Here is a 144179-nt window from a genome sequence, read left to right as displayed (position 1 = left end):
AAGGAACGGGGATGAGGTCCTGAAAAGAAAGTTCAGAGAGCTAGGCGCTAAGCTACAAGACCTCCAGGGTCTCTGGATTGCTATTGCAGGATTGCTCATGTGCCAGTGGGGTTAGAAAGAGGGGGATAATGCAGCTACATAACTAAAGAGACAGTGCAGGAGAGAGGGTTTCAGATTTTTGGATCATTGGGCTCCCTTCCAGGAAAAATGAGACCTACACTGGCGAGATGGTTTTCATCTTAAATGGAAAGGGATTAATATCATTGCGAGAAGGTTTCTTCATGCTGCTCTGGGATTTGCAGGGGGATGGGATAGTGGTAAGGGAGTGGAAAAAGATCATGTTAAGACAGTGTATAAAGACAGAATCAAAAGGTTGTGCACGGTGGATAAATTTTCTGAAGTGTGTCTATTTCAATGCAAGGAGTATTGTTGAAAAGGTAGATGAGCTTCAAGTGTGGATTGGCACGTAGAATTATGACATTGTAACCATTAGTAAAGCTTGGTTGTAATAGGGGCAGGACTGGCAGCTCAATATTCTGGGGTTCCGTTGTTTCAGACGTGATAGAAGGGGAGGGATGAAAGGTGTAGGGTTGGTATTGCTAGACATGGAAACTGTAACAGTTGTGTTCAGACGGGACAGACGAAAGGGCTCATTTATTAAGGTTTCTACTGGTAGAACTGAGGAATGGGAAAGGTATAACCACATGAATGGGGTTGTATTATTGACCACCCAATAGACACCAAGAATTGGAGGAGCATATCTGTAGAGAAATAGCAGACAGCTGCAGGAAACAGATTCAGTGGTAGTAGGTGACTTTAACTTTCCACATATTGATTGGGATTCCCATACTGTAAAAGGGCTGGATGGGTTAGGCCATTAGAGTTTGTCAAATGTGTTCAGGTAAGTTTTCGAAATCAGTATAGAGAGGTACCAACTCAATACTGGATCAATCTGCCCAAGGGAAGGTGATCCATCAGACCAAACTTGCACGGATCTGGGCAGGAAAATCTCTGACTGCCTGGCGTCGTTGAGAGATACCAACGCCTACATTCAGAACAGTAGGATGGGCATCTGCCTGGTCAGTTTAGACCAGGAGAAGGCATCGCACATATATATGATAGATGTGCTCTCCACAATGGGATTTGGGGAGGGGATCTGAAATTGGATTAATAGGCAAACATCCCGTGTAGATAGCTTTCTCTTCAAGTGTGGTTACCTGTTCTCTCCAGTCTTATTTGTGTGCTGCAATGAGCTTTTGCTGATCCATCAGGAAGAATGAGTAAGAGTGCCAGACAGTGGAGGCACTCAGGCCAAGTTCTCCCTGTGCATAGACAACATCGCTGGCTTCTGTTCAAACACATAATCAGTCTCCAGACTGATTGGCATCCATGGCATTTTGAGTCTGCATCGGGCACTGGGATAAACCAGAAGAAGAAAAGGCAATGATCTTCGGTAACAGGTCTGATCGATCCACCATCCCCTTCTCAGACAGATCTGACAACCTGAAAGTGTGAAGGATCTGAGGCATGAAACAATAATTGGTTGGAGCGGATTGCAAAGGTCTACCAGAAATTTTGACTGTGGGCTCAGCGCGGCCTTGCAATAACAGGGTTATCAGGTGTGAGGTGCTCTTGGTACCGCTGCATGTGGCGCAGATATGTCCCATCACCCACACCTCTGCCCTGGCGGTCACCAGAGCAGTCTTCTAGTTCACATGGGAATCCAAGGTGGAAAGGCTCTGAAGGGTCGACAGGTACAAGTTGCTAGACAATGAGGGCAAGGACATACCCAACATGACTTCATCTTGATCATCACTGCTTCAGGCTGTGCTTGGAACCATGAGGGCACCAAACACCACTATATGCTGAGGTTCTACCTGTCCCAGGTGCTGTGAAAGATGGGCCTGGTCTCATTGCCAACCAATGTCCCTGACAGCTGGACTTTGCCACACCATCTATCCGTTGTGGAAAGGTTTTTCCAAACAAACACCTTTGACCAGGCAGTGGTCAGCACAAGACGCCCTGCAGCCATTTTTGAGAAGAATGGACGCAATAGGGTGGTTCCCAGAGCCCTCCCAGTCAAATTTGTCCTGTGAAACCAGAACGTCACAGATGTCCCTGAGATGACTGCAGTGGAGTGAAGACAGTTGCCTACCTCTGCAGAATGCAGATTCGCTAAGAGTGTGTAGAGAAGGACGCAAGAGTCTTTGTCATGGTTCATCCCCAGCAGCAGCGGGACAGAGGACTCTCTGATTTATGGGCTGATCCTGGGGACTTACACAGAGTCAGACATCCAGAACTGCTTGAGACCATCGGTGAAAAACATGCCTTGGTCTGTCTGAAATCTGTTGGTCTTTCAGCATGCTGAGATATTGGTGCAGGAATGGTGCTGAATGGCACACATCAGGCTGCAGGAGTACATGCTGATGGATGCATTGAGACTTGGCGCAGGCAATGCAAAGGGCCTGTGGAAAGGACCACGGTCTAGTGTCCTTCCATTACTGGGCTTTAAGGGGCTGAGGCTAACGGGAAGCCCCTAAAACAACAGACGGTGGAGTAATGACAAGGTGTCACAGTTGGAGCTATGGTGTAAATAGAAATTAATCTAACAATGGAGTGATTATTAAAAATGTTCTTTAGACATACAGCATGATAACAGGCCATTTTGGCCCACAAGTCCATGCTGCTCAATTTACACCCAATTAACCTACACCCTCGGTACATTTCAAAAGGTGGGAGGAAAACAGAGCCCCCAGGGAAAACCTACACAGACATTCCTTACAGATTTGAACCCAGGTCCCGATCGCTGGCACTATAATGCGTTGCACTAACCGCTACACCAACTGTGATGGAAATGTATGGATATTAAACCAAGCCTGGGAATAGACTTTGAACAGTTTTCCTTTTGTGAATAATTCATTGTAAATAAAGTCTATTTTTGGTTAAAAAAAAAACTGGGTCTCCTGTTAGGGAATGAAACAAAACAGGTGGCACAAGTGTATGTGGAGGAACACTGGGTCCGGTGATCAAAATAGCATTAGTTTCAAGATAATTATGGATAAGAAGGATTAGGTCTGGTCCTTGGACTGAAATTCTCAATTGGAGAAAGGCCAATTTTGAGGAAATTACTAAGGATTTATAAAGCATGGATTGGGATAGATTGTTTTCTGCCATGGATGACTCGGTAAGTGGAAGGCCTTCAAGGTGAAATTTTGAGAGTACAAAATATGTATGTGCGATAGTATGAGATCCTATCACCTCTGTATATATTTGTATATAGTGTTAATGATTGGCTGAGAGCCGTAGCCACACCTACTGGCCAGGTCATAAGATGCTGCACCCAACCAGATCCAGGTCAGTCTGGACTGGTTGACCTTGATGTACTACGCTCTTGTCTTTTGGTAATAAAAGCCTTGGTTTGAATCTACAAATCTTTGAGTCATTCAATGTGCCACAATATGTTCCTGTAAGGATTAAAGGCAAAGTTAACAGGCATAGGGAACCTTGGTTTTAGAGAGATATTGAGGATCTGATGATGAAGGTGTATAGCAGGCATAGACAACAAGGAGCAAATGAGGTACTTGAGGAGTATAAAAAAATGCAAGAAAAATCTCTAGAAGGATATGAGGAAGGTTAAACAAAGGCATGAGGTTGCTTTGGCAGATAATGTGAAGGAAAATCCTAAAGGTTTCTATGGGTATTTTACGATAAAAAGAGTCTAAATTGGTTCCCTTGAAGATCAGTGCGGTTGACTGTATATGGAGCCAAAAGAGATGGGGAGATCTTAAATGGGTTTTTGCATCTGTTTTTAACCAGGAAACTGATACATTGTCTACTCAAGTATGGGAAACAATTAGTGAGGTTATGGAACCTATACAAATTAAAGAGGAGGAAGTGATTAGTGGATTAAGGCAAATGACGGCAGATAAATTCCCAGGGCCTGACAAGGTCCCTTGGACCTTGAGGAAGGCTAGTGTGGAAATTACAGGAGGTCCGGTAAATAGATTTAACATGTCCTTATCCATGGATGAGGTGCCGGAGGATTCGACGGTAGCTCATGCTGTTCCGTTGCATCTTGGCTGGTGACCTGACATTGGGTGTGGGTAAATTATTGAAAGGTGTTGTAAGATATTGTATTTGGATTGAAGTGGACTGATTAGGGATAGTCAACTTGGTTTTGTTTCTCAAGGATGAAGGATATTGTCTAGATGGACTTTAGTAAAGCCTTTGACAAGGTTAGTCAGGAAGGTTCAGTAATTCTGTGTTGATGATGACTTAGTAAATCGGATTAGACATTGGGTTTATGGGAGAAGCCAAGGAGTGGTAGTGGATGATTGCCTCACTGACTGGAGGCCTGTGATTAGTGGTGTGCCTCAAGGATCAGTGCTGGGTCAATTGTTGTTTGTCATCCATATCTACCACATGGTAATGTGGTAAATTGGATTAGCATCTTTTTTAAAAAATTTAAAAATTTTTCACACTATGAACCATACTGACCAAAATACACACAAACATTTCCCTCTTGAATATACACAGTGTCATTTTCTCCCCTTTTACCCCCCTCCCTTCCCTCCCTGCTTTCCACTCCCGTCCCCAGCCACTAAACGTTCAACATATACGATACATTAAACCCATTAAACAATTAAAATAAACAAGTGTTATTTCTTAAATTATATGTTGTTTTTTCCAATGGAATACATTTATTCATTTCTCTGTGCCATTGCTGTATTCTCAGGCTATCTTCTGATTTCCAGGTTGACATAATACAGCTCAGGCTATCATAATACATCTTTTTTGTGCTCCATCCAAATCGAGGCCAAGTTCTTTATTTCTTATATTACTTAGGAGAAAGATCTCTGGATTTTTTGGTATGTTGCTTGCTGTGATTTTATTTAATATCTGATTTAGATCTTCCCAAAACTTTCCCACTTTCTCACATGCCCAAATTGCATGTACTGTTGTTCCCGTTTCCTTCTTACAGCGAAAACATCTATCTGATACTGTTGGGTCCCATTTATTTAACTTTTGGGGCATGATATATAGCCTGTGTAACCAATTATATTGTATCGTGCGTGTCCTCGTGTTTATTGTATTTCTCATAGTTCCGGAGCATAGCTTTTCCCATGTTCCATTCTTTATCTTTATGTTTAGATCTTGTTCCCACTTTTGTTTGGGTTTACAGCTTATTTCATCATTCTCTTTCTCTTGCAGCTTGATGTACATGTTTGTTATAAATCTTTTAATTATCATTGTGTCTGTAATCACATTTTCAAAGCTGCTTCCTTCTGATAACCTCAACCTGCTTCCCAATTTGTCCTTCAATTAGGTTTTCAGTATGCAAACATTGAGTTATACCATATTTGCACTTCATTTGTTCAAAAGATAATAATTTATTTCCCAAAAAACAATTTTCTATTCTTTTGATCCCTTTTCTCTCCCATCTCTAAAGGAAAGGTTATCTATTGTGAAAGGGCTTAGTTGATTTTACATCAATATTAATTTTGGTAGTTGGTAATTTGTTTTTTTCCTTTCTATGTGAATCTTCTTCCAAATGTTGAGCAGATGGTGCAGTACTGGTGAATTCCTATGTTGCAACAGCTTTTCATCCCACTTATAAAATATATGTTCTGGTACCTTCTCCCCTATTTTATCTAGCTCTAATCTGGTCCAATCTGGTTTTTCCCTTGTTTTGATAAAAATCTGATAGGTATCTTAATTGTGCGGCTCTATAAATAATTCTTAAAGTTTGGTAGCTGTAAGCCCCCTTGTTTGTACCATTCTGTTAATTTATCTAGTGCTATCCTTGGTTTCCCCCTTTCTATAAGAATTTTCTTATTATTTTCTTTAGCTCCTTGAAGAATTTCTCTGTTAGATGAATTGGTAACGATTGAAATAGGCATTGTATCCTTGGGAAGATATTCATTTTAATGCAATTTACCCTTCCTATCAGTGTTAGTGGTAAATCTTTCCAATGTTCTAAGTCATCTTGTAATTTCTTCATTAATGGCTGATAATTTAATTTGTATAGATGGCCTAGATTCTTCTTTCTTTGGCTTGGCTTCGCGGACGAAGATTTATGGAGGGGGTAAAAAGTCCACGTCAGCTGCAGGCTCGTTTGTGGCTGACAAGTCCGATGCGGGACAGGCAGACACGATTGCAGCGGTTGCAAGGGAAAATTGGTTGGTTGGGGTTGGGTGTTGGGTTTTTCCTCCTTTGCCTTTTGTCAGTGAGGTGGGCTCTGCGGTCTTCTTCAAAGGAGGTTGCTGCCCGCCGAACTGTGAGGCGCCAAGATGCACGGTTTGAGGCGATATCAGCCCAGTGGCGGTGGTCAATGTGGCAGGCACCAAGAGATTTCTTTAGGCAGTCCTTGTACCTTTTCTTTGGTGCACCTCTGTCACGGTGGCCAGTGGAGAGCTCGCCATATAACAGGATCTTGGGAAGGCGATGGTCCTCCATTCTGGAGACGTGACCCATCCAGCGCAGCTGGATCTTCAGCAGCGTGGACTCGATGCTGTCGACCTCTGCCATCTCGAGTACTTCGACGTTAGGGGTGTAAGCGCTCCAATGGATGTTGAGGATGGAGCGGAGACAACGCTGGTGGAAGCGTTCTAGGAGCCGTAGGTGGTGCCGGTAGATGACCCATGATTTGGAGCCGAACAGGAGTGTGGGTATGACAACGGCTCTGTATACGCTTATCTTTGTGAGGTTTTTCAGTTGGTTGTTTTTCCAGACTCTTTTGTGTAGTCTTCCAAAGGCGCTATTTGCCTTGGCGAGTCTGTTGTCTATCTCATTGTCGATCCTTGCTTCTGATGAAATGGTGCAGCCGAGATAGGTAAACTGGTTGACCGTTTTGAGTTTTGTGTGCCCGATGGAGATGTGGGGGGGCTGGTAGTCATGGTGGGGAGCTGGCTGATGGAGGACCTCAGTTTTCTTCAGGCTGACTTCCAGGCCAAACATTTTGGCAGTTTCCTAGATTATTCCTAGATTATGGCCTAGATTATTATCTAGTTGAATACCTAGGTATTGGATTGCTTGTGTTTGCCAGTTAAATGGTGATTCTTTCTTAAACTTTGTGAAATCTGCATTATTCATTGGCATCGCTTCATTTTTATTTGCGTTGATCTTGTACCCTGATACTTCTCCATATTCCTTCAATTTCTTATGTAATTCTTTTATTGATAATTCTGGTTCTGTTAAGTATACTATGACATCATCTCCAAATAGACTGATTTTATATTCCTTCTCTTTTATTTGTATCCCTCTTATTTTATTTTCTATTCTTATCAGTTCTGCCAAGGGTTCTATAGCTAACGCGAACAGTGAGGGAGATAGTGGACATACCTGCCTCGTTGACCTGCTTAATTTAAATTGGTTATCCATTTACTGTCATCTTCGCCAATGTTCCCTTATATAATGCTTTAATCCAATTAATATATTTCTCTGGTAGGTTGAACCTCTGTAGTACTTTGGATAAATAATTCCATTCTACTCTGTCAAAGGCTTTCTCTGCGTCTAAGTCAACCGCCACTGTTGGCGTCTTGTTTCCTTGTACTGCATGATTAAGTTAATGAACTTACAGATATTGTTCGTTGTTCATCTTTTCTTAATAAATCCAGTTTGATTTAGTTTTACTATTTTTGGTATACAGTCAACCAATCTGTTTGCTAATAGTTTAGCTATTATCTTATAATCCTAGAACGCTTCCACCAGCGTTGTCTCTGCTCCATCCTCAACATTCATTGGAGCGACTTCATCCCTAACATCGAAGTACTCGAGATGGCAGAGGCCGAGAGCATCGAATCCACGCTGCTGAAGATCCAACCGCGCTGGGTAGGTCACGTCTCCAGAATGGAGGACCATCACCTTCCCAAGATCGTGTTATATGGCGAGCTCTCCACTGGCCACCGTGACAGAGGTGCACCAAAGAAGAGGTACAAGGACTGCCTAAAGAAATCTCTTGGTGCCTGCCACATTGACCACCGCCAATGGGCTGATATCGCCTCAAACCGTGCATCTTGGTGCCTCACAGTTCGGTGGGCAGCAACCTCCTTTGAAGAAGACCGCAGAGCCCACCTCAATGACAAAAGACAAAGGAGGAAAAATCCAACACCCAACCCCAACCAACCAATTTTCCCCTGCAACCGCTGCAACCGTGTCTGCCTGTCCCGCATCAGACTTGTCAGCCACAAACGAGCCTGCAGGTGACGTGGACATTACCCCTCCATAAATCTTCTTCCACGAAGCCAAGCCAAAGATCTTATAATCTGTGTTGAGTAGAGATATTGGTCTATATTATGCTGGTGTTAGTAGACCTTTCCCTGTCCTTGGTATTACTGTAATTATTGCTGTTTTGCATGAATCTGGCATGTTTTGTGTTTCTTCAATCTGGTACATTACTTCCAGGAGAGGAGGAATTAATAAGTCTTTAAATGTTTAATAGAATTCGATTGGGAGTCCATCCTCTCCTGGCGTTTTATTGTTTGGTAGTTTTTTTAATATATCTTGTATTTCCCCTATTTCAAATTATTTTATTAATTTGTTTTGCTCCTCTTCTTGCAATTTCAGTAGTTCAATTTTAGCTAGAAACTCATCTATTTTGTCTTCTTTCCCTTCGTTCTCAGTTTGATATAATTGCTCGTAGAATTCCTTGAAGTTTTCATTGAACTCCATTGGGTTATATGTAATTTGTTTGTCCTTTTTCCTTGATGCCAATACCGTTCTTTTAGTTTGTCTGTTTTAAGCTGCCAAGCTAGTATTTTGTGCATTTTTTCTCCTAGCTCATAATACTTCTGCTTTGTCTTCATTATGTTCTTCTCCACCTTGTACGTTTGTAGTGTTTTGTATTTTATTTTTTTGGTCACCAATTCTCTTCTTTTTGTTGTATCTTCCCTTGTTGCTACTTCTTTTTCTGTATTTGCTATTTTCCTTTCCAGTTGTTCTATTTCCCGATTGTAGTCCTTCTTCATCTTAGTTACATAACTTATTATCTGCCCTCTGATAAAAGCTTTCATTGCATCCCATAGTATAAATTTATCTTTCACTGATACCGTATTTATTTCAAAGTACATTTTAATTTGGCACTCAATGAATTCTCTAAAATCCTGTCTTTTAAGTAGCATGGAGTTTAATCTCTATCTATAAGTTCTCCGTGGGATGTCCTCCAGCTCTATTGCTTACAACAGGGGTGAGTGATTCGATAACAATCTAGCTTTATATTCTGTTTTTCTAACTCTCCCTTGGATGTGGGCTGACAACAGGAACAGGTCAATCCTTGAGTATGTTCTATGTATACTCGAATAATATGAGTATTCCTTCTCCTTTGGGTGTTGTCTCCTACATATATCCAAAAGTTGCATTTCCTGCATCGATTTAACCATAAATTTGGTTACTTCGTTCTTTCTGCTAGTCTTTTTTCCAGTTTTATCCATCTTTGAGTCCAAATTAAGGTTAAAGTCCCCTCCTATCAGTATATTCCTCTGTGTATCTGCAATCTTCATAAATTTTTGATCCACTTCATTAGGTGCATATACATTGAGCAAATTCCAAAATTCTGAATATATCTGACACTTTATCATTACATACCTCCCTGCTGGATCTATTATTTCCTCCTCTATTTTAATTGGTTCATTTTTATTGATTAATATAGCTACTCCCCTGGCTTTTGAGTTATATGATGCTGCCGTTACGTGCCCTACCCAGTCTCTCCTTAATTTCTTATGTTCTACTTCAGTTAGATGCGTTTCCTGCACGAATGGCACATCAATTTTTCCTTTCTTCAGTAAATTTAACAGCCTCTTCCTTTTGATTTGGTTATGTATTCCGTTAATATTTACAGTCATATAGTTCAACATGGCCATTTCATACTTCGTTTACCTCTCATTTCCGCTTCCTCATCACCACCTTTCCTCCTTATCCATTTCTATTTTCTTTTTTTGAACACACTGTAAGACAACACTTCTAAAACATAAAATATTTCCACTATTCCCACATCTAAAATTCCCTTAACCCCAAATGTCCCCCTCCTCTCTGAGTTGCCCCTTGTCCCTTCCCGGGCAACCACAATTCCCCTCTCCATTTGGATTGCAAACCCACTCCCAAGCGTCAACTGATTTTGCAGTGACTGTTATTCTCTCCCACCCAACCCCCTTCAGAAAAGACTTTTATCTTCACATAACAAAGCTCACCTTCTTTATTCCCCCCTTACTTCCTTTCTTCCCCTCCTTAGTTCTTACTTATAAATTATTTTTCTTCTCTATATGAAGTTGGTCGTCATTCTTTGTCCTTGTTACATCTCTTCATCTCTCTTTCTGTCTTGCAGGCGTTCTGCAAATTCTCGTGCTATCTCCAGATTCGAGAACAGTCTGCTTTGCTGCCCTGGGATAACAATTTTAAGCACCGCTGGATATCTTAACATAAATTTATAGCTTTTTTTCCATAGGATCGATTTTGCTGCGTTAAACTCCTTCCTCTTCTTCAGGAGCTCAAAACTTATGTCCGGGTAGAACTTTTTTTTTTGACCTTTATATTCCAGTGTTTTTTTTGTCTTCTCTCATTTTTTTCATTGCCTTCTCCAATATATTTTCTCATGTCATGTATCTCAGAAATTTTACTGAAACGGATCTTGTTTTTTGTTGTGACTGTGGTTTCGGGGCTAATGTTCTGTGTGCCCTTTCTATTTCCATTCTTTCTGCATTTCTGGCATTCCCAGGACCTTGGGGATCCATTCTTTTATAAATTCTTTAATATATTTGCCTTCTTCATCTTCCTTAAGGGCCACTATCTTTATATTGTTTCTCCTATTGTAGTTTTCCATTATATCCATCTTCTGAGCTAACAACTCCTGTCTTTCTTTAAGTTTTTTTAATCAGTTTCTTCCAATTTTCTTTTTAAGCCATTCTACGGCTGTTTCTCGTTCTTCCACCTTGTCTAATCTTTTCCCTATTTCTCTTATGACCAGCTCTAATCTACTCACTTTTTCTTCTGTACTTTTCATTCTTCTTTATATTTCACTAAATTCTCATGTCAGCCATTCTTTTAATGCTTCCATATATTCTTGAATTTTTTTTTATCTATGTACTGTCCATTCCCTTTATCTTCTATTTCTCTGTGCAGAGCTTGATCTTCTTCTTCTGTGTCTGCTCTAGGGTTTGTGTCTTTTACTTCTCTTCCTTGTATCTGTGTCTCTTCTGACTTTCTTGTTGGGCTGTTTGTCTCAGTTTGTTGGGTATTTTTTTTTATGGTTTCTTGATGTTGGTCCTCTTCTTCTGGGCTGGTTATCTGTTGTGTCTCTGGTTTCCTTTTTTCAATTTCACCACTCCCGTTCCCATTATTTTCTGTATCTTCCCGCTGGGAGCCGTGCTGTTGGATCTTTCTCAGCTGTTCATGCTGAAGAGATCCACTCCACAGCTGGTCCCCCCTCCCATTGGTGTTGTCTTTGTCGTGCGCATCACACATGCGTGATTCCTCATGCATGCGCGGTTGCGCACCTCTGTTTGGCTCCATGAGCTATCTTTTCAGTCCTACATTCGGTGGGTCACGACCCTGTGGGGTTTCCACTGACCTCGGGGAGTGGGCTCCTCTTTCCACGGTGGGTCCCTGCTTTTACATACAGGTAAGGCCTTCACCTTTCTCTTCTGGCATCTTTCTTTCTTCTTTTCTTCCCGTTGTTTTTAGCTTTTCTTTCTTTGGTGCCATTTCCTCCACACCTTTACTTTTTCTTTGTTGTCTGGGGCTTTGTTTTTTCCTCACTTTTTTCCTTCTTTTCTGGAGAGGGCTGGTACTGGCTACTACTCCATCACATGACTCCTCCCCAATTGGATCAGCATCTTGAAGATATCACAAAGATTGGATATGTAAAGAGGAAGGCTTTCAAAGTTTGCAGAGGGATCTGGACAAACTAGATAAATGGGCTGTAAAATGGCAGATGGAATTTAATACAGACAAATGTGAGGTTGTGGTGGTACACCACCGGCCTACTGCAGGGGGCAACCTCTGTACCTGCAGAAGAGCATGGGGACAAGACAACACCTGGCCAGCTGTCAATTAGCCAACCTGAATAGACCAAGCCCCACCCGGTTGGGTGTCAATCACCCTCCGGGATATAAGCCTGAGCCAGCCCTTCGAAGACACTCTCAGAGTTTATAGCAACTCTCCTCGCAGCTGGTTCTGTGGAAGTTTACGTCGAATAAAGCCTGTTGTGCAGTCTTTTGGTATGGTATGCTTGCTTGTGACCGACAGCGCACCACAGAGGTGTTGCTTTTTGGAAAGAAAAACCAAAATAGGACATAGAAAGCAAATGGTAGGACACCGAGGAGTGCGGTAGAACCAAGGTATCTGGGACTCCAGATACCTAATTCCCTTAAAGTGGTGTCACAGGTAGATTGGGTCATAAAGAGAGATTTTGCCACATTGACCTTCATAAATCAAAGAATTGAGTATAGAGGTTGGGATGTTATGGTGAAGTTGTAGAAGATATTGGTGAGGCCAAATTTGGAGTATTATGTGCAGTTTTGAAAAAAATGTAGTGAAGATTTGCTAGGATGTTGCCCGGACTTTCCGGGTAACCTGAGTTACAGGGAAGGGTTTAACAGGTTAGGAATTAATTCCCTGAAGCATAGAAGGATGAGGGAAGATTTGCCAGAGGTATATAAAATTATGATGGGTATAGTAGAGTAAATGCAAGCAAGCTTATTCCACTGAGGTCAGGAGAGATAAAAACTAGAAAACATGGATTAAAGCTGAAAGGGGAAAAGTTTAAAGGGAAAATTGAGGGGAACTTCAACCAGAAAGTGGTGAGAGAATGGAACCAATGCCAGCTGAATTTCTAAATGCAGGTACAATTTTGACACAGGGTGTTTGTACAAACTCATTACAGACAGCGTGAGATTCAAACCCCAGTTCCCATCATTGGGGCTGTAACAGCATTATGCTAACTGTGTCAATGGTCCATTGGTGTGCTTGTAGCAAGTGGATGCCCAGTCTGAGGAGATGCGACCCTTTGCATGGAACGCCATGCACTGCCTGCCCCTAGGTTTCCATCTGAACTCCACGGAGGGGACCTGTCTGGAGGACTGGCACTATCGGCACAAAGTCATTTCCCGGCTAGGGTGCTGGTCAGGGCAACTCTGGGCAATTTCTTACCAAGGAAGAGTGCTGCTCATAAATCAGCTGGTGGCCTTTTTGCTGTACTATTGGTTGGCCACTTTGGTCCTCCCCAGTATCTTTGTTTCCTTGACCTAGGGGAAATTGGTGGACTTCTTTCAAGGCAACAGGAAGGTCTGGGTCTCTGCTGCAGTCCTATGTCTCCTGATTGAGGAGGTTAGTCAGAAACTGGTAGGTTTGAATACCTAGCTGTCAGATCTCTGCCTCAAGACTCTGACTGAGCACCCTCCATTTGGCATGCTATGGTGACATTTTTTCTTCACTGGTGGGGTTGCCTGCAGTTGGGTATGCAGAATCCAGCAGTGAATATCAACCATGCCAATTAAGGGATCTGCCTAGTTTCTATCAAGAATTAATATATGTTTGGGATATGGTCACCTCCCACCTTCTGGATAATGGGGGATCTTGGGATGTGGAGTGGTCCCAGCACAGCCTGAATTGATCATTGGACCTAGGGCCCAAAATCTTTCTCAGGAGCCAGTCCAGCATAACATGAACCTCCTTGTAGAGGGATCTAGGACATTTTGCCTCTCACAATAATCCCAATCATACTGTTGAAGCTGACTTACCAGCTGATTTTGACACGGCTCTGTGGGAATGGGTGGGTCCGGACCTCTACACAACACTATATTATTTCTATATTATGGCACCAGGTCAGATTCTATGAAGATGGGCATCATCACACTCATCTATCAACGGAAGGGTGAGAAGTAGGATGTCAGGAATTGGAGATCAATTCTGTTATATAGTCAGGATAATAGGAACTATTTTGTAACCGTGTAAGAATACACCCTTCTCACTGTAGTAACTGTAGTGCACCACTGTGGGGCATATGTATATGTATATGAGTGTGTGTGAACAGCTTCCTGAGATGGTGGAAGGCATCAGTAAGTAAAATCTCTTTTGTTATTTGAATCTTGCATCTCTAAGTTATTCAAGAAGCCTCCCAAGAAACTCAGAGACATCACACATTCCATTGTTGAATGTTGACTACAAGATCCTGTTCAAGGCCATCGCCAATTGGGTCAGGTCTGCTCTGGGACGGGTGTCCACCCATATAGGACTTGTGTTGTTCCTGCGAGGAAAATCACGCTGCTCCGAGATGTCATTGCCTAGATGCAGGACAGGAGAGTGGACACCTGCCTGGTCACCTTTGACAGGATATTGCATATATACAATGCCCTCCATAATATTTGGAAAAAAGGCACTTTTTTCCTTTATTTGCCCCTGTCCTCCACCATAAATTTGTCATCAAATGATTCACATGCAATTAAAGTGCACATTCCAGATTCTATTCAAGGTTATTTGTATAAATTTTGGTTTGACCATGTAGAAATTACAGCACTTTTTATACATAGTCCCCTCATTTCAGGGCACCGTAATGTTTGGGACAAAGTAATGGTATGGATATTAAAATAGTCATGTTTAGAACTTTGTTGCATATCCCTTGCATCCAATGTCTGCTTGAAGTCTGTGATTCAGAGATATCACCAGGTGCTGAGTATCCATCTCCAGCTCCTGCTTGTTTCGAGGGTTTGTCCCCTTAAGTTTTCTCTTCAGCATATGGATGTCATGCTCAACTGGATTTAGATTGAGTGACTGACTTGGCCATTCAGGAATTTTCCAGTGTTTAGCTTTGACAAATTCCTTTGTTGCTTCAGCAGTATGATTGGGATTATTGTCTTGCTGCAGGATGAAGCACCATCCAATGAGTTTAGAGGTGTTTCCTCAAACTTAAGCAGGTAAGATGTTTCTATACATATCAGAATTTAATTTGCCATCAGCAGTTACATCGTAAATGAAGGTAAGTGCACCATTACCTGTGGCAGCCATACATGCCCAGGCCACAACACCCCACCATGTTTCACAGATTAGGTGGTATGCTATGGATCTGGGCAGTTCCTTTAGACCTTCACACTTTACTATTGCCATCACTCTGATACAGGTTAATCTTGGTCTTGTCTGTCCATTTCCAGAATTCTGCAGGCTCTTTTAATACTTCTTGGCAAACTGTAATCTGGCCATCCTGTTTCTGTGGAAAACTGGTGGTTTGAACCTTGCAGTTTAGCCTCTGTATTTCTGTTCATGAAGTCTTCTGCTGACAGTAGTAATTGACACATCCATATCTGCCTGCTGAAGCGTTTTTCTGATCTGTTGGCCAGGCACTTGGAGATTTTTCTTCATTATGATGAGAATTTTGACATTAGCAGTGAAAGTCTTCCTTGTAATATCAGTCCCTTAGTGATTACCAGAACACTCTTTCTTCTTAATGATGTTCCAAACAGTTGGCAATCCTAAGGTTTGGGCAATATCTCTTACTGTTTTATTCTTGCTTTTCAACCTCATAATGGCTTCTTTGACTTTCATTAGTACAACTCTGGTCATGTTGAAAAATGGCAACTACAGACTCCAAAGATGATTAAAAGCTTAGAAACAAGCCTAGCTCTCTTATACCCACACCAATGAAGCAATTAAACATACCCGAGTATTCACAAACACCTGTGAAGCCAAATATCCCAAATCTTGTGGTGCCCTAAATTAGGGGACTATATATAAAAAGTGTTGTCATTTCTACATGGTCAAACCAAAATGAACATAAATAACCTTGAATAAAATCTTGAATGTGCATTTTAATCACATCAATTGTTTGGTTACAAATTTAAAATTGTGGAGCAGAAGGCCAAATAAAAGAAAAAAGTATCTTTGTCCCTAACATTATGGAGGGGACTGTACATGATCGATGAGTATCAAGTCTTGAGTCAGGCAGCATTAAATGGGGTGACGTCATCAGGCAGTAGAGGCATCCAAGTCAAAGCCTCCCTGTACATGGCCTATGCCGCCTGCTTCCATTTGGACTGATCAGCACCTGTGTGTTATGAGAGGGTTAATGACATCATTTTTTTTAAAATGAAGTTTGTCAGCTCACAGTCCTCAAACTGCTGACTGGGAAGAGAAGCAAGATAAGGTTGTGATTCAGGGGTTCAGTGGGCATTGAAGCCTGCAGACCATAAAGGATTGTGATGATAAAATGAGGACAAGTCATATTGGTAGTTTTAACAATGTAAGATGTCTTTCACTAAGAATTTGTTAGTTTTAAAAGTTATAGCCAATTAGTATTTAGATTTGTAAAGAAGTGCAGGCTGTTTGATGATGTGCGAGAAATGAGCAAGTTCTTCAGACTTTTTGGACTGGAATTCTATGCGGCGCCAGATCTTTGTGACTCTCCAAGTCAGCTGTCATAAACCAGAGTCCCTGATAAGTAGAAGGGTGTCAGACTAGCTGTTTGTTGAATGTTTCATTCTATCTTAGAGCTTATTGTTTTGTTAATCTTTCATATTACTTAGTACACTTTAATAAAATACCCTTTTGCACCATAGAAGTGTTATTTCTCCCTCATTGATCTGAATGCTTAAATATCTGCTTATTTTATCCATTGCCCTGTGGCCATTTGAGAATTAACTGGAAGAAGTGCTAAGTAATGCTCTTCAGTAACTGGTCTAACTTTGCAGCCAGATCTGACTTCCCGAAGGTGCTGGGGATCTAGATCAGCAGGGTTGAGGTGTGCAACAAAAATTGGTAGGAGCAGATAGTGAAGGTCCAACAGTAACTGGGAGTGTGGGAGCAGAGCTCCCTCTTAATAACGGTCATCAGGTGTGAGGTCATCAGGTGTGAGGTGATCGCAGTAATGCTGTATGTAGCATAAGGGTAGCCCATCTCCCATCCCCTGCACCTCTACCCTGGCAGTCTCCTGAGTCATCTTCTGATACATCTGGGAATCCAAAATAGAATGGATCCAACAAATGACCACGTACAAGTCACTTGACAACAGGGACAAAGGCACACCCAATGCAGCTCCCATCCTAATGGCCGCCTTTGTGGCTGCATAAGGCTGTGGGTGGAACAAAAGTATAGGGCATCAAGCGGCAGGATGTGCTGAGGTTCCAATTGTTGCAGATGTTGCAAAGGATGGGTTTGGTCACATTGCCTTGCAATGTCCCAGTCAGTCACACCACCTATCCTCCACAGAAAAGTTTCTCCAGGCCACATCCATCCTGTTGCAATGGATACAATGGTCAGTATGGAACACCCTGCAGAAATTGAGAGGCAAGAATTTGATGGATACTGTGGGTCATTTCACTGATCAGATTATCCAGATCATCCGGCAGAATACCTCATCCCCTGTGCTGTGGAACCGTCCTGGTCAGATCCTCCCTGAACGACTGTAATATCCCTCCAGCCCAATGTTGTTACCCTTGAAATGCCAGTTATGGAAAGGAGTCAGTCGCCCACCTCTGTGTGAACTTGATATGCGTGAAGAAAGATGCAAGGGTTGTCATACCAGCAGAGTAACAGAAGATTCTTTGATATACTGGCTGTTCCAGGGGATGCAGAGACACACATCCAGTTCTGCTGGAAGATCATCATCTTAGTAAAAGACACCTCTTGTTGGTCTTCCAGCACACCATGATGTCGGTGAGTGAATGCTATTGACTGGCACATTCCATGCTGTAGGAGCGAATGCCGAAGGATGCACTGAGGCTTGGCACAGTCAAACCAAGGCCTTAGTGGGGAAGGATAACAGTGGTGTCCTTCTGCTACTGGACTGAGGGGCTGAAACTAGTGGGGAAACTCCTCAAGCAACTGAAGGGGGAGTATCTGCAGATTTCACATTAGTGACAATGGTGTTATGTTGTAACTTACAATATCTTCTTTCTTTGGCTTGGCTTCGCGGACGAAGATTTATGGAGGGGGTAAAAAGTCCACGTCAGCTGCAGGCTCGTTTGTGGCTGACAAGTCCGATGCGGGACAGGCAGACACGATTGCAGCGGTTGCAAGGAAAAATTTGTTGGTTGGGGTTGGGTGTTGGGTTTTTCCTCCTTTGCCTTTTGTCAGTGAGGTGGGCTCTGCGGTCTTCTTCAAAGGAGGTTGCTGCCCGCCAAACTGTGAGGCGCCAAGATGCACGGTTTGAGGCGTTATCAGCCCACTGGCGGTGGTCAATGTGGCAGGCACCAAGAGATTTCTTTAGGCAGTCCTTACAATATAAGTTACAATTAAACACTACAATATATGGTAATAAAATATATATATAGGAATATGGCACCAAAAATGTGAAAATACTGCCCTGTTTTCCTTTGAATATATTTTTTATTGTGAAAAAGTTTATTCTTGGTTAAAAAAAACATGCTCATATGGTTAAAAACTGGAATAATATGAATGTGACAGATAACTGATTCCTGCCCAATCATATGCTCATAAGACTTATGCACTTGGATATACTCAAAATAGCTTAATGTGTATGTTCAGCAATTTAAACCTGATTTGAAAGAAATATTTCCCGTGTCTAATGACTCATCAATAAACTTCTAAGCACATCTTGCTGAATCATTGTACCAATTTTAGAAAGTTGGCCTTATCTCGAGACAATGCAGTTGCATACAATTTGAAGCCATGCTGTTTATCTTGAGTAAGGCTGCTTTTAGAAAAATGTGCAATTATCCTTTGCTGCATACTTTTCCAACTTACAGATGTAAAGGGACTCCAAACAGCTAAGATTTGTAGATAGGGTAAACACCCCACCTCTAAATTCTTGATGATCCTAAAAAGCTCGTTAATTTCTTTTAACAAGCTGAAGATATGTAAAACACAATAAAATAAAATACCACAAAATAAAAGTAAACCTCCACTTTAGTTTTCATACCACAACAGGTTTTCAAAGTTCTGATTCATGAAGCCACTTGTCATTTTAAAATGGAATCATTTTAAATAACACAGGACAACAAATTATTTCAAAAGGTTTGCTTCCTGCAAAAAGAATTGGTGATTACGATGGACAACTTTAAGCTGAACACAAAGAACATTTCAGATTTGCTATGCTATCTTAGCTCACTTTAAAGATTTATCTAAATCAAATATTCAATCAATACATTTCAACTGAGCAGCTTTTTAATAATTTTGAAAATGTGGAAGTTGTAATTCAAATTTCCAAGTTATTTTCTCCAAACATACCCTTACCATTTTGTCTTTTCACAAAAATTTCCTAATTATTAAATTGAAATCCTTAAAAAATTTGAGGTATGTTACAAGGAATAGTTTGAAAAAGATATTGAATCAATTCACTCTACCTATTAAAGTTATAGGTAAATCATTCCATCTATTTAAAACCTCTTTAGTTTTATTAAATAAATGGTAAATAATTCAACTTATATAAATTATCCACATTGTTATCAATTTTAATACCTAAATATTTAATTCCACTCATTTAATTTAATTTATCTACTCATATGGTCCCTTAAAATATGTGCTTGTGCACAAGACATCATATAATTGGTGGGACTGACTGACAGCCACTCTGCATTTCCCTCAAACTTTTTTTCTATTTCTTTTCACTGTTATTCATTTTTAGTAATGACCAATGTTATAATGTGAATGCATAAATATTGTGTAACTGAAGCATTATAATATTCTTTTAATGTGATTTCTTGTAATTATTGAACAAACAAAAAAAATGTATTTTATTCTACTGCAGAAATACAAATTCACCCCAGCTTCTTGGTGCTGAAGCATCATCCAATGCTTATCTTAGTGAAGAATATAATTATATAAGTTCAACAGACTTGTTAGAATACACTGGATGCCAAAGAGTTTGGGCCAAGAGCACTTTTGTGTGTATTTTATGGATTTTGAGCTGATAATCATGAAAATCACCTTATAATTTTCTCATCACATACCATTTTTAAATATAAACTATTTTTGTGATTTCCTGTCATATTTTAAGTCTGCTTTGAACATACAAAACCATGAAGTGCAACAAGTCTGCTTTCACACTTGGATTTCATCCCCACTGATCTTGGTTCTCAGAAGAAATCTGATTTAGCAATGGTTTTATCATTAGATGCTGAAAAGGCATTTGATGGATTAGAATGGAGATATTTTATTTAAGGTATTAGAAAAATTTGGGTTTGGATCGCTGTTTATTACTTAGATTAAAATTTTATATAAAAACCCTTCCACTAAAGTGGTGACAAATGGACAAATATCTTCTGCCTTTTCATTAATTAGATCAACTAGACAAGGATGTCCTTTGTCCCCAGCCTTATTTATTTTAGCAATCGAATCTTTAGCACAATTAATAAGACAAGATATTAATATTTAGTTCTTTAGTTCCTTGAAGAATTTCTCTGTTAAGGGAATTGGTAACGATTGAAATAGGAATTGTATCATTGGGAAGATATTCATTTTAATGCAATTTACCCTTCCTATCAGTGTTAGTGGTAAATCTTTCCAATGTTCTAAGTCATCTTGTAATTTCTTCTATAATGGCTGATAATTTAATTTCTATAGATGGCCTAGATTATTATTTAGTCTAATACCTAGGTATTGGATTGCTTGTGTTTGCCATTTAAATAGTGATTCTTTCTTAAACTTTGTGAAATCCGCATTATTTATTGCATCATTTCACTTTTATTTGCGTTGATCTTGTACCCCGATACTTCTCCATATTCCTTCAATTTCTTACGTAATTCTTTTACTGATAATTCTGGTTCTGTTAAGTATATTATGATGTCATCTCCAAATAGACTGATTTTATATTCCTTCTCTTTTATTTTTATCCCTTTCATTTTATTTTCTGTTCTTATCAGTTCTGCCAACGGTTCTATAGCTATCGTGAACAGTGAGGGAGATAGTGGACATCCCTGCCTAGTTGACCTGCTTAATTTAAATTGGTTTGATATATATCCATTTACTGTCATCTTCGCCAATGGTCCCTTATATAATGCTTTAATCCAATTAGTATATTTCTCTGGTAGGTTGAACCTCTGTGGTACTTTGAATAAATAATTCTATTCTACCCTGTCAAAGACTTTCTCTGCGTCTAAAGCAACCACCACTGTTGGCATCTTATTTCCTTGTACTGCATGATTAAGTTAATGAACTTACAGATATTGTCCGTTGTTCGTCTTTTCTTAATAAATCCAGTTTGATCTAGTTTTTTACTAGTTTTGGTACAGAGTCGGCCAATCTGTTTGCTAATAGTTTTGCTATTATCTTATAATCTGAGTTCAGTAGAGATATTGGTCTATACGATGCTGGTGTTAGTGGATCTTTCCCTGTCTTTGGTATTACTGTAATTATTGCTGTTTTGCATGATTCTGGCATGTTTTGTGTTTCTTCAATCTGGTTCATTACTTCCAGGAGAGGAGGAATTAATAAGTCTTTAAATGTTTAATAGAATTCGATTGGGAGTCCATCCTCTCCCGGTGTTTTATTGTTCGGTAGTTTTTTTAATATATCTTGTATTTCCCCTATTTCAAATTATTTTATTTATTTGCTTTGCTCCTCTTGCAATTTCTGTAGTTAAATTTTAGCTAGAAACTCATCTATTTTGTCTTCTTTCCCTTCGTTCTCAGTTCGGTATAATTGCTCATAGAATTCCTTGAAGTTTTCATTGATCTCCGTTGGGTTAAATGTAATTTGTCGGTCTTTTTTCCTTGATGCCTATACTGTTCTTTTAGCTTGTTCTGTTTTAAGCTGCCAAGTTAGTATTTTGTGCATTTTTTCTCCTAGCTCATAATACTGCTTTGACTTCATTATGTTCTTCTCCACCTTATATGTTTGTAGTGTTTTGAATTTTTTTTTGTCCACCAATTCTCTTCTTTTTGTTGTATCTTCCCTTGTTGCTAGTTCTTTTTCTGTACTTGCTATTTCCATTTCCAGCTGTTCTATTTCCCGATTCTAGTCCTTCTTCATCTTAGTTACATAACTTATTATCTGCCCTCTGATAAAAGCTTTCATTGCATCCCATAATATAAATTTATCTTTCACTGATTCCGTATTTATTTCAAAGTACATTTTAATTTGGCACTCAATGAATTCTCTAAAATCCTGTCTTTTAAGTAGCATGGAGTTTAATCTCCATCTATATTTTCTTGGTGGGAAATAACAGGGGTGAGTGATCTGACAACAATCTAGCTTTATATTCTGTTTTCCTAACTCTCCCTTGGCTATGGGCTGACAACAGGAACAGGGCAATCCTTGAGTATGTTTTATGTCTACTCCAATAATATGTGTATTCCTTCTCCTTTGGGTGTTGCCTCCTCCATATATCCATAAGTTGCATTTCCTGCATTGATTTAACCATAAATTTGGCTACTTTGTTCTTTTTGCTAGTCTTTTGTCCAGTTTCATCCATCTTTGAATCCAAATTATGGTTAAAGTCCCCTCCTATCAAAATATTCCCCTGCATATCTACAATCTTCAAAAAGATATCTTGCATAAACTTTTGATCCTCTTCCTTAGGTGCTTATATATTAACGAAATTCCAGAGTTCTGAATATATCTGACACTTTATCATTAAATATCTCCCTGCTGGATCTATTATTTCCTCCTCTATTTTGATTGGTACATTTTTATTGATTAATATAGCTACTCCCCTGGCTTTTGAGTTATATGATGCTGCCGTTACGTGCCCTGCCCAGTCTCTCCTTAATTTCTTGTGTTCCACTTCAGTTAGATGCGTTTCCTGCACGAATGCTATATCAATTTTTAATTTTTTCTGTAAATCTAATAGCCTCTTCCTTTTGATTTGGTTATGTATTCCGTTAATATTTATAGTCATATAGTTCAACATGGCCATTTCATACTTTGTTTACCTCTCATTTCCACTTCCTCATCACCACCTTTCCCCTTCTCCCCATTTTCATTTCTCAGTTTTCTTTTTTGAACGCACTGTATGACAACACTTCTAAAACATAAAATATTTCAACCATTCCCACATCTAAAATTCGGACAGCGAACCTGTTCGCAAGAGTCAACTGATTTCACAGTGACTGTTATTCCCTCCCATCCAACCCCCCTCCAGAAAAGACTTTTATCTTCCAAAGTCCCCCTCATTTCTTCTCTTTTTTCTTTTTATGTTTTATTTATTTATTATAAATTTATTTATTTTTAACCCCTCCACTTTTTTTAATCACAAGACCATGTATAAATCACTTATGATTCATATTGAATTATATAAAAGTTATGTAACAAATATGTAGACAATTTATAACATAATATTTCTCTCTACCAAACCAATACAAATATTTTTTTTAAGTGTGAAAGAAAACAAAGTAACTACTGTTGTACTCGTTCTGAGCTTGAGGTATCACAGCCCGACTGCTTTGCTGTGTTCTCTGGATAAGCTCAGCTCTGTCTATCTCTTGTATTTCTTGCACTTTGCTATTCACCCACACCTTTGAATACTTAGAAAAGAGCTTGTCGCTATTTTAGAAAGATAAACAATTGTGACTGCAAGTCATTAAAGATAAGGAAATAAAAATAACTATCCACTGACTATTTTTCCAATACAAATTTTACATTCCTAAATGATAAGAGAGACAAATAATTGTGTTGGGGCAAAATGTATCACAGAGTAAAATGTTCCTTTGCAATTAGTGAATGGACTGATTTTTAATTTAAATAATAATTACATTTAGACCTACAGAGCAGTAACAGATCCTTTCAGTCCACAAGCTGGTGCTACCCAATTACACCTAATTGATTGACAACACCCTGGACGTTTTGTACGGCAGGAGGAAATTGGAGCACCAGGGTAAAACCCTTGCAGACACGGGGGAATGTCCAAGCTCCTTAAAGGCGGCATGGGATTCGAAGTCCAGCTTTGGTAACAGCATTTTGCATTAACTGCTATACTAACAGTACCACCCTAAAGAAGGGTTGAGTGGAATATACCTATATTCTCTTACGTTTACACAAAAGAAAGGTGAATGAGAGCTCACCAGAATAAATACATTGAAGATGTAACCCTTAGTGGAAGGGCTAGGACGTAGGATGGATAATCTCACAATACAGGTCAGCCTCATAAAGTTGAAATGATGGCTGATTTCTTCTCTTGGTGGCTTGTGAATGGGAGGGGGAACGTTGAGGATTTGTTGACTATATTCAAGGCAGGGATTTGAAGATGTTTAGATTGCCGTGCAATCAGGGGGAATTTGAGGATTAGTCGGGACAGGGGAGTTGAAGTTCTACATCACATCTGCCAAATTCTCACCCAATGAATAAGCAACCCTCAAGGGTTTGAACGGTCAAATCCTCTACCTGTCTCTTATGTTCGCATTATGGAAATCCGTCAATGAAATGAGTAAATACCATCCATTATAACATTTAATTTTCTAGAAAGGTTTAAGTATGATATTCTCATTACTTCATGCAAAACATAGTCACTGGTTACTGATCTCAAACCACTGGCTCCATCACTCTTCCTTGTGACCCTATAACCGTAAACCTGAGCTAAACATGTGGGCTGAGTTCCATCCCTTAATGTGCCAGTCTAACCCCTGGAACATCACCACAGCACAGCCAAGTTTGGACCACTGGACCAATATTCCAATGTTTCTCTGGGGACCCTCACATGTTACAGCCCCTATAAACCTAAGCTCAACCAGATTCCTTCCTCAGCAGGTTCATTCATCCTACGTCCATTCACCCATCATCCAGGTTCTCCCAGACCTATACATTCCCCAGTCAAAAATGCCTTGGCTTTATATTTCCTGCTGTTGTTTGCAAATTTCCGAAGGATCGATTGAACCCTGGACTGTTAGATCCTTAAGCTCTATGAGATAATCACATTTTATTATCTATTTTCTTCTTGCCTCTCACTGTTGCATTTTCTACCTTTAGAGGAACAAGATTCTAAAAGCTAAAATATTTTACGTGAACTCTACTTATAGTACCTGTAAGGTTCAGTGAACAGTACAACTTTAACCTCCATTGAAGAGCCTTGGAATGCATTGGAATTATTGAAGGTGTTTATGGAGAATATACAGAGCCACAAATTAAAGGAATGATTTCTGAGCCCTTCACTCGCCACTTCAACTCATTTCCAGAATCTGAGTTTCCCAATCACCACAGTGCCATGATCAAAGAAAATTAATTAATAATTAGTGCAGCAGATTAATTAAAGCAGCCATTCTCGACCTTTTTCTGGATCTGGCCCCCTTGGACTCTGCTCAGTTTATGGGCTCCCTTCCCTGTGAGGCAATCAAGTTTTGTTTCCTCCGCGCTCCTCTACGACTGACTACACGATAAACTCGATCAACTATTTATTTTATTTGGGTTGAGAAAACTAGGGTTTTATTAATTTCCCCGGGAGAGGGTGGGGGATACACAGAGGGACCCATTGAAATGGCTGAATTAGAGGATCGACCTTAGCGTGAGCGGATGGCTGTGAAACAATGTCAACTGGGAACCACGTGAACATTTGAAAACTGTTTTTCTTAAGGTTGGTTATGCAGTTGTGAAACAGGAAGACTGAGGATGAAGACATTGTGCTAGAATGTGTGAATTCATGCTTAGATCTAGCCTGAAGCAGCAAGAGAACACATTAAATTCAATGACAATGGAGATGGTTTGGGAAATCAGCATGGTTAAAGTAGGGTAGTGAAGTGCATTTAAACAGAATTTATATGCTAATAATCTAAACCTTGACAAAAATGTTTTGTATGAAATGTGTGGGAGGCGGAGGTGGGGTTTTTTTAGAAATGGACCTGGATATCTTTGCTAACAGTTGTAAGTGAAACAGATGGTTGGCTCTTTGTTTGGAGTTGCTCCTTATCATTTCACATTGATTCATTCAATAGACCATGAGTACGGGTGTGTAACCAATGGGAAAAGTGGGGGGCGGAGGGAAGGTCTCTGAGAATTCCAATATATACAGGGCGCACCAAGCCAGACACAGCTCACTTTGTGAGATCTGACAATCTCAGGAACAATGGTGCTCTCAGATGCAAACAAAAAGGTCATCGTAGACCTGGCCAAGAAGATAAAACCACAGGTTAAATTTTTGGGTGCCGATGCCTTAGAAAGGTAATTGAATTTATATATTAATTGTATTTCCAGCAATTATTTGTGATTGTGAATGTATTCTTTGTACTACCTTTCAATGGTGTGATAGCCATCAAGTGTACAATGATATAGCTATGTAGAATTGAAGTTTTCCTGATGTAATATGATTGTTGGTGTGAAAATAATGGAATGTAATCATGGTGTGTTTTACCGCGGATCCTCTTTGCAGTTGATTTTTACTTGAATATGAATTTCCAGATAATGTATTTCCTGGCTGTTGTTTATTGGTGGGTTAATAAATAGATTAATACCTTTATTTTTCATGTTCCTCAAGGTTGTTTACGTGCCATCCTCAAGCCAAGTCGTACTTCACTCATTTCAGTGGATTCACTGCCAAGGATAAGCAGGTCCAAGATCACGGGGTTCTGGTACTGGATGCTCTGGTGGAAGCGACCAACCACTTGGACAATCTGCCTCATCATCTGGAAGAACTTGCTAAGAAACATGGCACCAATCTTCTCGTGGATCCTCATAACTTTACGGTGCGTAACTAACTCTTTAATAGATTCCTCTTCTTTTCTGTTTCAACCCTTGGCCATTGAGACTTGAATCAGATCAGTAACTCTGCACATTCAAGCTGATTGACTTGAAAACATGACAGTCTGGAAGTGGACTCATGTTCAGCTCAGCTGGGTATATTTTGGCCCTGGCTGCTATTTTGGCCCTGACGTACTAAAAATACGAGCAAATATCACTCATGTAACATAAAATAATGTGTTGAGAATAAATAGCACCACCTCATGATCTGTTCTTTCACTTTTACAGCTGTTTTCCGATTGTATTGCAGTCACCCTGGCTGCCCACTTGCCCAACTTCTGCCCTGCAATACATTGTGCCTTTGACAAATTCCTTGAGGAAGTTACCCATCAATTGAATTCCCAGTACCGTTGAAGGCACAGTCAAACAACAATGAGGGAAGACAGTGGGATAATCAGCCAAGCTGCGTGCTTTCTCAAGAAAAACCTATTCGTGTCAAACTTGTGTTTGCTTTTGCTCTCACTCTTTTATCATTTTCAAATTTTGTCATTGATTAATTTTGGACATAATTAGCAAACTGTGTACTAAATAAACTTTTGCTTTCCTCAATGATTTTATTGTTTGCTGTGGCTAATTTTTTAAACATGCTTAATCTCACAATAAGGACCATCAGACATGTCCACCAGCAGGGAGACAAATAATATTGCAGAGATAATACTGCAGAGTTCATGTCGCTAGATCACGAGATGACGACAAAGTGTCAGTTGAACATGGTCCATAAAAACATTTCATCTTCCTAGTTACTTCCCCCCAGTGGAAATGTTCAGACTCACATTCGAGCTTGCTTCAAAGCTAAATATAGCTTTTACTCATTCAGAAAATATCAGCACGCTTTCTACACTAAACATCCCTTGCCTAATTATAAAAATTCAATGCCTGATGGTCAGTAGGAGGCATGATCTCCCGAGGTGCATTGAGCAAGCTATTCCTCTCACAAGAAATAGTCATAGTTTGTAGACAACACTTTCCAAATTCTAGTATTTCTCAATTTCAAAAGCTGTCATCTTCAAAGAAATATAAGCAACGACATTCTGAATTACCATCTTATTAATCCAATAAACTGAAGTTTGTAGTTGCACCTTTAATTTGTTGATAAAATGGATAAACATTTTGCATAACTTCAATGAGAGTTTCATAACAATGAATTAACAAACATACTCTATAATGATATAATGATATTCAACCTGAAACAGATATCAGAAGGAATAGACAAAATTAAGACAAAATAAGATGAATTCAAAGAAAAATACATTGAGTTTACGTACTGTCACGATTCTTCGAAAAATGGGATGTAAGCTCTCGATCCGCTCAGATATTATGATATATGATGCCATAGTCACTATGGTAACACTACAAACAATACTTTCTTAAAGGGGTAGGCACAAAATTAACTACAAATCAAAAATACAAGGTTTTAACTTTACAATAGTGTCATACAGCATAAAACAGGCCTTTTGGTCCAACTAGGCTTTGCCAACCATTGTGGTATTCTGGGCAAACTCCGTTTGTCTAGACTTTGTCCCTATTCCTCTTAGTCCCTCATTCATAAATCTGTCCAATTGTCTTTTTTTTAAATTTTTTAAATTTTTTTTTCACAACATAAATCACATTAGCCATGATATACACTATTTCTTTTTCACACTTATACAGTGACTTTTTCTCCCCCCCCCCTCCCTCCTCCCAAGCCACCCCCACCCCCCCCTCTCATCCATTTTAGGTATACAATCTAGGTTGCATTAAGCCAGTCAGACAATGTTGTCATTCAACAAAAATACACCAGAAATTCTACTGAGTCCATTCTTTTCTTTCCTTCTCCTTCCATCAACTTAGGTAATGTTTGTCCCCGGTAGGTTTTCGCTATTGTATTTAATGTAAGGCTCCCATACTTGTTCGAATATTTCAATATTATTTCTTAACCTATATGTTATTTTTTCTAATGGAATACATTTATTCATTTAAATTTAGTAGTTTCTTCCTTTTAATTTGGTTATGTATTCCATTAATATTTAAAGTCATGTAGTTCAGCGTAGCCCTTTTATATTTTGTTTATCTTCTCTTTCCGTTTTTCCATCATTACCTTTCCTCCTTTTCCATTTCTGTTTTCTTATTTTCAACTCTTTATAAGACAACATTCCTACAACATCCAACATTTTCCTTATTCTCCTATTTCTATCTTATTTATCCCCAATCTCCCCTTCCCCTCCTGAGTTGTCCTTTATCCCTTGTCGGACAACCACATCTCCCCTCTCCATTTGGATTTGCGAATCCACTCGCAAGCGTCAACTGATTTTGCAGTGACCGCTATTTCCCCCCACCCCGCCCCCCCCAGAAAAGATTTCACTTTTCATATGTCACAAAGGTCACTCTTTTAATTCCCTCCTTATTCTCTCTATTCCATTACCTTCCCTTATTAATTCTTGTCTATACTATCTATATTTTCCTCTAAGTACAGATACATTCACGTATGCACATTGTCTCTATTCACTCTTATATCTCTTTACCCGCATACATATCAATCGTGATCATTTTTACTCTCATTACCCGTCTTCATCCCTCAGTCTATTTTTGTCTTTACCCACATACATATCAATCGTGATCATTTTTACTCTCATTACCCGTCTTCCTCCCTCAGTCTATTTTTGTAATTGTTCTGCAAATTTTCGTGCTTCTTCTGGATCCGAGAATAGTCTGTTTTGTTGTCCTGGAATAAATATTTTCAATACCGCTGGATGCTTTAGTATAAATTTATACCCTTTCTTCCATAAAATCGCCTTTGCTGTATTGAACTCTTTTCTCTTCTTTAGGAGTTCAAAACTTATATCTGGATAAATGAAGATTTTTTGCCCTTTATACTCCAGTGGTTTGTTGCCCTCTCTTACTTTTTCCATTGTCTTCTCCAGTACCTTTTCTCTTGTAGTATATCTTAGGAATTTTACTACAATAGATCTTGGTTTTTGTTGTGGTTGTGGTTTAGAGGCCAATACTCTATGTGCCCTTTCTATTTCCATTTCTTGCTGTAGTTCTGGACATCCTAGGGTCTTAGGGATCCACTCTTTTATAAACTCCCTCATATTCTTGCCTTCTTCATCTTCCTTAAGGCCCACTATCTTTATGTTATTTCTTCTGTTATAATTTTCCATTGTATCTATTTTTTGAGCTAGTAGTTCTTGTGTCTCTTTAGTTTTTTTATTAGATTCCTCCAATTTCTTTTTTAAATCTTCTACCTCCATTTCTGCTGCTACTGCCCACTCTTCCATCTTGTCCATTTTCTTTCCCATTTCTGTTAAGGTCATCTCTATTTTATTCATTTTCTCTTCTGTGTTGTTTATTCTTTTTCTTAAATCATTAAATTCCTGTGTTTGCCATTCTTTAAATGACTCCATGTATCCTTTAATAAGAGAAAGTACCTCCTTTATCTTGCCTTTCTTTTCTTCTTCTATTTCACTGTACTCTCCCTCTTCCTCTTCTTCTTTCTCTGGGTTGGCCATCTGTTGTTTCTTTGTTGGCCTTTTCTTCTCTTCTTTCTTGTTTCTATTGTCTTTTGTGGTCTCTTCTTGCTGCAGGTGTTCTGCAGCTGTCGTTGCCGGCTGTGGAGATCGACTCCCCAGCTGGTCCCCCCTCCCGTCGGTGTGTTTTTTTTCATGCGCATCGCGCACTTTTACTCGGCTCAGCGAGCCATTTTTGTAGTCCATTATTTACCGACCTGAGGGAGCGGGTTTCTCTCTCCGCAGCGGGCCTCTTCGGACAGGTAAGGCCTTCACCTTCTTCCTCCGTTGTCTTCTCTTCCTCTCTTCTTACCGTTGCTTTCGATTTTTCTTTTTTTGTCGCCATCTTCTTTCCACCTTTATACTCACTTTTCTGTAACTTTTATTTCTGTGCCTTTGTGTTTTCCTTTGTTTTTCTCGACTTTTCTGGAGAGAGCTGGAGTTCACCGTCCGGCCACTACTCCATCACGTGACTCCCTCCCTCCAATTGTCTTTTAAATGTTGGTAATGTGCCCGGGTTCGACCGTTTCCAGTGGCAGCTCATTCTAGTTGTGGATCACCTTCTGAGTGAAATAAAGATTCATTCAGGTCCCTTCTAAATCTTTCCCCTCTCACCTTAAACCCATTCCCTCTAAATCTAGGGTCATCTACCCTCGAAAAACAACTGTGAACATTCACTTTATCCATGTCCCTCATGATTTTATAAGATTACCCCCTCAGTCTCCTTTGCTCGAGGGAATAAAGGCCCAGTCTATTCGACCTTTCCCTGTAGCTCAAGTGTTCCAGTCCCTGTAACATCCTGGAGAATTTCTGCAACAGGCCATCTAATTTATTGGCGTTTCCTACAGCTGGGTAACCAGACATGCACACAGTTTCTAAACATGAACTCACCTACGCCTTGTACAGCCAAATAATGACTTCCCATCTTTTATATTCTACACCCTGTCCAATGAAGGCCAGAGTGCCAAACACCTTTTTTCCTTTTTAAAATATTTTTCTTGATATTTCACAATAAAAATGTTGAACAATTGGGATGCACTGTATGCAGACACATAAGCGCAAACTACGAAAGCTGTACTACAGGCTTTAATTATCTTAAAAATAAATCTTGTTGTAGTAGTCCAAAAATGAACCCTATATCATTTGAAATTTAATATTTGAATTATTAACTGTATATCTAATTTTTTTTTTTCCAAATTTAAACATGACATAATATCCCTTAGCCATTTTATATGTGCAGGTGGAGATTATTTTACCATTTAATCAAAATTTCACGTCTGGCCATCAATGCATTAAAGGATAAAATGCTCATTGAATTGAAGTTAGTAACACATCACCTTGTTGGAATATTCCAAAAAGAGCAATTAAAGGGCTAGATTCTAATTTTTTTCCAATTTTAAGTTTAAAATTGCCGATAATGTTTGAAAAATTTCCTTCGAAATTTTTTCTAAGCTAGGGCAGGTGCAAAACATATGAATTAAGGAAGTATTACCTCTTTTACATTTATCACATTGGGAATTTATGTCCAAATAAAAAGGAGACAATTTTAGATTAGATATATGTGCTCCGTGAACCACTTCAAATTGCAGCAAACAACTTCATGCCCAAAGGGATGTAGGGTTAATCAGTTACCAACCTCATTGGACAGTGAAAGGTTCAAATCCTGCTCCCAGGTATTCTTGGATTTAATTAGCAGGCCTGTCTTAAATCAGCCAATTTGTCATAAATAAGAGATATTAAGTCTTTATAGGAAGGTTGTTCAAAAATATATCAAGAATATTTGCCTCTGGAATCCCAGGAAAATAAAAAAATCTGTGATTGAATAAAAAGTCTAATTTGTAAATATCTAAAAATTAACTTTAGATAAATTAAATTTTACAACCAGTTGTTCAAAAGATGCAAAATTGTTGTCAATAAAAGGTCCTTAAAACATTTAATAGGCAATCTGTGCCAGTCATTGAAGGGAGAGTCTAGCAAAGAAGGTTGAGAAAGGTGATTGGATATAAAGATAAAAGCTCTGAAATCCAAAAAACTTTCCAAATTGAGTCCATATTCTCAAATTCTCTTTGATGACCATGTTGTCAGTTAATTTGTAAAAGAAGACCTATTTAATTCCATTTCTAGCCACATAGGGCAGTCAACTCGATTATCAAATTGTAATAAATGTATTGTTATGTATATTGACTGCACAATAATGAAATCTAAAGTTAGGAAATGCCAAAACATCATTTCTTTTAGATTTTTAAAAATGAACTTTATTCATGCCATATGTAAGATAAATGTGAATTAAAAAAAGATTTAGGAATAAAAATTGGTATAGATTGGAAAAGATACAAAAATTTAAGTAAAATGTTCATTTTAATAGAATTAATACAACCAATCATAGAAATAGATAAAGGTGCCTATCTCATTAAGTATAATTTAACTAAAGTAAATAAAATTCATTAAAATTATGTTTTTAACTCTTTCCTATTGTAATACCAAGATAAGTAAATTGATCCCTCATAATCTTAAAAGGGAAATTAAAATACGTTGGTTACAAGAACCTTTAAGGATAAAAGTTCACTCTTATGCAAATTCAACTTGTACCCTGAAATCTGACGAATTTGAGATAGTACGAATGGTGAAGAGGTATCTGGATTAGATGTAAAAGGCAAAAGATCATCTGCATATGGGGAAATGTTATGTTCAATACTCTTTCTGTAAATCCCTGAAAAAGGTCTACAGTCAAGAAAAGCAATTGCTAATGGTTCTAAAACCAAATCAAAAAGTAGTGGTCTTAAAGGACACCCCAGATGAGTACCCTGTTGGAGATTAAAAGGTTTTGACTGTTGTAGATGAGTAAGAATTGAACTATTAGGACATAATTAATCCATTTAATAAAAGTCTAAAATTAAAATATTTCAGGGTTGCATATAAATAACCCCACTCCACCCAATCAAAAGCTTTCTCTGCATCTAACAAAAGAACACATTCAGGGACAAGTGTTGGGGGGAGGGGTAATTATAAAATGTTCAATAAGCTACATATATTAAAATAAGAATATCAATTTTTAATAAAGCCAGTCTGATCTTCAGAAATAATTAATGGTAATAAATTCTCCATTCTGTCAGCCAACACTTTAGCCAAGATCTTCATATTAACATTCATTAGAGAAAATGGCCAATAAAAAGAACACTCAAGTAGATATTTCCCCTTTTTCACAATAAGAAAAATCCAAGTTTCATTAAAAGATGATGGAAGAATGCCCTGATTAAACGAGTCATTAAGCACAGAACTTAATTGTGGCACAAGCAATTTAGAAAAAGATTTTTAAAAATTCCACAGGGTACCCATCAGGTCCTGGAGATTTACCAGACTGCAATGAAGAAATTGCAAGAAGTATTTCCTCTTGGGAAATAGGCTTTTCCAGCCTCATACAATTATACTAAGAGAGATGGGAATATTTAGGTGGTCCAAAAAATCCATAATTAGGCTATTATTAATATTAGATCAGAAGTATATAATCTTGCCTAAAATTCTCTTAATATATCATTTATTTTAGAATGATCTGTGATAATAGTACCATATTCTACACCACCTTATACTTACTACCTCTGCCTTCTTCCATTGTCAGTTTTAAATCCAATTGCCAGCTCACCTTGATTAACCTATTTGTTACTTTATCAAAAGCCTTGCTGTGCTCCATAGTTACAATTTCCACTGCTCTGCCCTCATTAACCACACACAACGTGCATCATTGGTTCTGAATTATCACCAGGCTGTCTTGCAATATTTTGACTGGATGAATATTACAAGGTGTGAGCTTTCCATCAGCAAACTTCATAGCATGTATGGTTTTAAGACTGCAACGACACAATCAAGGAATTTTGCTTCTACACGGGCCATCTATAAAGGAATGTGCAGGAATTTTGAGTCAATTCCTGCCCCACGATTTATCCTTCAGGACACCTACAACTCTTTGGAGGAAGCCTGGAGAGTAAATCGTACTGGAAAAATAAGTTAACGGTCTGACGGTCATCCACTCTACTGCATGCCCAACCACTGGGACCGTTGCACTCAGGCTAAAAAGATGCCCAGTGTAAACAACCACATGGACAGTAATTATGATAATTTTTTCCACGATTTTCCTGACATTGCAGTCAAAAAACCATAAAGGAAGCATTTTAATTGGAATTTTTTTTGGGAGTCAGAAAACAAAGGGTAACTCAAGGTGAGTTCAAAATGTTCAAAATGTACTGGGGGGTCTAAGTTAATGGGGTGTAAACTGGGAGGCACAGACTTGAGGGCCAAAATGACCTGTTACCATACTATATGTCTAAACAAAAATTGATTTTTTTAAAAAGGCGCAGATTAGTATTCCCTGGAATTATGGTTTGTCTATAGCCAAGGCAACTCATGAATTTGCAAAGTGTGTGTGGGGGGGGGGGTATTTATAATTTAAAAGCTATAAGTTCCAAAGGGTAGAACAACAAAGAGACCTTGAAATGCAAATACAATGAGTACAAAAATCTACCAGAGGTCAACATGGCAATGCAAAATAAACAAAGACCCTGGTTTACTTGATTAGTTTTTTCAATAAATCTTGTAGATGCTACTCACTGCGGCTACTGAGCATCAACAGTGGACTAAGTGGGCAACAGGTGCCGATCATGATCCTGACTTGGTAGATAATGAACATACAGAAATAAATGAGTTAGGTGTTGAATTACTCACCACAGATCCCTAGCCCATGACCTTCCCTTGTAAAAGTGGGAAGCACGATTAGCGCAATGATCGAGACCAGGGTTCGAATCCTGCGTTGCCTGTAAGGAGTTTGTACGTTCTCCCCTTGTATGGATGGGTTTTTCTGGGGACCTCGGGTTTCCTCCCACTGTTCAAACTGTACCTGTGTGATAGCCATGCTCCTGTCAAGGTACAAACTGTAAAACCAAGCTACACAGTACAATTCAAACAGACTTTATTTGAATATCATAAGCCATTAGTGTTGGGTAGACAAGATCACCTTATTGTTTGGTCTAATTCAAAGAACACAGTCACAGGGTACAATATTTAAGGCATTTTCCTGCATTCAAATTGGATATAATTTCTTTTAACTTATTGTTACAACTTATGTTTTTCATTTTGCATAACCTCTTCCTAGAGATAGGAAAATGGTTTGTTGTCAATCATTTATTCTTATGTAAAAGCCATAATTACAAGGCATCTTTCTTGAATACAAAAATCAACAGAAGTCTGGAAGGGTTTCTCTCGGTCCACAGGCGCTTTCAGGTGGCCAATTGCCCCGCTTGTAAAGCTGCATATTTTGGCAATATGCGCTGTTGGGATGCCACCTAAATGTGCAGGAGGCACTTGCAAGGTGAACTTTGTAACCCTCCTCCGAGAGGGATAATCATCGCAGCAGAGTGGCCTCCCCAGCCATCTGAATGCAGCTGCCTAAAAGCGGCAACTCAAGCGCCGTACTCACCCGCTGGCTGCTCCAACCCTGTGAGTGGGGAGAGAGCAGGGCAGCGGGATCAATGTGAGGACATCCCGCGTGGGATGTCCCTGCGCTGATAGCCTGCGCTGGCTGTCCCAACTGACAGCCAGCCATCCTGAATTGACAGCCCAAGGGATAGGAGCCGGAATGCGCTTAGATGCGCATCTCATCACAGCTGTCCTTTCAGGTGGCCAGCGTTGCGCTTTAAATGCTGCCACCTGAACAGCAATTTAAAGGGCCGCTTCTGCTCCTTCAGGCACATTCCTAGCGCAGAATGCACCTGAAAAAACCCTCAAGCCAGTATCCGTTCTCTCCCTGTCTGATTTCTGGTTTTCAATTAACACATGCAAATGGATAACTCTTATCTTAATTAGTAAAGTTAACAGTGGTGGCCAAAACTTCTGGGCAGAAAGAATATCAACCAGGGAGTGAGTGGTGCCATCAGTTGTTGGTGAATGCTTAATACAGTTTCTGACAATTTAAATTTGGGAGGGAAATCGATTTATCAATGGGTTGCCTTTTGGCAGTGTAGTCAGTTAGCACTATTGTGTTAAACAGATCAGGCAAGCATCAGGGTATCTGGAGTCTGGGGTTCTGTAGAAGAGGTGAGAATTGATTCCTGTCTTAGAGGTTTGTTAGCTTTAAACGTATAACCTCTTCTCTGGAAGATTCCAACTGAGTAAAACTTGTGCTGGTTTTCTAAAACGGTTTTGTAGCTATCTTATAAACACAACCTTGCAAATTTCGACATTGACCCAATGAAAACAACCTTGCAGATTTCGACATTCCCCCTATGAACACATCCTTGCACATTTCGATATTTGCCGTGTGAACATATCCTTGCACATTTCGATAATCCCCCTATCAACACAACCTTGCACATTTCAACATTGACCCTATGAACACAACCTTGCACATTTCGACATTGACCCCATGAACACAACCATGCGCAATTCGACATTGACCCTATGAACACAACATTGCGCATTTCGACATTGATACAATGAACACAACCTTGCACATTTCAATATGCCCCCATGAACACAACCTTGCACATTTCGACATTGACCCTACGAACACAACCTTGCACATTTCGACATTGACCCTATGAACACAACCTTGCACATTGTAGCATTGACCCCATGAACACAACCTTACACATTTCGACCTTGACCCAATGAACACAACCTTGCGCATTACGACATTGATCCTATGAACACAACATTGCACATTTCGACATTCCCTCTATGAACACAACCTTGCACATTTCGACCTTGACAAGATGAACACAACCTTGCGCTATTCGACGTTGACCCGATGAACACAACCTTGCAAATTTCGACATTGACCCTATGAACACAACCTTGCACACGTCGAAATTCCCCCTATGAACACAACCTTGCACATTTCGTCATTGACCCTATGAACACAACCTTGCACATTTCAACATTGACCTTATGAACACAACCTTGCACATTTCAACATTGACCCTATGAACACAACCTTGCACATTTTGACATTGACCCTATGAACACAACCTTGCACATTTCAACATTGACCCTAAGAACACAACCTTGCACATTTCGACATTGACCCTATGAACACAATCTTGCGCATTTCGACATTGATCCTATGAACACAACCGTGCACATTTCGACATTGACCCTATGAACACAATCTTGCACATTTCGACATTGACCCTATGAACACAATCTTGCATATTTCGACATTGACCCTATGAACACAACCTTGCACATTTCGACATTGACCCTATGAACACAACCTTGCACATTTCAACATTGACCCTATGAATACAACCTTGCGCATTTCGACATTGACCCTATGAACACAATCTTGCGCATTTCGACATTGACCCGATGAACATAACCTTGCACATTTCGACATTGACCCTATGAACACAATCTTGCGCATTTTGACATTGACCCTATGAACACAACCTTTAACATTTCGACATTGACTCTATGAACACAACCTTGCGCATTTCGACATTGACCCTATGAACACAACCTTGCACATTTCGACATTGACCCCATGAACACAACCTTGCACATTTCGACATTAACCCTATGAATACAACCTTGCACATTTCGACATTGACCCTATTAACACAACCTTGCGCATTTCGACATTGACCCTATGAACACAACATTGCACATTTCGACATTGACCCTATGAACACAATCTTGAGCATTACGACATTGACCCTATGAACACAACCTTGCACATTTCAACAATGACCCTATGAACACAACCTTGCACATTTTGACATTGACCCTATGAACACAATCTTGCGCATTTCGACATTGACCCTGTGAAGACAATCTCGCACATTTCGACATTGACCCTATGAACACAATCTTGCGCATTTCGACATTGACCCTATGAACATAACCTTGCACATTTCGACATTGACCCTATGAACACAATCTTGCGCATTTCAACATTGATCCTATGCCCACAACCTTGCACATTTCGACACTGACCATATGAACACAACCTTGCGCATTTCGACATTGACCCTATGAACACAATCTTGTGCATTTCGACACTGATCCTATGAACACAACCTTGCACATTTCGACATTGACCCTATGAACACAATCTTGCGCATTTCGACATTCACACTATGAAAATAACCTTGCACATTTCGACATTGACCGTATGAACACATCCTTGAACATTTCGACATTGACCCTATGAACATAACCTTGCACATTTCGACATTGACCCTATGAACACAACCTTACGCATTTCGACATTGACCCTATGAACACAATCTTGCACATTTCGACATTGACCCTATGAAAACAATCTTGCGCATTTCGACATTGACCCTATGGACACAATCTTGCGCATTTCGACATTGACTCTATGAACACAATCTTGCGCATTTGGACATTGACCCTATGAACACAATCTTGTGCATTTCGACATTGACGCTATGAACAAAATCTTGCGCATTATGACATTTACCCTATGAACACAACCTTACGCATTTCAACATTGATCCTATGAACACAACCTTGCACATTTCCACATTGACCCTATGAACACAATCTTGCGCAATTCGACATTGACCCTATGAACAGAACCTTGCACATTTCGACATTGACCCTATGAACATAACCTTGTGCATTTCGACATTGACCCTATGAACACAATCTTGCGCATTTCGACATTGATCCTATGCACACAACCTTGCACATTTCGACACTGACCATATGAACACAACCTTGCGCATTTCGACATTGACCCTATGAACACAATCTTGTGCATTTCGACACTGATCCTATGAACACAACCTTGCACATTTCGACATTGACCCTATGAACACAATCTTGCGCATTTCGACATTCACACTATGAAAATAACCTTGCACATTTCGACATTGACCGTATGAACACAACCTTGCGCATTTCGACATTGATCCTCTGAACACATCCTTGCACATTTCGACATTGACCCTATGAACATAACCTTGCACATTTCGACATTGACCCTATGAACACAACCTTGCGCATTTCGACATTGACCCTATGAACACAATCTTGCACATTTCGACATTGACCCTATGAAAACAATCTTGCGCATTTCGACATTGACCCTATGGACACAATCTTGCGCATTTCAACATTGACTCTATGAACACAACCCTGCGCATTTCGACATTGACCCTATGAACACAATCTTGCACATTTCGACATTGACCCTATGAAAACAATCGTGCGCATTTCGACATTGACCCTATGGACACAATCTTGCGCATTTCGACATTGACCCTATGGACACAATCTTGCACATTTTGACATTGACCCTATGAAAACAATCTTGCGCATTTCGACTTTGAACCTATGGACACAATCTTGCGCATTTCGACATTGACTCTATGAACACAATCTTGAGCATTTCGACATTGACCCTATGAACACAATCTTGCGCATTTCGACATTGACGCTATGAACAAAATCTTCCGCATTATGACATTTACCCTATGAACACAACCTTGCGCATTTCAACATTGATCCTATGAACACAACCTTGCACATTTCCACATTGACCCTATGAACACAATCTTGCGCAATTCGACATTGACCCTATGAACAGAACCTTGCACATTTCGACATTGACCCTATGAACATAACCTTGTGCATTTCGACATTGACCCTATGAACACAATCTTGCGCATTTCGTCATTGATCCTATGCACACAACCTTGCACATTTCGACACTGACCATATGAACACAACCTTGCGCATTTCGACATTGACCCTATGAACACAATCTTGCGCATTTCGACATTCACACTATGAAAATAACCTTGCACATTTCGACATTGACCGTATGAACACAACCTTGCGCATTTCGACATTGATCCTCTGAACACATCCTTGCACATTTCGACATTGACCCTATGAACATAACCTTGCACATTTCGACATTGACCCTATGAACACAACCTTGCGCATTTCGACATTGACCCTATGAACAAAATCTTGCACATTTCGACATTGACCCTATGAAAACAATCTTGTGCATTTCCACATTGACCCTATGGACACAATCTTGCGCATTTCGACATTGACCCTATGAACACAATCTTGTGCATTTCGACATTGACGCTATGAACAAAATCTTGCGCATTATGACATTTATCCTATGAACACAACCTTGCGCATTTCAACATTCATCCTATGAACACAACCTTGCACATTTCCACATTGACCCTATGAACACAATCTTGCGCAATTCGACATTGACCCTATGAACAGAACCTTGCACATTTCGACATTGACCCTATGAACATAACCTTGTGCATTTCGACATTGATCCTATGAACAAAACCTTGCACATTTCGACATTGTCCCCATGAACACAACCTTGCGCATTTCGACATTGACCATATGAACACAATCTTGCATATTTCGACATTGACCCTATGAACACAACCTTGCACATTTCGACATTGACCCTATGAACATAACCTTGTGCATTTCGACATTGATCCTATGAACACAACCTTGCACATTTCGACATTGTCCCCATGAACACAACCTTGAGCATTTCGACATTGACCATATGAACACAATCTTGCATATTTCGACATTGACCCTATGAACACAACCTTGCACATTTCAGCATTGACTCTATGAACACAATCTTGCGCATTTCGACATTGACCGTATGAACACAATCTTGTGCATTTCGACATTGACGCTATGAACAAAATCTTGCGCATTATGACATTTACCCAATGAACAAAACCTTGCGCATTTCAACATTGATCCTATGAACACAACCTTGCACATTTCCACATTGACCCTATGAACACAATCTTGCGCAATTCGACATTGACCCTATGAACAGAACCTTGCACATTTCGACATTGACCCTATGAACATAACCTTGTGCATTTCGACATTGATCCTATGAACACAACCTTGCACATTTCGACATTGTCCCCATGAACACAACCTTGCGCATTTCGACATTGACCATATGAACACAATCTTGCATATTTCGACATTGACCCTATGAACACAACCTTGCACATTTCGACATTGAACCTATGAACACTACCTTGCACATTTCAACATTGACCCTATGAATACAACCTTGCGCATTTCGACAATGACCCTATGAACATAACCTTGCACATTTTGACATTGACCCTATGAACACAATCTTGCACAATTCGACATTGACCCTATGAACACAACCTTGCGCATTTCGACATTGACCCTATGAACACAATCTTGCGCATTTCGAAGTTGACCCTATGAACACAACCTTGCACATTTCGACATTGACCCTATGAACATAACCTTGCACATTTCGACATTGACCCTATTAACACAACCTTGCGCATTTCGACATTGACCCTATGAACACAACCTTGCGCATTTCGACATTGACCCTATGAACACAATCTTGCGCATTTCGACATTGACCTTATGAACACAATCTTGCGCATTTCGACATTGACCCTATGAACACAATCTTGCGCATTTCGACATTGATCCGATGAACATAACCTTGCGCATTTCGACATTGACCCTATGAACACAACCTTGCACATTTCGACGTTGACCCTATGAACACAATCTTGCGCATTTTGACATTGATCCTATGAACACAACCTTGCACATTTCGACATTGACCTTATGAACACAATCTTGCACATTTCGACATTGACCCTCTGAACACAACTTTGCACATTTCGACATTGACCCTATGAACAAAACCTTGCACATTTCAACATTGACCCTATGAACACAATCTTGCGCATTTCGACATTGACCCTATAAACACAACCTTTCACATTTCGACATTGACCCTATGAACACAACCTTGCACATTTCAACATTGACCCTATGAACACAACCTTTCACATTTCGACATTGACGCAATGAACACAACCTTGCACATTTCGACATTGACCCCATGAACACAATCTTGTGCATTTCGACACTGATCCTATGAACACAACCTTGCACATTTCGACATTGACCCTATGAAAACAATCTTGCGCATTTCGACATTCACACTATAAAAATAACCTTGCACATTTCGACATTGACCGTATGAACTCAACCTTGCGCATTTCGACATTGATCCTCTGAACACATCCTTGCACATTTCGACATTGACCCTATGAACATAACCTTGCACATTTCGACATTGACCCTATGAACACAACCTTGCGCATTTCGACATTGACCCTATGAACACAATCTTGCACATTTCGACATTGACCCTATGAAAACAATCTTGCGCATTTCGACATTGACCCTATGGACACAATCTTGCGCATTTCGACATTGACTCTATGAACACAATCTTGCGCATTTCGACATTGACCCTATGAACACAATCTTGCGCATTTCGACATTGACTCTATGAACACAATCTTGCCCATTTCGACATTGACCCTATGAACACAATCTTGTGCATTTCGACATTGACGCTATGAACAAAATCTTGCGCATTATGACATTGACCCTATGAACACAACCTTGCGCATTTCAACATTGATCTTATGAACACAACCTTGCACATTTCCACATTGACCCTATGAACACAATCTTGCGCAATTCGACATTGACCCTATGAACAGAACCTTGCACATTTCGACATTGACCCTATGAACATAACCATGTGCATTTCGACATTGATCCTATGAACACAACCTTGCACATTTCGACATTGTCCCCATGAACACAACCTTGCGCATTTCGACATTGACCCTATGAACACAATCTTGCATATTTCGACATTGACCCTATGAACACAACCTTGCACATTTCGACATTGACCCTATGAACACAACCTTGCACATTTCAACATTGACCCTATGAATACAACCTTGCGCATTTCGACAATGACCCTATGAACATAACCTTGCACATTTTGACATTGACCCTATGAACACAATCTTGCGCATTTCGACATTGACCCTATGAACACAACCTTGCGCATTTCGACATTGACCCTATGAACACAATCTTGCGCATTTCGACATTGACCCTATGAACACAACCTTGCACATTTCGACATTGACCTTATGACACAATCTTGCGCATTTTGACATTGACCCTATGAACACAATCTTGCATATTTCGACATTGACCCTATGAACATAACCTTGCACATTTCGACATTGACCCTATGAACACAACCTTGCGCATTTCGACATTGACCCTATGAACACAACCTTGCGCATTTCGACATTGACCCTATGAACACAATCTTGCTCATTTTGACATTGACCTTATGAACTCAATCTTGCGCATTTCAACATTGACCCTATGAAAACAATCTTGCGCATTTCGACATTGACCCGATGAACATAACCTTGTGCATTTCGACATTGACCCTATGAACACAACCTTGCACATTTCGACATTGACCTTATGAACACAATCTTGCACATTTCGACATTGACCCTCTGAACACAACTTTGCACATTTCGACATTGACCCTATGAACATAACCTTGCACATTTCAACATTGACCCTATGAACACAATCTTGCGCATTTCGACATTGACCCTATGCACACAACCTTGCACATTTCGACATTGACCGTATGAACACAACCTTGCGCATTTCGACATTGACCCTATGAACACAATCTTGCGCATTTCGACATTGATCCTATGAACACAAATTTGCACATTTCGACATGGACCCTATGAACACAATCTTGCGCATTTCGACATTGACCCTATGAACATAACCTTGCACATTTCGACATTGACCGTATGAACACAACCTTGCGCATTTCGACATTGACTCTATGAACAAATCTTGCGCATTTCGACATTGACCCTATGCACACAACCTTGCACATTTCGACATTGACCCTATGCACACAACCTTGCACATTTCGACATTGACCGTATGAACACAACCTTGCGCATTTCGACATTGACCCTATGAACACAACCTTGCGCATTTCGACATTGACCCTATGAACACAATCTTGCACATTTCGACATTGACCCTATGAAAACAATCTTGCGCATTTCGACATTGACCCTATGGACACAATCTTGCGCATTTCGACATTGACTCTATGAACACAATCTTGCGCATTTCGACATTGACCCTATGAACACAATCTTGCGCATTTCGACATTGACTCTATGAACACAATCTTGCCCATTTCGACATTGACCCTATGAACACAATCTTGTGCATTTCGACATTGACGCTATGAACAAAATCTTGCGCATTATGACATTGACCCTATGAACACAACCTTGCGCATTTCAACATTGATCTTATGAACACAACCTTGCACATTTCCACATTGACCCTATGAACACAATCTTGCGCAATTCGACATTGACCCTATGAACAGAACCTTGCACATTTCGACATTGACCCTATGAACATAACCATGTGCATTTCGACATTGATCCTATGAACACAACCTTGCACATTTCGACATTGTCCCCATGAACACAACCTTGCGCATTTCGACATTGACCCTATGAACACAATCTTGCATATTTCGACATTGACCCTATGAACACAACCTTGCACATTTCGACATTGACCCTATGAACACAACCTTGCACATTTCAACATTGACCCTATGAATACAACCTTGCGCATTTCGACAATGACCCTATGAACATAACCTTGCACATTTTGACATTGACCCTATGAACACAATCTTGCGCATTTCGACATTGACCCTATGAACACAACCTTGCGCATTTCGACATTGACCCTATGAACACAATCTTGCGCATTTCGACATTGACCCTATGAACACAACCTTGCACATTTCGACATTGACCTTATGACACAATCTTGCGCATTTTGACATTGACCCTATGAACACAATCTTGCATATTTCGACATTGACCCTATGAACATAACCTTGCACATTTCGACATTGACCCTATGAACACAACCTTGCGCATTTCGACATTGACCCTATGAACACAACCTTGCGCATTTCGACATTGACCCTATGAACACAATCTTGCGCATTTCGACATTGACCTTATGAACTCAATCTTGCGCATTTCAACATTGACCCTATGAACACAATCTTGCGCATTTCGACATTGACCCGATGAACACAATCTTGCGCATTTCGACATTGACCCGATGAACATAACCTTGCGCATTTCGACATTGACCCTATGAACACAACCTTGCACATTTCGACATTGACCTTATGAACACAATCTTGCACATTTCGACATTGACCCTCTGAACACAACTTTGCACATTTCGACATTGACCCTATGAACATAACCTTGCACATTTCAACATTGACCCTATGAACACAATCTTGCGCATTTCGACATTGACCCTATAAACACAACCTTTCACATTTCGACATTCACTCTATGAACAAAACCTTGCGCATTTCAACATTGACCCTATGAACACAACCTTTCACATTTCGACATTGACGCAATGAACACAACCTTGCACATTTCGACATTGACCCCATGAACACAACATTGCACATTTCGACATTGACCCTATGAACACAATCTTGCGCATTTCGACATTGACCCTATGCACACAACCTTGCACATTTCGACATTGACCGTATGAACACAACCTTGCGCATTTCGACATTGACCCTATGAACACAATCTTGCGCATTTCGACATTGATCCTATGAACACAAATTTGCACATTTCGACATGGACCCTATGAACACAATCTTGCGCATTTCGACATTGACCCTATGAACATAACCTTGCACATTTCGACATTGACCGTATGAACACAACCTTGCGCATTTCGACATTGATCCTCTGAACACAATCTTGCGCATTTCGACATTGACCCTATGAACACAATCTTGCGCATTTCGCCATTGACCCTATGAACATAACATTGCACATTTCGACATTGACTCTATGAACACAATCTTGCGCATTTCGACATTGACCCTATGAACACAATCTTGCATATTTCGACATTGACCCTATGAACACAACCTTGCACATTTCGACATTGACCCTATGAACACAACCTTGCACATTTCAACATTGACCCTATGAATACAACCTTGCGCATTTCGACAATGACCCTATGAACATAACCTTGCACATTTTGACATTGACCCTATGAACACAATCTTGCGCATTTCGACATTGACCCTATGAACACAACCTTGCGCATTTCGACATTGACCCTATGAACACAATCTTGCGCATTTCGACATTGACCCTATGAACACAACCTTGCACATTTCGACATTGACCTTATGACACAATCTTGCGCATTTTGACATTGACCCTATGAACACAATCTTGCATATTTCGACATTGACCCTATGAACATAACCTTGCACATTTCGACATTGACCCTATGAACACAACCTTGCGCATTTCGACATTGACCCTATGAACACAACCTTGCGCATTTCGACATTGACCCTATGAACACAATCTTGCGCATTTCGACATTGACCTTATGAACTCAATCTTGCGCATTTCAACATTGACCCTATGAACACAATCTTGCGCATTTCGACATTGACCCGATGAACATAACCTTGCGCATTTCGACATTGACCCTATGAACACAACCTTGCACATTTCGACATTGACCTTATGAACACAATCTTGCACATTTCGACATTGACCCTCTGAACACAACTTTGCACATTTCGACATTGACCCTATGAACATAACCTTGCACATTTCAACATTGACCCTATGAACACAATCTTGCGCATTTCGACATTGACCCTATAAACACAACCTTTCACATTTCGACATTCACTCTATGAACAAAACCTTGCGCATTTCAACATTGACCCTATGAACACAACCTTTCACATTTCGACATTGACGCAATGAACACAACCTTGCACATTTCGACATTGACCCCATGAACACAACATTGCACATTTCGACATTGACCCTATGAACACAATCTTGCGCATTTCGACATTGACCCTATGCACACAACCTTGCACATTTCGACATTGACCGTATGAACACAACCTTGCGCATTTCGACATTGACCCTATGAACACAATCTTGCGCATTTCGACATTGATCCTATGAACACAAATTTGCACATTTCGACATGGACCCTATGAACACAATCTTGCGCATTTCGACATTGATCCTATGCACACAACCTTGCACATTTCGACACTGACCATATGAACACAACCTTGCGCATTTCGACATTGACCCTATGAACACAATCTTGTGCATTTCGACACTGATCCTATGAACACAACCTTGCACATTTCGACATGGACCCTATGAACACAATCTTGCGCATTTCGACATTGATCCTATGCACACAACCTTGCACATTTCGACACTGACCATATGAACACAACCTTGCGCATTTCGACATTGACCCTATGAACACAATCTTGTGCATTTCGACACTGATCCTATGAACACAACCTTGCACATTTCGACATTGACCCTATGAACACAATCTTGCGCATTTCGACATTCACACTATGAAAATAACCTTGCACATTTCGACATTGACCGTATGAACACAACCTTGCGCATTTCGACATTGATCCTCTGAACACATCCTTGCACATTTCGACATTGACCCTATGAACATAACGTTGCACATTTCGACATTGACCCTATGAACACAACCTTGCGCATTTCGACATTGACCCTATGAACACAATCTTGCACATTTCGACATTGACCCTATGGAAACAATCTTGCGCATTTCGACATTGACCCTATGGACACAATCTTGCGCATTTCGACATTGACTCTATGAACACAATCTTGCGCATTTCGACATTGACCATATGAACACAATCTTGCGCATTTCGACATTGACTCTATGAACACAATCTAGCGCATTTCGACATTGACCCTATGAACACAATCTTGTGCATTTCGACATTGACGCTATGAACAAAATCTTGCGCATTATGACATTTACCCTATGAACACAACCTTGCGCATTTCAACATTGATCCTATGAACACAACCTTGCACATTTCCACATTGACCCTATGAACACAATCTTGCGCAATTCGACATTGACCCTATGAACAGAACCTTGCACATTTCGACATTGACCTTATGAACACAACCTTGCGCATTTCGACATTGACTCTATGAACACAATCTTGCGCATTTCGACATTGACCCTATGCACACAACCTTGCACATTTCGACATTGACCCTATGCACACAACCTTGCACATTTCGACATTGACCGTATGAACACAACCTTGAGCATTTCGACATTGACCCTATGAACACAACCTTGCGCATTTCGACATTGACCCTATGAACACAATCTTGCACATTTCGACATTGACCCTATGAAAACAATCTTGCGCATTTCGAAATTGACCCTATGGACACAATCTTGCGCATTTCGACATTGACTCTATGAACACAATCTTGCGCATTTCGACATTGACCCTATGAACACAATCTTGCGCATTTCGACATTGACTCTATGAACACAATCTTGCCCATTTCGACATTGACCCTATGAACACAATCTTGTGCATTTCGACATTGACGCTATGAACAAAATCTTGCGCATTATGACATTGACCCTATGAACACAACCTTGCGCATTTCAACATTGATCTTATGAACACAACCTTGCACATTTCCACATTGACCCTATGAACACAATCTTGCGCAATTCGACATTGACCCTATGAACAGAACCTTGCACATTTCGACATTGACCCTATGAACATAACCATGTGCATTTCGACATTGATCCTATGAACACAACCTTGCACATTTCGACATTGTCCCCATGAACACAACCTTGCGCATTTCGACATTGACCCTATGAACACAATCTTGCATATTTCGACATTGACCCTATGAACACAACCTTGCACATTTCGACATTGACCCTATGAACACAACCTTGCACATTTCAACATTGACCCTATGAATACAACCTTGCGCATTTCGACAATGACCCTATGAACATAACCTTGCACATTTTGACATTGACCCTATGAACACAATCTTGCGCATTTCGACATTGACCCTATGAACACAACCTTGCGCATTTCGACATTGACCCTATGAACACAATCTTGCGCATTTCGACATTGACCCTATGAACACAACCTTGCACATTTCGACATTGACCTTATGACACAATCTTGCGCATTTTGACATTGACCCTATGAACACAATCTTGCATATTTCGACATTGACCCTATGAACATAACCTTGCACATTTCGACATTGACCCTATGAACACAACCTTGCGCATTTCGACATTGACCCTATGAACACAACCTTGCGCATTTCGACATTGACCCTATGAACACAATCTTGCGCATTTCGACATTGACCTTATGAACTCAATCTTGCGCATTTCAACATTGACCCTATGAACACAATCTTGCGCATTTCGACATTGACCCGATGAACACAATCTTGCGCATTTCGACATTGACCCGATGAACATAACTTTGCGCATTTCGACATTGACCCTATGAACACAACCTTGCACATTTCGACATTGACCTTATGAACACAATCTTGCACATTTCGACATTGACCCTCTGAACACAACTTTGCACATTTCGACATTGACCCTATGAACATAACCTTGCACATTTCAACATTGACCCTATGAACACAATCTTGCGCATTTCGACATTGACCCTATAAACACAACCTTTCACATTTCGACATTCACTCTATGAACAAAACCTTGCGCATTTCAACATTGACCCTATGAACACAACCTTTCACATTTCGACATTGACGCAATGAACACAACCTTGCACATTTCGACATTGACCCCATGAACACAACATTGCACATTTCGACATTGACCCTATGAACACAATCTTGCGCATTTCGACATTGACCCTATGCACACAACCTTGCACATTTCGACATTGACCGTATGAACACAACCTTGCGCATTTCGACATTGACCCTATGAACACAATCTTGCGCATTTCGACATTGATCCTATGAACACAAATTTGCACATTTCGACATGGACCCTATGAACACAATCTTGCGCATTTCGACATTGACCCTATGAACATAACCTTGCACATTTCGACATTGACCGTATGAACACAACCTTGCGCATTTCGACATTGATCCTCTGAACACAATCTTGCACATTTCGACATTGACCCTATGAACACAATCTTGCGCATTTCGACATTGACCCTATGAACATAACATTGCACATTTCGACATTGACTCTATGAACACAATCTTGCGCATTTCGACATTGACCCTATGAACACAATCTTGCATATTTCGACATTGACCCTATGAACACAACCTTGCACATTTCGACATTGACCCTATGAACACAACCTTGCACATTTCAACATTGACCCTATGAATACAACCTTGCGCATTTCGACAATGACCCTATGAACATAACCTTACACATTTTGACATTGACCCTATGAACACAATCTTGCGCATTTCGACATTGACCCTATGAACACAACCTTGCGCATTTCGACATTGACCCTATGAACACAATCTTGCGCATTTCGACATTGACCCTATGAACACAACCTTGCACATTTCGACATTGACCTTATGACACAATCTTGCGCATTTTGACATTGACCCTATGAACACAATCTTGCATATTTCGACATTGACCCTATGAACATAACCTTGCACATTTCGACATTGACCCTATGAACACAACCTTGCGCATTTCGACATTGACCCTATGAACACAACCTTGCGCATTTCGACATTGACCCTATGAACACAATCTTGCGCATTTCGACATTGACCTTATGAACTCAATCTTGCGCATTTCAACATTGACCCTATGAACACAATCTTGCGCATTTCGACATTGACCCGATGAACATAACCTTGCGCATTTCGACATTGACCCTATGAACACAACCTTGCACATTTCGACATTGACCTTATGAACACAATCTTGCACATTTCGACATTGACCCTCTGAACACAACTTTGCACATTTCGACATTGACCCTATGAACATAACCTTGCACATTTCAACATTGACCCTATGAACACAATCTTGCGCATTTCGACATTGACCCTATAAACACAACCTTTCACATTTCGACATTCACTCTATGAACAAAACCTTGCGCATTTCAACATTGACCCTATGAACACAACCTTTCACATTTCGACATTGACGCAATGAACACAACCTTGCACATTTCGACATTGACCCCATGAACACAACATTGCACATTTCGACATTGACCCTATGAACACAATCTTGCGCATTTCGACATTGACCCTATGCACACAACCTTGCACATTTCGACATTGACCGTATGAACACAACCTTGCGCATTTCGACATTGACCCTATGAACACAATCTTGCGCATTTCGACATTGATCCTATGAACACAAATTTGCACATTTCGACATGGACCCTATGAACACAATCTTGCGCATTTCGACATTGATCCTATGCACACAACCTTGCACATTTCGACACTGACCATATGAACACAACCTTGCGCATTTCGACATTGACCCTATGAACACAATCTTGTGCATTTCGACACTGATCCTATGAACACAACCTTGCACATTTCGACATGGACCCTATGAACACAATCTTGCGCATTTCGACATTGATCCTATGCACACAACCTTGCACATTTCGACACTGACCATATGAACACAACCTTGCGCATTTCGACATTGACCCTATGAACACAATCTTGTGCATTTCGACACTGATCCTATGAACACAACCTTGCACATTTCGACATTGACCCTATGAACACAATCTTGCGCATTTCGACATTCACACTATGAAAATAACCTTGCACATTTCGACATTGACCGTATGAACACAACCTTGCGCATTTCGACATTGATCCTCTGAACACATCCTTGCACATTTCGACATTGATCCTCTGAACACATCCTTGCACATTTCGACATTGACCCTATGAACATAACGTTGCACATTTCGACATTGACCCTATGAACACAACCTTGCGCATTTCGACATTGACCCTATGAACACAATCTTGCACATTTCGACATTGACCCTATGGAAACAATCTTGCGCATTTCGACATTGACCCTATGGACACAATCTTGCGCATTTCGACATTGACTCTATGAACACAATCTTGCGCATTTCGACATTGACCATATGAACACAATCTTGCGCATTTCGACATTGACTCTATGAACACAATCTAGCGCATTTCGACATTGACCCTATGAACACAATCTTGTGCATTTCGACATTGACGCTATGAACAAAATCTTGCGCATTATGACATTTACCCTATGAACACAACCTTGCGCATTTCAACATTGATCCTATGAACACAACCTTGCACATTTCCACATTGACCCTATGAACACAATCTTGCGCAATTCGACATTGACCCTATGAACAGAACCTTGCACATTTCGACATTGACCTTATGAACATAACCTTGTGCATTTCACATTGATCCTATGAACACAACCTTGCACATTTCGACATTGTCCCCATGAACACAACCTTGCGCATTTCGACATTGACCCTATGAACACAATCTTGCATATTTCGACATTGACCCTATGAACACAACCTTGCACATTTCGACATTGACCCTATGAACACAACCTTGCACATTTCAACATTGACCCTATGAATACAACCTTGCGCATTTCGACAATGACCCTATGAACATAACCTTGCACATTTTGACATTGACCCTATGAACACAATCTTGCACAATTCGACATTGACCCTATCAACACAACCTTGCGCATTTCGACTTTGACCCTATGAACACAATCTTGCGCATTTCGACATTGACCCTATGAACACACCCTTGCACATTTCGACATTGACCTTATGAGACAATCTTGCGCATTTCGACATTGACCCTATGAACACAATCTTGCGCATTTCGACATTGACCCTATGAACATAACCTTGCACATTTCGACATTGACCCTATGAACACAACCTTGCGCATTTCGACATTGACCCTATGAACACAACCTTGCGCATTTCGACATTGACCCTATGAACACAATCTTGCGCATTTCGACATTGACCTTATGAACACAATCTTGCGCATTTCGACATTGACCCTATGAACACAATCTTGCGCATTTTGACATTGATCCTATGAACACAACCTTGCACATTTCGACATTGACCTTATGAACACAATCTTGCACATTTCGACATTGACCCTCTGAACACAACTTTGCACATTTCGACATTGACCCTATGAACATAACCTTGCACATTTCAACATTGACCCTATGAACACAATCTTGCGCATTTCGACATTGACCCTATAAACACAACATTTCACATTTCGACATTCACTCTTTGAACAAAACCTTGCGCATTTCAACATTGACCCTATGAACACAACCTTTCACATTTCGACATTGACGCAATGAACGCAACCTTGCACATTTCGACATTGACCCCATGAACACAACCTTGCGCATTTCGACATTGACCCTATGAACACAATCTTGTGCATTTCGACACTGATCCTATGAACGCAACCTTGCACATTTCGACATTGACCCTATAAACACAACCTTTCACATTTCGACATTCACTCTATGAACAAAACCTTGCGCATTTCAACATTGACCCTTTGAACACAACCTTGCACATTTCGACATTGACCCCATGAACACAACATTGCACATTTCGACATTGACCCTATGAACACAATCTTGCGCATTTCGACATTGACCCTATGCACACAATCTTGCACATTTCGACATTGACCGTATGAACACAACCTTGCACATTTCGACATTGACCCTATGAACACAACCTTGCACATTTCAACATTGACCCTATAAATACAACCTTGCGCATTTCGACAATGACCCTATGAACATAACCTTGCACATTTTGACATTGACCCTATGAACACAATCTTGCACAATTCGACATTGACCCTATGAACACAACCTTGCGCATTTCGACTTTGACCCTATGAACACAATCTTGCGCATTTCGACATTGACCCTATGAACACAACCTTGCACATTTCGACATTGACCTTATGACACAATCTTGCGCATTTCGACATTGACCCTATGAACACAATCTTGCGCATTTCGACATTGACCCTATGAACATAACCTTGCACATTTCGACATTGACCCTATGAACATAACGTTGCACATTTCGACATTGACCCTATGAACACAACCTTGCGCATTTCGACATTGACCCTATGAACACAATCTTGCACATTTCGACATTGACCCTATGGAAACAATCTTGCGCATTTCGACATTGACCCTATGGACACAATCTTGCGCATTTCGACATTGACTCTATGAACACAATCTTGCGCATTTCGACATTGACCATATGAACACAATCTTGCGCATTTCGACATTGACTCTATGAACACAATCTAGCGCATTTCGACATTGACCCTATGAACACAATCTTGTGCATTTCGACATTGACGCTATGAACAAAATCTTGCGCATTATGACATTTACCCTATGAACACAACCTTGCGCATTTCAACATTGATCCTATGAACACAACCTTGCACATTTCCACATTGACCCTATGAACACAATCTTGCGCAATTCGACATTGACCCTATGAACAGAACCTTGCACATTTCGACATTGACCTTATGAACATAACCTTGTGCATTTCACATTGATCCTATGAACACAACCTTGCACATTTCGACATTGTCCCCATGAACACAACCTTGCGCATTTCGACATTGACCCTATGAACACAATCTTGCATATTTCGACATTGACCCTATGAACACAACCTTGCACATTTCGACATTGACCCTATGAACACAACCTTGCACATTTCAACATTGACCCTATGAATACAACCTTGCGCATTTCGACAATGACCCTATGAACATAACCTTGCACATTTTGACATTGACCCTATGAACACAATCTTGCACAATTCGACATTGACCCTATCAACACAACCTTGCGCATTTCGACTTTGACCCTATGAACACAATCTTGCGCATTTCGACATTGACCCTATGAACACACCCTTGCACATTTCGACATTGACCTTATGAGACAATCTTGCGCATTTCGACATTGACCCTATGAACACAATCTTGCGCATTTCGACATTGACCCTATGAACATAACCTTGCACATTTCGACATTGACCCTATGAACACAACCTTGCGCATTTCGACATTGACCCTATGAACACAACCTTGCGCATTTCGACATTGACCCTATGAACACAATCTTGCGCATTTCGACATTGACCTTATGAACACAATCTTGCGCATTTCGACATTGACCCTATGAACACAATCTTGCGCATTTTGACATTGATCCTATGAACACAACCTTGCACATTTCGACATTGACCTTATGAACACAATCTTGCACATTTCGACATTGACCCTCTGAACACAACTTTGCACATTTCGACATTGACCCTATGAACATAACCTTGCACATTTCAACATTGACCCTATGAACACAATCTTGCGCATTTCGACATTGACCCTATAAACACAACATTTCACATTTCGACATTCACTCTTTGAACAAAACCTTGCGCATTTCAACATTGACCCTATGAACACAACCTTTCACATTTCGACATTGACGCAATGAACGCAACCTTGCACATTTCGACATTGACCCCATGAACACAACCTTGCGCATTTCGACATTGACCCTATGAACACAATCTTGTGCATTTCGACACTGATCCTATGAACGCAACCTTGCACATTTCGACATTGACCCTATAAACACAACCTTTCACATTTCGACATTCACTCTATGAACAAAACCTTGCGCATTTCAACATTGACCCTTTGAACACAACCTTGCACATTTCGACATTGACCCCATGAACACAACATTGCACATTTCGACATTGACCCTATGAACACAATCTTGCGCATTTCGACATTGACCCTATGCACACAATCTTGCACATTTCGACATTGACCGTATGAACACAACCTTGCACATTTCGACATTGACCCTATGAACACAACCTTGCACATTTCAACATTGACCCTATAAATACAACCTTGCGCATTTCGACAATGACCCTATGAACATAACCTTGCACATTTTGACATTGACCCTATGAACACAATCTTGCACAATTCGACATTGACCCTATGAACACAACCTTGCGCATTTCGACTTTGACCCTATGAACACAATCTTGCGCATTTCGACATTGACCCTATGAACACAACCTTGCACATTTCGACATTGACCTTATGACACAATCTTGCGCATTTCGACATTGACCCTATGAACACAATCTTGCGCATTTCGACATTGACCCTATGAACATAACCTTGCACATTTCGACATTGACCCTATGAACACAACCTTGCGCATTTCGACATTGACCCTATGAACACAACCTTGCGCATTTCGACATTGACCCTATGAACACAATCTTGCGCATTTCGACATTGACCTTATGAACACAATCTTGCGCATTTCGACATTGACCCTATGAACACAATCTTGCGCATTTCGACATTGATCCGATGAACATAACCTTGCGCATTTCGACATTGACCCTATGAACTCAACCTTGCACATTTCGACATTGACCTTATGACACAATCTTGCGCATTTCGACATTGACCCTATGAACACAATCTTGCGCATTTCTACATTGACCCTATGAACATAACCTTGCACATTTCGACATTGACCCTATGAACACAACCTTGCGCATTTCGACATTGACCCTATGAACACAACCTTGCGCATTTCGACATTGACCCTATGAACACAATCTTGCGCATTACGACATTGACCTTATGAACACAATCTTGCGCATTTCGACATTGACCCTATGAACACAATCTTGCGCATTTCGACATTGATCCTATGAACACAAATTTGCACATTTCGACATTGACCCTATGAACACAATCTTACGCATTTCGACATTGACCCTATGAACATAACCTTGCACATTTCGACATTGACCGTATGAACACAACCTTGCGCATTTCGACATTGATCCTCTGAACACAATCTTGCACATTTCGACATTGACCCTATGAACACAATCTTGCGCATTTCGACATTGACCCTATGAACATAACATTGCACATTTCGACATTGACTCTATGAACACAATCTTGCGCATTTCGACATTGATCCTATGAACACAAATTTGCACATTTCGACATTGACCCTATGAACACAATCTTGCGCATTTCGACATTGACCCTATGAACATAACCTTGCACATTTCGACATTGACCGTATGAACACAACCTTGCGCATTTCGACATTGATCCTCTGAACACATCCTTGCACATTTCGACATTGACCCTATGAACATAACCTTGCAAAATTCGAAATTGACCCTATGAACACAATCTTGCGCATTTCGACATTGACCCTATGAACACAACCTTTCACATTTCGACATTGACTCTATGAACACAACCTTGCGCATTTCGACATTGACCCTATGAACACAATCTTGCACATTTCGACATTGACCCTATGAACACAATCTTGCGCATTTCGACATTGACCCTATGAACATAATCTCGCACATTTCGACATTGACCCTATGAACACAATCTTGCGCATTTCGACATTGACCCTATGAACATAACCTTGCACATTTCGACATTGACCCTATGAACACAATCTTGCGCATTTCGACATTGATCCTATGCACACAACCTTGCACATTTCAACACTGACCATATGAACACAACCTTGCGCATTTCGACATTGACCCTATGAACACAATCTTGTGCATTTCGACACTGATCCTATGAACACAACCTTGCACATTTCGACATTGACCCTATGAACACAATCTTGCGCATTTCGACATTGACCCTCTGAACACAACTTTGCACATTTCGACATTGACCCTATGAATATAACCTTGCACATTTCGACATTGACCCTATGAACACAACCTTGCGCATTTCGACATTGACCCTATGAACACAATCTTGCGCATTTCGACATTGACCCGATGAACATAACCTTGCGCATTTCGACATTGACCCTATGAACACAACCTTGCACATTTCGACGTTGACCCTATGAACACAATCTTGCGCATTTCGACATTGATCCTATGAAGACAACCATGCACATTTCGACATTGAACTTATGAACACAATCTTGCACATTTCGACATTGACCCTCTGAACACAACTTTGCACATTTCGACATTGACCCTATGAACATAACCTTGCACATTTCGACATTGACCCTATGAACACAATCTTGCGCATTTCGATATTGATCCTATAAACACAACCTTTCACATTTCGACATTCACTCTATGAACAAAACCTTGCGCATTTCGACATTGACCCTATGAACACAACCTTTCACATTTCGACATTGACACAATGAACACAACCTTGCACATTTCGAATTGACCCCATGAACACAACATTGCACATTTCGACATTGACCCTATGAATACAATCTTGCGCATTTCGACATTGACCCTATGCACACAACCTTGCACATTTCGACATTGACCGTATGAACACAACCTTGCGCATTTCGACTTTGATCCTCTGAACACAATCTTGCACATTTCGACAATGACCCTATGAACACAATCTTGCGCATTTCGACATTGACCCTATGAACATAACATTGCACATTTCGACATTGACTCTATGAACACAATCTTGCGCATTTCGACATTGATCCTATGAACACAAATTTGCACATTTCGACATTGACCCTATGAACACAATCTTGAGCATTTCGACATTGACCCTATGAACATAACCTTGCACATTTCGACATGGACCGTATGAACACAACCTTGCGCATTTCGACATTGATCCTCTGAACACATCCTTGCACATTTCGACATTGACCCTATGAACATAACATTGCACAATTCGAAATTGACCCTATGAACACAATCTTGCGCATTTCAACATTGACCCTATGAACACAACCTTTCACATTTCGACATTGACTCTATGAACACAACCTTGCGCATTTCGACATTGACCCTATGAACACAATCTTGCACATTTCGACATTGACCCTATGAACACAATCTTGCGCATTTCGACATTGACCCTATGAACATAACATTGCACATTTCGACATTGACTCTATGAACACAATCTTGCGCATTTCGACCTTGACCCTATGAACACAACCTTGCGCATTTCGACATTGACCCTATGAACACAATCTTGCGCATTTCGACATTGACCCTATCAACACAATCTTGCGCATTTCGACATTGATCCTATGAACACAACCTTGCACATTTCGGCATTGACCCTATGAACACAATCTTGCACATTTCGACATTGACCCTCTGAACACAACTTTGCACATTTCGACATTGACCCTATGAACACAATCTTGCGCATTTCGACATTGACCCTATGATCACAATCTTGCGCATTTCGACATTGAGCCTATGAACATAACCTTGCACATTTCGACATTGACCCTATGAACACAATCTTGCGCATTTTGACATTGACCCCATGAACACAACATTGCACATTTCGACATTGACCCTATGAATACAATCTTGCGCATTTCGACATTGACCCTATGCACACAACCTTGCACATTTCGACATTGACCGTATGAACACAACCTTGCGCATTTCGACTTTGATCCTCTGAACACAATCTTGCACATTTCGACAATGACCCTATGAACACAATCTTGCGCATTTCGACATTGACCCTATGAACATAACATTGCACATTTCGACATTGACTCTATGAACACAATCTTGCGCATTTCGACATTGATCCTATGAACACAAATTTGCACATTTCGACATTGACCCTATGAACACAATCTTGAGCATTTCGACATTGACCCTATGAACATAACCTTGCACATTTCGACATGGACCGTATGAACACAACCTTGCGCATTTCGACATTGATCCTCTGAACACATCCTTGCACATTTCGACATTGACCCTATGAACATAACATTGCACAATTCGAAATTGACCCTATGAACACAATCTTGCGCATTTCAACATTGACCCTATGAACACAACCTTTCACATTTCGACATTGACTCTATGAACACAACCTTGCGCATTTCGACATTGACCCTATGAACACAATCTTGCACATTTCGACATTGACCCTATGAACACAATCTTGCGCATTTCGACATTGACCCTATGAACATAACATTGCACATTTCGACATTGACTCTATGAACACAATCTTGCGCATTTCGACCTTGACCCTATGAACACAACCTTGCACATTTCGACATTGACCCTATGAACACAACCTTGCGCATTTCGACATTGACCCTATGAACACAATCTTGCGCATTTCGACATTGACCCTATCAACACAATCTTGCGCATTTCGACATTGATCCTATGAACACAACCTTGCACATTTCGGCATTCACCCTATGAACACAATCTTGCACATTTCGACATTGACCCTCTGAACACAACTTTGCACATTTCGACATTGACCCTATGAACACAATCTTGCGCATTTCGACATTGACCCTATGATCACAATCTTGCGCATTTCGACATTGAGCCTATGAACATAACCTTGCACATTTCGACATTGACCCTATGAACACAATCTTGCGCATTTTGACATTGACCCTATGAACACAACCTTTCACATTTCGACATTGACCATATGAACACAACCTTGCACATTTCGACATTGACCCCATGAACACAACCTTGCAAATTTCGACATTGACCCTATGAATACAACCTTGCACATTTCGACATTGACCCTATGAACACAATCCTGTGCATTACGAAATTGACCCTATGAACACAACCTTGCCCATTTCGACAATGACCCTATGAACACAACCTTGCACATTTTGACATTGACCCTATGAACACAATCTTGCGCATTTCGACATTGACCCTATGAACATAACCTTGCACATTTCGACATTGACCCTATTAACACAATCTTGCGCATTTCGACATTGATCCTATGCACACAACCTTGCACATTTCGACATTGACCCTATGAACACAACCTTGCACATTTCGACATTGACACTATGAACACAACCTTGCGCATTTCGACTTTGACCCTATGAACACAATCTTGCGCATTTCGACATTGACCCTATGAACACAACCTTGCACATTTCGACATTGACCTTATGACATAATCTTGCGCATTTTGACATTGACCCTATGAACACAATCTTGCGCATTTCGACATTGACCCTATGAACATAACCTTGCACATTTCGACATTGACCCTATGAACACAACCTTGCGCATTTCGACATTGACCCTATGAACACAACCTTGAGCATTTCGACATTGACCCTATGAACACAATCTTGCGCATTTCGACATTGACCTTATGAACACTATCTTGCGCATTTTGACATTGACCCTATGAACACAATCTTGCGCATTTCGACATTGATCCTATGAACACAAATTTGCACATTTCGACATTGACCCTATGAACACAATCTTGCGCATTTCGACATTGACCCTATGAACATAACCTTGCACATTTTGACATTGACCGTATGAACACAACCTTGCGCATTTCGACATTGATCCTCTGAACACATCCTTGCACATTTCGACATTGACCCTATGAACATAACCTTGCACAATTCGAAATTCACCCTATGAACACAATCTTGCGCATTTCGACATTGACCCTATGAACACAACCTTTCACATTTCGACATTGACTCTATGAACACAACCTTGCGCATTTCGACATTTACCCTATGAACACAATCTTGCACATTTCGACATTGACCCTATGAACACAATCTTGCGCATTTCGACATTGACCCTATGAACACAATCTCGCACATTTCGACATTGACCCTATGAACACAATTTTGCGCATTTCGACATTGACCCTATGAACATAACCTTGCACATTTCGACATTGACCCTATGAACACAATCTTGCGCATTTCGACATTGATCCTATGCACACAACCTTGCACATTTCAACACTGACCATATGAACACAACCTTGCGCATTTCGACATTGACCCTATGAACACAATCTTGTGCATTTCGACACTGATCCTATGAACACAACCTTGCACATTTCGACATTGACCCTATGAACACAATCTTGCGCATTTCGACATTCACACTATGAAAATAACCTTGCACATTTCGACATTGACCGTATGAACACAACCTTGCGCATTTCGACATTGATCCTCTGAACACTTCCTTGCACATTTCGACATTGACCCTATGAACATAACCTTGCACATTTCGACATTGACCCTATGAACACAACCTTGCGCATTTCGACATTGACCCTATGAACACAATCTTGCGCATTTCGACATTGACCTTATGAACACAATCTTGCGCATTTCGACATTGACCCTATGAACACAATCTTGCGCATTTTGACATTGATCCTATGAACACAACCTTGCACATTTCGACATTGACCTTATGAACACAATCTTGCACATTTCGACATTGACCCTCTGAACACAACTTTGCACATTTCGACATTGACCCTATGAACATAACCTTGCACATTTCAACATTGACCCTATGAACACAATCTTGCGCATTTCGACATTGACCCTATAAACACAACATTTCACATTTCGACATTCACTCTTTGAACAAAACCTTGCGCATTTCAACATTGACCCTATGAACACAACCTTTCACATTTCGACATTGACGCAATGAACGCAACCTTGCACATTTCGACATTGACCCCATGAACACAACCTTGCGCATTTCGACATTGACCCTATGAACACAATCTTGTGCATTTCGACACTGATCCTATGAACGCAACCTTGCACATTTCGACATTGACCCTATAAACACAACCTTTCACATTTCGACATTCACTCTATGAACAAAACCTTGCGCATTTCAACATTGACCCTTTGAACACAACCTTGCACATTTCGACATTGACCCCATGAACACAACATTGCACATTTCGACATTGACCCTATGAACACAATCTTGCGCATTTCGACATTGACCCTATGCACACAATCTTGCACATTTCGACATTGACCGTATGAACACAACCTTGCACATTTCGACATTGACCCTATGAACACAACCTTGCACATTTCAACATTGACCCTATAAATACAACCTTGCGCATTTCGACAATGACCCTATGAACATAACCTTGCACATTTTGACATTGACCCTATGAACACAATCTTGCACAATTCGACATTGACCCTATGAACACAACCTTGCGCATTTCGACTTTGACCCTATGAACACAATCTTGCGCATTTCGACATTGACCCTATGAACACAACCTTGCACATTTCGACATTGACCTTATGACACAATCTTGCGCATTTCGACATTGACCCTATGAACACAATCTTGCGCATTTCGACATTGACCCTATGAACATAACCTTGCACATTTCGACATTGACCCTATGAACACAACCTTGCGCATTTCGACATTGACCCTATGAACACAACCTTGCGCATTTCGACATTGACCCTATGAACACAATCTTGCGCATTTCGACATTGACCTTATGAACACAATCTTGCGCATTTCGACATTGACCCTATGAACACAATCTTGCGCATTTCGACATTGAACTGATGAACATAACCTTGCGCATTTCGACATTGACCCTATGAACTCAACCTTGCACATTTCGACATTGACCTTATGACACAATCTTGCGCATTTCGACATTGACCCTATGAACACAATCTTGCGCATTTCTACATTGACCCTATGAACATAACCTTGCACATTTCGACATTGACCCTATGAACACAACCTTGCGCATTTCGACATTGACCCTATGAACACTACCTTGCGCATTTCGACATTGACCCTATGAACACAATCTTGCGCATTACGACATTGACCTTATGAACACAATCTTGCGCATTTCGACATTGACCCTATGAACACAATCTTGCGCATTTCGACATTGATCCGATGAACATAACCTTGCGCATTTCGACATTGACCCTATGAACACAACCTTGCACATTTCGACGTTGACCCTATGAACACAATCTTGCGCATTTCGACATTGATCCTATGAACACAACCTTGCACATTTCGACATTGACCTTATGAACACAATCTTGCACATTTCGACATTGACCCTCTGAACACAACTTTGCACATTTCGACATTGACCCTATGAACATAACCTTGCACATTTCAACATTGACCCTATGAACACAATCTTGCGCATTTCGACATTGACCCTATAAACACAAACTTTCACATTTCGACATTCACTCTATGAACAAAACCTTGCGCATTTCAACATTGACCCTATGAACACAACCTTTCACATTTCGACATTGACGCAATGAACGCAACCTTGCACATTTCGACATTGACCCCATGAACACAACCTTGCGCATTTCGACATTGACCCTATGAACACAATCTTGTGCATTTCGACACTGATCCTATGAACGCAACCTTGCACATTTCGACATTGACCCTATAAACACAACCTTTCACATTTCGACATTCACTCTATGAACAAAACCTTGCGCATTTCAACATTGACCCTATGAACACAACCTTGCACATTTCGACATTGACCCCATGAACACAACATTGCACATTTCGACATTGACCCTATGAACACAATCTTGCGCATTTCGACATTGACCCTATGCACACAATCTTGCACATTTCGACATTGACCGTATGAACACAACCTTGCGCATTTCGACATTGACCCTATGAACACAATCTTGCGCATTTCGACATTGATCCTATGAACACAAATTTGCACATTTCGACATTGACCCTATGAACACAATCTTACGCATTTCGACATTGACCCTATGAACATAACCTTGCACATTTCGACATTGACCGTATGAACACAACCTTGCGCATTTCGACATTGATCCTCTGAACACAATCTTGCACATTTCGACATTGACCCTATGAACACAATCTTGCGCATTTCGACATTGACCCTATGAACATAACATTGCACATTTCGACATTGACTCTATGAACACAATCTTGCGCATTTCGACATTGATCCTATGAACACAAATTTGCACATTTCGACATTGACCCTATGAACACAATCTTGCGCATTTCGACATTGACCCTATGAACATAACCTTGCACATTTCGACATTGACCGTATGAACACAACCTTGCGCATTTCGACATTGATCCTCTGAACACATCCTTGCACATTTCGACATTGACCCTATGAACATAACCTTGCAAAATTCGAAATTGACCCTATGAACACAATCTTGCGCATTTCGACATTGACCCTATGAACACAACCTTTCACATTTCGACATTGACTCTATGAACACAACCTTGCGCATTTCGACATTGACCCTATGAACACAATCTTGCACATTTCGACATTGACCCTATGAACACAATCTTGCGCATTTCGACATTGACCCTATGAACATAATCTCGCACATTTCGACATTGACCCTATGAACACAATCTTGCGCATTTCGACATTGACCCTATGAACATAACCTTGCACATTTCGACATTGACCCTATGAACACAATCTTGCGCATTTCGACATTGATCCTATGCACACAACCTTGCACATTTCAACACTGACCATATGAACACAACCTTGCGCATTTCGACATTGACCCTATGAACACAATCTTGTGCATTTCGACACTGATCCTATGAACACAACCTTGCACATTTCGACATTGACCCTATGAACACAATCTTGCGCATTTCGACATTGACCCTCTGAACACAACTTTGCACATTTCGACATTGACCCTATGAATATAACCTTGCACATTTCGACATTGACCCTATGAACACAACCTTGCGCATTTCGACATTGACCCTATGAACACAATCTTGCGCATTTCGACATTGACCCGATGAACATAACCTTGCGCATTTCGACATTGACCCTATGAACACAACCTTGCACATTTCGACGTTGACCCTATGAACACAATCTTGCGCATTTCGACATTGATCCTATGAAGACAACCATGCACATTTCGACATTGAACTTATGAACACAATCTTGCACATTTCGACATTGACCCTCTGAACACAACTTTGCACATTTCGACATTGACCCTATGAACATAACCTTGCACATTTCGACATTGACCCTATGAACACAATCTTGCGCATTTCGATATTGATCCTATAAACACAACCTTTCACATTTCGACATTCACTCTATGAACAAAACCTTGCGCATTTCGACATTGACCCTATGAACACAACCTTTCACATTTCGACATTGACACAATGAACACAACCTTGCACATTTCGAATTGACCCCATGAACACAACATTGCACATTTCGACATTGACCCTATGAATACAATCTTGCGCATTTCGACATTGACCCTATCCACACAACCTTGCACATTTCGACATTGACCGTATGAACACAACCTTGCGCATTTCGACTTTGATCCTCTGAACACAATCTTGCACATTTCGACAATGACCCTATGAACACAATCTTGCGCATTTCGACATTGACCCTATGAACATAACATTGCACATTTCGACATTGACTCTATGAACACAATCTTGCGCATTTCGACATTGATCCTATGAACACAAATTTGCACATTTCGACATTGACCCTATGAACACAATCTTGAGCATTTCGACATTGACCCTATGAACATAACCTTGCACATTTCGACATGGACCGTATGAACACAACCTTGCGCATTTCGACATTGATCCTCTGAACACATCCTTGCACATTTCGACATTGACCCTATGAACATAACATTGCACAATTCGAAATTGACCCTATGAACACAATCTTGCGCATTTCAACATTGACCCTATGAACACAACCTTTCACATTTCGACATTGACTCTATGAACACAACCTTGCGCATTTCGACATTGACCCTATGAACACAATCTTGCACATTTCGACATTGACCCTATGAACACAATCTTGCGCATTTCGACATTGACCCTATAAACACAAACTTTCACATTTCGACATTCACTCTATGAACAAAACCTTGCGCATTTCAACATTGACCCTATGAACACAACCTTTCACATTTCGACATTGACGCAATGAACGCAACCTTGCACATTTCGACATTGACCCCATGAACACAACCTTGCGCATTTCGACATTGACCCTATGAACACAATCTTGTGCATTTCGACACTGATCCTATGAACGCAACCTTGCACATTTCGACATTGACCCTATAAACACAACCTTTCACATTTCGACATTCACTCTATGAACAAAACCTTGCGCATTTCAACATTGACCCTATGAACACAACCTTGCACATTTCGACATTGACCCCATGAACACAACATTGCACATTTCGACATTGACCCTATGAACACAATCTTGCGCATTTCGACATTGACCCTATGCACACAATCTTGCACATTTCGACATTGACCGTATGAACACAACCTTGCGCATTTCGACATTGACCCTATGAACACAATCTTGCGCATTTCGACATTGATCCTATGAACACAAATTTGCACATTTCGACATTGACCCTATGAACACAATCTTACGCATTTCGACATTGACCCTATGAACATAACCTTGCACATTTCGACATTGACCGTATGAACACAACCTTGCGCATTTCGACATTGATCCTCTGAACACAATCTTGCACATTTCGACATTGACCCTATGAACACAATCTTGCGCATTTCGACATTGACCCTATGAACATAACATTGCACATTTCGACATTGACTCTATGAACACAATCTTGAGCATTTCGACATTGATCCTATGAACACAAATTTGCACATTTCGACATTGACCCTATGAACACAATCTTGCGCATTTCGACATTGACCCTATGAACATAACCTTGCACATTTCGACATTGACCGTATGAACACAACCTTGCGCATTTCGACATTGATCCTCTGAACACATCCTTGCACATTTCGACATTGACCCTATGAACATAACCTTGCAAAATTCGAAATTGACCCTATGAACACAATCTTGCGCATTTCGACATTGACCCTATGAACACAACCTTTCACATTTCGACATTGACTCTATGAACACAACCTTGCGCATTTCGACATTGACCCTATGAACACAATCTTGCACATTTCGACATTGACCCTATGAACACAATCTTGCGCATTTCGACATTGACCCTATGAACATAATCTCGCACATTTCGACATTGACCCTATGAACACAATCTTGCGCATTTCGACATTGACCCTATGAACATAACCTTGCACATTTCGACATTGACCCTATGAACACAATCTTGCGCATTTCGACATTGATCCTATGCACACAACCTTGCACATTTCAACACTGACCATATGAACACAACCTTGCGCATTTCGACATTGACCCTATGAACACAATCTTGTGCATTTCGACACTGATCCTATGAACACAACCTTGCACATTTCGACATTGACCCTATGAACACAATCTTGCGCATTTCGACATTGACCCTCTGAACACAACTTTGCACATTTCGACATTGACCCTATGAATATAACCTTGCACATTTCGACATTGACCCTATGAACACAACCTTGCGCATTTCGACATTGACCCTATGAACACAATCTTGCGCATTTCGACATTGACCCGATGAACATAACCTTGCGCATTTCGACATTGACCCTATGAACACAACCTTGCACATTTCGACGTTGACCCTATGAACACAATCTTGCGCATTTCGACATTGATCCTATGAAGACAACCATGCACATTTCGACATTGAACTTATGAACACAATCTTGCACATTTCGACATTGACCCTCTGAACACAACTTTGCACATTTCGACATTGACCCTATGAACATAACCTTGCACATTTCGACATTGACCCTATGAACACAATCTTGCGCATTTCGATATTGATCCTATAAACACAACCTTTCACATTTCGACATTCACTCTATGAACAAAACCTTGCGCATTTCGACATTGACCCTATGAACACAACCTTTCACATTTCGACATTGACACAATGAACACAACCTTGCACATTTCGAATTGACCCCATGAACACAACATTGCACATTTCGACATTGACCCTATGAATACAATCTTGCGCATTTCGACATTGACCCTATGCACACAACCTTGCACATTTCGACATTGACCGTATGAACACAACCTTGCGCATTTCGACTTTGATCCTCTGAACACAATCTTGCACATTTCGACAATGACACTATGAACACAATCTTGCGCATTTCGACATTGACCCTATGAACATAACATTGCACATTTCGACATTGACTCTATGAACACAATCTTGCGCATTTCGACATTGATCCTATGAACACAAATTTGCACATTTCGACATTGACCCTATGAACACAATCTTGAGCATTTCGACATTGACCCTATGAACATAACCTTGCACATTTCGACATGGACCGTATGAACACAACCTTGCGCATTTCGACATTGATCCTCTGAACACATCCTTGCACATTTCGACATTGACCCTATGAACATAACATTGCACAATTCGAAATTGACCCTATGAACACAATCTTGCGCATTTCAACATTGACCCTATGAACACAACCTTTCACATTTCGACATTGATTCTATGAACACAACATTGCGCATTTCGACATTGACCCTATGAACACAATCTTGCACATTTCGACATTGACCCTATGAACACAATCTTGCGCATTTCGACATTAACCCTATGAACATAACATTGCACATTTCGACATTGACTCTATGAACACAATCTTGCGCATTTCGACCTTGACCCTATGAACACAACCTTGCACATTTCGACATTGACCCTATGAACACAACCTTGCGCATTTCGACATTGACCCTATGAACACAATCTTGCGCATTTCGACATTGACCCTATCAACACAATCTTGCGCATTTCGACATTGATCCTATGAACACAACCTTGCACATTTCGGCATTGACCCTATGAACACAATCTTGCACATTTCGACATTGACCCTCTGAACACAACTTTGCACATTTCGACATTGACCCTATGAACACAATCTTGCGCATTTCGACATTGACCCTATGATCACAATCTTGCGCATTTCGACATTGAGCCTATGAACATAACCTTGCACATTTCGACATTGACACTATGAACACAATCTTGCGCATTTTGACATTGACCCCATGAACACAACATTGCACATTTCGACATTGACCCTATGAATACAATCTTGCGCTTTTCGACATTGACCCTATGCACACAACCTTGCACATTTCGACATTGACCGTATGAACACAACCTTGCGCATTTCGACTTTGATCCTCTGAACACAATCTTGCACATTTCGACAATGACCCTATGAACACAATCTTGCGCATTTCGACATTGACCCTATGAACATAACATTGCACATTTCGACATTGACTCTATGAACACAATCTTGCGCATTTCGACATTGATCCTATGAACACAAATTTGCACATTTCGACATTGACCCTATGAACACAATCTTGAGCATTTCGACATTGACCCTATGAACATAACCTTGCACATTTCGACATGGACCGTATGAACACAACCTTGCGCATTTCGACATTGATCCTCTGAACACATCCTTGCACATTTCGACATTGACCCTATGAACATAACATTGCACAATTCGAAATTGACCCTATGAACACAATCTTGCGCATTTCAACATTGACCCTATGAACACAACCTTTCACATTTCGACATTGACTCTATGAACACAACCTTGCGCATTTCGACATTGGCCCTATGAACACAATCTTGCACATTTCGACATTGACCCTATGAACACAATCTTGCGCATTTCGACATTGACCCTATGAACATAACATTGCACATTTCGACATTGACTCTATGAACACAATCTTGCGCATTTCGACCTTGACCCTATGAACACAACATTGCACATTTCGACATTGACCCTATGAACACAACCTTGCGCATTTCGACATTGACCCTATGAACACAATCTTGCGCATTTCGACATTGACCCTATCAACACAATCTTGCGCATTTCGACATTGATCCTATGAACACAACCTTGCACATTTCGGCATTGACCCTATGAACACAATCTTGCACATTTCGACATTGACCCTCTGAGCACAACTTTGCACATTTCGACATTGACCCTATGAACACAATCTTGCGCATTTCGACATTGACCCTATGATCACAATCTTGCGCATTTCGACATTGAGCCTATGAACATAACCTTGCACATTTCGACATTGACCCTATGAACACAATCTTGCGCATTTTGACATTGACCCTATGAACACAACCTTTCACATTTCGACATTGACCATATGAACACAACCTTGCACATTTCGACATTGACCCCATGAACACAACCTTGCAAATTTCGACATTGACCCTATGAATACAACCTTGCACATTTCGACATTGACCCTATGAACACAATCCTGTGCATTACGAAATTGACCCTATGAACACAACCTTGCCCATTTCGACAATGACCCTATGAACACAACCTTGCACATTTTGACATTGACCCTATGAACACAATCTTGCGCATTTCGACATTGACCCTATGAACATAACCTTGCACATTTCGACATTGACCCTATTAACACAATCTTGCGCATTTCGACATTGATCCTATGCACACAACCTTGCACATTTCGACATTGACCCTATGAACACAACCTTGCACATTTCGACATTGACACTATGAACACAACCTTGCGCATTTCGACTTTGACCCTATGAACACAATCTTGCGCATTTCGACATTGACCCTATGAACACAACCTTGCACATTTCGACATTGACCTTATGACATAATCTTGCGCATTTTGACATTGACCCTATGAACACAATCTTGCGCATTTCGACATTGACCCTATGAACATAACCTTGCACATTTCGACATTGACCCTATGAACACAACCTTGCGCATTTCGACATTGACCCTATGAACACAACCTTGCGCATTTCGACATTGACCCTATGAACACAATCTTGCGCATTTCGACATTGACCTTATGAACACTATCTTGCGCATTTTGACATTGACCCTATGAACACAATCTTGCGCATTTCGACATTGATCCTATGAACACAAATTTGCACATTTCGACATTGACCCTATGAACACAATCTTGCGCATTTCGACATTGACCCTATGAACATAACCTTGCACATTTTGACATTGACCGTATGAACACAACCTTGCGCATTTCGACATTGATCCTCTGAACACATCCTTGCACATTTCGACATTGACCCTATGAACATAACCTTGCACAATTCGAAATTCACCCTATGAACACAATCTTGCGCATTTCGACATTGACCCTATGAACACAACCTTTCACATTTCGACATTGACTCTATGAACACAACCTTGCGCATTTCGACATTTACCCTATGAACACAATCTTGCACATTTCGACATTGACCCTATGAACACAATCTTGCGCATTTCGACATTGACCCTATGAACACAATCTCGCACATTTCGACATTGACCCTATGAACACAATTTTGCGCATTTCGACATTGACCCTATGAACATAACCTTGCACATTTCGACATTGACCCTATGAACACAATCTTGCGCATTTCGACATTGATCCTATGCACACAACCTTGCACATTTCAACACTGACCATATGAACACAACCTTGCGCATTTCGACATTGACCCTATGAACACAATCTTGTGCATTTCGACACTGATCCTATGAACACAACCTTGCACATTTCGACATTGACCCTATGAACACAATCTTGCGCATTTCGACATTCACACTATGAAAATAACCTTGCACATTTCGACATTGACCGTATGAACACAACCTTGCGCATTTCGACATTGATCCTCTGAACACTTCCTTGCACATTTCGACATTGACCCTATGAACATAACCTTGCACATTTCGACATTGACCCTATGAACACAACCTTGCGCATTTCGACATTGACCCTATGAACACAATCTTGCACATTTCGACATTGACCCTATGAAAACAATCTTGCGCATTTCGACATTGACCCTATGGACACAATCTTGCGCATTTCGACATTGACTCTATGAACACAATCTTGCGCATTTCGACATTGACCCTATGAACACAATCTTGCGCATTTCGACATTGACTCTATGAACACAATCTTGCGCATTTCGACATTGACCCTATGAACACAATCTTGTGCATTTCGACATTGACGCTATGAACAAAATCTTGCGCATTATGACATTTACCCTATGAACACAACCTTGCGCATTTCAACATTGATCCTATGAACACAACCTTGCACATTTCCAAATTGACCCTATGAACACAATCTTGCGCAATTCGACATTGACCCTATGAACAGAACCTTGCACATTTCGACATTGACCCTATGAACACAATCTTGCATATTTCGACATTGACCCTATGAACACAACCTTGCACATTTCAACATTGACCCTATGAATACAACCTTGCGCATTTCGACAATGACCCTATGAACATAACCTTGCACATTTTGACATTGACCCTATGAACACAATCTTGCTCAATTCGACATTGACCCTATGAACACAACCTTGCGCATTTCGACTTTGACCCTATGAACACAATCTTGCGCATTTTGACATTGACCCTATGAACACAACCTTGCACATTTCGACATTGACCTTATGACACAATATTGCGCATTTTGACATTGACCCTATGAACACAATCTTGCGCATTTCGACATTGACCCTATGAACATAACCTTGCACATTTCGACATTGACCCTATGAACACAACCTTGCGCATTTCGACATTGACCCTATGAACACAACCTTGCGCATTTCGACATTGACCCTATGAACACAATCTTGCGCATTTCGACATTGACCTTATGAACACAATCTTGCGCATTTCGACATTGACCCTATGAACACAATCTTGCGCATTTCGACATTGATCCGATGAACATAACCTTGCGCATTTCGACATTGACCCTATGAACACAACCTTGCACATTTCGACATTGACCCTATGAACACAATCTTGCGCATTTCGACATTGACCCTATGAACACAACCTTGCACATTTCGACATTGACCCTATGAACACAACCTTGCGCATTTCGACATTGACCCTATGAACACAATCTTGCGCATTTCGACATTGACCCTATCAACACAATCTTGCGCATTTCGACATTGACCCTATGAACACAACCTTGCGCATTTTGATATTGACCCTATGAACACAATCTTGCGCATTTCGACATTCACCCTATGAACTCAATCTTGCACATTTCGACATTGACCTTATGAACACAATCTTGCACATTTCGACATTGACCCTATGAACACAATCTTGCGCATTTCGACATTGACACTATGAACATAACCTTTCGCATTTCGACATTGACCCTATGAACACAACCTTGCACATTTCGACATTGACCCTATGAACACAATCTTGCGCATTTCGACATTGATCATATGAACACAACCTTCCACATTTCGACATTGACACTATGAACACTATTTTGCACATTTCGACATTGACCCGATGAACATAACCTTGCGCATTTCGACATTAACCCTATGAACACAACCTTGCACATTTCGACATTGACCCTATGAACACAATCTTGCGCATTTCGACATTGATCCTATGAACACAACCTTGCACATTTCGGCATTGACCCTATGAACACAATCTTGCACATTTCGACATTGACCCTCTGAACACAACTTTGCACATTTCGACATTGACCCTATGAACACAATCTTGCGCATTTCGACATTGACCCTATGATCACAATCTTGCGCATTTCGACATTGAGCCTATGAACATAACCTTGCACATTTCGACATTGACCCTATGAACACAATCTTGCGCATTTTGACATTGACCCTATGAACACAACCTTTCACATTTCGACATTGACCATATGAACACAACCTTGCACATTTCGACATTGACCCCATGAACACAACCTTGCAAATTTCGACATTGACCCTATGAATACAACCTTGCACATTTCGACATTGACCCTATGAACACAACCCTGTGCATTATGAAATTGACCCTATGAACACAACCTTGCCCATTTCGACAATGACCCTATGAACACAACCTTGCACATTTTGACATTGACCCTATGAACACAATCTTGCGCATTTCGACATTGACCCTATGAACATAACCTTGCACATTTCGACATTGACCCTATTAACACAATCTTGCGCATTTCGACATTGATCCTATGCACACAACCTTGCACATTTCGACATTGACCCTATGAACACAACCTTGCACATTTCGACATTGACACTATGAACACAACCTTGCGCATTTCGACTTTGACCCTATGAACACAATCTTGCGCATTTCGACATTGACCCTATGAACACAACCTTGCACATTTCGACATTGACCTTATGACATAATCTTGCGCATTTTGACATTGACCCTATGAACACAATCTTGCGCATTTCGACATTGACCCTATGAACATAACCTTGCACATTTCGACATTGACCCTATGAACACAACCTTGCGCATTTCGACATTGACCCTATGAACACAACCTTGCGCATTTCGACATTGACCCTATGAACACAATCTTGCGCATTTCGACATTGACCTTATGAACACTATCTTGCGCATTTTGACATTGACCCTATGAACACAATCTTGCGCATTTCGACATTGATCCTATGAACACAAATTTGCACATTTCGACATTGACCCTATGAACACAATCTTGCGCATTTCGACATTGACCCTATGAACATAACCTTGCACATTTCGACATTGACCGTATGAACACAACCTTGCGCATTTCGACATTGATCCTCTGAACACCTCCTTGCACATTTTGACATTGACCCTATGAACATAACCTTGCACAATTCGAAATTGACCCTATGAACACAATCTTGCGCATTTCGACATTGACCCTATGAACACAACCTTTCACATTTCGACATTGACTCTATGAACACAACCTTGCGCATTTCGACATTGACCCTATGAACACAATCTTGCACATTTCGACATTGACCCTATGAACACAATCTTGCGCATTTCGACATTGACCCTATGAACATAACCTTGCACATTTCGACATTGACCCTATGAACACAATCTTGCGCATTTCGACATTGATCCTATGCACACAACCTTGCACATTTCAACACTGACCATATGAACACAACCTTGCGCATTTCGACATTGACCCTATGAACACAATCTTGTGCATTTCGACACTGATCCTATGAACACAACCTTGCACATTTCGACATTGACCCTATGAACACAATCTTGCGCATTTCGACATTCACACTATGAAAATAACCTTGCACATTTCGACATTGACCATATGAACACAACCTTGCGCATTTCGACATTGATCCTCTGAACACTTCCTTGCACATTTCGACATTGACCCTATGAACATAACCTTGCACATTTCGACATTGACCCTATGAACACAACCTTGCGCATTTCGACATTGACCCTATGAACACAATCTTGCACATTTCGACATTGACCCTATGAAAACAATCTTGCGCATTTCGACATTGACCCTATGGACACAATCTTGCGCATTTCGACATTGACTCTATGAACACAATCTTGCGCATTTCGACATTGACCCTATGAACACAATCTTGCGCATTTCGACATTGACTCTATGAACACAATCTTGCGCATTTCGACATTGACCCTATGAACACAATCTTGTGCATTTCGACATTGACGCTATGAACAAAATCTTGCGCATTATGACATTTACCCTATGAACACAACCTTGCGCATTTCAACATTGATCCTATGAACACAACCTTGCACATTTCCACATTGACCCTATGAACACAATCTTGCGCAATTCGACATTGACCCTATGAACAGAACCTTGCACATTTCGACATTGACCCTATGAACACAATCTTGCATATTTCGACATTGACCCTATGAACACAACCTTGCACATTTCGACATTGACCCCATGAACACAACCTTGCAAATTTCGACATTGACCCTATGAATACAACCTTGCACATTTCGACATTGACCCTATGAACACAATCCTGTGCATTACGAAATTGACCCTATGAACACAACCTTGCCCATTTCGACAATGACCCTATGAACACAACCTTGCACATTTTGACATTGACCCTATGAACACAATCTTGCGCATTTCGACATTGACCCTATGAACATAACCTTGCACATTTCGACATTGACCATATTAACACAATCTTGCGCATTTCGACATTGATCCTATGCACACAACCTTGCACATTTCGACATTGACCCTATGAACACAACCTTGCACATTTCGACATTGACACTATGAACACAACCTTGCGCATTTCGACTTTGACCCTATGAACACAATCTTGCGCATTTCGACATTGACCCTATGAACACAACCTTGCACATTTCGACATTGACCTTATGACATAATCTTGCGCATTTTGACATTGACCCTATGAACACAATCTTGCGCATTTCGACATTGACCCTATGAACATAACCTTGCACATTTCGACATTGACCCTATGAACACAACCTTGCGCATTTCGACATTGACCCTATGAACACAACCTTGCGCATTTCGACATTGACCCTATGAACACAATCTTGCGCATTTCGACATTGACCTTATGAACACTATCTTGCGCATTTTGACATTGACCTTATGAACACAATCTTGCGCATTTCGACATTGATCCTATGAACACAAATTTGCACATTTCGACATTGACCCTATGAACACAATCTTGCGCATTTCGACATTGACCCTATGAACATAACCTTGCACATTTTGACATTGACCGTATGAACACAACCTTGCGCATTTCGACATTGATCCTCTGAACACATCCTTGCACATTTCGACATTGACCCTATGAACATAACCTTGCACAATTCGAAATTCACCCTATGAACACAATCTTGCGCATTTCGACATTGACCCTATGAACACAACCTTTCACATTTCGACATTGACTCTATGAACACAACCTTGCGCATTTCGACATTTACCCTATGAACACAATCTTGCACATTTCGACATTGACCCTATGAACACAATCTTGCGCAATTCGACATTGACCCTATGAACACAATCTCGCACATTTCGACATTGACCCTATGAACACAATTTTGCGCATTTCGACATTGACCCTATGAACATAACCTTGCACATTTCGACATTGACCCTATGAACACAATCTTGCGCATTTCGACATTGATCCTATGCACACAACCTTGCACATTTCAACACTGACCATATGAACACAACCTTGCGCATTTCGACATTGACCCTATGAACACAATCTTGTGCATTTCGACACTGATCCTATGAACACAACCTTGCACATTTCGACATTGACCCTATGAACACAATCTTGCGCATTTCGACATTCACACTATGAAAATAACCTTGCACATTTCGACATTGACCGTATGAACACAACCTTGCGCATTTTGACATTGATCCTCTGAACACTTCCTTGCACATTTCGACATTGACCCTATGAACATAACCTTGCACATTTCGACATTGACCCTATGAACACAACCTTGCGCATTTCGACATTGACCCTATGAACACAATCTTGCACATTTCGACATTGACCCTATGAAAACAATCTTGCGCATTTCGACATTGACCCTATGGACACAATCTTGCGCATTTCGACATTGACTCTATGAACACAATCTTGCGCATTTCGACATTGACCCTATGAACACAATCTTGCGCATTTCGACATTGACTCTATGAACACAATCTTGCGCATTTCGACATTGACCCTATGAACACAATCTTGTGCATTTCGACATTGACGCTATGAACAAAATCTTGTGCATTATGACATTTACCCTATGAACACAACCTTGCGCATTTCAACATTGATCCTATGAACACAACCTTGCACATTTCCAAATTGACCCTATGAACACAATCTTGCGCAATTCGACATTGACCCTATGAACAGAACCTTGCACATTTCGACATTGACCCTATGAACACAATCTTGCATATTTCGACATTGACCCTATGAACACAACCTTGCACATTTCGACATTGACCCTATGAACACAACCTTGCACATTTCAACATTGACCCTATGAATACAACCTTGCGCATTTCGACAATGACCCTATGAACATAACCTTGCACATTTTGACATTGACCCTATGAACACAATCTTGCTCAATTCGACATTGACCCTATGAACACAACCTTGCGCATTTCGACTTTGACCCTATGAACACAATCTTGCGCATTTTGACATTGACCCTATGAACACAACCTTGCACATTTCGACATTGACCTTATGACACAATATTGCGCATTTTGACATTGACCCTATGAACACAATCTTGCGCATTTCGACATTGACCCTATGAACATAACCTTGCACATTTCGACATTGACCCTATGAACACAACCTTGTGCATTTCGACATTGACCCTATGAACACAATCTTGCGCATTTCGACATTGACCTTATGAACACAATCTTGCGCATTTCGACATTGACCCTATGAACACAATCTTGCGCATTTCGACATTGATCCGATGAACATAACCTTGCGCATTTCGACATTGACCCTATGAACACAACCTTGCACATTTCGACATTGACCCTATGAACACAATCTTGCGCATTTCGACATTGACCCTATGAACACAACCTTGCACATTTCGACATTGACCCTATGAACACAACCTTGCGCATTTCGACATTGACCCTATGAACACAATCTTGCGCATTTCGACATTGACCCTATCAACACAATCTTGCGCATTTCGACATTGACCCTATGAACACAACCTTGCGCATTTTGATATTGACCCTATGAACACAATCTTGCGCATTTCGACATTCACCCTATGAACTCAATCTTGCACATTTCGACATTGACCTTATGAACACAATCTTGCACATTTCGACATTGACCCTATGAACACAATCTTGCGCATTTCGACATTGACACTATGAACATAACCTTTCGCATTTCGACATTGACCCTATGAACACAACCTTGCACATTTCGACATTGACCCTATGAACACAATCTTGCGCATTTCGACATTGATCCTATGAACACAACCTTCCACATTTCGACATTGACACTATGAACACTATTTTGCACATTTCGACATTGACCCGATGAACATAACCTTGCGCATTTCGACATTAAACGTATGAACACAACCTTGCACATTTCGACATTGACCCTATGAACACAATCTTGCGCATTTCGACATTGATCCTATGAACACAACCTTGCACATTTCGGCATTGACCCTATGAACACAATCTTGCACATTTCGACATTGACCCTCTGAACACAACTTTGCACATTTCGACATTGACCCTATGAACACAATCTTGCGCATTTCGACATTGACCCTATGATCACAATCTTGCGCATTTCGACATTGAGCCTATGAACATAACCTTGCACATTTCGACATTGACCCTATGAACACAATCTTGCGCATTTTGACATTGACCCTATGAACACAACCTTTCACATTTCGACATTGACCATATGAACACAACCTTGCACATTTCGACATTGACCCCATGAACACAACCTTGCAAATTTCGACATTGACCCTATGAATACAACCTTGCACATTTCGACATTGACCCTATGAACACAATCCTGTGCATTATGAAATTGACCCTATGAACACAACCTTGCCCATTTCGACAATGACCCTATGAACACAACCTTGCACATTTTGACATTGACCCTATGAACACAATCTTGCGCATTTCGACATTGACCCTATGAACATAACCTTGCACATTTCGACATTGACCCTATTAACACAATCTTGCGCATTTCGACATTGATCCTATGCACACAACCTTGCACATTTCGACATTGACCCTATGAACACAACCTTGCACATTTCGACATTGACACTATGAACACAACCTTGCGCATTTCGACTTTGACCCTATGAACACAATCTTGCGCATTTCGACATTGACCCTATGAACACAACCTTGCACATTTCGACATTGACCTTATGACATAATCTTGCGCATTTTGACATTGACCCTATGAACACAATCTTGCGCATTTCGACATTGACCCTATGAACATAACCTTGCACATTTCGACATTGACCCTATGAACACAACCTTGCGCATTTCGACATTGACCCTATGAACACAACCTTGCGCATTTCGACATTGACCCTATGAACACAATCTTGCGCATTTCGACATTGACCTTATGAACACTATCTTGCGCATTTTGACATTGACCCTATGAACACAATCTTGCGCATTTCGACATTGATCCTATGAACACAAATTTGCACATTTCGACATTGACCCTATGAACACAATCTTGCGCATTTCGACATTGACCCTATGAACATAACCTTGCACATTTCGACATTGACCGTATGAACACAACCTTGCGCATTTCGACATTGATCCTCTGAACACCTCCTTGCACATTTCGACATTGACCCTATGAACATAACCTTGCACAATTCGAAATTGACCCTATGAACACAATCTTGCGCATTTCGACATTGACCCTATGAACACAACCTTTCACATTTCGACATTGACTCTATGAACACAACCTTGCGCATTTCGACATTGACCCTATGAACACAATCTTGCACATTTCGACATTGACCCTATGAACACAATCTTGCGCATTTCGACATTGACCCTATGAACATAACCTTGCACATTTCGACATTGACCCTATGAACACAATCTTGCGCATTTCGACATTGATCCTATGCACACAACCTTGCACATTTCAACACTGACCATATGAACACAACCTTGCGCATTTCGACATTGACCCTATGAACACAATCTTGTGCATTTCGACACTGATCCTATGAACACAACCTTGCACATTTCGACATTGACCCTATGAACACAATCTTGCGCATTTCGACATTCACACTATGAAAATAACCTTGCACATTTCGACATTGACCGTATGAACACAACCTTGCGCATTTCGACATTGATCCTCTGAACACTTCCTTGCACATTTCGACATTGACCCTATGAACATAACCTTGCACATTTCGACATTGACCCTATGAACACAACCTTGCGCATTTCGACATTGACCCTATGAACACAATCTTGCACATTTCGACATTGACCCTATCAAAACAATCTTGCGCATTTCGACATTGACCCTATGGACACAATCTTGCGCATTTCGACATTGACTCTATGAACACAATCTTGCGCATTTCGACATTGACCCTATGAACACAATCTTGCGCATTTCGACATTGACTCTATGAACACAATCTTGCGCATTTCGACATTGACCCTATGAACACAATCTTGTGCATTTCGACATTGACGCTATGAACAAAATCTTGCGCATTATGACATTTACCCTATGAACACAACCTTGCGCATTTCAACATTGATCCTATGAACACAACCTTGCACATTTCCACATTGACCCTATGAACACAATCTTGCGCAATTCGACATTGACCCTATGAACAGAACCTTGCACATTTCGACATTGACCCTATGAACACAATCTTGCATATTTCGACATTGACCCTATGAACACAACCTTGCACATTTCGACATTGACCCTATGAACACAACCTTGCACATTTCAACATTGACCCTATGAATACAACCTTGCGCATTTCGACAATGACCCTATGAACATAACCTTGCACATTTTGACATTGACCCTATGAACACAATCTTGCTCAATTCGACATTGACCCTATGAACACAACCTTGCGCATTTCGACTTTGACCCTATGAACACAATCTTGCGCATTTTGACATTGACCCTATGAACACAACCTTGCACATTTCGACATTGACCTTATGACACAATATTGCGCATTTTGACATTGACCCTATGAACACAATCTTGCGCATTTCGACATTGACCCTATGAACATAACCTTGCACATTTCGACATTGACCCTATGAACACAACCTTGCGCATTTCGACATTGACCCTATGAACACAACCTTGCGCATTTCGACATTGACCCTATGAACACAATCTTGCGCATTTCGACATTGACCTTATGAACACAATCTTGCGCATTTCGACATTGACCCTATGAACACAATCTTGCGCATTTCGACATTGATCCGATGAACATAACCTTGCGCATTTCGACATTGACCCTATGAACACAACCTTGCACATTTCGACGTTGACCCTATGAACACAATCTTGCGCATTTCGACATTGATCCTATGAACACAACCTTGCACATTTCGACATTGACCTTATGAACACAATCTTGCACATTTCGACATTGACCCTCTGAACACAACTTTGCACATTTCGACATTGACCCTATGAACATAACCTTGCACATTTCAACATTGACCCTATGAACACAATCTTGCGCATTTCGACATTGACCCTATAAACACAACCTTTCACATTTCGACATTCACTCTATGAACAAAACCTTGCGCATTTCAACATTGACCCTATGAACACAACCTTTCACATTTCGACATTGACGCAATGAACACAACCTTGCACATTTCGACATTGACCCCACGAACACAACCTTGCGCATTTCGACATTGACCCTATGAAAGCAATCTTGTGCATTTCGACACTGATCCTATGAACACAACCTTGCACATTTCGACATTGACCGTATGAACACAACCTTGCGCATTTCGACATTGACCCTATGAACACAATCTTGCGCATTTCGACATTGATCCTATGAACACAAATTTGCACATTTCGACATTGACCCTATGAACACAATCTTGCACATTTCGACATTGACCGTATGAACACAACCTTGCGCATTTCGACATTGATCCTATGAACACAAATTTGCACATTTCGACATTGACCCTATGAACATAACCTTGCACATTTCGACATTGACCGTATGAACACAACCTTGCGCATTTCGACATTGATCCTCTGAACACAATCTTGCACATTTCGACATTGACCCTATGAACACAATCTTGCGCATTTCGACATTGACCCTATGAACATAACATTGCACATTTCGACATTGACCGTATGAACACAACCTTGCGCATTTCGACATTGATCCTCTGAACACAATCTTGCACATTTCGACATTGACCCTATGAACACAACCTTTCACATTTCGACATTGACGCAATGAACACAACCTTGCACATTTCGACATTGACCCCATGAACACAACCTTGCGCATTTCGACATTGACCCTATGAAAGCAATCTTGTGCATTTCGACACTGATCCTATGAACACAACCTTGCACATTTCGACATTGACCGTATGAACACAACCTTGCGCATTTCGACATTGACCCTATGAACACAATCTTGCGCATTTCGACATTGATCCTATGAACACAAATTTGCACATTTCGACATTGACCCTATGAACACAATCTTGCACATTTCGACATTGACCGTATGAACACAACCTTGCGCATTTCGACATTGATCCTATGAACACAAATTTGCACATTTCGACATTGACCCTATGAACATAACCTTGCACATTTCGACATTGACCGTATGAACACAACCTTGCGCATTTCGACATTGATCCTCTGAACACAATCTTGCACATTTCGACATTGACCCTATGAACACAATCTTGCGCATTTCGACATTGATCCTATGAACACAAATTTGCACATTTCGACATTGACCCTATGAACACAATCTTGCGCATTTCGACATTGACCCTATGAACATAACCTTGCACATTTCGACATTGACCGTATGAACACAACCTTGCGCATTTCGAAATTGATCCTCTGAACACATCCTTGCACATTTCGACATTGACCCTATGAACATAACCTTGCACAATTCGAAATTGACCCTATGAACACAATCTTGCGCATTTCGACATTGACCCTATGAACACAACCTTTCACATTTCGACATTGACGCAATGAACGCAACCTTGCACATTTCGACATTGACCCCATGAACACAACCTTGCGCATTTCGACATTGACCCTATGAACACAAGCTTGTGCATTTCGACACTGATCCTATGAACGCAACCTTGCACATTTCGACATTGACCCTATAAACACAACCTTTCACATTTCGACATTCACTCTATGAACAAAACCTTGCGCATTTCAACATTGACCCTATGAACACAACCTTGCACATTTCGACATTGACCCCATGAACACAACATTGCACATTTCGACATTGACCCTATGAACACAATCTTGCGCATTTCGACATTGACCCTATGCACACAATCTTGCACATTTCGACATTGACCGTATGAACACAACCTTGCGCATTTCGACATTGACCCTATGAACACAATCTTGCGCATTTCGACATTGATCCTATGAACACAAATTTGCACATTTCGACATTGACCCTATGAACACAATCTTGCGCATTTCGACATTGACCCTATGAACATAACCTTGCACATTTCGACATTGTCCGTATGAACACAACCTTGCGCATTTCGACATTGATCCTCTGAACACAATCTTGCACATTTCGACATTGACCCTATGAACACAATCTTGCGCATTTCGACATTGACCCTATGAACATAACATTGCACATTTCGACATTCACTCTATGAACACAATCTTACGCATTTCGACATTGATCCTATGAACACAAATTTGCACATTTCGACATTGACCCTATGAACACAATCTTGCGCATTTCGACATTGACCCTATGAACATAACCTTGCACATTTCGACATTGACCGTATGAACACAACCTTGCGCATTTCGACATTGATCCTCTGAACACATCCTTGCACATTTCGACATTGACCCTATGAACATAACCTTGCAAAATTCGAAATTGACCCTATGAACACAATCTTGCGCATTTCGACATTGACCCTATGAACACAACCTTTCACATTTCGACATTGACTCTATGAACACAACCTTGCGCATTTCGACATTGACCCTATGAACACAATCTTGCACATTTTGACATTGACCCTATGAACACAATCTTGCGCATTTCGACATTGACCCTATGAACATAATCTCGCACATTTCGACATTGACCCTATGAACACAATCTTGCGCATTTCGACATTGACCCTATGAACATAACCTTGCACATTTCGACATTGACCCTATGAACACAATCTTGCGCATTTCGACATTGATCCTATGCACACAACCTTGCACATTTCAACACTGACCATATGAACACAACCTTGCGCATTTCGACATTGACCCTATGAACACAATCTTGTGCATTTTGACACTGATCCTATGAACACAACCTTGCACATTTCGACATTGACCCTATGAACACAATCTTGCGCATTTCGACATTCACACTATGAAAATAACCTTGCACATTTCGACATTGACCGTATGAACACAACCTTGCGCATTTCGACATTGATCCTCTGAACACTTCCTTGCACATTTCGACATTGACCCTATGAACATAACCTTGCACATTTCGACATTGACCCTATGAACACAACCTTGCGCATTTCGACATTGACCCTATGAACACAATCTTGCACATTTCGACATTGACCCTATGAAAACAATCTTGCGCATTTCAACATTGACCCTATGGACACAATCTTGCGCATTTCGACATTGACTCTATGAACACAATCTTGCGCATTTCGACATTGACCCTATGAACACAATCTTGCGCATTTCGACATTGACTCTATGAACACAATCTTGCGCATTTCGACATTGACCCTATGAACACAATCTTGTGCATTTCGACATTGACGCTATGAACAAAATCTTGCGCATTATGACATTTACCCTATGAACACAACCTTGCGCATTTCAACATTGATCCTATGAACACAACCTTGCACATTTCCAAATTGACCCTATGAACACAATCTTGCGCAATTCGACATTGACCCTATGAACAGAACCTTGCACATTTCGACATTGACCCTATGAACACAATCTTGCATATTTCGACATTGACCCTATGAACACAACCTTGCACATTTCGACATTGACCCTATGAACACAACCTTGCACATTTCAACATTGACCCTATGAATACAACCTTGCGCATTTCGACAATGACCCTATGAACATAACCTTGCACATTTTGACATTGACCCTATGAACACAATCTTGCTCAATTCGACATTGACCCTATGAACACAACCTTGCGCATTTCGACTTTGACCCTATGAACACAATCTTGCGCATTTTGACATTGACCCTATGAACACAACCTTGCACATTTCGACATTGACCTTATGACACAATATTGCGCATTTTGACATTGACCCTATGAACACAATCTTGCGCATTTCGACATTGACCCTATGAACATAACCTTGCACATTTCGACATTGACCCTATGAACACAACCTTGCGCATTTCGACATTGACCCTATGAACACAACCTTGCGCATTTCGACATTGACCCTATGAACACAATCTTGCGCATTTCGACATTGACCTTATGAACACAATCTTGCGCATTTCGACATTGACCCTATGAACACAATCTTGCGCATTTCGACATTGATCCGATGAACATAACCTTGCGCATTTCGACATTGACCCTATGAACACAACCTTGCACATTTCGACATTGACCCTATGAACACAATCTTGCGCATTTCGACATTGACCCTATGAACACAACCTTGCACATTTCGACATTGACCCTATGAACACAACCTTGCGCATTTCGACATTGACCCTATGAACACAATCTTGCGCATTTCGACATTGACCCTATCAACACAATCTTGCGCATTTCGACATTGACCCTATGAACACAACCTTGCGCATTTTGATATTGACCCTATGAACACAATCTTGTGCATTTCGACATTCACCCTATGAACTCAATCTTGCACATTTCGACATTGACCTTATGAACACAATCTTGCACATTTCGACATTGACCCTATGAACACAATCTTGCGCATTTCGACATTGACACTATGAACATAACCTTTCGCATTTCGACATTGACCCTATGAACACAACCTTGCACATTTCGACATTGACCCTATCAACACAATCTTGCGCATTTCGACATTGATCCTATGAACACAACCTTCCACATTTCGACATTGACACTATGAACACTATTTTGCACATTTCGACATTGACCCGATGAACATAACCTTGCGCATTTCGACATTAACCCTATGAACACAACCTTGCACATTTCGACATTGACCCTATGAACACAATCTTGCGCATTTCGACATTGATCCTATGAACACAACCTTGCACATTTCGGCATTGACCCTATGAACACAATCTTGCGCATTTCGACATTGACCTTATGAACACAATCTTGCGCATTTCGACATTGACCCTATGAACACAATCTTGCGCATTTCGACATTGATCCGATGAACATAACCTTGCGCATTTCGACATTGACCCTATGAACACAACCTTGCACATTTCGACGTTGACCCTATGAACACAATCTTGCGCATTTCGACATTGATCCTATGAACACAACCTTGCACATTTCGACATTGACCTTATGAACACAATCTTGCACATTTCGACATTGACCCTCTGAACACAACTTTGCACATTTCGACATTGACCCTATGAACATAACCTTGCACATTTCAACATTGACCCTATGAACACAATCTTGCGCATTTCGACATTGACCCTATAAACACAACCTTTCACATTTCGACATTCACTCTATGAACAAAACCTTGCGCATTTCAACATTGACCCTATGAACACAACCTTTCACATTTCGACATTGACGCAATGAACACAACCTTGCACATTTCGACATTGACCCCATGAACACAACCTTGCGCATTTCGACATTGACCGTATGAAAGCAATCTTGTGCATTTCGACACTGATCCTATGAACACAACCTTGCACATTTCGACATTGACCGTATGAACACAACCTTGCGCATTTCGACATTGACCCTATGAACACAATCTTGCGCATTTCGACATTGATCCTATGAACACAAATTTGCACATTTCGACATTGACCCTATGAACACAATCTTGCACATTTCGACATTGACCGTATGAACACAACCTTGCGCATTTCGACATTGATCCTATGAACACAAATTTGCACATTTCGACATTGACCCTATGAACATAACCCTGCACATTTCGACATTGACCGTATGAACACAACCTTGCGCATTTCGACATTGATCCTCTGAACACAATCTTGCACATTTCGACATTGACCCTATGAACACAATCTTGCGCATTTCGACATTGACCCTATGAACATAACATTGCACATTTCGACATTGACTCTATGAACACAATCTTGCGCATTTCGACATTGATCCTATGAACACAAATTTGCACATTTCGACATTGACCCTATGAACACAATCTTGCGCATTTCGACATTGACCCTATGAACATAACCTTGCACATTTCGACATTGACCGTATGAACACAACCTTGCGCATTTCGAAATTGATCCTCTGAACACATCCTTGCACATTTCGACATTGACCCTATGAACATAACCTTGCACAATTCGAAATTGACCCTATGAACACAATCTTGCGCATTTCGACATTGACCCTATGAACACAACCTTTCACATTTCGACATTGACGCAATGAACGCAACCTTGCACATTTCGACATTGACCCCATGAACACAACCTTGCGCATTTCGACATTGACCCTATGAACACAAGCTTGTGCATTTCGACACTGATCCTATGAACGCAACCTTGCACATTTCGACATTGACCCTATAAACACAACCTTTCACATTTCGACATTCACTCTATGAACAAAACCTTGCGCATTTCAACATTGACCCTATGAACACAACCTTGCACATTTCGACATTGACCCCATGAACACAACATTGCACATTTCGACATTGACCCTATGAACACAATCTTGCGCATTTCGACATTGACCCTATGCACACAATCTTGCACATTTCGACATTGACCGTATGAACACAACCTTGCGCATTTCGACATTGACCCTATGAACACAATCTTGCGCATTTCGACATTGATCCTATGAACACAAATTTGCACATTTCGACATTGACCCTATGAACACAATCTTGCGCATTTCGACATTGACCCTATGAACATAACCTTGCACATTTCGACATTGTCCGTATGAACACAACCTTGCGCATTTCGACATTGATCCTCTGAACACAATCTTGCACATTTCGACATTGACCCTATGAACACAATCTTGCGCATTTCGACATTGACCCTATGAACATAACATTGCACATTTCGACATTCACTCTATGAACACAATCTTACGCATTTCGACATTGATCCTATGAACACAAATTTGCACATTTCGACATTGACCCTATGAACACAATCTTGCGCATTTCGACATTGACCCTATGAACATAACCTTGCACATTTCGACATTGACCGTATGAACACAACCTTGCGCATTTCGACATTGATCCTCTGAACACATCCTTGCACATTTCGACATTGACCCTATGAACATAACCTTGCAAAATTCGAAATTGACCCTATGAACACAATCTTGCGCATTTCGACATTGACCCTATGAACACAACCTTTCACATTTCGACATTGACTCTATGAACACAACCTTGCGCATTTCGACATTGACCCTATGAACACAATCTTGCACATTTTGACATTGACCCTATGAACACAATCTTGCGCATTTCGACATTGACCCTATGAACATAATCTCGCACATTTCGACATTGACCCTATGAACACAATCTTGCGCATTTCGACATTGACCCTATGAACATAACCTTGCACATTTCGACATTGACCCTATGAACACAATCTTGCGCATTTCGACATTGATCCTGTGCACACAACCTTGCACATTTCAACACTGACCATATGAACACAACCTTGCGCATTTCGACATTGACCCTATGAACACAATCTTGTGCATTTCGACACTGATCCTATGAACACAACCTTGCACATTTCGACATTGACCCTATGAACACAATCTTGCGCATTTCGACATTCACACTATGAAAATAACCTTGCACATTTCGACATTGACCGTATGAACACAACCTTGCGCATTTCGACATTGATCCTCTGAACACTTCCTTGCACATTTCGACATTGACCCTATGAACATAACCTTGCACATTTCGACATTGACCCTATGAACACAACCTTGCGCATTTCGACATTGACCCTATGAACACAATCTTGCACATTTCGACATTGACCCTATGAAAACAATCTTGCGCATTTCGACATTGACCCTATGGACACAATCTTGCGCATTTCGACATTGACTCTATGAACACAATCTTGCGCATTTCGACATTGACCCTATGAACACAATCTTGCGCATTTCGACATTGACTCTATGAACACAATCTTGCGCATTTCGACATTGACCCTATGAACACAATCTTGTGCATTTCGACATTGACGCTATGAACAAAATCTTGCGCATTATGACATTTACCCTATGAACACAACCTTGCGCATTTCAACATTGATCCTATGAACACAACCTTGCACATTTCCACATTGACCCTATGAACACAATCTTGCGCAATTCGACATTGACCCTATGAACAGAACCTTGCACATTTCGACATTGACCCTATGAACATAACCTTGTGCATTTCGACATTGATCCTATGAACACAACCTTGCACATTTCGACATTGTCCCCATGAACACAACCTTGCGCATTTCGACATTGACCCTATGAAAACAATCTTGCATATTTCGACATTGACCCTATGAACACAACCTTGCACATTTCGACATTGACCCTATGAACACAACCTTGCACATTTCAACATTGACCCCATGAATACAACCTTGCGCATTTCGACATTGACCCTATGAACATAACCATGCACATTTTGACATTGACCCTATGAACACAATCTTGCTCAATTCGACATTGACCCTATGAACACAACCTTGCGCATTTCGACTTTGACCCTATGAACACAATCTTGCGCATTTTGACATTGACCCTATGAACACAACCTTGCACATTTCGACATTGACCTTATGACACAATCTTGCGCATTTTGACATTGACCCTATGAACACAATCTTGCGCATTTCGACATTGACCCTATGAACATAACCTTGCACATTTCAACATTGACCCTATGAACACAACCTTGCGCATTTCGACATTGACCCTATGAACACAACCTTGCGCATTTCGACATTGACCCTATGAACACAATCTTGCGCATTTCGACATTGACCTTATGAACACAATCTTGCGCATTTCGACATTGACCCTATGAACACAATCTTGCGCATTTCGACATTGATCCGATGAACATAACCTTGCGCATTTCGACATTGACCCTATGAACACAACCTTGCACATTTCGACGTTGACCCTATGAACACAATCTTGCGCATTTCGACATTGATCCTATGAACACAACCTTGCACATTTCGACATTGACCTTATGAACACAATCTTGCACATTTCGACATTGACCCTCTGAACACAACTTTGCACATTTCGACATTGACCCTATGAACATAACCTTGCACATTTCAACATTGACCCTATGAACACAATCTTGCGCATTTCGACATTGACCCTATAAACACAACCTTTCACATTTCGACATTCCCTCTATGAACAAAACCTTGCGCATTTCAACATTGACCCTATGAACACAACCTTTCACATTTCGACATTGACGCAATGAACACAACCTTGCACATTTCGACATTGACCCCATGAACACAACCTTGCGCATTTCGACATTGACCCTATGCACACAACCTTGCACATTTCAACACTGACCATATGAACACAACCTTGCGCATTTCGACATTGACCCTATGAACACAATCTTGTGCATTTCGACACTGATCCTATGAACACAACCTTGCACATTTCGACATTGACCCTATGAACACAATCTTGCGCATTTCGACATTCACACTATGAAAATAACCTTGCACATTTCGACATTGACCGTATGAACACAACCTTGCGCATTTCGACATTGATCCTCTGAACACTTCCTTGCACATTTCGACATTGACCCTATGAACATAACCTTGCACATTTCGACATTGACCCTATGAACACAACCTTGCGCATTTCGACATTGACCCTATGAACACAATCTTGCACATTTCGACATTGACCCTATGAAAACAATCTTGCGCATTTCGACATTGACCCTATGGACACAATCTTGCGCATTTCGACATTGACTCTATGAACACAATCTTGCGCATTTCGACATTGACCCTATGAACACAATCTTGCGCATTTCGACATTGACTCTATGAACACAATCTTGCGCATTTCGACATTGACCCTATGAACACAATCTTGTGCATTTCGACATTGACGCTATGAACAAAATCTTGCGCATTATGACATTTACCCTATAAACACAACCTTGCGCATTTCAACATTGATCCTATGAACACAACCTTGCACATTTCCACATTGACCCTATGAACACAATCTTCCGCAATTCGACATTGACCCTATGAACAGAACCTTGCACATTTCGACATTGACCCTATGAACACAATCTTGCATATTTCGACATTGACCCTATGAACACAACCTTGCACATTTCGACATTGACCCTATGAACACAACCTTGCACATTTCAACATTGACCCTATGAATACAACCTTGCGCATTTCGACAATGACCCTATGAACATAACCTTGCACATTTTGACATTGACCCTATGAACACAATCTTGCTCAATTCGACATTGACCCTATGAACACAACCTTGCGCATTTCGACTTTGACCCTATGAACACAATCTTGCGCATTTTGACATTGACCCTATGAACACAACCTTGCACATTTCGACATTGACCTTATGACACAATATTGCGCATTTTGACATTGACCCTATGAACACAATCTTGCGCATTTCTACATTGACCCTATGAACATAACCTTGCACATTTCGACATTGACCCTATGAACACAACCTTGCGCATTTCGACATTGACCCTATGAACACAATCTTGCGCATTTCGACATTGACCTTATGAACACAATCTTGCGCATTTCGACATTGACCCTATGAACACAATCTTGCGCATTTCGACATTGATCCGATGAACATAACCTTGCGCATTTCGACATTGACCCTATGAACACAACCTTGCACATTTCGACGTTGACCCTATGAACACAATCTTGCGCATTTTGACATTGATCCTATGAACACAACCTTGCACATTTCGACATTGACCTTATGAACACAATCTTGCACATTTCGACATTGACCCTCTGAACACAACTTTGCACATTTCGACATTGACCCTATGAACATAACCTTGCACATTTCAACATTGACCCTATGAACACAATCTTGCGCATTTCGACATTGACCCTATAAACACAACCTTTCACATTTCGACATTCACTCTATGAACAAAACCTTGCGCATTTCAACATTGACCCTATGAACACAACCTTTCACATTTCGACATTGACGCAATGAACACAACCTTGCACATTTCGACATTGACCCCATGAACACAACCTTGCGCATTTCGACATTGACCCTATGAAAGCAATCTTGTGCATTTCGACACTGATCCTATGAACACAACCTTGCACATTTCGACATTGACCGTATGAACACAACCTTGCGCATTTCGACATTGACCCTATGAACACAATCTTGCGCATTTCGACATTGATCCTATGAACACAAATTTGCACATTTCGACATTGACCCTATGAACACAATCTTGCACATTTCGACATTGACCGTATGAACACAACCTTGCGCATTTCGACATTGATCCTATGAACACAAATTTGCACATTTCGACATTGACCCTATGAACATAACCTTGCACATTTCGACATTGACCGTATGAACACAACCTTGCGCATTTCGACATTGATCCTCTGAACACAATCTTGCACATTTCGACATTGACCCTATGAACACAATCTTGCGCATTTCGACATTGACCCTATGAACATAACATTGCACATTTCGACATTGAGTCTATGAACACAATCTTGCGCATTTCGACATTGATCCTATGAACACAAATTTGCACATTTCGACATTGACCCTATGAACACAATCTTGCGCATTTCGACATTGACCCTATGAACATAACCTTGCACATTTCGACATTGACCGTATGAACACAACCTTGCGCATTTCGAAATTGATCCTCTGAACACATCCTTGCACATTTCGACATTGACCCTATGAACATAACCTTGCACAATTCGAAATTGACCCTATGAACACAATCTTGCGCATTTCGACATTGACCCTATGAACACAACCTTTCACATTTCGACATTGACGCAATGAACGCAACCTTGCACATTTCGACATTGACCCCATGAACACAACCTTGCGCATTTCGACATTGACCCTATGAACACAAGCTTGTGCATTTCGACACTGATCCTATGAACGCAACCTTGCACATTTCGACATTGACCCTATAAACACAACCTTTCACATTTCGACATTCACTCTATGAACAAAACCTTGCGCATTTCAACATTGACCCTATGAACACAACCTTGCACATTTCGACATTGACCCCATGAACACAACATTGCACATTTCGACATTGACCCTATGAACACAATCTTGCGCATTTCGACATTGACCCTATGCACACAATCTTGCACATTTCGACATTGACCGTATGAACACAACCTTGCGCATTTCGACATTGACCCTATGAACACAATCTTGCGCATTTCGACATTGATCCTATGAACACAAATTTGCACATTTCGACATTGACCCTATGAACACAATCTTGCGCATTTCGACATTGACCCTATGAACATAACCTTGCACATTTCGACATTGTCCGTATGAACACAACCTTGCGCATTTCGACATTGATCCTCTGAACACAATCTTGCACATTTCGACATTGACCCTATGAACACAATCTTGCGCATTTCGACATTGACCCTATGAACATAACATTGCACATTTCGACATTCACTCTATGAACACAATCTTACGCATTTCGACATTGATCCTATGAACACAAATTTGCACATTTCGACATTCACCCTATGAACACAATCTTGCGCATTTCGACATTGACCCTATGAACATAACCTTGCACATTTCGACATTGACCGTATGAACACAACCTTGCGCATTTCGACATTGATCCTCTGAACACATCCTTGCACATTTCGACATTGACCCTATGAACATAACCTTGCAAAATTCGAAATTGACCCTATGAACACAATCTTGCGCATTTCGACATTGACCCTATGAACACAACCTTTCACATTTCGACATTGACTCTATGAACACAACCTTGCGCATTTCGACATTGACCCTATGAACACAATCTTGCACATTTTGACATTGACCCTATGAACACAATCTTGCGCATTTCGACATTGACCCTATGAACATAATCTCGCACATTTCGACATTGACCCTATGAACACAATCTTGCGCATTTCGACATTGACCCTATGAACATAACCTTGCACATTTCGACAATGACCCTATGAACACAATCTTGCGCATTTCGACATTGATCCTATGCACACAACCTTGCACATTTCAACACTGACCATATGAACACAACCTTGCGCATTTCGACATTGACCCTATGAACACAATCTTGTGCATTTCGACACTGATCCTATGAACACAACCTTGCACATTTCGACATTGACCCTATGAACACAATCTTGCGCATTTCGACATTCACACTATGAAAATAACCTTGCACATTTCGACATTGACCGTATGAACACAACCTTGCGCATTTCGACATTGATCCTCTGAACACTTCCTTGCACATTTCGACATTGACCCTATGAACATAACCTTGCACATTTCGACATTGACCCTATGAACACAACCTTGCGCATTTCGACATTGACCCTATGAACACAATCTTGCACATTTCGACATTGACCCTATGAAAACAATCTTGCGCATTTCGACATTGACCCTATGGACACAATCTTGCGCATTTCGACATTGACTCTATGAACACAATCTTGCGCATTTCGACATTGACCCTATGAACACAATCTTGCGCATTTCGACATTGACTCTATGAACACAATCTTGCGCATTTCGACATTGACCCTATGAACACAATCTTGTGCATTTCGACATTGACGCTATGAACAAAATCTTGCGCATTATGACATTTACCCTATGAACACAACCTTGCGCATTTCAACATTGATCCTATGAACACAACCTTGCACATTTCCACATTGACGCTATGAACACAATCTTGCGCAATTCGACATTGACCCTATGAACAGAACCTTGCACATTTCGACATTGACCCTATGAACATAACCTTGTGCATTTCGACATTGATCCTATGAACACAACCTTGCACATTTCGACATTGTCCCCATGAACACAACCTTGCGCATTTCGACATTGACCCTATGAACACAATCTTGCATATTTCGACATTGACCCTATGAACACAACCTTGCACATTTCGACATTGACCCTATGAACACAACCTTGCACATTTCAACATTGACCCTATGAATACAACCTTGCGCATTTCGACAATGACCCTATGAACATAACCATGCACATTTTGACATTGACCCTATGAACACAATCTTGCTCAATTCGACATTGACCCTATGAACACAACCTTGCGCATTTCGACTTTGACCCTATGAACACAATCTTGCGCATTTTGACATTGACCCTATGAACACAACCTTGCACATTTCGACATTGACCTTATGACACAATCTTGCGCATTTTGACATTGACCCTATGAACACAATCTTGCGCATTTCGACATTGACCCTATGAACATAACCTTGCACATTTCAACATTGACCCTATGAACACAACCTTGCGCATTTCGACATTGACCCTATGAACACAACCTTGCGCATTTCGACATTGACCCTATGAACACAATCTTGCGCATTTCGACATTGACCTTATGAACACAATCTTGCGCATTTCGACATTGACCCTATGAACACAATCTTGCGCATTTCGACATTGATCCGATGAACATAACCTTGCGCATTTCGACATTGACCCTATGAACACAACCTTGCACATTTCGACGTTGACCCTATGAACACAATCTTGCGCATTTCGACATTGATCCTATGAACACAACCTTGCACATTTCGACATTGACCTTATGAACACAATCTTGCACATTTCGACATTGACCCTCTGAACACAACTTTGCACATTTCGACATTGACCCTATGAACATAACCTTGCACATTTCAACATTGACCCTATGAACACAATCTTGCGCATTTCGACATTGACCCTATAAACACAACCTTTCACATTTCGACATTCCCTCTATGAACAAAACCTTGCGCATTTCAACATTGACCCTATGAACACAACCTTTCACATTTCGACATTGACGCAATGAACACAACCTTGCACATTTCGACATTGACCCCATGAACACAACCTTGCGCATTTCGACATTGACCCTATGAAAACAATCTTGTGCATTTCGACACTGATCCTATGAACACAACCTTGCACATTTCGACATTGACCGTATGAACACAACCTTGCGCATTTCGACATTGACCCTATGAACACAATCTTGCGCATTTCGACATTGATCCTATGAACACAAATTTGCACATTTCGACATTGACCCTATGAACACAATCTTGCGCATTTCGACATTGACCCTATGAACATAACCTTGCACATTTCGACATTGACCGTATGAACACAACCTTGCGCATTTCGACATTGATCCTCTGAACACAATCTTGCACATTTCGACATTGACCCTATGAACACAATCTTGCGCATTTCGACATTGACCCTATGAACATAACATTGCACATTTCGACATTGACTCTATGAACACAATCTTGCGCATTTCGACATTGATCCTATGAACACAAATTTGCACATTTCGACATTGACCCTATGAACACAATCTTGCGCATTTCGACATTGACCCTATGAACATAACCTTGCACATTTCGACATTGACCGTATGAACACAACCTTGCGCATTTCGAAATTGATCCTCTGAACACATCCTTGCACATTTCGACATTGACCCTATGAACATAACCTTGCACAATTCGAAATTGACCCTATGAACACAATCTTGCGCATTTCGACATTGACCCTATGAACACAACCTTTCACATTTCGACATTGACGCAATGAACGCAACCTTGCACATTTCGACATTGACCCCATGAACACAACCTTGCGCATTTCGACATTGACCCTATGAACACAATCTTGTGCATATCGACACTGATCCTATGAACGCAACCTTGCACATTTCGACATTGACCCTATAAACACAACCTTTCACATTTCGACATTCACTCTATGAACAAAACCTTGCGCATTTCAACATTGACCCTATGAACACAACCTTGCACATTTCGACATTGACCCCATGAACACAACATTGCACATTTCGACATTGACCCTATGAACACAATCTTGCGCATTTCGACATTGACCCTATGCACACAATCTTGCACATTTCGACATTGACCGTATGAACACAACCTTGCGCATTTCGACATTGACCCTATGAACACAATCTTGCGCATTTCGACATTGATCCTATGAACACAAATTTGCACATTTCGACATTGACCCTATGAACACAATCTTGCGCATTTCGACATTGACCCTATGAACATAACCTTGCACATTTCGACATTGACCGTATGAACACAACGTTGCGCATTTCGACATTGATCCTCTGAACACAATCTTGCACATTTCGACATTGACCCTATGAACACAATCTTGCGCATTTCGACATTGACCCTATGAACATAACATTGCACATTTCGACATTGACTCTATGAACACAATCTTACGCATTTCGACATTGATCCTATGAACACAAATTTGCACATTTCGACATTGACCCTATGAACACAATCTTGCGCATTTCGACATTGACCCTATGAACATAACCTTGCACATTTCGACATTGACCGTATGAACACAACCTTGCGCATTTCGACATTGATCGTCTGAACACATCCTTGCACATTTCGACATTGACCCTATGAACATAACCTTGCACAATTCGAAATTGACCCTATGAACACAATCTTGCGCATTTCGACATTGACCCTATGAACACAACCTTTCACATTTCGACATTGACTCTATGAACACAACCTTGCGCATTTCGACATTGACCCTATGAACACAATCTTGCACATTTCGACATTGACCCTATGAACACAATCTTGCGCATTTCGACATTGACCCTATGAACATAATCTCGCACATTTCGACATTGACCCTATGAACACAATCTTGCGCATTTCGACATTGACCCTATGAACATAACCTTGCACATTTTGACATTGACCCTATGAACACAATCTTGCGCATTTCGACATTGATCCTATGCACACAACCTTGCACATTTCAACACTGACCATATGAACACAACCTTGCGCATTTCGACATTGACCCTATGAACACAATCTTGTGCATTTCGACACTGATCCTATGAACACAACCTTGCACATTTCGACATTGACCCTATGAACACAATCTTGCGCATTTCGACATTCACACTATGAAAATAACCTTGCACATTTCGACATTGACCGTATGAACACAACCTTGCGCATTTCGACATTGACTCTATGAACACAATCTTGCACATTTCGACATTGACCCTATGAACATAATCTTGTGCATTTCGACATTGACGCTATGAACAAAATCTTGTGCATTATGACATTTACCCTATGAACACAACCTTGCGCATTTCAACATTGATCCTATGAACACAACCTTGCACATTTCCACATTGACCCTATGAACACAATCTTGCGCAATTCGACATTGACCCTATGAACAGAACCTTGCACATTTCGACATTGACCCTATGAACATAACCTTGTGCATTTCGACATTGATCCTATGAACACAACCTTGCACATTTCGACATTGTCCCCATGAACACAACCTTGCGCATTTCGACATTGACCCTATGAACACAATCTTGCATATTTCGACATTGACCCTATGAACACAACCTTGCACATTTCGACATTGTCCCTATGAACACAACCTTGCACATTTCAACATTGACCCTATGAATACAACCTTGCGCATTTCGACAATGACCCTATGAACATAACCATGCACATTTTGACATTGACCCTATGAACACAATCTTGCTCAATTCGACATTGACCCTATGAACACAACCTTGCGCATTTCGACTTTACCCTATGAACACAATCTTGCGCATTTTGACATTGACCCTATGAACACAACCTTGCACATTTCGACATTGACCTTATGACACAATCTTGCGCATTTTGACATTGACCCTATGAACACAATCTTGCGCATTTCGACATTGACCCTATGAACATAACCTTGCACATTTCGACATTGACCCTATGAACACAACCTTGCGCATTTCGACATTGATTTTATGAACACAATCTTGCGCATTTCGACATTGACCCTATGAACACAATCTTGCGCATTTCGACATTGATCCGATGAACATAACCTTGCGCATTTCGACATTGACCCTATGAACACAACCTTGCACATTTCGACGTTGACCCTATGAACACAATCTTGCGCATTTCGACATTGATCCTATGAACACAACCTTGCACATTTCGACATTGACCTTATGAACACAATCTTGCACATTTCGACATTGACCCTCTGAACACAACTTTGCACATTTCGACATTGACCCTATGAACATAACCTTGCACATTTCAACATTGACCCTATGAACACAATCTTGCGCATTTCGACATTGACCCTATAAACACAACCTTTAACATTTCGACATTCACTCTATGAACAAAACCTTGCGCATTTCAACATTGACCCTATGAACACAACCTTTCACATTTCGACATTGACGCAATGAACACAACCTTGCACATTTCGACATTGACCCCATGAACACAACCTTGCGCATTTCGACATTGACCCTATGAAAACAATCTTGTGCATTTCGACACTGATCCTATGAACACAACCTTGCACATTTCGACATTGACCGTATGAACACAACCTTGCGCATTTCGACATTGACCCTATGAACACAATCTTGCGCATTTCGACATTGATCCTATGAACACAATCTTGCGCATTTCGACATTGACCCTATGAACATAACCTTGCACATTTCGACATTGACCGTATGAACACAACCTTGCGCATTTCGACATTGATCCTCTGAACACAATCTTGCACATTTCGACATTGACCCTATGAACACAATCTTGCGCATTTCGACATTGACCCTAGGAACATAACATTGCACATTTCGACATTGACTCTATGAACACAATCTTGCGCATTTCGACATTGATCCTATGAACACAAATTTGCACATTTCGACATTGACCCTATGAACACAATCTTGCGCATTTCGACATTGACCCTATGAACACAATCTTGCGCATTTCGACATTGACCCTCTGAACTCAATCTTGCACATTTCGACATTGATCTTATGAACACAATCTTGCACATTTCGACATTGACCCTATGAACACAATCTTGCGCATTTCGACATTGGCACTATGAACATAACCTTTCGCATTTCGACATTGACCCTATGAACAAAACCTTGCACATTTCGACATTGACCCTATGAACACAATCTTTCGCATTTTGACATTGATTCTATGAACACAACCTTGCACATTTCGACATTGACCCTATGAACACAATTTTGCACATTTCGACATTGACCCGATGAACATAACCTTGCGCATTTCGACATTAACCCTATGAACACAACCTTGCACATTTCGACATTGACCCTATGAGCACAATCTTGCGCATTTCGACATTGATCCTATGAACACAACCTTGCACATTTCGGCATTGACCCTATGAACACAATCTTGCACATTTCGACATTGACCCTCTGAACACAACTTTGCACATTTCGACATTGACCCTATGAACACAATCTTGCGCATTTCGACATTGACCCTATGAACACAATCTTGCGCATTTCGACATTGAGCCTATGAACATAACCTTGCACATTTCGACATTGACCCTATGAACACAATCTTGCGCATTTTGACATTGACCCTATGAACACAACCTTTCACATTTCGACATTGACTCTATGAACTCAACCTTGCGCATTTCGACATTGACCCTATGAACACAACCTTGCACATTTCGACATTGACCCCATGAACACAACCTTGCAAATTTCGACATTGACCCTATGAATACAACCTTGCACATTTCGACATTGACCCTATGAACACAAGCTTGTGCATTACGACATTGACCCTATGAACACAACCTTGCTCATTTCGACAATGACCCTATGAACACAACCTTGCACATTTTGACATTGACCCTATGAACACAATCTTGCGCATTTCGACATTGACCCTATGAACACAATCTCGCACATTTCGACATTGACCCTATGAACACAATCTTGCGCATTTCGACATTGACCCTTTGAACATAACCTTGCACATTTCGACATTGACCCTATGAACACAATCTTGCGCATTTCGACATTGATCCTATGCACACAACCTTGCACATTTCGACATTGACCGTATGAACACAACCTTGCGCATTTCGACATTGACCCTATGAACGCAATCTTCTGCATTTCGACACTGATACTATGAACACAACCTTGCACATTTCGACATTGACCCTATGAACACAATCTTGCGCATTTCGACATTGACCCTCTGAACACAACTTTGCACATTTCGACATTGACCCTATGAATATAACCTTGCACATTTCGACATTGACCCTATGAACACAACCTTGCGCATTTCGACATTGACCCTATGAACACAATCTTGCGCATTTCGACATTGACCCGATGAACATAACCTTGCGCATTTCGACATTGACCATATGAACACAACCTTGCACATTTCGACGTTGACCCTATGAACACAATCTTGCGCATTTCGACATTGATCATATGAAGACAACCATGCACATTTCGACATTGAACTTATGAACACAATCTTGCACATTTCGACATTGACCCTCTGAACACAACTTTGCACATTTCGACATTGACCCTATGAACATAACCTTGCACATTTCGACATTGACCCTATGAACACAATCTTGCGCATTTCGATATTGATCCTATAAACACAACCTTTCACATTTCGACATTCACTCTATGAACAAAACCTTGCGCATTTCGACATTGAACCTATGAACACAACCTTTCACATTTCGACATTGACACAATGAACACAACCTTGCACATTTCGAATTGACCCCATGAACACAACATTGCACATTTCGACATTGACCCTATGAATACAATCTTGCGCATTTCGACATTGACCCTATGCACACAACCTTGCACATTTCGACATTGACCGTATGAACACAACCTTGCGCATTTCGACATTGACCCTATGAACACAATCTTGCGCATTTCGACATTGATCCTATGAACACAAATTTGCACATTTCGACATTGACCATATGAACACAATCTTGCGCATTTCGACATTGACCCTATGAACATAACCTTGCACATTTCGACATTGACCGTATGAACACAACCTTGCGCATTTCGACATTGATCCTCTGAACACAATCTTGCACATTTCGACATTGACCCTATGAACACAATCTTGCGCATTTCGACATTGACCCTATGAACATAACATTGCACTTTTCGACATTGACTCTATGAACACAATCTTGCGCATTTCGACATTGATCCTATGAACACAAATTTGCACATTTCGACATTGACCCTATGAACACAATCTTGCGCATTTCGACATTGACCCTATGAACATAACCTTGCACATTTCGACATGGACCGTATGAACACAACCTTGCGCATTTCGACATTGATCCTCTGAACACATCCTTGCACATTTCGACATTGACCCTATGAACATAACATTGCACAATTCGAAATTGACCCTATGAACACAATCTTGCGCATTTCAACATTGACCCTATGAACACAACCTTTCACATTTCGACATTGACTCTATGAACACAACCTTGCGCATTTCGACATTGACCCTATGAACACAATCTTGCACATTTCGACATTGACCCTATGAACACAATCTTGCGCATTTCGACATTGACCCTATGAACATAACATTGCACATTTCGACATTGAATCTATGAACACAATCTTGCGCATTTCGACCTTGACCCTATGAACACAACCTTGCACATTTCGACATTGACCCTATGAACACAACCTTGCGCATTTCGACATTGACCCTATGAACACAATCTTGCGCATTTCGACATTGACCCTATCAACACAATCTTGCGCATTTCGACATTGACCCTATGAACACAACCTTGAGCATTTCGATATTGACCCTATGAACACAATCTTGCGCATTTCGACATTGACCCTATGAACTCAATCTTGCACATTTCGACATTGACCTTATGAACACAATCTTGCACATTTCGACATTGACCCTATGAACACAATCTTGCGCATTTCGACATTCACACTATGAAAATAACCTTGCACATTTCGACATTGACCCTATGAACACAACCTTGCGCATTTCGACATTGACCCTATGAACACAATCTTGCGCATTTCGACATTGACCCTATCAACACAATCTTGCGCATTTCGACATTGACCCTATGAACACAACCTTGCGCATTTTGATATTCACCCTATGAACACAATCTTGCGCATTTCGACATTCACCCTATGAACTCAATCTTGCACATTTCGACATTGACCTTATGAACACAATCTTGCACATTTCGACATTGACCCTATGAACACAATCTTGCGCATTTCGACATTGACACTATGAACATAACCTTTCGCATTTCGACATTGACCCTATGAACACAACTTTGCACATTTCGACATTGACCCTATGAACACAATCTTGCGCATTTCGACATTGATCCTATGAACACAACCTTCCACATTTCGACATTGACACTATGAACACTATTTTGCACATTTCGACATTGACCCGATGATCATAACCTTGCGCATTTCGACATTAACCCTATGAACACAACCTTGCACATTTCGACATTGACCCTATGAACACAATCTTGCGCATTTCGACATTGATCCTATGAACACAACCTTGCACATTTCGGCATTGACCCTATGAACACAATCTTGCACATTTCGACATTGACCCTCTGAACACAACTTTGCACATTTCGACATTGACCCTATGAACACAATCTTGCGCATTTCGACATTGACCCTATGATCACAATCTTGCGCATTTCGACATTGAGCCTATGAACATAACCTTGCACATTTCGACATTGACCCTATGAACACAATCTTGCGCATTTTGACATTGACCCTATGAACACAACCTTTCACATTTCGACATTGACCATATGAACACAACCTTGCACATTTCGACATTGACCCTATGAACACAATCTCGCACATTTCGACATTGACCCTATGAACACAATCTTGCGCATTTCGACATTGACCCTATGAACATAACCTTGCACATTTCGACATTGACCCTATGAACACAATCTTGCGCATTTCGACATTGATCCTATGCACACAACCTTGCACATTTCAACACTGACCATATGAACACAACCTTGCGCATTTCGACATTGACCCTATGAACACAATCTTGTGCATTTCGACACTGATCCTATGAACACAACCTTGCACATTTCGACATTGACCCTATGAACACAATCTTGCGCATTTCGACATTCACACTATGAAAATAACCTTGCACATTTCTACATTGACCGTATGAACACAACCTTGCGCATTTCGACATTGATCCTCTGAACACTTCCTTGCACATTTCGACATTGACCCTATGAACATAACCTTGCACATTTCGACATTGACCCTATGAACACAACCTTGCGCATTTCGACATTGACCCTATGAACACAATCTTGCACATTTCGACATTGACCCTATGAACACAATCTTGCGCATTTCGACATTGACTCTATGAACACAATCTTGCGCATTTCGACATTGACCCTATGAACACAATCTTGTGCATTTCGACATTGACGCTATGAACAAAATCTTGCGCATTATGACATTTACCCTATGAACACAACCTTGCGCATTTCAACATTGATCCTATGAACACAACCTTGCACATTTCCACATTGACCCTATGAACACAATCTTGCGCAATTCGACATTGACCCTATGAACAGAACCTTGCACATTTCGACATTGACCCTATGAACACAATCTTGCATATTTCGACATTGACCCTATGAACACAACCTTGCACATTTCGACATTGACCCTATGAACAAAACCTTGCACATTTCAACATTGACCCTATGAATACAACCTTGCGCATTTCGACAATGTCCCTATGAACATAACCTTGCACATTATGACATTGACCCTATGAACACAATCTTGCTCAATTCGACATTGACCCTATGAACACAACCTTGCGCATTTCGACTTTAACCCTATGAACACAATCTTGCGCATTTTGACATTGACCCTATGAACACAACCTTGCACATTTCGACATTGACCTTATGACACAATATTGCGCATTTTGACATTGACCCTATGAACACAATCTTGCGCATTTCGACATTGACCCTATGAACATAACCTTGCACATTTCGACATTGACCCTATGAACACAACCTTGCGCATTTCGACATTGACCCTATGAACACAACCTTGCGCATTTCGACATTGACCCTATGAACACAATCTTGCGCATTTCGACATTGACCTTATGAACACAATCTTGCGCATTTCGACATTGACCCTATGAACACAAAATCTTGCGCATTTCGACATTGATCCGATGAACATAACCTTGCGCATTTCGACATTGACCCTATGAACACAACCTTGCACATTTCGACGTTGACCCTATGAACACAATCTTGCGCATTTCGACATTGATCCTATGAACACAACCTTGCACATTTCGACATTGACCTTATGAACACAATCTTGCACATTTCGACATTGACCCTCTGAACACAACTTTGCACATTTCGACATTGACCCTATGAACATAACCTTGCACATTTCAACATTGACCCTATGAACACAATCTTGCGCATTTCGACATTGACCCTATAAACACAACCTTTCACATTTCGACATTCACTCTATGAACAAAACCTTGCGCATTTCAACATTGACCCTATGAACACAACCTTTCACATTTCGACATTGACGCAATGAACACAACCTTGCACATTTCGACATTGACCCCATGAACACAACCTTGCGCATTTCGACATTGACCCTATGAAAACAATCTTGTGCATTTCGACACTGATCCTATGCACACAACCTTGCACATTTCGACATTGACCGTATGAACACAACCTTGCGCATTTCGACATTGACCCTATGAACACAATCTTGCGCATTTCGACATTGATCCTATGAACACAAATTTGCACATTTCGACATTGACCATATGAACACAATCTTGCGCATTTCGACATTGACCCTATGAACATAACCTTGCACATTTCGACATTGACCGTATGAACACAACCTTGCGCATTTCGACATTGATCCTCTGAACACAATCTTGCACATTTCGACATTGACCCTATGAACACAATCTTGCGCATTTCGACATTGACCCTATGAACATAACATTGCACATTTCGACATTGACTCTATGAACACAATCTTGCGCATTTCGACATTGATCCTATGAACACAAATTTGCACATTTCGACATTGACCCTATGAACACAATCTTGCGCATTTCGACATTGACCCTATGAACATAACCTTGCACATTTCGACATGGACCGTATGAACACAACCTTGCGCATTTCGACATTGATCCTCTGAACACATCCTTGCACATTTCGACATTGACCCTATGAACATAACATTGCACAATTCGAAATTGACCCTATGAACACAATCTTGCGCATTTCAACATTGACCCTATGAACACAACCTTTCACATTTCGACATTGACTCTATGAACACAACCTTGCGCATTTCGACATTGACCCTATGAACACAATCTTGCACATTTCGACATTGACCCTATGAACACAATCTTGCGCATTTCGACATTGACCCTATGAACATAACATTGCACATTTCGACATTGACTCTATGAACACAATCTTGCGCATTTCGACCTTGACCCTATGAACACAACCTTGCACATTTCGACATTGACCCTATGAACACAACCTTGCGCATTTCGACATTGACCCTATGAACACAATCTTGCGCATTTCGACATTGACCCTATCAACACAATCTTGCGCATTTCGACATTGACCCTATGAACACAACCTTGAGCATTTCGATATTGACCCTATGAACACAATCTTGCGCATTTCGACATTGACCCTATGAACTCAATCTTGCACATTTCGACATTGACCTTATGAACACAATCTTGCACATTTCGACATTGACCCTATGAACACAATCTTGCGCATTTCGACATTCACACTATGAAAATAACCTTGCACATTTCGACATTGACCCTATGAACACAACCTTGCGCATTTCGACATTGACCCTATGAACACAATCTTGCGCATTTCGACATTGACCCTATCAACACAATCTTGCGCATTTCGACATTGACCCTATGAACACAACCTTGCGCATTTTGATATTGACCCTATGAACACAATCTTGCGCATTTCGACATTCACCCTATGAACTCAATCTTGCACATTTCGACATTGACCTTATGAACACAATCTTGCACATTTCGACATTGACCCTATGAACACAATCTTGCGCATTTCGACATTGACACTATGAACATAACCTTTCGCATTTCGACATTGACCCTATGAACACAACTTTGCACATTTCGACATTGACCCTATGAACACAATCTTGCGCATTTCGACATTGATCCTATGAACACAACCTTCCACATTTCGACATTGACACTATGAACACTATTTTGCACATTTCGACATTGACCCGATGATCATAACCTTGCGCATTTCGACATTAACCCTATGAACACAACCTTGCACATTTCGACATTGACCCTATGAACACAATCTTGCGCATTTCGACATTGATCCTATGAACACAACCTTGCACATTTCGGCATTGACCCTATGAACACAATCTTGCACATTTCGACATTGACCCTCTGAACACAACTTTGCACATTTCGACATTGACCCTATGAACACAATCTTGCGCATTTCGACATTGACCCTATGATCACAATCTTGCGCATTTCGACATTGAGCCTATGAACATAACCTTGCACATTTCGACATTGACCCTATGAACACAATCTTGCGCATTTTGACATTGACCCTATGAACACAACCTTTCACATTTCGACATTGACCATATGAACACAACCTTGCACATTTCGACATTGACCCTATGAACACAATCTCGCACATTTCGACATTGACCCTATGAACACAATCTTGCGCATTTCGACATTGACTCTATGAACATAACCTTGCACATTTCGACATTGACCCTATGAACACAATCTTGCGCATTTCGACATTGATCCTATGCACACAACCTTGCACATTTCAACACTGACCATATGAACACAACCTTGCGCATTTCGACATTGACCCTATGAACACAATCTTGTGCATTTCGACACTGATCCTATGAACACAACCTTGCACATTTCGACATTGACCCTATGAACACAATCTTGCGCATTTCGACATTCACACTATGAAAATAACCTTGCACATTTCTACATTGACCGTATGAACACAACCTTGCGCATTTCGACATTGATCCTCTGAACACTTCCTTGCACATTTCGACATTGACCCTATGAACATAACCTTGCACATTTCGACATTGACCCTATGAACACAACCTTGCGCATTTCGACATTGACCCTATGAACACAATCTTGCACATTTCGACATTGACCCTATGAACACAATCTTGCGCATTTCGACATTGACTCTATGAACACAATCTTGCGCATTTCGACATTGACCCTATGAACACAATCTTGTGCATTTCGACATTGACGCTATGAACAAAATCTTGCGCATTATGACATTTACCCTATGAACACAACCTTGCGCATTTCAACATTGATCCTATGAACACAACCTTGCACATTTCCACATTGACCCTATGAACACAATCTTGCGCAATTCGACATTGACCCTATGAACAGAACCTTGCACATTTCGACATTGACCCTATGAACACAATCTTGCATATTTCGACATTGACCCTATGAACACAACCTTGCACATTTCGACATTGACCCTATGAACAAAACCTTGCACATTTCAACATTGACCCTATGAATACAACCTTGCGCATTTCGACAATGTCCCTATGAACATAACCTTGCACATTATGACATTGACCCTATGAACACAATCTTGCTCAATTCGACATTGACCCTATGAACACAACCTTGCGCATTTCGACTTTGACCCTATGAACACAATCTTGCGCATTTTGACATTGACCCTATGAACACAACCTTGCACATTTCGACATTGACCTTATGACACAATATTGCGCATTTTGACATTGACCCTATGAACACAATCTTGCGCATTTCGACATTGACCCTATGAACATAACCTTGCACATTTCGACATTGACCCTATGAACACAACCTTGCGCATTTCGACATTGACCCTATGAACACAACCTTGCGCATTTCGACATTGACCCTATGAACACAATCTTGCGCATTTCGACATTGACCTTATGAACACAATCTTGCGCATTTCGACATTGACCCTATGAACACAAAATCTTGCGCATTTCGACATTGATCCGATGAACATAACCTTGCGCATTTCGACATTGACCCTATGAACACAACCTTGCACATTTCGACGTTGACCCTATGAACACAATCTTGCGCATTTTGACATTGATCCTATGAACACAACCTTGCACATTTCGACATTGACCTTATGAACACAATCTTGCACATTTCGACATTGACCCTCTGAACACAACTTTGCACATTTCGACATTGACCCTATGAACATAACCTTGCACATTTCAACATTGACCCTATGAACACAATCTTGCGCATTTCGACATTGACCCTATAAACACAACCTTTCACATTTCGACATTCACTCTATGAACAAAACCTTGCGCATTTCAACATTGACCCTATGAACACAACCTTTCACATTTCGACATTGACGCAATGAACACAACCTTGCACATTTCGACATTGACCCCATGAACACAACCTTGCGCATTTCGACATTGACCCTATGAAAACAATCTTGTGCATTTCGACACTGATCCTATGAACACAACCTTGCACATTTCGACATTGACCGTATGAACACAACCTTGCGCATTTCGACATTGACCCTATGAACACAATCTTGCGCATTTCGACATTGATCCTATTAACACAAATTTGCACATTTCGACATTGACCCTATGAACACAATCTTGCGCATTTCGACATTGACCCTATGAACATAACCTTGCACATTTCGACATTGACCGTATGAACACAACCTTGCGCATTTCGACATTGATCCTCTGAACACAATCTTGCACATTTCGACATTGACCCTATGAACACAATCTTGCGCATTTCGACATTGACCCTATGAACATAACATTGCACATTTCGACATTGACTCTATGAACACAATCTTGCGCATTTCGACATTGACCCTATGAACATAACCTTGCACAATTCGAAATTGACCCTATGAACACAATCTTGCGCATTTCGACATTGACCCTATGAACACAACCTTTCACATTTCGACATTGACGCAATGAACGCAACCTGCACATTTCGACATTGACCCCATGAACACAACCTTGCGCATTTCGACATTGACCCTATGAACACAAGCTTGTGCATTTCGACACTGATCCTATGAACGCAACCTTGCACATTTCGACATTGACCCTATAAACACAACCTTTCCCATTTCAACATTGACCCTATGAACACAACCTTGCACATTTCGACATTGACCCCATGAACACAACATTGCACATTTCGACATTGACCCTATGAACACAATCTTGCGCATTTCGACATTGACCCTATGCACACAATCTTGCACATTTCGACATTGACCGTATGAACACAACCTTGCGCATTTCGACATTGACCCTATGAACACAATCTTGCGCATTTCGACATTGATCCTATGAACACAAATTTGCACATTTCGACATTGACCCTATGAACACAATCTTGCGCATTTCGACATTGACCCTATGAACATAACCTTGCACATTTCGACATTGTCCGTATGAACACAACCTTGCGCATTTCGACATTGATCCTCTGAACACAATCTTGCACATTTCGACATTGACCCTATGAACACAATCTTGCGCATTTCGACATTGACCCTATGAACATAACATTGCACATTTCGACATTCACTCTATGAACACAATCTTACGCATTTCGACATTGATCCTATGAACACAAATTTGCACATTTCGACATTGACCCTATGAACACAATCTTGCGCATTTCGACATTGACCCTATGAACATAACCTTGCACATTTCGACATTGACCGTATGAACACAACCTTGCGCATTTCGACATTGATCCTCTGAACACATCCTTGCACATTTCGACATTGACCCTATGAACATAACCTTGCAAAATTCGAAATTGACCCTATGAACACAATCTTGCGCATTTCGACATTGACCCTATGAACACAACCTTTCACATTTCGACATTGACTCTATGAACACAACCTTGCGCATTTCGACATTGACCCTATGAACACAATCTTGCACATTTTGACATTGACCCTATGAACACAATCTTGCGCATTTCGACATTGACCCTATGAACATAATCTCGCACATTTCGACATTGACCCTATGAACACAATCTTGCGCATTTCGACATTGACCCTATGAACATAACCTTGCACATTTCGACATTGACCCTATGAACACAATCTTGCGCATTTCGACATTGATCCTATGCACACAACCTTGCACATTTCAACACTGACCATATGAACACAACCTTGCGCATTTCGACATTGACCCTATGAACACAATCTTGTGCATTTCGACACTGATCCTATGAACACAACCTTGCACATTTCGACATTGACCCTATGAACACAATCTTGCGCATTTCGACATTCACACTATGAAAATAACCTTGCACATTTCGACATTGACCGTATGAACACAACCTTGCGCATTTCGACATTGATCCTCTGAACACTTCCTTGCACATTTCGACATTGACCCTATGAACATAACCTTGCACATTTCGACATTGACCCTATGAACACAACCTTGCGCATTTCGACATTGACCCTATGAACACAATCTTGCACATTTCGACATTGACCCTATGAAAACAATCTTGCGCATTTCGACATTGACCCTATGGACACAATCTTGCGCATTTCGACATTGACTCTATGAACACAATCTTGCGCATTTCGACATTGACCCTATGAACACAATCTTGCGCATTTCGACATTGACTCTATGAACACAATCTTGCGCATTTCGACATTGACCCTATGAACACAATCTTGTGCATTTCGACATTGACGCTATGAACAAAATCTTGCGCATTATGACATTTACCCTATGAACACAACCTTGCGCATTTCAACATTGATCCTATGAACACAACCTTGCACATTTCCACATTGACGCTATGAACACAATCTTGCGCAATTCGACATTGACCCTATGAACAGAACCTTGCACATTTCGACATTGACCCTATGAACATAACCTTGTGCATTTCGACATTGATCCTATGAACACAACCTTGCACATTTCGACATTGTCCCCATGAACACAACCTTGCGCATTTCGACATTGACCCTATGAACACAATCTTGCATATTTCGACATTGACCCTATGAACACAACCTTGCACATTTCGACATTGACCCTATGAACACAACCTTGCACATTTCAACATTGACCCTATGAATACAACCTTGCGCATTTCGACAATGACCCTATGAACATAACCATGCACATTTTGACATTGACCCTATGAACACAATCTTGCTCAATTCGACATTGACCCTATGAACACAACCTTGCGCATTTCGACTTTGACCCTATGAACACAATCTTGCGCATTTTGACATTGACCCTATGAACACAACCTTGCACATTTCGACATTGACCTTATGACACAATCTTGAGCATTTTGACATTGACCCTATGAACACAATCTTGCGCATTTCGACATTGACCCTATGAACATAACCTTGCACATTTCAACATTGACCCTATGAACACAACCTTGCGCATTTCGACATTGACCCTATGAACACAACCTTGCGCATTTCGATATTGACCCTATGAACACAATCTTGCGCATTTCGACATTGACCTTATGAACACAATCTTGCGCATTTCGACATTGACCCTATGAACACAATCTTGCGCATTTCGACATTGATCCGATGAACATAACCTTGCGCATTTCGACATTGACCCTATGAACACAACCTTGCACATTTCGACGTTGACCCTATGAACACAATCTTGCGCATTTCGACATTGATCCTATGAACACAACCTTGCACATTTCGACATTGACCTTATGAACACAATCTTGCACATTTCGACATTGACCCTCTGAACACAACTTTGCACATTTCGACATTGACCCTATGAACATAACCTTGCACATTTCAACATTGACCCTATGAACACAATCTTGCGCATTTCGACATTGACCCTATAAACACAACCTTTCACATTTCGACATTCCCTCTATGAACAAAACCTTGCGCATTTCAACATTGACCCTATGAACACAACCTTTCACATTTCGACATTGACGCAATGAACACAACCTTGCACATTTCGACATTGACCCCATGAACACAACCTTGCGCATTTCGACATTGACCCTATGAAAACAATCTTGTGCATTTCGACACTGATCCTATGAACACAACCTTGCACATTTCGACATTGACCGTATGAACACAACCTTGCGCATTTCGACATTGACCCTATGAACACAATCTTGCGCATTTCGACATTGATCCTATGAACACAAATTTGCACATTTCGACATTGACCCTATGAACACAATCTTGCGCATTTCGACATTGACCCTATGAACATAACCTTGCACATTTCGACATTGACCGTATGAACACAACCTTGCGCATTTCGACATTGATCCTCTGAACACAATCTTGCACATTTCGACATTGACCCTATGAACACAATCTTGCGCATTTCGACATTGACCCTATGAACATAACATTGCACATTTCGACATTGACTCTATGAACACAATCTTGCGCATTTCGACATTGATCCTATGAACACAAATTTGCACATTTCGACATTGACCCTATGAACACAATCTTGCGCATTTCGACATTGACCCTATGAACATAACCTTGCACATTTCGACATTGACCGTATGAACACAACCTTGCGCATTTCGAAATTGATCCTCTGAACACATCCTTGCACATTTCGACATTGACCCTATGAACATAACCTTGCACAATTCGAAATTGACCCTATGAACACAATCTTGCGCATTTCGACATTGACCCTATGAACACAACCTTTCACATTTCGACATTGACGCAATGAACGCAACCTTGCACATTTCGACATTGACCCCATGAACACAACCTTGCGCATTTCGACATTGACCCTATGAACACAATCTTGTGCATTTCGACACTGATCCTATGAACGCAACCTTGCACATTTCGACATTGACCCTATAAACACAACCTTTCACATTTCGACATTCACTCTATGAACAAAACCTTGCGCATTTCAACATTGACCCTATGAACACAACCTTGCACATTTCGACATTGACCCCATGAACACAACATTGCACATTTCGACATTGACCCTATGAACACAATCTTGCGCATTTCGACATTGACCCTATGCACACAATCTTGCACATTTCGACATTGACCGTATGAACACAACCTTGCGCATTTCGACATTGACCCTATGAACACAATCTTGCGCATTTCGACATTGATCCTATGAACACAAATTTGCACATTTCGACATTGACCCTATGAACACAATCTTGCGCATTTCGACATTGACCCTATGAACATAACCTTGCACATTTCGACATTGACCGTATGAACACAACGTTGCGCATTTCGACATTGATCCTCTGAACACAATCTTGCACATTTCGACATTGACCCTATGAACACAATCTTGCGCATTTCGACATTGACCCTATGAACATAACATTGCACATTTCGACATTGACTCTATGAACACAATCTTACGCATTTCGACATTGATCCTATGAACACAAATTTGCACATTTCGACATTGACCCTATGAACACAATCTTGCGCATTTCGACATTGACCCTATGAACATAACCTTGCACATTTCGACATTGACCGTATGAACACAACCTTGCGCATTTCGACATTGACCCTATGAACATAACCTTGCACAATTCGAAATTGACCCTATGAACACAATCTTGCGCATTTCGACATTGACCCTATGAACACAACCTTTCACATTTCGACATTGACTCTATGAACACAACCTTGCGCATTTCGACATTGACCCTATGAACACAATCTTGCACATTTCGACATTGACCCTATGAACACAATCTTGCGCATTTCGACATTGACCCTATGAACATAATCTCGCACATTTCGACATTGACCCTATGAACACAATCTTGCGCATTTCGACATTGACCCTATGAACATAACCTTGCACATTTTGACATTGACCCTATGAACACAATCTTGCGCATTTCGACATTGATCCTATGCACACAACCTTGCACATTTCAACACTGACCATATGAACACAACCTTGCGCATTTCGACATTGACCCTATGAACACAATCTTGTGCATTTCGACACTGATCCTATGAACACAACCTTGCACATTTCGACATTGACCCTATGAACACAATCTTGCGCATTTCGACATTCACACTATGAAAATAACCTTGCACATTTTGACATTGACCGTATGAACACAACCTTGCGCATTTCGACATTGATCCTCTGAACACTTCCTTGCACATTTCGACATTGACCCTATGAACATAACCTTGCACATTTCGACATTGACCCTATGAACACAACCTTGCGCATTTCGACATTGACCCTATGAACACAATCTTGCACATTTCGACATTGACCCTATGAAAACAATCTTGCGCATTTCGACATTGACCCTATGGACACAATCTTGCGCATTTCGACATTGACTCTATGAACACAATCTTGCGCATTTCGACATTGACCCTATGAACACAATCTTGCGCATTTCGACATTGACTCTATGAACACAATCTTGCGCATTTCGACATTGACCCTATGAACACAATCTTGTGCATTTCGACATTGACGCTATGAACAAAATCTTGCGCATTATGACATTTACCCTATGAACACAACCTTGCGCATTTCAACATTGATCCTATGAACACAACCTTGCACATTTCCACATTGACCCTATGAACACAATCTTGCGCAATTCGACATTGACCCTATGAACAGAACCTTGCACATTTCGACATTGACCCTATGAACATAACCTTGTGCATTTCGACATTGATCCTATGAACACAACCTTGCACATTTCGACATTGTCCCCATGAACACAACCTTGCGCATTTCGACATTGACCCTATGAACACAATCTTGCATATTTCGACATTGACCCTATGAACACAACCTTGCACATTTCGACATTGTCCCTATGAACACAACCTTGCACATTTCAACATTGACCCTATGAATACAACCTTGCGCATTTCGACAATGACCCTATGAACATAACCATGCACATTTTGACATTGACCCTATGAACACAATCTTGCTCAATTCGACATTGACCCTATGAACACAACCTTGCGCATTTCGACTTTACCCTATGAACACAATCTTGCGCATTTTAACATTGACCCTATGAACACAACCTTGCACATTTCGACATTGACCTTATGACACAATCTTGCGCATTTTGACATTGACCCTATGAACACAATCTTGCGCATTTCGACATTGACCCTATGAACATAACCTTGCACATTTCGACATTGACCCTATGAACACAACCTTGCGCATTTCGACATTGATTTTATGAACACAATCTTGCGCATTTCGACATTGACCCTATGAACACAATCTTGCGCATTTCGACATTGATCCGATGAACATAACCTTGCGCATTTCGACATTGACCCTATGAACACAACCTTGCACATTTCGACGTTGACCCTATGAACACAATCTTGCGCATTTCGACATTGATCCTATGAACACAACCTTGCACATTTCGACATTGACTTTATGAACACAATCTTGCACATTTCGACATTGACCCTCTGAACACAACTTTGCACATTTCGACATTGACCCTATGAACATAACCTTGCACATTTCAACATTGACCCTATGAACACAATCTTGCGCATTTCGACATTGACCCTATAAACACAACCTTTCACATTTCGACATTCACTCTATGAACAAAACCTTGCGCATTTCAACATTTACCCTATGAACACAACCTTTCACATTTCGACATTGACGCAATGAACACAACCTTGCACATTTCGACATTGACCCCATGAACACAACCTTGCGCATTTCGACATTGACCCTATGAAAACAATCTTGTGCATTTCGACACTGATCCTATGAACACAACCTTGCACATTTCGACATTGACCGTATGAACACAACCTTGCGCATTTCGACATTGACCCTATGAACACAATCTTGCGCATTTCGACATTGATCCTATGAACACAATCTTGCGCATTTCGACATTGACCCTATGAACATAACCTTGCACATTTCGACATTGACCGTATGAACACAACCTTGCGCATTTCGACATTGATCCTCTGAACACAATCTTGCACATTTCGACATTGACCCTATGAACACAATCTTGCGCATTACGACATTGACCCTAGGAACATAACATTGCACATTTCGACATTGACTCTATGAACACAATCTTGCGCATTTCGACATTGATCCTATGAACACAAATTTGCACATTTCGACATTGACCCTATGAACACAATCTTGCGCATTTCGACATTGACCCTATGAACACAATCTTGCGCATTTCGACATTGACCCTCTGAACTCAATCTTGCACATTTCGACATTGATCTTATGAACACAATCTTGCACATTTCGACATTGACCCTATGAACACAATCTTGCGCATTTCGACATTGGCACTATGAACATAACCTTTCGCATTTCGACATTGACCCTATGAACAAAACCTTGCACATTTCGACATTGACCCTATGAACACAATCTTTCGCATTTTGACATTGATTCTATGAACACAACCTTGCACATTTCGACATTGACCCTATGAACACAATTTTGCACATTTCGACATTGACCCGATGAACATAACCTTGCGCATTTCGACATTAACCCTATGAACACAACCTTGCACATTTCGACATTGACCCTATGAACACAATCTTGCGCATTTCGACATTGATCCTATGAACACAACCTTGCACATTTCGGCATTGACCCTATGAACACAATCTTGCACATTTCGACATTGACCCTCTGAACACAACTTTGAACATTTCGACATTGACCCTATGAACACAATCTTGCGCATTTCGACATTGACCCTATGAACACAATCTTGCGCATTTCGACATTGAGCCTATGAACATAACCTTGCACATTTCGACATTGACCCTATGAACACAATCTTGCGCATTTTGACATTGACCCTATGAACACAACCTTTCACATTTCGACATTGACTCTATGAACACAACCTTGCGCATTTCGACATTGACCCTATGAACACAACCTTGCACATTTCGACATTGACCCCATGAACACAACCTTGCAAATTTCGACATTGACCCTATGAATACAACCTTGCACATTTCGACATTGACCCTATGAACACAAGCTTGTGCATTACGACATTGACCCTATGAACACAACCTTGCTCATTTCGACAATGACCCTATGAACACAACCTTGCACATTTTGACATTGACCCTATGAACACAATCTTGCGCATTTCGACATTGACCCTATGAACACAATCTCGCACATTTCGACATTGACCCTATGAACACAATCTTGCGCATTTCGACATTGACCCTTTGAACATAACCTTGCACATTTCGACATTGACCCTATGAACACAATCTTGCGCATTTCGACATTGATCCTATGCACACAACCTTGCACATTTCGACATTGACCGTATGAACACAACCTTGCGCATTTCGACATTGACCCTATGAACGCAATCTTCTGCATTTCGACACTGATACTATGAACACAACCTTGCACATTTCGACATTGACCCTATGAACACAATCTTGCGCATTTCGACATTGACCCTCTGAACACAACTTTGCACATTTCGACATTGACCCTATGAATATAACCTTGCACATTTCGACATTGACCCTATGAACACAACCTTGCGCATTTCGACATTGACCCTATGAACACAATCTTGCGCATTTCGACATTGACCCGATGAACATAACCTTGCGCATTTCGACATTGACCATATGAACACAACCTTGCACATTTCGACGTTGACCCTATGAACACAATCTTGCGCATTTCGACATTAATCCTATGAAGACAACCATGCACATTTCGACATTGAACTTATGAACACAATCTTGCACATTTCGACATTGACCCTCTGAACACAACTTTGCACATTTTGACATTGACCCTATGAACATAACCTTGCACATTTCGACATTGACCCTATGAACACAATCTTGCGCATTTCGATATTGATCCTATAAACACAACCTTTCACATTTCGACATTCACTCTATGAACAAAACCTTGCGCATTTCGACATTGAACCTATGAACACAACCTTTCACATTTCGACATTGACACAATGAACACAACCTTGCACATTTCGAATTGACCCCATGAACACAACATTGCACATTTCGACATTGACCCTATGAATACAATCTTGCGCATTTCGACATTGACCCTATGCACACAACCTTGCACATTTCGACATTGACCGTATGAACACAACCTTGCGCATTTCGACATTGACCCTATGAACACAATCTTGCGCATTTCGACATTGATCCTATGAACACAAATTTGCACATTTCGACATTGACCATATGAACACAATCTTGCGCATTTCGACATTGACCCTATGAACATAACCTTGCACATTTCGACATTGACCGTATGAACACAACCTTGCGCATTTCGACATTGATCCTCTGAACACAATCTTGCACATTTCGACATTGACCCTATGAACACAATCTTGCGCATTTCGACATTGACCCTATGAACATAACATTGCACATTTCGACATTGACTCTATGAACACAATCTTGCGCATTTCGACATTGATCCTATGAACACAAATTTGCACATTTCGACATTGACCCTATGAACACAATCTTGCGCATTTCGACATTGACCCTATGAACATAACCTTGCACATTTCGACATGGACCGTATGAACACAATCTTGCGCATTTCGACATTGACCCTATGAACACAATCTTGTGCATTTCGACATTGACGCTATGAACAAAATCTTGCGCATTATGACATTTACCCTATGAACACAACCTTGCGCATTTCAACATTGATCCTATGAACACAACCTTGCACATTTCCACATTGACCCTATGAACACAATCTTGCGCAATTCGACATTGACCCTATGAACAGAACCTTGCACATTTCGACATTGACCCTATGAACACAATCTTGCATATTTCGACATTGACCCTATGAACACAACCTTGCACATTTCGACATTGACCCTATGAACAAAACCTTGCACATTTCAACATTGACCCTATGAATACAACCTTGCGCATTTCGACAATGTCCCTATGAACATAACCTTGCACATTATGACATTGACCCTATGAACACAATCTTGCTCAATTCGACATTGACCCTATGAACACAACCTTGCGCATTTCGACTTTGACCCTATGAACACAATCTTGCGCATTTTGACATTGACCCTATGAACACAACCTTGCACATTTCGACATTGACCTTATGACACAATATTGCGCATTTTGACATTGACCCTATGAACACAATCTTGCGCATTTCGACATTGAACCTATGAACATAACCTTGCACATTTCGACATTGACCCTATGAACACAACCTTGCGCATTTCGACATTGACCCTATGAACACAACCTTGCGCATTTCGACATTGACCCTATGAACACAATCTTGCGCATTTCGACATTGACCTTATGAACACAATCTTGCGCATTTCGACATTGACCCTATGAACACAAAATCTTGCGCATTTCGACATTGATCCGATGAACATAACCTTGCGCATTTCGACATTGACCCTATGAACACAACCTTGCACATTTCGACGTTGACCCTATGAACACAATCTTGCGCATTTCGACATTGATCCTATGAACACAACCTTGCACATTTCGACATTGACCTTATGAACACAATCTTGCACATTTCGACATTGACCCTCTGAACACAACTTTGCACATTTCGACATTGACCCTATGAACATAACCTTGCACATTTCAACATTGACCCTATGAACACAATCTTGCACATTTCGACATTGACCCTATAAACACAACCTTTCACATTTCGACATTCACTCTATGAACAAAACCTTGCGCATTTCAACATTGACCCTATGAACACAACCTTTCACATTTCGACATTGACGCAATGAACACAACCTTGCACATTTCGACATTGACCCCATGAACACAACCTTGCGCATTTCGACATTGACCCTATGAAAACAATCTTGTGCATTTCGACACTGATCCTATGCACACAACCTTGCACATTTCGACATTGACCGTATGAACACAACCTTGCGCATTTCGACATTGACCCTATGAACACAATCTTGCGCATTTCGACATTGATCCTATGAACACAAATTTGCAGATTTCGACATTGACCATATGAACACAATCTTGCGCATTTCGACATTGACCCTATGAACATAACCTTGCACATTTCGACATTGACCGTATGAACACAACCTTGCGCATTTCGACATTGATCCTCTGAACACAATCTTGCACATTTCGACATTGACCCTATGAACACAATCTTGCGCATTTCGACATTGACCCTATGAACATAACATTGCACATTTCGACATTGACTCTATGAACACAATCTTGCGCATTTCGACATTGATCCTATGAACACAAATTTGCACATTTCGACATTGACCCTATGAACACAATCTTGCGCATTTCGACATTGACCCTATGAACATAACCTTGCACATTTCGACATTGATCCTCTGAACACATCCTTGCACATTTCGACATTGACCCTATGAACATAACATTGCACAATTCGAAATTGACCCTATGAACACAATCTTGCGCATTTCAACATTGACCCTATGAACACAACCTTTCACATTTCGACATTGACTCTATGAACACAACCTTGCGCATTTCGACATTGACCCTATGAACACAATCTTGCACATTTCGACATTGACCCTATGAACACAATCTTGCGCATTTCGACATTGACCCTATGAACATAACATTGCACATTTCGACATTGACTCTATGAACACAATCTTGCGCATTTCGACCTTGACCCTATGAACACAACCTTGCACATTTCGACATTGACCCTATGAACACAACCTTGCGCATTTCGACATTGACCCTATGAACACAATCTTGCGCATTTCGACATTGACCCTATCAACACAATCTTGCGCATTTCGACATTGACCCTATGAACACAACCTTGAGCATTTCGATATTGACCCTATGAACACAATCTTGCGCATTTCGACATTGACCCTATGAACTCAATCTTGCACATTTCGACATTGACCTTATGAACACAATCTTGCACATTTCGACATTGACCCTATGAACACAATCTTGCGCATTTCGACATTCACACTATGAAAATAACATTGCACATTTCGACATTGACCCTATGAACACAACCTTGCGCATTTCGACATTGACCCTATGAACACAATCTTGCGCATTTCGACATTGACCCTATCAACACAATCTTGCGCATTTCGACATTGACCCTATGAACACAACCTTGCGCATTTTGATATTGACCCTATGAACACAATCTTGCGCATTTCGACATTCACCCTATGAACTCAATCTTGCACATTTCGACATTGACCTTATGAACACAATCTTGCACATTTCGACATTGACCCTATGAACACAATCTTGCGCATTTCGACATTGACACTATGAACATAACCTTTCGCATTTCGACATTGACCCTATGAACACAACTTTGCACATTTCGACATTGACCCTATGAACACAATCTTGCGCATTTCGACATTGATCCTATGAACACAACCTTCCACATTTCGACATTGACACTATGAACACTATTTTGCACATTTCGACATTGACCCGATGATCATAACCTTGCGCATTTCGACATTAACCCTATGAACACAACCTTGCACATTTCGACATTGACCCTATGAACACAATCTTGCGCATTTCGACATTGATCCTATGAACACAACCTTGCACATTTCGGCATTGACCCTATGAACACAATCTTGCACATTTCGACATTGACCCTCTGAACACAACTTTGCACATTTCGACATTGACCCTATGAACACAATCTTGCGCATTTCGACATTGACCCTATGATCACAATCTTGCGCATTTCGACATTGAGCCTATGAACATAACCTTGCACATTTCGACATTGACCCTATGAACACAATCTTGCGCATTTTGACATTGACCCTATGAACACAACCTTTCACATTTCGACATTGACCATATGAACACAACCTTGCACATTTCGACATTGACCCTATGAACACAATCTCGCACATTTCGACATTGACCCTATGAACACAATCTTGCGCATTTCGACATTGACCCTATGAACATAACCTTGCACATTTCGACATTGACCCTATGAACACAATCTTGCGCATTTCGACATTGATCCTATGCACACAACCTTGCACATTTCAACACTGACCATATGAACACAACCTTGCGCATTTCGACATTGACCCTATGAACACAATCTTGTGCATTTCGACACTGATCCTATGAACACAACCTTGCACATTTCGACATTGACCCTATGAACACAATCTTGCGCATTTCGACATTCACACTATGAAAATAACCTTGCACATTTCTACATTGACCGTATGAACACAACCTTGCGCATTTCGACATTGATCCTCTGAACACTTCCTTGCACATTTCGACATTGACCCTATGAACATAACCTTGCACATTTCGACATTGACCCTATGAACACAACCTTGCGCATTTCGACATTGACCCTATGAACACAATCTTGCACATTTCGACATTGACCCTATGAACACAATCTTGCGCATTTCGACATTGACTCTATGAACACAATCTTGCGCATTTCGACATTGACCCTATGAACACAATCTTGTGCATTTCGACATTGACGCTATGAACAAAATCTTGCGCATTATGACATTTACCCTATGAACACAACCTTGCGCATTTGAACATTGATCCTATGAACACAACCTTGCACATTTCGACATTGACCCTATGAACACAATCTTGCATATTTCGACATTGACCCTATGAACACAACCTTGCACATTTCGACATTGACCCTATGAACAAAACCTTGCACATTTCAACATTGACCCTATGAATACAACCTTGCGCATTTCGACAATGTCCCTATGAACATAACCTTGCACATTATGACATTGACCCTATGAACACAATCTTGCTCAATTCGACATTGACCCTATGAACACAACCTTGCGCATTTCGACTTTGACCCAATGAACACAATCTTGCGCATTTTGACATTGACCCTATGAACACAACCTTGCACATTTCGACATTGACCTTATGACACAATATTGCGCATTTTGACATTGACCCTATGAACACAATCTTGCGCATTTCGACATTGACCCTATGAACATAACCTTGCACATTTCGACATTGACCCTATGAACACAACCTTGCGCATTTCGACATTGACCCTATGAACACAACCTTGCGCATTTCGACATTGACCCTATGAACACAATCTTGCGCATTTCGACATTGACCTTATGAACACAATCTTGCGCATTTCGACATTGACCCTATGAACACAAAATCTTGCGCATTTCGACATTGATCCGATGAACATAACCTTGCGCATTTCGACATTGACCCTATGAACACAACCTTGCACATTTCGACGTTGACCCTATGAACACAATCTTGCGCATTTTGACATTGATCCTATGAACACAACCTTGCACATTTCGACATTGACCTTATGAACACAATCTTGCACATTTCGACATTGACCCTCTGAACACAACTTTGCACATTTCGACATTGACCCTATGAACATAACCTTGCACATTTCAACATTGACCCTATGAACACAATCTTGCGCATTTCGACATTGACCCTATAAACACAACCTTTCACATTTCGACATTCACTCTATGAACAAAACCTTGCGCATTTCAACATTGACCCTATGAACACAACCTTTCACATTTCGACATTGACGCAATGAACACAACCTTGCACATTTCGACATTGACCCCATGAACACAACCTTGCGCATTTCGACATTGACCCTATGAAAACAATCTTGTGCATTTCGACACTGATCCTATGAACACAACCTTGCACATTTCGACATTGACCGTATGAACACAACCTTGCGCATTTCGACATTGACCCTATGAACACAATCTTGCGCATTTCGACATTGATCCTATTAACACAAATTTGCACATTTCGACATTGACCCTATGAACACAATCTTGCGCATTTCGACATTGACCCTATGAACATAACCTTGCACATTTCGACATTGACCGTATGAACACAACCTTGCGCATTTCGACATTGATCCTCTGAACACAATCTTGCACATTTCGACATTGACCCTATGAACAAAATCTTGCGCATTTCGACATTGACCCTATGAACATAACATTGCACATTTCGACATTGACTCTATGAACACAATCTTGCGCATTTCGACATTGATCCTATGAACACAAATTTCCACATTTCGACATGGACCCTATGAACACAATCTTGCGCATTTCGACATTGACCCTATGAACATAACCTTGCACATTTCGACATTGACCGTATGAACACAACCTTGCGCATTTCGAAATTGATCCTCTGAACACATCCTTGCACATTTCGACATTGACCCTATGAACATAACCTTGCACAATTCGAAATTGACCCTATGAACACAATCTTGCGCATTTCGACATTGACCCTATGAACACAACCTTTCACATTTCGACATTGACTCTATGAACACAACCTTGCGCATTTCGAAATTGACCCTATGAACACAATCTTGCACATTTCGACATTGACCCTATGAACACAATCTTGCGCATTTCGACATTGACCCTATGAACATAACATTGCACATTTCGACATTGACTCTATGAACTCAATCTTGCGCATTTCGACATTGACCCTATGAACACAACCTTGCACATTTCGACATTGACACTATGAACACAACCTTGCGCATTTCGACATTGACCCTATGAACACAATCTTGCGCATTTCGACATTGACCCTATCAACACAATCTTGCGCATTTCGACATTGACCCTATGAACACAACCTTGCGCATTTCGATATTGACCCTATGAACACAATCTTGCGCATTTCGACATTGACCCTATGAACTCAATCTTGCACATTTCGACATTGACGTTATGAACACAATCTTGCACATTTCGACATTGACCCTATGAACACAATCTTGCGCATTTCGACATTGACACTATGAACATAACCTTTCGCATTTCGACATTGACCCTATGAACACAACCTTGCACATTTCGACATTGACCCTATGAACACAATCTTGCACATTTCGACATTGACCCTATGAACACAACCTTGCACATTTCGAAATTGACCCTATGAACACAACCTTGCGCATTTCGACATTGACCCTATGAACACAATCTTGCGCATTTCGACATTGACCCTATAAACACAATCTTGCGCATTTCGACATTGACCCTATGAACACAACCTTGCGCATTTCGATATTGACCCTATGAACACAATCTTGCGCATTTCGACATTGACCCTCTGAACTCAATCTTGCACATTTCGACATTGATCTTATGAACACAATCTTGCACATTTCGACATTGACCCTATGAACACAATCTTGCGCATTTCGACATTGGCACTATGAACATAACCTTTCGCATTTCGACATTGACCCTATGAACAAAACCTTGAACATTTCGACATTGACCCTATGAACACAATCTTGCGCATTTCGACATTGATCCTATGAACACAACCTTGCACATTTCGACATTGACCCTATGAACATAATTTTGCACATTTCGACATTGACCCGATGAACATAACCTTGCGCATTTCGACATAAACCCTATGAACACAACCTTGCACATTTCGACATTGACCCTATGAACACAATCTTGCGCATTTCGACATTGATCCTATGAACACAACCTTGCACATTTCGGCATTGACCCTATGAACACAATCTTGCACATTTCGACATTGACCCTCTGAACACAACTTTGCACATTTCGACATTGACCCTATGAACACAATCTTGCGCATTTCGACATTGACCCTATGAACACAATCTTGCGCATTTCGACATTGAGCCTATGAACATAACCTTGCACATTTCGACATTGACCCTATGAACACAATCTTGCGCATTTTGACATTGACCCTATGAACACAACCTTTCACATTTCGACATTGACCCTATGAACACAACCTTGCGCATTTCGACATTGACCCTATGAACACAATCTTGCACATTTCGACATTGACCCTATGAACACAATCTTGTGCATTTCGACATTGACTCTATGAACACAATCTTGCGCATTTCGACATTGACCCTATGAACACAATCTTGTGCATTTCGACATTGACGCTATGAACAAAATCTTGCGCATTATGACATTTACCCTATGAACACAACCTTGCGCATTTCAACATTGATCCTATGAACACAACCTTGCACATTTCCACATTGACCCTATGAACACAATCTTGCGCAATTCGACATTGACCCTATGAACAGAACCTTGCACATTTCGACATTGACCCTATGAACACAATCTTGCATATTTCGACATTGACCCTATGAACACAACCTTGCACATTTCGACATTGACCCTATGAACAAAACCTTGCACATTTCAACATTGACCCTATGAATACAACCTTGCGCATTTCGACAATGTCCCTATGAACATAACCTTGCACATTATGACATTGACCCTATGAACACAATCTTGCTCAATTCGACATTGACCCTATGAACACAACCTTGCGCATTTCGACTTTGACCCTATGAACACAATCTTGCGCATTTTGACATTGACCCTATGAACACAACCTTGCACATTTCGACATTGACCTTATGACACAATATTGCGCATTTTGACATTGACCCTATGAACACAATCTTGCGCATTTCGACATTGACCCTATGAACATAACCTTGCACATTTCGACATTGACCCTATGAACACAACCTTGCGCATTTCGACATTGACCCTATGAACACAACCTTGCGCATTTCGACATTGACCCTATGAACACAATCTTGCGCATTTCGACATTGACCTTATGAACACAATCTTGCGCATTTCGACATTGACCCTATGAACACAAAATCTTGCGCATTTCGACATTGATCCGATGAACATAACCTTGCGCATTTCGACATTGACCCTATGAACACAACCTTGCACATTTCGACGTTGACCCTATGAACACAATCTTGCGCATTTCGACATTGATCCTATGAACACAACCTTGCACATTTCGACATTGACCTTATGAACACAATCTTGCACATTTCGACATTGACCCTCTGAACACAACTTTGCACATTTCGACATTGACCCTATGAACATAACCTTGCACATTTCAACATTGACCCTATGAACACAATCTTGCGCATTTCGACATTGACCCTATAAACACAACCTTTCACATTTCGACATTCACTCTATGAACAAAACCTTGCGCATTTCAACATTGACCCTATGAACACAACCTTTCACATTTCGACATTGACGCAATGAACACAACCTTGCACATTTCGACATTGACCCCATGAACACAACCTTGCGCATTTCGACATTGACCCTATGAAAACAATCTTGTGCATTTCGACACTGATCCTATGAACACAACCTTGCACATTTCGACATTGACCGTATGAACACAACCTTGCGCATTTCGACATTGACCCTATGAACACAATCTTGCGCATTTCGACATTGATCCTATTAACACAAATTTGCACATTTCGACATTGACCCTATGAACACAATCTTGCGCATTTCGACATTGACCCTATGAACATAACCTTGCACATTTCGACATTGACCGTATGAACACAACCTTGCGCATTTCGACATTGATCCTCTGAACACAATCTTGCACATTTCGACATTGACCCTATGAACACAATCTTGCGCATTTCGACATTGACCCTATGAACATAACATTGCACATTTCGACATTGACTCTATGAACACAATCTTGCGCATTTCGACATTGATCCTATGAACACAAATTTGCACATTTCGACATGGACCCTATGAACACAATCTTGCGCATTTCGACATTGACCCTATGAACATAACCTTGCACATTTCGACATTGACCGTATGAACACAACCTTGCGCATTTCGAAATTGATCCTCTGAACACATCCTTGCACATTTCGACATTGACCCTATGAACATAACCTTGCACAATTCGAAATTGACCCTATGAACACAATCTTGCGCATTTCGACATTGACCCTATGAACACAACCTTTCACATTTCGACATTGACTCTATGAACACAACCTTGCGCATTTCGAAATTGACCCTATGAACACAATCTTGCACATTTCGACATTGACCCTATGAACACAATCTTGCGCATTTCGACATTGACCCTATGAACATAACATTGCACATTTCGACATTGACTCTATGAACACAATCTTGCGCATTTCGACATTGACCCTATGAACACAACCTTGCACATTTCGACATTGACACTATGAACACAACCTTGCGCATTTCGATATTGACCCTATGAACACAATCTTGCGCATTTCGACATTGACCCTATGAACTCAATCTTGCACATTTCGACATTGACGTTATGAACACAATCTTGCACATTTCGACATTGACCCTATGAACACAATCTTGCGCATTTCGACATTGACACTATGAACATAACCTTTCGCATTTCGACATTGACCCTATGAACACAACCTTGCACATTTCGACATTGACCCTATGAACACAATCTTGCACATTTCGACATTGACCCTATGAACACAACCTTGCACATTTTGAAATTGACCCTATGAACACAACCTTGCGCATTTCGACATTGACCCTATGAACACAATCTTGCGCATTTCGACATTGACCCTATAAACACAATCTTGCGCATTTCGACATTGACCCTATGAACACAACCTTGCGCATTTCGATATTGACCCTATGAACACAATCTTGCGCATTTCGACATTGACCCTCTGAACTCAATCTTGCACATTTCGACATTGATCTTATGAACACAATCTTGCACATTTCGACATTGACCCTATGAACACAATCTTGCGCATTTCGACATTGGCACTATGAACATAACCTTTCGCATTTCGACATTGACCCTATGAACAAAACCTTGAACATTTCGACATTGACCCTATGAACACAATCTTGCGCATTTCGACATTGATCCTATGAACACAACCTTGCACATTTCGACATTGACCCTATGAACATAATTTTGCACATTTCGACATTGACCCGATGAACATAACCTTGCGCATTTCGACATAAACCCTATGAACACAACCTTGCACATTTCGACATTGACCCTATGAACACAATCTTGCGCATTTCGACATTGATCCTATGAACACAACCTTGCACATTTCGGCATTGACCCTATGAACACAATCTTGCACATTTCGACATTGACCCTCTGAACACAACTTTGCACATTTCGACATTGACCCTATGAACACAATCTTGCGCATTTCGACATTGACCCTATGAACACAATCTTGCGCATTTCGACATTGATCCTATGAACATAACCTTGCACATTTCGACATTGACCCTATGAACACAATCTTGCGCATTTTGACATTGACCCTATGAACACAACCTTTCACATTTCGACATTGACTCTATGAACACAACCTTGCGCATTTCGACATTGACCCTATGAACACAATCTCGCACATTTCGACATTGACCCTATGAACACAATCTTGCGCATTTCGACATTGACCCTTTGAACATAACCTTGCACATTTCGACATTGACCCTATGAACACAATCTTGCGCATTTCGACATTGATCCTATGCACACAACCTTGCACATTTCGACATTGACCGTATGAACACAACCTTGCGCATTTCGACATTGACCCTATGAACGCAATCTTCTGCATTTCGACACTGATCCTATGAACACAACCTTGCACATTTCGACATTGACCCTATGAACACAATCTTGCGCATTTCGACATTGACCCTCTGAACACAACTTTGCACATTTCGACATTGACCCTATGAATATAACCTTGCACATTTCGACATTGACCCTATGAACACAACCTTGCGCATTTCGACATTGACCCTATGAACACAATCTTGCGCATTTCGACATTGACCCGATGAACATAACCTTGCGCATTTCGACATTGACCCTATGAACACAACCTTGCACATTTCGACGTTGACCCTATGAACACAATCTTGCGCATTTCGACATTGATCCTATGAAGACAACCATGCACATTTCGACATTGAACTTATGAACACAATCTTGCACATTTCGACATTGACCCTCTGAACACAACTTTGCACATTTCGACATTGACCCTATGAACATAACCTTGCACATTTCGACATTGACCCTATGAACACAATCTTGCGCATTTCGATATTGACCCTATAAACACAACCTTTCACATTTCGACATTCACACTATGAACAAAACCTTGCGCATTTCGACATTGACCCTATGAACACAACCTTTCACATTTCGACATTGACCCCATGAACACAACATTGCACATTTCGACATTGACCCTATGAATACAATCTTGCGCATTTCGACATTGACTCTATGCACACAACCTTGCACATTTCGACATTGACCGTATGAACACAACCTTGCGCATTTCGACATTGACCCTATGAACACAATCTTGCGCATTTCGACATTGATCCTATGAACACAAATTTGCACATTTCGACATTGATCCTATGAACACAATCTTGCGCATTTCGACATTGACCCTATGAACATAACCTTGCACATTTCGACATTGACCGTATGAACACAACCTTGCGCATTTCGACATTGATCCTCTGAACACAATCTTGCACATTTCGACATTGACCCTATGAACACAATCTTGCGCATTTCGACATTGACCCTATGAACATAACATTGCACATTTCGACATTGACTCTATGAACACAATCTTGCGCATTTCGACATTGATCCTATGAACACAAATTTGCACATTTCGACATTGACCCTATGAACACAATCTTGCGCATTTCGACATTGACCCTATGAACATAACCTTGCACATTTCGACATGGACCGTATGAACACAACCTTGCGCATTTCGACATTGATCCTCTGAACACATCCTTGCACATTTCGACATTGACCCTATGAACATAACCTTGCACAATTCGAAATTGACCCTATGAACACAATCTTGCGCATTTCAACATTGACCCTATGAACACAACCTTTCACATTTCGACATTGACTCTATGAACACAACCTTGCGCATTTCGACATTGACCCTATGAACACAATCTTGCACATTTCGACATTGACCCTATGAACACAATCTTGCGCATTTCGACATTGACCCTATGAACATAACATTGCACATTTCGACATTGACTCTATGAACACAATCTTGCGCATTTCGACCTTGACCCTATGAACACAACCTTGCACATTTCGACATTGACCCTATGAACACAACCTTGCGCATTTCGACATTGACCCTATGAACACAACCTTGCGCATTTCGACATTGACCCTATGAACACAATCTTGCGCATTTCGACATTGACCCTATCAACACAAACTTGCGCATTTCGACATTGACCCTATGAACACAACCTTGCGCATTTCGATATTGACCCTATGAACACAATCTTGCGCATTTCGACATTGACCCTATGAACTCAATCTTGCACATTTCGACATTGACCTTATGAACACAATCTTGCACATTTCGACATTGACCCTATGAACACAATCTTGCGCATTTCGACATTGACACTATGAACATAACCTTTCGCATTTCGACATTGACCCTATGAACACAACCTTGCACATTTCGACATTGACCCTATGAACACAATCTTGCGCATTTCGACATTGACCCTATGAACACAACCTTGCACATTTCGACATTGACCCTATGAACACAATCTTGCGCATTTCGACATTGACCCTATCAACACAATCTTGCGCATTTCGACATTGACCCTATGAACACAACCTTGCGCATTTTGATATTGACCCTATGAACACAATCTTGCGCATTTCGACATTCACCCTATGAACTCAATCTTGCACATTTCGACATTGACCTTATGAACACAATCTTGCACATTTCGACATTGACACTATGAACACTATTTTGCACATTTCGACATTGACCCGATGAACATAACCTTGCGCATTTCGACATTAACCCTATGAACACAACCTTGCACATTTCGACATTGACCCTATGAACACAATCTTGCGCATTTCGACATTGATCCTATGAACACAACCTTGCACATTTCGGCATTGACCCTATGAACACAATCTTGCACATTTCGACATTGACCCTCTGAACACAACTTTGCACATTTCGACATTGACCCTATGAACACAATCTTGCGCATTTCGACATTGACCCTATGATCACAATCTTGCGCATTTCGACATTGAGCCTATGAACATAACCTTGCACATTTCGACATTGACCCTATGAACACAATCTTGCGCATTTTGACATTGACCCTATGAACACAACCTTTCACATTTCGACATTGACCATATGAACACAACCTTGCACATTTCGACATTGACCCCATGAACACAACCTTGCAAATTTCGACATTGACCCTATGAATACAACCTTGCACATTTCGACATTGACCCTATGAACACAATCCTGTGCATTACGAAATTGACCCTATGAACACAACCTTGCACATTTCGACAATGACCCTATGAACACAACCTTGCACATTTTGACATTGACCCTATGAACACAATCTTGCGCATTTCGACATTGACCCTATGAACACAATCTCGCACATTTCGACATTGACCCTATGAACACAATCTTGCGCATTTCGACATTGACCCTATGAACATAACCTTGCACATTTCGACATTGACCCTATTAACACAATCTTGCGCATTTCGACATTGATCCTATGCACACAACCTTGCACATTTCGACATTGACCCTATGAACACAACCTTGCACATTTCGACATTGACACTATGAACACAACCTTGCGCATTTCGACTTTGACCCTATGAACACAATCTTGCGCATTTCGACATTGACCCTATGAACACAACCTTGCACATTTCGACATTGACCTTATGACATAATCTTGCGCATTTTGACATTGACCCTATGAACACAATCTTGCGCATTTCGACATTGACCCTATGAACATAACCTTGCACATTTCGACATTGACCCTATGAACACAACCTTGCGCATTTCGACATTGACCCTATGAACACAACCTTGCGCATTTCGACATTGACCCTATGAACACAATCTTGCGCATTTCGACATTGACCTTATGAACACTATCTTGCGCATTTTGACATTGACCCTATGAACACAATCTTGCGCATTTCGACATTGATCCGATGAACATAACCTTGCGCATTTCGACATTGACCCTATGAACACAACCTTGCACATTTCGACGTTGACCCTATGAACACAATCTTGCGCATTTCGACATTGATCCTATGAACACAACCTTGCACATTTCGACATTGACCCTATGAACTCAATCTTGCGCATTTCGACATTGACCCTATGAACATAAACTTGCACATTTCGACATTGACCCTATGAACACAATCTTGCTCATTTCAACATTGACCCTATGAACACAATCTTGTGCATTTCGACATTGATCCTATGAACACAACCTTGCACATTTCGACATTGACCGTATGAACACAATCTTGCGCATTTCGACATTGACCCTATGAACATAACCTTGCACATTTCGACATTGACCGTATGAACACAACCTTGCGCATTTCGACATTGATCCTCTGAACACATCCTTGCACATTTCGACATTGACCCTATGAACATAACCTTGCACATTTCGACATTGACCCTATGAACACAACCTTGCGCATTTCGACATTGACCCTATGAACACAATCTTGCACATTTCGACATTGACCCTATGAAAACAATCTTGCGCATTTCGACATTGACCCTATGAACACAATCTTGCGCATTTCGACATTGACTCTATGAACACAATCTTGCGCATTTCGACATTGACCCTATGAACACAATCTTGCGCATTTCGACATTGACCCTATGAACACAATCTTGCGCATTACGACATTTACCCTATGAACACAACCTTGCGCATTTCGACATTGATCCTATGAACACAACCTTGCACATTTCGACATAGACCCTATGAACACAATCTTGCGCATTTCGACATTGACCCTATGAACATAACCTTGCACATTTCGACATTGACCGTATGAACACAACCTTGCGCATTTCGACATTGACCCTATGAACACAATCTTGCACATTTCGACATTGACCCTAGGAACACAATCTTGCGCATTTCGACATTGACCCTATGAACACAACCTTGCACATTTCGACATTGACCCTATGAACACAACCTTGCACATTTCGACATTGACCCTATGAACACAATCTTGCGCATTTCGACATTGACCCTATGAACACAACCTTGCACATTTCGACATTGATCCTATGAACACAATCATGCACATTTCGACATTGATCCTATGAACACAATCATGCACATTTCGACATTGACCCTATGAGCACAACCTTGCACATTTCGACATTGACCCTATGAACACAACCTTGCGCATTTCGACATTGATCCCTTATGAACACAACCTTGCACATTTCGACATTGACCCCTATGAACACAACCTTGCACATTTTGACATTCTCCCCTATGAACACAACTTTGCACATTTTGTCATTGACCCTATGAATACAATCTTGCGCATTTCGACATTGACCCTATGAACACAACCTTGCACATTTCGATGTTCCACCCATGAACACAACCTTGCACATGTCGACGTATCCCCCCTGCTTATCATGACTATGAAAACTAAAAAAAAATGTCTGTGGAGAATACTTGGACAGCATCAATAAAGTAAATCTACAAGGGTAGCTAGGTATCTTGGTGAATAATAAGTGTTTTTAAAAATCCAGAGCGAAAGCTTTGTGCAAAGGCATAAGTGTAGCTGTCAGGCATTTCGCACCAATTTTATGCAAGTCCTGTATCTCTCTTTTTGCATATGTTCACCCATTTAGTGATGTTGTCAGAGCTCTATCTACAGCTTCCTTTTTTTACAGGTCTCCCCACGACCAGCCAGAATAAAACCAGGGTCCATTTTCACAGTACGGATGGCCACCATATCCTCTGACAGTTGAGAAACCTCCTTCCCAGCTACTTGGGAGTCCCTTAGCTGTTTCATTAGCCAATAGCCCCCCAATGCTGAGTCAGCAAACCACCTCTTAGGTGCCTTTCTCATACCATCTCAGGGGAACAGATTTATAAAGATCTGCTCCTTCTCAGAGATACCTCTCTTCATCCTGATCCCAGTTACCTCTGGCCAATCAGGTTATTTGTGTAACTTCTGGGACCACATATCCCAATTAACAGGACCACGTCAAGTTTATAGTCAGCCATGGATATGTCCTTTGTCAAAAAACATTGTATACAGTGAAGTTTTACATCAACTTTCTCCCAGCTTTGGAATATTTATGTATCTGTAGGCCCCAATAGATGTCCTGTTACCCTGTTAGTGAGGGTGTCCTTTAAACATTACTGCAGTCAGTGTTGTTTAACAGTACCTGGAATGGGCATTCCTCATTGAGTTCTCAATTTCCTCTTATCCCATTTCCTCATGAGGATATAATTGTCAGATTCTACGTTAGGACATTCACCACATTCAATTGGATTACCCTCCTTTAGGTGTACTTGATGTACCTGTGAATGCATTGCTCGAAGAAGTCTTAGTTAGATTATTAGAATATTTTCTCATGTTATGGCCTGATGATAATTTCATCCCCATTGGCGGTGCAGGCTTTGCTCCCCAAGGTTGTCCATGGACTATCTCTGCAGCCGATAACCCTGGCTTAACCCGCGGTGTCACTCGCATTTTAAATAATGCGAGGGGTAGTACTTTTAGCCAATTTTAGCCGTTTCCTTCGTCAATTTTGCCAGTTTATTTTTTTAACAATCTTTTCGCACATTCCTTTATTCCTGCTGTCTGTGTTTGTTGGGAGTAGTGGAAATATTGCAGGATCCCCATTTCCTTATTTAGTTTCTTTATTTATCTCAGTTACAAAGTGAGGACCAATATCTGAGTTCTGTACCTCAGGTAGTCCATAGCAAGGAATTATTTCTCTTGATAAATTTTAAACTAATGATCAAAGCAGTATCATTTTAACAATTAAACCGGCAATATTTACAGCAATATACTTGCAATAAATCTGTAAACAGATTATAAGCAATGAAAAAAATGGCCTCATGGCAAGAGGAACATCTCTTCTGGCACAGTGTCCCTTTGTCCACATTGTTTTATTGGCCTGCAGAATTTCTTTTTTATTCTTTTTTTCTGTCTGTTTCACTAAAATTTTGGATGCCACCATGTCTGTAGCAAGGTATTTACAGTAATATTTATCATTCCATCTTTGCCAATGTGGGTGTAATTGTTCAAATCAGCAACAGGTAAAGTACATGTTTGGCTGGCATAATTTGTAACTGAGAAACAGGATGTGGGGGTGCGACCCCTCTATTCCGGTGGTTGGGTCTCAATGGCAGAGACTTCCCTCTACTGTAAAAAAGCACCTTTTAATCTTCTCACTGACCCAGTTGTCCAGAAACTTGCTGTCTGACTGCTCACTTGGGTATCTTGTCTCTGTCAGTGAGTTGCTGCAGTTCAATGGATTGAAAATATTCAAGCACTCCCCGTTAATTTTCAATTTAACCAATTATTGATTGAATTTCTTTTCAGTTTGCAGGAACACAAGGTTAACAGGATTGAGTTTAACGAGCCCTCAGCTTAAAGGAAATTGAAGTGTTTTTGCCAAAAAACAAGGGTGGTTTGAAAGTGAATATAAAAAGGTAGCAGTAAAATTGTACGCTGCAGTAAGCATTTTGAAGTGCTTGTTATCTCAACAAATGTTATACCGCACATGTATGGCCCAATCCGAACCACTTCTTAATGTCCTTATTTAGGGTATAATTTGCCTCTAAGGTACTTCCTGCAAAGGTTTTGAACCACCAAGAGCTATAGCATGCAGTTAGAAGTGAAATGAAAAAAGAACCAAGTTTAAGTTGTCCTCATTCGGAAGATGGGGTATTGTTCCGATTCGCAGGTGACCGTTTTCAGCTTCTGAAAATAATTTAAAATGAGAGTATTTAAGACACAGAGTTGTTATTTAGTCTATTAGAGCAGCCTCCAATCAGGCTTGTTTTCACATTACACATCCCTCTATCACCTTTCTATCGTTTTGTTCCTTAGCTCACTTCCCCTTAAAATCATTCATAGAATAATACTTCCCAGGAACAGTCCAATGCCACATCTCTGCACCAGTCCCAATGTGCAAATAAAATTGATCACTTAAGTTCCACCTCTGGCAATTCACCTCAACTTCTTCATATTTTAAAACTCTTTATCAAGAAAATTTTATTGAACTTTACTTAATTTATTTGTGATCATTTGTTTCCTATGTCTACTTTAAATTATCTTCAATTTTACTTGTTTTCCATACACCATCCTGACTTTATTTATTGACCAAGGCCAAGTACATCCTTATTTAATCTTCTGAGATAAAAGCCCCATGCAGCCTGACTGAACATTAAGCAGTAAGTTTGCAGACTGTTAAGTAATTAGCCAGGATCACTTGCACCTATTCAAGAAGGGGTCCATTTGAAAAATAGTTCTAAAATAGTTAATCTTCTGAAAGCAATAAATGACATATAAATGGGAAAAAAATGATTAGCCTTCTAACATGAAGTAATGTATGAAAAATTGGCACTGATAAATGACTTATTTTTAATGGCTAAATTTTCTCCATTTTAAGAACTGTTTTTGTTGATAATATGTTTCATCTTCAGATAGGTAGAAAATTTAATGTGGTCTCGTTGAAACAGCACTTAAAGTGGTTATTTTCTTTTTTTTTTCATAATTTATAACTGAGAAACAGGATGTGGGGGTGCGACCCCTCTATTCCAGTGGTTATTTTCATACAGATTAGCAGAAGAACGAGGAGGTAAGTAAATTAGGGGGATAGCAAAAGTGTGTCTCTTACCGCTTTCACACTTGCTTCCCACTAACTTGGTCATTCAGTGTCCTGAGGTTTGGCTTTTCACACTTGACCACTCCTCACTGGGACAGTGAAAGCTTTCACACTTGCAAGGAGCCATCTCCAGTGCTAGGACTGTTCTACCTTCTACTGGGTAACTTCATGACGCATCAAGTGATTGTAATGGAGAGGCTGAGGCCACCACATGATGGCGCTGCTGCACTCCTAATCAGAGGACACATTGGATGTCAATCAAGGTTAAGACTCACCCCAAGCCATCAAGGTGATCCTTGAGATTGGCCCACCTAAATCATCAGATGCTGCAGTCCAGACAGCCTGCCTGGACTAACCCTGACCTTCACCCAATTGGCCCAGGTGAATCACCTCAACTGACCCCTGCTGAGCCCCTGCACTTGGCTTCGAGCCATTGGCCACAGCAGCCAATGGGCCCCATCCTGCCCTGAGTGATTGCCCCACTAGAACTATAAAGGGCCATGTGCCCCTTTGTTCTGCCTCTTTTGGCCTCTTGAGGCAAGTAAGTAGCACCTTTCACACCGGGTTTGGGTGTCCCTAGGTTAGGTAGCAAGAACACCGCCTTAACACATTCTATTTCCGATGCATCAGATCCATCCTAGGCTACTCATGGCACGACAGAGTCACAAACGACCAAGTCCTGGAGAAGGCTAGAAGTACAGACCTCTACTCAATCATCCACGCTCACCGCCTGTGGTGGGTTGGCCACATTGTCCGTATGGAGGACGGCCGATTGCCCCAAGATGTCCTCTTCGGTGGGCTACCTCCCTGTTGGCCACCCATGTCTTTGCTACAAAGATGTAATCAAGCACAATCTCCAGTCATTCCATGTCAATCCTACTGACTGGGAGGACCTCGCAAAAAATCGCATTGCATGGCATTCCGCGATTTGCAGTGGCACATCACAATGTGCCAACAAATACAAAAAGTTCTGTGAGGGCAGAAGAGCTACAAGGCACCGTGTTCATCTTCGTTCGCGAAGGGATGGGCCATGATGAAGATGATGATGTCCAGCATGGTATGACCCCTTCAGTCCTGTTGCAGTTGTGCCAACCTATATAAATCTTTCTAAGAGACTGTGCGAAAGTGCGAGCAATAAATAGTAATAGCAGACAATTTTTAAACAGTGGGAGAAAGTTGGTAGTTTTTTAGCATATAATTTATAAATATCATGGGAAAAACCGATGGCGGACCGACCCTCCCAGAATTCCAGGCGGCAGAGGAGGGGCTGTATGCCCAGCATTCATAAAGGTGGAGCATTCATAAAGGGGTTTCTCTGCCACATGGCTTTCTGGGAAGGCAGGTTCGCCATTGCTTTTTTCCCCACGGTCTTTGTAAATTGTGCACTATAGCATTACCTATTTTCCCATGTAGTTTAAAAATTGCCCTCTATTGCTGTTTATTGCTATTTATTTCTTCTCTCTCTCTCTCTCTCTCTCTCTCTCTCTCTCTCTCTCTCTCTCTCTCTCTCTGTCCCCTCCTCTCTCTCTCTCTCTCTCTCTCTCTCTCTCTCTCTCTCTCTCTCTCTCTCCCCCCCTCTCTTTCTCTCTCTCTCTCTCTCTCTCTCTCTCTCTCTCTCTCTCTCTCTCTCTCTCACTCCCTCCCTCTGCAACATTCCATGGCAAAGTTTATACCTTCATTTTAATCTTTTCTTCCTGCACTCACGCAAAAACTTGGGTCATTTCAAACCCACAATCCAATTAGCCCTTTCACACTTGACTGATGCCAGCATTGAGCTGATTTGTCTTTCATACTTGCCACTTTAAAGGCTGATTGGTGTTTGATTCCTGGCATCACGCTCAAGTGTGAAAGGGCTTCTCTCTCTCAAAGGTGGGGGTCTGGGTTTGAGTATAAATGGACAGAACTTTATATTTTTTTAACCCTGCTGCGATCTGTTCCTGTTCGCGTCTGTATTTTCCCACACTATGAATTGTGCACTTTTTCCCCCTCCTGCTCGTTAATATTTTAATAGTAACTACCAGGTTTTTAATCTGAAATTATAATTTATGATTTTTAAATATTCCATTTAATGTAATGCCTTCTACAGGGCTTCTGTTTTGACACTTGGAATCCTCACTTAGAACCTTCTAGCTTGATATGCTGGAGGTAAGTACAATACGTGTCTTTTTGGACGAGCTTTTACTGTTTCTGCTGTGGCCCCGTACCCTACATCATCCCCCTCTTTTTCTTCTAATATGTCATCTTGTTTTCTCATTACTTTATCAATCATTAAGCGCTTTTGCTGATTTTTCTTATCCCTCTTCTGTTATTGTTTGTCGCCCTCTGCTTGCAATACCTGCCACATTTTTTTGTTGTTCCTTTTGAGCACTAGCTGCGATGCCTCTTCTACTTGCGTTAACCCTCCAATACTTACTCCTTTTCTCATCCTACTTTTTTCTGAGCTTCCTCCTTCCATTCTCTAATTCTATTTTTACGTTTCTTAGAGGCATCTTTTTTT

The 144179-nt window shown here is 40.8% G+C and overlaps 1 protein-coding gene and 1 long non-coding RNA gene across 2 annotated transcripts; one reads left to right on the top strand and one right to left on the bottom strand.

Moving 5' to 3' along the window:
* Window positions 1–25910: 25910 nt before the first annotated feature.
* Window positions 25911–27153, top strand: LOC138747510 (hemoglobin subunit alpha-1-like). Its single transcript, XM_069906784.1, has 3 exons — window positions 25911–26025; window positions 26339–26546; window positions 26830–27153. Exons 1-3 carry the CDS (start codon window positions 25931–25933, stop codon window positions 26953–26955), a joined length of 429 nt encoding a protein of 142 aa, XP_069762885.1. The 5' UTR covers window positions 25911–25930; the 3' UTR covers window positions 26956–27153.
* Window positions 27154–34808: 7655 nt separating this feature from the next.
* Window positions 34809–141804, bottom strand: LOC138746491 (uncharacterized). Its single transcript, XR_011346989.1, has 3 exons — window positions 141695–141804; window positions 140708–140775; window positions 34809–34974 (listed from the first exon to the last, which is right to left on the bottom strand). It is a non-coding gene; the product is annotated as an uncharacterized lncRNA (long non-coding RNA).
* Between the last annotated feature and the right edge of the window lie 2375 nt (window positions 141805–144179).

This window comes from Narcine bancroftii, chromosome 12 (genome assembly GCF_036971445.1).
Source record: "Narcine bancroftii isolate sNarBan1 chromosome 12, sNarBan1.hap1, whole genome shotgun sequence".
Lineage (NCBI taxonomy): Eukaryota > Metazoa > Chordata > Chondrichthyes > Torpediniformes > Narcinidae > Narcine > Narcine bancroftii.
This window is presented reverse-complemented; position numbering and strand designations above follow the sequence as displayed.

Excerpts from the sequence above, each read along its gene's own strand:
- LOC138747510 (XM_069906784.1), top strand. The coding sequence starts at position 25,931 with ATGGTGCTCTCAGATGCAAACAAAAAGGTCATCGTAGACCTGGCCAAG. Across the intron at positions 26,026-26,338 it reads GGTGCCGATGCCTTAGAAAG|GTTGTTTACGTGCCATCCTC; the intron begins GTAATTGAATTT and ends ATGTTCCTCAAG. Across the intron at positions 26,547-26,829 it reads TGGATCCTCATAACTTTACG|CTGTTTTCCGATTGTATTGC; the intron begins GTGCGTAACTAA and ends TCACTTTTACAG.